This window comes from Nannobrachium achirus (genome assembly GCF_963921795.1).
Source record: "Nannobrachium achirus genome assembly, chromosome: 10".
In the NCBI taxonomy this organism is placed as follows: Eukaryota; Metazoa; Chordata; class Actinopteri; order Myctophiformes; family Myctophidae; genus Nannobrachium; species Nannobrachium achirus.
Window position 1 is genome coordinate 32,396,762 of NC_137819.1, and position 144,179 is coordinate 32,540,940.

Consider the following 144,179-nt stretch of genomic DNA (forward strand, 5'->3'; position numbering starts at 1 on the left):
TTCCACTTGCATGGCAGACCACTCATGTTAAACAAACGCTAGCTTCATTACGTTCAGGCCCAACGGAGAGCCTGGTGGCCCCGGGGGGTCCCTGGAGGTGGTCCCCGGGCGGCGGCGCTCGGAGGCCCGCCAGGGACCACCGGGGACCCCCGGTGGTGGAGCGGCGCCGGCCAGAGTGGTCCACAGGCCCGGTTTTCGGGGCCTGGGGCCGGCCCTGGGGGTCCGCGAGGGTCCCCGGTGGTGTCATCGCGTGCGGGGTGGCGAGCCGGTCCCGTGGGTACCAGGCTCGAGGCCGAGACCCAAACGGCGGTTGAGCAGGCGCCTTTAGCGTTTTCGAGCTTGGGTATCTGCTATGCGGTGGACGGGCTGGGTTTGGCCGTTTCGGCAGGGTTTTTTCGGGCTGCGAGGGGGTCCGCGGGGGTCCCCGAGCGTGGGGGACCCCTCGGGGACCCCCTGGGAGCCGGCCCCGTCCCTGCAGGTGTCTCTGGGGCCGAGCTGTGGCCTTATATGAGATACTTTAATGGTTTCCAGTGGAAATAAGCTTATCCAAAATTCACTGCGCATTAAGTAGTGTAATTACGGTAGCGTTCACTCCGCCCCTTGCCGCGTTCACTCCGCCCCTTGCCGCGTTCACTCCGCCCCTTGCTGCGGTCTGCAATCAGGGCTGTCTCCAAAAATGAGAGAGAAAAAAAAAAGAGGCAAGCCGATCCATTTGATCTGGGGGCGGGGCTGCAGCGCAGTCCACAACGCACTCTGAGTCTGCACTCATTCACTCACAGAGTCACAGACACTCACCCAGTGGAGATCCAATGGTCATAGTCTGATCTGAGCTGATACATTGCAAGTAAGAATCAAAAATGTTTCCACCTCATGTGAATTAACTTATCCCTGCCCAGCTCAGCAACTATGGAATATCAACTTGGCCGAGTAGTCAACCCCGCAAACATTTCGTGCGGGGGGGTTGTCGCGGGGGTCGTTGTCGCGCGGGGGGGGGGGGGGGGGGGCACAGACTATGATTATAAATGTCTCGCATATACCGTACATAGTACAACTTTGTCATCAAGGGAAGAGTATTTTCCCTTGCTTTTATAGCTTCACCCAGCTGATGGCTGCTCAGAAGGTTGTAATGAAAACATTTGATGGAAAATCAAATAAGATCAAATAAAATGTAATTATGAGCGCACAGGGAGGGAGCTGTTAGGATCCAAATGGGAGCCTTACAGTTCTGTAACTGCGAGAGAGCACAAAATAAGAATTATGGGGGTCTGTATATCAAACTGTCCTTGACATTGAAAAGTATGAGAAACACTGAGTCATTCTGTAATAGGGGGGGAAGAAGAGAGTTGTTTGAAGCTGCGTTTAAACCTCAAGCTGTTTCTTCTATTCTAGTGGCTTCTATAGCTTCACTTTGGTCGCGCAGGACCGTGTTGGCAAAGAAATCATCCGTTGGAATCAATGGCGAAACACCAGGAAAAAAGGGAGTCCCAACCACAAACACCAAAAACATGTCTGTGTCTCCGGACAACATCAACGCCGATTGGCTGTCAGGACGCGATGGCTGGAGTGGGGGTGAGGCGAAGGTCGCTTTAGTTGGATTTCTCCAAGTGGGGGCGAAGATGCCGAAGCAACCGTTCGCGCCGTCCCTTTCGGATCGTTCGCGCTTGGATGCGCGTCGTCTGGTCTTTGCTTTCACTTTGTATGTGATCGCGCTGCTCAAACCATCCAGGTTTGGACGCAGCTTGACTCATGCACAGGGATATTTCAACACAGGTTACACGTCGGCACTCCGACACATTGCTATTCCGACCACCTAAACCAGGGTTCCCCAATTAGTTTTCCCCAAGGGCCGAATTATGTCTAGGGTACAAAGCCGAGGGCCACAACATTGCAGGGGGCGACGGTGGCGTTCCCACTACTCCAGCGACAGTTCAGATATTGTCGTTGTCGGGTGAAAACCGTTCGTTTTGCATTAAAAAATATATTTAAACTAGTGAAAACAGCCGATCTACAAGCACACAACACCTTGCACCGCGAGGCGTTGTGTGCTTGTAGATCTGCTGTTTTCACTACTTTTGTGCGACGGCCTTGTATGATTTGCGAAAGAACATACAAATTTGGAGATACGAGATTTTCACCCGCCAACGACAATATACTAGTGTTATTGCTGCTCTTATACCACCATTATTACTGGGGTTGGTGTGGGCCAGACAGTAGCCCTTGACCTAAACTAAACCTTAAACCTAACCTCAGTAAAACTAACGCTGGTGAATGCTAACCGGTGAGTAGCTAACCTGCCGACGCTGGTGTATGCTAACCTGGTCAGTAGCTAACCTGCCGACTCTGGTGAATGCTAACCTGGTGATCGGAATGGGGATGTGTCGGAATGGCGACCCATGCCCTTCGACAAATACAGTAGTATACTGGGCATGCCAGAAGGTCAAACCAGTTACCCTCCCATTCCCAGACTCCAGAACAAGGCCGCACAAACTAAGTTTCTGCAATTTCTTTGCATCCTCCAGCATCATGATCCTTATACGCCCTCAGGTTCAGCTCTCTCTGAATCGCCCATCAAAAATGGTGTCATTCAGAGTTCCCTGTGCAAGCTGAACCGCTTTAAGCTATTCCTTTATCCCCCGCTGTCACATCAAAGCCCTGAATGTGAAATCAGCCAGTGCCAACCCCCCCCCCCCCCCCCCCCCCCCCCATAACTCTGCTTGCATTTTAAAGGTAGAGGATCAGTGATATTTTTTAGTTAAAACTACATGTTTTTTTGTTAAAAGGTTAAAGCTCTATTTTCTGATAGTAATCATTGCATAGAGTAACAGATTCGGTAACAGGGGTCTTCCAGTCTTTCCAGCTCTTTAATGAACAGAAAATACATTTTCGGGTGGGGGAGAGAGTACCCATTCATCGGCTTCAATTTAATAGTGTTTCAGTTCCAATTTTGGTCTGTTCATTTCTTTTTGCCATTACTTCCAATTTCACTTGTTTATCCCATTCATCCTGCTAGTTCTCTCCAGATTGGATGAAATTGGAATCACGGCCCGGAAAATGTATTTTCTGTTTACTAAAGTTACTGACCAAACACCCTGCCTATAGCAATGATTACAATCAGAAGCTATTTGACATTTATTAACCCATTAAGACCTAAGTTTTTTTGGGGAAAAAAAGAATAGAATGTGTTACTATATCAGTGGTGCTGAACCTTTTTCATGTCATGTTGCTATCTTCTGCCTTCTCACGACTACAACAACACGACAAAACAGAAAGCGCCCTAACCCTTTCCACCTGTAAACAAATGTGACGATAGTCGTTTCTGAATCCTAATGTCTGACACTAGTTGCGGGGCAACAGAATGGAGGTTTTGCCATCCTCTGGTCACACCTGCTTTAAAGGAAAAGCCATTTTGATCTGAAAGAATGATAATAACCACCATCAGGGGAGTATAATGACCACTTTTGCTTTGACATGTGTTTTATGAGCGTGCATACCGCAAGAGTTTTAATTCATTACCACTGTCCGCTCATACAGTAGTATTGTATTCCCACTGAGCGCGTGTCTGGTCGCGTGTTATCGATACCCGGCAGGTGCTGAAAGGTCTGGTCCTCCACTATAGAGAATATCAAATAAAAGATGATCATGTGCCATCAGGGATCATTAACCCCAACCCAGCCACCTGATACTCCACAATTTACTACAGCCAATAATAAAAAGGTCAAGCATAATCTATTTACGTGTATCGCGTTACCTGGATCAATAATGCGCTTGTTGCTACACCACCACACGGCGGGCCATCTGAAAAGGGCTCCCGTGCTGTGGAAAGGGAAAACGATACACTGACTGGGGTCCCCTCCAGAGGTTGGTGACGGAGATCATGTGTCCGTTGGAGATAATCGTGAGCTTGTGCCTTCAATGCAGACCATGGGGCAGCAGCAGGGACACTGGAGACAGAGGGGAAAACAGCCCAGTCACTCACACAGAAGGTCCCATGACCAGAACAACTTGTGATCCACAGTCACACACAGCAACATTCTCAGGGTTGATTCAACTCTTGTGAGTGTACAGCACTTTACTTAAGTAAAAGTATCAATACTGCAATGTTAAAGTCCTGAATTCTAAATGTACTTGAGTAAAAGTACAAAAGTATTGGTATCAAAATGTACATATAGTACCAAAAGTAGAAAGTACTCATTGTGTTTTCAAATGTATAAAATGTCAAAATATCTTTTGAAAATAGCAGATCTACAAGCTACAAGCTATACAAGCTATATTCTGATGCTGTATTCTATATTCTGAAGCTATATTCTGATTGCGACCGTAGAACATACAGAATATAGATGGAGTGATGACATTATGGATGGATAGTTGGTTAGATCTACCAATCCTATGATTCCTATCACTTCTAAATCAACACTGAATATTATGCTAAACATGTGTGACAAGCATGGGGTTGTCTTTTGTCTTGGTGTGTCTATGTTGCAGAGTGATTGGAGGCGTTGTGCGAGTGGAGACAGAGGGAAAACAACCCAAACGTAAATACTGTTCGTTCCATTGATCCAACCTGGTATAGAATCAAATTGATTGATCATTAAAATAAACATGCTCTGAAAAAGCACACGGCTTCAACCAACTGACCTCTTAATTCCGGTAGGTGGTGAGATGGGTGGGCCGCAAACGACTTCCAAAATTTCAAGTAAGGATTATTTGGTGCTTAGCATGTATACTGTGCAAACCGTCTCTTAACGTTTATTCGGGACAATGATCTTCTAGAGCAGTATTTCTCAACCTGTGGGTCGGGACCCCCAGGGGGTCCCCAAATTATTTTGGGGGGTCCCCAGATAATTAACTTAATGTACAACATTGTTTTCTCACTCAACAGTAAACAAATCAACTTAAAGTTTAACTGTATAGAGGGTATCTGCACATTTCTAAAGTCACAATTTAAAGACATTTTAACACCTCTAAAATGACAAATTAAACATTGGTCAAGCTGTTAAATATTAGATCTACAATGCGAGGCGTTGTGAACATGTAGATCCGTAGATCCGTAGAACCGTGTTATACAAAATGTAATGCCTCAACTCTTAGTGCTCATCAGGGTGGGGGGGGGACCCCAGTTAAATTATGATTATTTTGGGGGTCACGGCCTGAAAAGGTAGAGAACCACTGTTCTAGAGACACAAGCAAGCCTCTGGAAGAAGAAAAAAAGAAAACAAACAAAAAACAATCAATAGTGTTCCTCTCTTAATCAAGGGCACTCTCGGTTGGTGGCAGTATGCCAGCACCAGAAAGGCAGCGATTGACTTGATTTTCAGAGGAAAGTGAAACAGGGATCAGAGAGTGCAAACCATTTACTTGGCCTGCATGTGAATAGAACGGGGAAAAAACGAGAAAAAAAAAAAGATGTAGAGAACAGAAATGGTGGGCTAGCCTAAGGTCGATATATCCAGCTCACACGGCTGTACAGTATGATACATATTATATTCATAATGCCCGCTTATTTAACCACTTGAACCCTGTACCTGGTTGACCCCAGGTTTGCAAACGGCTCACTCTTGCTACAATATGTCCCTCTGGAGTGGCATCCTCCATGTGTCATATACTTGGCCCCCTACCTCCTTTCTATCATGAATAGGCGCTAAGCAATAAATTGGGCCTCTTCCTTATACTTCCTTCACAGGTGTTACCAACGTTTCTAATGAAGGTTCTGTTCAATTTAATGAGGCACACTGGTTCTCGTCGGAGAGTTCCGACTTTCCAGTGTTCCAAGTCTTTTTTTAACTAAATGTAGGCCTGCCTATGGCTGTTGTACTTTTAACTCATACTCTGCGATCCCCGTCGAAACCGGGGATTTCCCGCTGTACCTCTCTGCGATGCCCGTCGTTCCCGGAAATTTAATTAGCTTTAATCATTATGAAACGATTAAAAGTATGATCGCTGTATATATCCGTTTCGGAGACTTTAGGCCCGCCCCCTAACTGTATCCGGTCGTATTTCCCGTTTGGAACGGATCTAGCTTTCCGTATCCGGTCTGAGCCTGGGCCATAGTCCCGCCTCCATTCGTTTACATTGTAACAGAAGAATAAGCTACTCGGCGATGGAAAGCTCGTTTTTCAATCCGATTTTTGCGTTTGGAAACTTTGATCCAGTCTCTACACGCCTGGATTATGATCCCCGCACATATCGTGCGTTTTGTGCGCGAACGTGTCCACGTGTTACCATAGCGCACAGCTTGCTTTTTTCAATGTTTTTTTCATGTAAACACTGGCGGATAAGCAGGGATACAGCGTGGCAACGGATATGTCTATTTCAATGGTTTTTTTTAATTCTAAAGCTGTCACCGAGTCTACACGTCTACTAGATGAGTCGCGCACAGATTGTGCACGATGCGTGCGCGTGCCCACGTTAAAAGGTAAGGACAATTTGGCAGCTGCTTACTACAGCTATGTTTAAAATGGCAGCAAAATTGTTCAAATGGGTCAATACAAATTTTAATCTAAACCAGTAAGACGCCTAAGGGCGAAAAGCGAGGTCACGCCATCTGCCTTGGCTATATTGTATGGATTCTGTTGTCTGACATCATACATACATACCCTTTTATGCCCATATATGGAGATCCCTGCTCTGAGTATCTAACATCACTGTGCAGACATGCAAACAGCCCCAAGGTGAAAAAGGTGAAATTTTTGACCTTTTTTGGGTCGGTAGGGTGAATTTGCACGATTCTAACTGGGTAAATCAGTGACTAAAGGCTCTAACAGAGTCCAGGGTGAATAGCTATTCACTTCACCACAGTGTAGTTTTGTAGCCATCACCTAAAAATACATAACAAAGCCTAGGTGATAGCTAGAAAACTACAATGCGGTGAAGTGAATAGCTCTTCACCCTGGACTCTGATAGAGGCTTTACTCATACTCATACTGATCTATCTAGATATAATGAAGAAAATTATAAATATAATATAGCCTACAGATATTGTTATAGGAATAACCTATAATATTTAGGGACTTGTCTTTAATAGACAGGCATAGACAGAGACAATGCATGCTGTGAGCTTGTAGATCAGCTATTTTCTATCTTACTTCTTAAATAGGCCAGTGTTTTCTAAGATAATTTCTTAGATCTTTTATTTTATTTATTCGTGAATTTAGAAGGAAAAAAACATTTCTTTATTTTAAATCATTAAATGTTATTCTTTTTGGGGGAGAATGTTTTTTGAATGTTTTTAAATGATACAAAACTAAATTTAGGAAAACAAACATTAAGGGACCCATAAAAATGTTTTCGCGACCCACAAATGGGTCCCAACCCAGTGCTTGGGAAACAGTGTTGTAAAACCACAGACGATTGTTGTATTCTCCGCTTTGAGAACTGTCTGTGACTGCCTCATTTTTCTCTCACCCTCTCTCTGCATCATCTTAAAATAAATGCGAGAAATCTCTGTTCTGTCTAATAAGAGGCAGATGGAACGGCATGATAGCGTTGATTAGCTCGCGTGTGGAGTTCTCCACTAACGCTATGGACCAGAGCTAATTTAGCGTTAGCATGTAGCAAAACTATCGCAACACACCGTTGAGGAAAATCAACAAACGTGGGCTATAATCGATGTCACGTCACCGCATTGATGCAGAATAGCGACCGCATCGCGATACAAGCGAATTAAAAAGTCCAATCCACAACTACACCACACTATCTATCAACGACGACAACCTAGCCAAGTTTATTTACTATGTGCTCCATTTAAGCTCCGCTCCGTCTGTGACTGACTGTATGCAGACTGGCTGAGCGTTCCGTCCAGCGCTGCCGGCTGCAGGCACTGGACACAGTCAAGCATGGGTGTCGACGTCACAGGCAAGAGAAAGCGAGCGCTTGATTTGTCCAAAAATAAAACAACCATATCCCCCAGCCACCTTCACCACTACTGCACTGACAAACTGGACGGAGCCAAGAGGAGAAAAAAGCGCTCCTCTTCTCACTGCCGCTCAACGCAGCCTAGATGACATGACACCCCCCCACCCCCCCAAATATTTTTACATCGAATCTGAACGAATCACACAAACGATCAATTTGGATTCAAAACGGCGATTTTCGCCGAAAAGCTACAAGTTTGCATGCCTGACTGTGATGTCACCTGTGATGTCACAGTGATGTGTCATCCTTTTATGCCCATATATGGAGATCCCATTCCCTGCTCTGAGGATCTGACATCACTGTGACGTCACCCGTGATGTCACAGTGTTATGTCAGGGGAACCACAGTGTCAGCCGTTACAGACAGACAGAGATACGGTCAAGCTGTGACGGTTCACATACTAAGCTGCGAATAGAGTCACTACGCTATCTACTATCTTCACTGAAAATAGGTCTACATAGCTCACAATGCATTGCCTTGTTAAATAGTGAGCTTGTAGTAGACCTGCTATTTTTAGTAAATGTTCTCCCCAGAATAGAGACACAGGGGTTCAAGGTTTATTTATAGCCTACCGGTAGCCTAGTAAGTAAAATAACTAGTTTCAGCAAGACTATTAAAGGAGTAGCCTATCCACCTGTTTCCACGAGAATTTACTGGAGCATTATCTGCATCTGCGAGACACTTCCAGTTAACAGCAGACATACAAGCTCACGTCGCGTCACAGATGCAACCGCTGTGAGCTTGTAGATTGCTCTCGGCTGCGGCGCCGGAAATGCCGCATGCCTTCTGCGCAATGCACGATAGGATGTTGGAAAGTTGTGGATAGTTCACCCCCAACATGACTTTTTTTCTCCACAATTTTGTCTCCATCATTAAGGACCTTAAAGGAATATTAACTATTCCTTTAATTATTTACTATTCCTTTAAGGTGTGCTAAGGTGTGCTAAGTAACATAATAATTGACTAATGTAAAGTGTTAGGCTACAGTGTAGGACTGTAGGTCATAAACCCCTTTCAGCACTAGGTGTGCTTAGGCTACACTAGCTATAGTGCAATATTTGGGGTCCTCCCTATGTTCCCCAGGTTCTATTTTCACCACTTCCCCCAAAAAAGGTTGTTCCCCGCTCAACCAAGAAAAGGTATATGTTCCCAAATCAAGGGCAGGAAATGGTGGGACATCTGGGCACTAACATGTGGGCATTCCTAATGTAGGTTTCCTGCATTTTGGATGAACAGGTACAGTCCCCAATGTATTTGCCCTTTTAGCCGTGCTTCTAACTTGATGATGGATTGGATTTTAGATTGTTTCAACACAGGATGTCGATGAATAAGGCCACTTCACATTAAAGATGTGGAGCCACTTAAATATCGTGATTGGAAGTGGAAGCAGCTGAGTGTGTTGTTGTTGTTGTTGTTGCTGCTGTGTCCTGTGTGTGTGCAGTCAGTGCATACGTGACGGTGTGCAGCCAGGTGTGTGTGAGCCAACTTGACCAGTGCGTGGTAGCCTGGTGGTAGCTAAAAATAGTTAGTACAACGAATATTGTGCAGGCAGCAGTTGTTTTGATCGAATGATATAGTGTTGCTACTTGCATTATGACAGTTTATTTCTGGAATGTTTGCAAAGTTTGAACGACATGAAAATGAGAAGGACAAAAACTCACAGTTGACTCGCAGCTTTTCTTTTCCGCCAGCATGTCACAGTGACGTGACGTCAGCCCGTCAGCTGGACGCACGGTGCAGTACAACAATCTCATGTATGCTCCGTCGTACGACGGTGTCGCGCCCGTTCGTTTGTGAGGCTGACGACTGCATTTTTTTCCCCTTTTTACTAGTGTTTATTTTTTCGTTTGCTGTTTTTCTTTGTTGTTTTCTTTTTGCGCGCGCGTCGGCACTATAGGAATGAATTCACATGCACTGGCCGTGCCGAGCATTAATATTTAATTTCACTGTGTGTGAACAACTATAATTCTGTCAATGCTGCTGTTGTATGATGAATGAACGCTGTGTTGAGGATGTAAGGACAAGGTCCAAATCAGACGCAGCACGCAACGTAAGCCCCCTGTCAGAGAGAGAGAGAGAGAGAGAGAGAGAGAGAGACTGCAGAACAGAACAGAACAGGACAGGACATACAGAGAGAGAGGGCTGGGTGATAATAATATAACCATGGCAACTAACACAGCAGCAGCAGAGAAGCGATGAGCGGTGATGATAGCAGCAGCAGCGCACACACAAGGATACATGCACCTTTTATAGCGAGACCAGGCATCTCTCCTAAGCAAGATCCCCGCTGACAGAGAACCTGGCTATAGGATAGCATCATCTTGCAGATATCATAGTACTACGGTGGGTGCCTGCGAGGGGACATCATTGTGCAAGGTAGGATTGTGGTGGAAATGTGATCTTTCTGTCATTGTTCATCGTTTTGGTTTTGACTGTCTCATCTCTGTCTCTCTGCCTCTCTCTGTCTCTGTCTCTGGCTGCCAGTCTCTGCCTCTCTCTCTGCCCCTCTCTGCCCCCTCTCTCTCTCTCTCTCTCTCTCTGTGTGTGTGTGTGTGTGTGTGTGTGTGTGTGTGTGTGTGTGTGTGTGTGTGTGCGTGCGTGTGTGTGTGTGTGTGTGTGTGTGTGTGTGTGTGTGTGTGTGTGTGTGTGTGTGTGTGTGTGTGTGTGTGTGTGTGTGTGTGTGCGTGCGTGCGTGCGTGCGTGCGTGAACTATATACGAACACATTTGAAAGATAGGTAGACATGTCAGTGAGAGCATCGACTTTTAGTTTGCACAGCATCCTTGTTCCATAGGCAGCTGTCATTGTGTGTGTGTGTGTGGTGTGTGTGTGTGTGTGTGTGTGTGTGTGTGTGTGTGTGTGTGTGTGTGTGTGTGTGTGTGTGTGTGTGTGTGTGTGTGTGTGTGTGTGCGTGCGTGCGTGCGTGCGTGCGTGCGTGCGTGCGTGAACTATATATGAACACATTTGAAAGATAGGTAGACATGTCAGTGAGAGCATCGACTTTTAGTTTGCACAGCATCCTTGTTCCATAGGCAGCTGTCATTGTGTGTGTGTGTGTGTGTGTGTGTGTGTGTGTGTGTGTGTGTGTGTGTGTGTGTGTGTGTGTGTGTGTGTGTGTGTGCATGTATGTGTATGTGTGAGAGAGTATTTACAGTATCACATACTTCTCTCATGCTAATACGTGATCAACTTTGGGCACACGCTGTCCCCTTGAACTTGACCGTTGTCACAGTGTTTACAATACACACAGCGCCATGCAGCCTCGCACTTGGCAGTGTGCGCTGTAGCATCACCATGAAACTGCACCTGAGTCAAATGAATCTGCTCTCTAATTGTAATGACACCAAACCGCTCTGGCGGGCCCCTAAATGCACTGATGAAAGGTACTGTAAACTGCGCAGAGCGCCTTAAATACAGACTGTCTCGCCTAAATCAACAACACGGTTGATTGTGAGTATACGCTGTTCCTCGAAAACAAGGATATAACAGGAATCAGGGAGGAATAAAACCTGCCGTATTATCATATCATAACCGTTTCCTTTGACACTGGCTGTTAACACAAATCAGTCTTATAAAAAGCTATAATGTGTATCCTGCATATTGTATTGACCGATAGATAGACAGGCAAACAGACTGTATACGTGTTTATTTGAGAGACACAGAATGAACAAGGAATTGAAATACAATATAAATGGGTGATCGATCTGTTACTTTTTTGCCATACAGCCACCAGGTACTGTACACCTGACACAAACAACCCAGCGATACATGTCATTTAAAGGAACATATATCTAACACATTTAACATACATATCTAATAAGACAGCTAACAGATAGACAACATTTACACCCAGAACTAAGTTAAAAAGCGGTATGCTTTTGAGGTCAAAATGATCAATCTCGGATCCTGATTGGTTTTAACATCTGTATTATTATAATGTCGTCCTGGTGGCATTTGGGGACACTGATTGTATGGTTGGTGTGTTGTAAATACAGTATGAGCTTACTACCAGAATTGTGTTTTAACAGCCAATCTTGAAGGCACGTACACTGTAAAAAACGTGGCATCTATCTATACATGGCTATGCCAAAATGGGGATCCATGACATGTTCTATCCTAATCATTAACCACATGAACCATAACATCCCTATTCTAGGCCAACGTTGTCTGGTCAATGGTCATAATAGGCGAACATTAGGTGAAAAAAGCAGATCTACAAGTTCACAACAAAGTGTTGTGACTTGTTGATGTGTTGTGAGCTTGTAGATCTGTTATTGTCTGCGATTTGGTGTACAGGGATAAAAGGAGCGGGGCAAGCAAGAACAGAGCCCTGGGGGACCCCAGTCAATGGAGTACATGTGGGTTTAAGTATAATCTCAATAAGTTCCTCTACAGCATTTTGTGATCTGAGTGTCCGCTTTATACCGGCGAGAAGTGAGAAAGGATCTGCTATTTTTACCATCTTAAAAAAAATGTATTAATCGTAAACGAGCAAAAGTTTGAAATGAATGTGTGAAGTCCAGGGCCAGTAACAGTGTGCAGCATACTACCGCAGTAGTGAGTCTCAATCCAAGGAGATTCAGAGAGGCCAAGGAATGTTCTATTAGACAACACGTCATGTGTGAAATTGTGCTGTGAATTACACAACGAGGGCATTTTGCTAAAACCCCTCCTGCCATGCAGCATGGCTACCCCGTAGCAGATTGCTGAGGTGATGAAACAGGGATTTCACAGCTGATCCCCACCCCCCCTTGCAAGCACGCACGCACACACACACACACACACACACACACACACACACACACACACACACACACACACACACACACACACACACACACACACACACACACACACACACACACACACACACACCCCTTTGTGAATCATCTTGTTACTCTGGCCACGAGGGATGTCCCATCATGTGGAGATGTACTGTAGTATTGATGCTGCTCACGTCCCAGACAGTCTTACCGAAAAGTCTGAAGGTCCAATTTAGGGACTGCAACTGCAGAGTGGTTGTTCTGTCGATTACTTTTTTAATACGTCAAATTGGCCTGCTCGAGAAACACGTTTAGATTTGTATAATGATTTATTTTTTGGGACATCCATGATCCAACAATTCAATGAGAATAGAACTATAGAATTCTCATCATCAACTTAATCGATGAGTCTGATATTTAGCCCTATTTAGTACTTCAATGTACAACAGTGTAGTGAAATAACTGCTCAATGCATCACATCGCGACTTGTTGTGAGCTTGTAGAAAACAAAATGTGTCTATGTACGTGCACATTGTGCAAGTAACATAGATAGTTAACCCAACCCATGCGAATTTAGAAAACAATCTTTAAAACTAGCAGATAGATAGATAGATAGATAGATAGATAGATAGATGGATAAATACTGTAGATAGATAGTCCAAGGAAGAACCACATCACAAAAAACACCCGTTATTCTGATGACAGAATTCTTTTTAAATAGATTTGTAAATGCAAATTACAGCTCAGATCTTTGAACACAATATTTGCATTTTTGGTCCATGGGGGTATGTGCAGAACATTGCATAGGGTTATTTCCATAATATCGAGCATAACAGCGACCGCAACAACCTTTCAGATCAACCATATATCTTCATACCGCGTAAGTTTTATTCCCTGAAGGTCCAGTGATTTCTCCCAGATTCTAGAAAGAATATGCATTCTCCCTCTGATTCGGTATCTCAGCTTGTCTAAAAGTGGCAGCAATCAGATATCAAAGAGTTCCACGATCGAACAGACAGAAAGTCATCTAACATTTTTTGTACCATCATGATCTGTATTCAACAAGATTTGGAGTCGGATTGAAAAGCCTTAATAAATAAATGCATTGAGCCTCATGGAGGCTTATAACAAAATGCTAGATTAATTATTATGCCATCATATCAGTGCCGGTACAGTGGGTTTCATGTAGAGAAATAATTGGACACGTGTTAAACTACCTTTCCCTTCAAAATCAGAATCCTTTTTACTTTTTGACAAAAATAGCTTTTGCCTCCTTGTCTCAGCAGCTAACCGTCATCGAATCTGTGGCATGAATGTCACTGACTCACATGATTTCCATTATTTCCCACCGTGAGATTTGCTTCAGAAGAATGACGTTGTGTATACTGTACCTGGCATGTGTTTGTTTCCACTGATGGTGAAGGATGCAGGAAATTGGTTGTTAATGATTAGAATGAGGCCTGAGCTTAATATCCGTTGCTCTGAGAGGCACAATAAAACCTTTGTGTTTGGGACCCTTGCGGGTCCATTTGGTTACATTTGTACTCTGTCAGAGTTAAAGCGGTGCATTTGGTTCGATTTTACACTCTCAGAGTTAAAGCAGTCCGTTTGGATACTTTTTGTACACTCAGTTTCATTGCTTGACAGCACAATCATCTGTGCATTTTGGATTCATGTCAATTTGTGTTTTCAGATATTTAATCACTTGAACCGTCAAGTAAGCAATTTACCCCGAGTGAGAGGACATTATGCTCTCATAATGTCCGCAGTGAGGGTGTTATCGGACGAGGCGCAGCCGAGTCCGATAACACCCTCACTCAGGACATTATGAGAGCATAATGTCCGACCCCGAGTGGTAAATAGCTTTTCTACCACTTTTTCCCGTATACATGAAAGAAAACACATAGCTGTGACTTGCAAGGATCTTAAGTTACAATCATTATTGCCTATAAAACTTCCGCGAGACAGCAGATAGTTCCACAAACAACATCTTCTACTCACCAACAGATGGCGCCAACTCCATACTAATCCATGCGTCTAGCTTACAGCTAAGCTAACGTCAGTTAGAAGTACCGTTCCGGCCGTAAATAGAGGCTGTTCGCTTCCAGAAAGGCATAGGTTCAGAGAAAAGGGGCTTTAAAGTTGGCGGATTGCATTGGATCCAAATAAATCGGCGACTATAGCATGCACGTTAGTAAACATAGGACCGTTGCCACCGTCATTTGTTGGTTGGGGGAAAGGTGTTCCGACTACCTCCTGAAGTCCCCGGATGTACACTGAGGCGCATTGATCTCCTCACACAACTTTGCGGCAGTTGTCCTCTCATAACCTCCGGAATTTAGCCAATCAGAATCCAGTATTTGAACACGTGACTCGAAAAAGTGGTAGAATACTCTTTTGACCTTTCATTCTGTAGTCTGCTCTTTTTTTCACTCTACACCAAACCTCTTTGCAGAAAATTGCCAATCTACAAGCTCAGAACGCCTCGCAAAGTGCTAGGGATCAAGTGGTTAATATAAAAGGGAAAAAAAGGCTTCTATCAACCAAAGATTTGGAGGACCCCCTGTAGTAATTCTGAGGACCCCCTAAGGGTCCCTGACCCCCTGTTGAAGGCCTTTGCTCTATTAGCTAAAATCTGAGCACTTCTGCAGGAAACCGGGTTCAAATCTAGGGTAGAAGAGGAATGTTACATAGTGCAGCTTTAAAGGAACTCTCTGGATTTGACAGTACATTCTAGTCAGGGCACAGTGACACGCAATCGTACAATAATAACTCAGCATCAGTTGTTAGAGATATAAAACTGCATCCCCAGTTGAGTTTACTTCTCGCCCCCTTGTCGGTAGCGAATTGGAAGGTTCCTGGTTTGTGACTTTACTTTACTTTACTTTATTCATTTATTTGGTCGGAACAGTGCATTAATGCAGTGGTTCGCAACCTGTGGGCCAGGACCACCAAGGGTGTCCCCACATGATTTTGGGGGGGTCCGCAGTTGACAATAAAGAAAAGGTTTAAGGAGTTTTAAAACATTTTAAATTAAAAAGTACCATTACTTTATCAAAAGTAATCAACAAGGAGAGGGGTGGAACCGGGGAGGATAGCGTGTACCTCCGCATGCGTTACGCCCCCCCGGTGAAGCTCCTTAATGTCAGGTGAAAAGAAGATGGTGGCATGACGGATCGGGTATCGGAGGAGACCCGTTGTTGTCTTCACCCTCCCAATGACTACTATGGGGATTAGCAGGGATAAGTATGGGGATGGGGGAATTGGCTTAACACTAAATTGGGTATATGGAGGGGAAAAAATGTTTTCTTTTATTATCTCTTATGGGCAGGGTTTCTCTTCCTTACAACTGAATGTGTACGTACCGTGAGCGCCTCAGATCTTGTGCTATTTTGTACCAATGATTATTGTGATTGGAATGTGATTTGGGGTGCCATCACTATATGTGTACCTGCCTCGTTGTGATATTGTACTTTAATAAAAAAGATTTGAAAAGAAAAGTAATCAACAAGGGTTGGATTGGGGGGTTAGATCACCACTACTGATTTCCCGAGCGCGGCACGGCTGCGGCTCACCGCTCCAAGAGATGGGTTAAATGCGGAGAACAAAATTTGTCGCTAACAGCAATGTATGTGACAAATAGTAGGAATCTTAATATTAATCTTCTTAAGTCCCCAAGCTCCACTGGCTGGCTGTCTGTCCGTCTGTCCGTCACGCCACGTCACTTCATGCCCCTACTCTTCTGGCATCTCTGGCACCGTTGGCCCTATCGATGCCAAACTTTGCACACACACACTCCTTGGATGGCAAATCACAACCTCCGCCCCTGATTTCTCACATGGCCCTCTTCTAGCGCTACCATCAGGCCAGTTTTTGCAAAACACATTTTTGGACACTGCTCCTACAGATTTTGGCCTAAAATCACGCAAAGCGTTACACAGTATCTCTAAAGTCATGTCATCAACATGGATCTGTCCCATTTCCCATATTCCCTCCTGATTGGCTATGATTGCCTTCTAAAGTTTGTGTATGTGACGTGACAGTCGCTTATTTCCCGATTAGAGAGTCTTACAGTACGTATGCGACGTGACAGTCGCTTATCTCCCGATTAGGGAGTCTTACTGGTATTAAACTTATCCCCCCCAAAAACATGAAACACAACTGTCGGAAGTGTGCTTGAGCAAGACACTGAACTGCTGACTGCTCCGATGAGCAGGTTGGTGCCTTGCACATGCCTCCGTGTGGGTGATTGGTATGCCCATTGCAAAGTGCTTTGGGTAAAGATGTGATATAAATGCGCCATTTACCAGTTTGCTTCACTTCTAATCACTGGCTTTAGTTGAAGTGACATCTCTAGTCCTATGGTGACACCCCATCATTCACTGTAGCGCTCTGCATTATAAATAGTAATCTGACACAGCAAACGCTTCTGTAATAATTACTTTTTAATGACATGTAACAGCCAGCTAATTAGAAACAGAAGCAAATTAGAAACTTGAGCTCGACATACAGCGCTGTGAGAGGCCTGAAGCTAGCTATGTGGCTGCACAGCATGCACTTCTATACTGACAGGGGGTTGACCTGATTCAGCATTATGTATTTAAACCCAGAAAAGTGGTTTGCTGCCCCAAACCTGGATCCTGGCTGTGGAATCCTGCATTGGAGTTGAAGATAAATGCAACTGCTGCATTTCTTAATCGTTTATCAAAGTGAATACGTGAATGTGCTTATGAATTAAGATGGTACTTGAACACCAAGTTCTTGGAGAACTTTCGTCAGAAATAGACAATCTATTCACAACAGGTCTTTCCTTCTTTGCTGTAGGAGGAAACAAGAGCAGACCAAGTAGTACAGAGCCAACTGGAACTGTACTCTCGCCAACTTGCGTCTTGTGCACAAGTAGGCCCCTTGTGCACAAGTAGGCCATTTAGGGCCTACTTGTGCGTCAGCAGAGAGCACCATGAGGTGCGCTCACCTACCTACCTACCGGTACCTACCTACCTACCTACCTACCTACCTACCTACCTACATACCTACATACCTACCCACCTACCTACATACGCAGCCATACGCAGTACTTGCACGCTCTGCTGGCACAAGTAACTAAGCAGGGGTTTTCAACTGGTGGTCCGTGAAGGTATTGCATCTGGTCCCTGACCATGCATTCAGTAATGTAGAAAATGTAAGATCCCCCCCCCCCCCCCCCCCCCTTGTGACCGATGATGACATGTCAGTGTAGTCATTTACTCATTTACAGGGGGATTTGAATCTCAAGTAGGGGAAGTGTACCGGATTTCCTTGTTGAGCCATCATTATTAGGAAATGTACCCATGTAATCGCATGTGTGCTCAGTCACAAACGAGTTACATACAGTATCAGTATACCAGTTAAACATGAGTTTAATGGTAGGTTCTCCATTACTCTTTAATACAAGGCAAATGTGTCTGTGTCTTTGAGAACAGAGGTGATTCATGAATGAAAGCTATTCATAATTTCACGGCCGTTAACGACGAGAAGTAATTTAATGTTGGCTTGACGTAATCGTTTGGGAGGTGCGATCGTCTGAAGCAACACTGAGACGAACTAGCTGTGACAAGAGACACACCTCGAACGTAGCTGTGAATTAAGCTCTTCAGATGAGATCTGAGAGACGCTATTAACGCCTTTATCTTGAGAGATCCCGTTTCATTGATGGTGAGATCTATTTTTACACACATCTATCTCCCTTCATCTCATTAACAGGAGATGATGAAAGGTTGCAATGTTGACACAGGTCCCTGCTGTTCACAAAGCACCCAAAGAATGATTGAGCTCAGTTCACAGGTCATTTAATCGTGACAGGATAGACTACAACACACTTGTGCTTTAGCAAAATAGAACAGCTAAATATCTACAAGCTCACAAAGCTTTGAGATGCACCGCGTTGTGACTGTGACCTTCTGGATCAGCTATTTTCGCTATTTTGAAAAAGAAAAAAGTTTTTCTCCAGTATGACAGCTTGGACGGATAATCAAATTGAGAACTTGAAAGGCAGACAGTGGATGAAAGCAAGTTTTACCAATATCCCCCAGCCCAACACAAACCAATCCCCCAGGCCCCGAAAGCCCATTTGGGATGAAAACGACGATGCAGGTCACTTTGACTTTTACTTACAGCATTCGACATGCTGACAAGAATACAGTCTGAGTTGGATTTGAAGTAGTCACTTTGTCTCTCTTGCTGCTACTAATACACCCACTGCTGCTTTTGTGTGTGTGTTTCTGTGCGTGCGTGTGTGCATAGTCTGCGTAGTGCGTACATATTCACAGTGTGTGTATGCGTGAGCAGATGTGTCTCTGAGAACTGAATCTCTCATTTCTCATTTTCGATCAAGGATCTGTGTGTGTGTGTGTGTGTGTGTGTGTGTGTGTGTGTGTGTGTGTGTGTGTGTGTGTGTGTGTGTGTGTGTGTGTGTGTGTGTGTGTGTGTGTGTGTGTGTGCGTGCGTGCGTGCGTGCGTGCGTGCGTGCGTGCGTGCGTGCGTGCGTGCGTGCGTGTGTACAGGTAAGTGCGCGTCCGTCCGGCCGTGCTTGCGTACATGCGTGTGTGTGTTTGTGTGTAATGTAATAGTGTAGCTGTTTGCTTTTTTCTCTGCTTGTGTTGTTGTTTATCACTGTTACTATGCTGCTGCAATATGCTCAAAGAGCTGAACAAAGGTATTTCACGGCTGGACCATGCAGCGTTGATTCATATTTTGTTGGGTGGAGGTGTCACGCACCAGTTACGCCGAAGTATAAATCAATCCTTGGCAAAAGGGGTGGAGCGCATTGCTCAACGTTAGTCTACACCTGCAAAGCTATGCTGTCATATTAGCTATATTCAGAGTGACCAAGGATGTCTGTCTGTTGTCCACATTTAAACACTTCTCTGTGTTGGCTGAGTCACAGTGTCTCAACAGGAAAAACAAACAAAAAATAAGCAAAAACAAATGACAGGCTAGTTTCTGAAATGTCATGTTCCCTAATTCACTTTGCACTCTGACGTGCAAGGGCTCCTCTGAGCTGAGCTGTCCATACATTTTAATTAAATGGTGTCATATTGATTTGTTTTCTCCTCCTCTGACAGGTGATGAGCCGGATTATATCATGTCTGAAGTACAGGGAACACTGGAGTTTTCTGTGGAGTTGCACAAGTTTCACAATGTGGATCTGTTTCAAAGGGGGTAAGCATGCTTTTTTTTACCTATCAAGTCAAATCAATTCCCTTTTTGAGCATTGCTAACACGCACGCACGCACGCACGCACGCACGCACGCACGCACGCACGCACGCACGCACACACACACACACACACATACACACACACATACACACACACATCTGGCTTTGTGTGTATGTCCGTCCGTATGTCCCGTAAAGCAAACTATGACACCACAACAATTACATTGTACATTAGTATTTATTCTCAAAAATATAAGATTTTTTAGGGCTGACGGCTGTCAGGGTTTTGTCTCAATGCGCCCGCGCGCGCGCGTGTGTGTAAGTACGTATGTACGTACTGTATGTATCTATGTACTGTTTCCGATTGGCACATTTTTTGATGTTTAGCAGTGGTTCTCAACCTTTTCAGGCCACGACCCCCAAAATAATCATATTTTAATGGGGGACCCCCCACCCTGACGAGCACTAAGAGTTGAGGCATTACATTTTGTATAACACGGTTCTATTGTGAAAATAGCAGATCTACATGCTCACAACGTCTCCCGTTTGTTGTGAGCGTGATCGGCTATTTTCACAATTCATTTCTCTAATATTTGACAATTTGGCCAATGTTTAATTTTTCATTTTAGAGGTATTATTAATTCCTTAAACCACTTAAACCTTATGTTGCTTTGTTTACTGTTGAGAGAGAAAACACTGTTGAAATTAGACCCACCCCATCCTCCGTCTTGCATTGATTTCATTGGCTGGTACGCCAAGATACCATATCAAGTTAAGCGTCAACACCAGACCAAGAGAACCAGTCCGCTCAGAGAGTGGGCGGGTCTATGGGCTGGAGCCAGGCAACCGTGGCCATCCCTCCAATCTTGCTCTACTCCAAACGGGGGTCTGCATGGAGAAACATTGGAAACAGTGGATTTAATGGAGCGAGCAGCGTGGCAAAACTCTGATTGAGTGGGGAGAGCATGAGGACCAGTGTCTGTATGCATTCTTCCAACTGGGTGGGGAGATAAATTAGATGTAACAATTTATATCTACAGTATCAGCAAAAAAATGCAAGCTTGAGTAATACATGAAAGACATATTGCCCGAGGTATCATCACTGCACACAATAAATCAACGTGACACTTACTGTAGTCAGGGGTGTCCCAAGGTGGGAGGGGCCTGGAATTATTTTATACTTTGTCTTTTTGAAAAATAGCAGATATAGATATCATTTTGGGGGTCCTTCACATGAATAAGTTTGAGCACCACTGACATAGAAATTAGAAACATAGAAGGATTTGAAATATTCAAAGACTTTTCAAAAATAGCAGATCTACAAGCTCGCTGTGAGCTTGTATATCTGCTATTTTTCAATAGTTAAAGTACCCAGGGCCCAGAATTTGGTGTGACACCCTGACTGTAGTCATTTCATTCTGTAGTAATTTCACATGGACACTATTGATGTGTGCGACTGACTGTATTGGCAGGAGTGTGCGCCCCGGCCAAAACTGTCAGCTCCATTCAATTTAGAGAAACTGTTGATTTAAACTAATCAATTTAATCAACGTTTTGAATATAAAAAGTAAATCTTTTTTTTTTTCTTTTTTCAATGAAGTATTAAATAGGGCTTAACTGGTTCAAACTAATACATTTTGTTTATTATTAAAAAATCGATTTGAATTTGTTTGCGTCGATTCGGATTTATGTCCCCAGAAAAGGTGACTGTCAATTAATCAAAAAAAGTAGGCACTGTGCAGCTCTAATTCAATTCACTTTTCACTTCATCACTCCCCGGGCTTTCTTTCTTAGAAAAGCACGCCTGGGATGTGAGGTCAGTGCGTGCACGAAGCAGAACCACCTCCGGCCGTAAACGAACACAGCATGAGCAGTCTGCACAACCGCATGCAGATGCCTGGAGACATGAAAGTGAAACTCATGAAGGGTGCAGACGAAATGTCGTACTTTTAGTTGAAGTCTGTGCACACAAAAACATATTTTTGTCTGCTAGTTACATTAACATTGTTGTTGGGAAGCACTTTTATTCCAAAGTAGATGTAGGCCTCGACCTTCAGCAAAGAAGCTGACATGCACTCGAGCAAAACAAGCCTGCATGCAGTGCAGCTTCACCACGCACTGAACGCTGCATGATTTTGCAAGTCTGGTCACAAACTGCACACACAGGCTATGCTCAGCCCAAATCACCTTTTTGTCCTATTATTTATCGAGGGTGAACAGTAGGGGTGTAACGATACATTTTAACAGTGATACGATACGCATCACGATACATGGTTGACGATACGATACATGGACGATCTTGGTTCATTCATGGCTATACGATACGATTCGATTCAATGATTTAAAATCGATATAGTAACTATTTAGCAAAGAAATTAAATCTGTGTAAAACATGTAAAAAATCTATTATTATGGAAGTAAACGCTGTGAGATTATCTAGCAAATACATGGACATTATATTTCAACACATATGGACAAACCCACCTTGACATGAACACCGAGATTACACACATTTATCGATAGACCAAGAGTAGTTATATCGATAGACCAAGAGTAGTTAAAATTGCTAAATACAATATAATCAATTATTTGCATTGCAAAACGATTCGATACTGATTACCGCATTTTAAAATGATACGATACGATACGATGCAAAGCCAAAACGCTACGATATTTTTCTTTAAGAGATCATCGCAAATTAAAATCGATTTTTCGATTCAGTTACTATATTGTTACACCCCTAGTGAACAGCTAAAATGAACATATTGAAACACATTTTTGTGAATTATTGAAATTATTGAAATTTCTTTATTGGGAATAACCCCTTGGGATGAACCATCTCATTTTCAAGGAGCTCCAGAATACATAAAAATACATATATAGGTACATATCAAACAGAACAAAGATATATTATTTGCGACAGAAGGTCGCATATACTCTGAAAAACCGTGTCGCTTGAGTGTCCTTCCTTCCTTCCGTAACCTCTGTGATGTCAGTGTGATGTCAGCGAGTTGTGACATCACTTCCTGTACGGGGCGGCTACACGAAATGTGGATAACACTATATATGGAGATAGTCCAGTCCATCATGTCATATGGGACTACCGTCAGTAGCCAAAAGAGAAGGATACACAAGACTAAGAAAGACAAAAAAAGGAGGAGGAGGATAAAGATACCAAAAGGAGAGAGAAGGGTGGATGAGGTACAATGTGTCTCAGAAAAGAAAAGGAGGTGGCAACGGTGGCGGCTAGATAAAGTTATTAGGCCTGGATCCGACTTTAAGTCGACGCACAGGATTCCAGAAGTGTAGCGCTTATTCGCTCTTGTATCAAACTGGTACTCGAAACGTTCTTAGAATTTAATATATATTTTCTAAAGTAAATATGGGGGCGGCTGTGAAAAAAAGAGAAGAATAAATAAAAAAGAAAAAAAGGAGGAGGAGGATAAAGATACCAAAAGGAGAGAGAAGAAAGGGTGGATGAGGTACAAGTAAGCAATTTACCCCGAGTGAGAGGACATTATGCTCTGATAATGTCCTGTGTTAGGGGGTGATCGGACGAGGCGAAGCCGAGTCCGATAACCCCCTAACACAGGACATTATCAGAGCATAATGTCCGACCCCGAGTGGTAAATAGCTTTTCTACCACTTTTTCCCATATACATGAAAGAAAACACATAGTTGTAACTTGCAAGGATCTTAAGTTACAATCATTATTGCCTATAAAACTTCCGCCATAACAACAAATAGTGCCACAAACAACATCTTCTACTCACCACCAGATGGCGCCAACTCCATGCTGAGACAGATGTCTAGCTTACGCGACCGAGTATTTCCCGGTGAATCTGTGCGCAAAGGTGGGGGCCGATGGGCAAGGAGGGTTGCGAGCTTATGAGAAACAACTAAAATAAGACCTTAAAACCTGGCGAAAACAGTTGCGTGCATTAGCGCAAATGGAAAACATTCAATTAACTTCTGAAAAGCCTACACGGCCTTTAAACAGCGTGCATACGGTGCATTAGATGAGGATAAATGAAATCATTAAATGGAAATCATTAAATTAACTTCTGAAAAGGCTTCTTCTAAGCCTACACTATATAGCCTACTAAAAACGAGTGAATCTTGCCACACGTGAATAATTGTGGTTCAGTGGTTGTAAACAATAACACAGACAATATAAAATCCTTAGTCTAGTTGTGGGAAGAAAAGGATATCATCATCATCATGGCCCCAAATAACTTTTAAATATCTTGCAATTGGAGACGAGTCTCTTACTAAATCGGCAAGAGTGCCTCTCATTTTCAATACATAAAGGCTAAGCTATAGAACCTCTCCATCATCAGCAATAGTCAGTGGTGGTGCGTGTCCCCCAGACCCCCACACTCCCAAGCCCCCACCTTTGCGCACAGATTCACCGGGAAATACTCGGTCGCCTAGCTTACAGCTAAGCTAACGTCAGTTAAAAGCACCGTTCCGGCCGTAAATAGAGGCTGTTCGCTTCCAGAAAGGCATAGGTTCAGAGAAAAGGGGCTTTAAAGTTGGCGGATTGCATTGGATCCAAATAAATCGGCGACGATAGTACGCACGTTAGTAAACAAAGGACCGCTGCGACCGTCATTTGTTGGTGGGGGGAAAGGTGTTCCGACCATAGGGTTCCGACTCCCTCCTGAAGTCCCCGGATGCGTTCATCGCGTATTGATCTCGGAAATGTGCCTCATTTGCATGTACATCCGGGCATTTCACACATTCCGGCTATTGTGGCCTCATTTACTACTGTTTTAAGCCAATCACAATCCAGTATTTGAACACGTGACTAGAAAAAGTGGTAGAATGTGCGGTATCCTCCTTGTCAAGCTCGACGTTGGTCATTTGGACCTATACATGGAGAAATGGAGCAAACCTGTTTGGCCTAAACATGGAGATGTGGTACAGAATGACTCATATATGGGCATAAGAAGTATGTCATGTGACATCACTTCCTGTACAGACAGTCAGACAGACAGCCATTGACTCCGGCCTAACAATGGCTACTGTCTATGACGGTAGTCCCATATGACATGATGGACTGGACTATCTCCATATATAGTGTTCTCCACATCTCCATGTTTAGGCCCTATCGCTCACACCCTAGGTGGGGTTGGCGATAGGGCCTTTCTGTGTGGAGTTTGCATGTTCTCCCCGTGTCTCCTAGGGTTGATACCCTCACAAAAACATGAACAAACTCCCCCCAGAATGATAACAACTAGAATCGTCAGAGAAACGCTGTGGTTGGCCAGATAGTCAAGAATTGGCGCGACCTCGCCCTTTAGGGCGAGGTCGCATGTCACCCTGAGGTCGCATTCCACCCTCAGGTGTCTAACTAGTACTGTTAGTGAAAGCATGAACAAGTCAGCAAAGTTTTTAATAATTGAAAAGATGATATTGACCGGATATGAGCAGGTAGATTGTTCCAGTGGGAAGGACTGGAACAATTTTAAACTTAAAGGATTTTTTGCCAACTGAGGTGGAAACTTTAGTTTCCACTATTCGCATTTACCCTGAAGAACCTTGTCGCTTGAGTGACCTTCCTTCCTTCCTTCCGTAACCTTCCTTCTGTGTGTGATGTCAGCGAGTTGTGACATCACTTCCTGTACGGGGCGGCTACACGAAAGACTAAAAAGGAAAATGTAACAAGGAGGTGGCAACGGGGCCTCCTCTAACATGGAGATGTGGATAATAACACTATATATCGAGATAGTCCAGTCCATCATGTCATATTGGACTACTGTCATAGACAGTAGCCATTGTTAGGCCATTGTTAGGTCTTCCTGTACGGGGCGGCTACACAAGACTAAGAAAGACAAAAAAAAGAGAAGGATACACAAGACTAATAAAATAGAAAAAAAGGAGGAGGAGGATAAAGATACCAAAAGGAGAGAGAAGAAAGGGTGGATGAGGTACATTAGCCCCGTTTACATGCACGCATCTAATCGTATTAAAAACAAGATTTTAGATAAACCCGATCTAATTCTGCATGTATACACCTAAATAAACCCGATCAAAACCAACACGATTTAAATTCTGATCGGATGCAGAGGGGTGGTCTAGACTTTTTTACGACCCGATCAAAAGGAAAATCCTTCCATGTAAACACCTAACCCGATTAGAATGTGACATGTTCTTTCAGCGCAGGCTTCCTGGCCATTTATTGTGGCACTTTTTGTGATGTTTCACCACATCTATTTAGTTTATAAACGCATTTTTTAATCAATCTATAAATGTGCAGACTATCTGTGTAGCCTGCCTACGTTAGTGTGCGTGTTTGCGTGCGCTCACGCAAGTCCCAACTAAGACTCCTGTCTCAATTGAGAAGAACCGTAGGCTAGAGATCTTCACAGGTCCAAAAAATGGTCCCGAAAACTAAATGGACCGTCAAATTTTGACCGATTCCGACCTGTTATGAAACAATAATCAAATTACAAAACCAAACCTGAGTGGCCCCGTTACGGTCTCGTCCGATTCCGTCCCGTTCCGACGTTCATTCTTTTTTTACAGACCGAAACCCGTGACATGTTGTCCCGAAATCCTTTTATTTCCAAGGTTCCGAGAGACCCGACCATTTAATCATTATTAAAATCCTCTTTGATCACTGCAGCCGTGCAGCTGTGCTGTTAACTGATTGACAGGCAGAAGAAGGCTGCCAAGGAATCTATAATATTAAGATCGAAACAAAAGTCAGGGATAAAGGAATACTTATAGGCTACTTTCTAACTACAGAGGTAAGTCATTTTCGGTTTGTTTGACATTTTTAACTTGTACGCGGTCGCGGGTGCCTTCTCATCAAAAAATAGCCGATCTACAAGCTCACAACGCGTCTCAAATCCTGGCAGCAGGCTATACGCATCACGTTAAACTGATCCTAGACCAGCATTATCATCTCACTTACACAGCCATTCATTCATCTCGCGGCCTCACGGCTAACAGACCTGATCCTAGGTCAGCCTAAACACAGCACACACGAAACAGAACTCCAGTAGTTCGGTGAGAGAAAGAGAAAGATATTCTAGCGCGACTGGACGCTACGTCCTCGTTCATCTATCCTCCTGTGCGTCTTTGCCCAGGTCAGATTGATCTGGCCATTAACTAATTGTCTTCTTGCGATCATAAATAGCCTAAGAAACCACCAGCAAAACATCCTATATTCTTCATCAGATAAATAATATTTAAAGGGGCCTGGGGTAAGTGGATATAGCTAAGGGAGTCAATTTTAAAAGTATTAGCCTACAGACTTTTTGTTTATTATCGTGAATGCACTTGTCCATGAAGCTATGTTCTATGGGCCGTCGCCCGTCGGGAGCAAATATGGATTGTGACGTGATGATGATGATTATAATGATAATATAGGCCTAATACATACAGAACAACGCACATCCCCAATAATCTAATTAAAAGAGCATTGCAGCTTATTTTTTCACTTTGGTGGGGCTGTGTATTTGCTTAGGCTCCATTATTATTACTATTATTATTAATGGATACAGGGAAATGCGATCTATTTAATCATTTGCGTCACAACACGATTTAAAAGTGGGCACATGTAAACACCAGATCGGATTGATCTCACCCCATGTATACACTTGATCCAATACCTTCAATCGGGTTTATTTAGATCAGATTGGAATGAGGCTGTCATGTATACACAGCTAATGTGTGGTATCCTCCTCCGATCTGATACGGGCGGCTGGACTTAGATCACCTATGAAAGAATGTCCATGAAAGAATGTCCATCCACCTGGAGAAAAGAAAATGTAACAAGGAGGTGGAACGTTCTTAGAATTTAATATATATTTTCTAAAGTAAACATGGGGGCGGCTGTGTTAAGAACGCTTCGTTGTCAAGCTCAACGTTGGGCATTTGGACCTATACATAGAGAAATGGAGCATGTGGAGAACACTATATGGAGATAGTCCAGTCCATCATGTCATATGGGACTACCGTCATAGACAGTAGCCATTGTTAGGCCGGAGTCAATGGCTGTCTGTCTGACTGTCTGTACAGGAAGTGATGTCACATGACATACTTTTTATGCCCATATATGAGTCATTCTGTACCACATCTCCATGTTTAGGCAAACTCCACACAGAAAGGCCCTATCGCCAACCCCACCTAGGATGTGAGCGATAGGGCCTTTCTATGTGGAGTTTGCATGTTCTCCCCGTGTCTCTTAGGGTTGTTACCCTCACAAAAACATGAACAAACTAGAATCGTCAGAGAAACGCTGTGGTTGGCCAGATGGTCAATAATTGGCGCGACATGTCACCCTGAGGTCGCATGTCACCCTCAGGTGTCTTACTAGTTATAATGAATACATTTAAAAATGAATTGTAGCCACTGCCAGTGCTGCTGTCATCTCACTGTGGGAGATGTCAAGTTAAGGTTTTCATACATGGTACAGTGATGAGTCATATATGGACAGCCAAGTGCGAATCTGCATAGACTGTTGAATATTGTATTGAGTGGTAGAAGTGCAGTCTGATATACTACGTCAGCGTAATCCATGAGGTAAAATGAGTTGAGTGTGAAACATTTTCTGTTGCGGCGCCGGTAGAACACCACTACTAAAATTCGAATTAGATTCGAACCACATTCCTAAGGGGTGTGAAACTCTGATTTCTGAAGATGTTTCTCAGTCTGGATCTGATGGGGTCAAATGAGGAGTGTGGAAGAGAGGTGAAGAAGAGAGTGCAGGCAGGGTGGAACAGATAGATGGAGGGAAGTGTCAGGAGTGATTTGCGAGAGAAGGGTTCCAGCCAGAGGTAGAGGGAAGATGGATAAGACGGTGGTGAAAACAGCCACGACTTGGAAAGACAGGAGGCGGAGAGGTTGCAGAAGCGAGGATCCATATGATTCATCGCATCTATAGCAGTGGTTCTCCAACTTTTCATATTGGGTGGAAACCTAGTAGACCGTTCGTTTTGTATTCATCATTTTAAAAATGAACTAAACTAGTGAAAATAGCAGATCTACAAGCACACACCGCCTCGCGGTGCGAGGCGGTGTGTGCTTGTAGATCGGCTGTTTTCACTACTTTTGTGCGATGGCCTTGTATGATGAAGCAGGGCTTTACTTGGTGAAAAAACGAACAAATTTGAAACTTGGAGATACGAGTTTTCTGCTCGACAGAGATGATATCAAAGACCCCTATAACTCTTGAGACGGTATAGAAAACTAGAAATGCAACCGAATGGACCTGTAAAGGGCCATTTGCTTGCATTTGGTCCCTGGTCCCCACTCTGATCTATATACAATTGGCGGTGTTCAGGGGAGGGAGGCCAGGCGACTCCTTTTAGTGGGGGTGTTGGACGGAAGCGCGTCATCCTCCTGGTGGGGGCTCCTCACTGGCAGGTGATGCCAGTAGGATGCAGCTGCAATGACAACACAGACATATGTGGGGAGAAATGAATTGGCTCAATTTGTTTGACCTGACGAAGAGCCCAGACTCCACAAACGCTATTCCACTCACAAACACACACTCACACACACACACTCAAGCACACACACACACACGCGCGCGCGTGCGCGCGACTGCGTAGCTGACTTGTCCTGACAATTCCCGTTTAATCAGGAATGTGTCGACTAGGATTTCGATATATAATGTGATGAAAATAATGTATCAACAACTGCTGGATTGCCCTGTACTATAGCGATTGGAAGTGCGTTATTATATTTTATGACGTGGAATAGGGTCGTGTTCCTGCCCCTGCGCCGAGTCTGTGGGGAGATTATAAAGTGGCATCTGGGTGGCCTGCCTGTGGCCCGCTGAAATGCCAGCTTTACTCAAACGATTTTCCCTCTCCAAATGGGACGGCGGCCTAAAGCCCTATCCTGCTAATCCCTGCGGCTGAGTGCTCTAATATATTTGTTTTCTACCGGCTGCCATGTTGAACCAGCCAGAACAGGGGAGATACAATTATGGTGCAAAAATCAAATGCTTAAAAGTGCGCTGGACCAGAGCTCAGCGATCGTATTCTGTTCAACAATCTTCTCCCTTCTGGCTCCCAAACTGTGGAACGAACTCCCCATTGGAGTTATAGAACCGCAGACTCACTCCCAGTCTTACGCCATAATCTCAAGACTCACCTGTTCAGACCCCACCTTAGAATAGTGGTTCTCAACCTGTGGGTCGGGAACCCCCGGGGGGTCCCCAATTGTTTTTTGGGGGGTCCCCAGATGATTAACTTTAATGTGCAACATTGTTTTCTCACTCAACAGTAAACAAGCCAACATAACGTTTAAGTGAGAGGGTATCTGCACATTTCTAAAGTGACAATTGGGACTGTTTAATACCTCTAAAATAACAAATTAAACATTGGCCAAATTGTCAAATATTAGAGGCAGAAATTGTGAAAATAGCCGATCTACATGCTCACAACGCCTCGCAACGGTGTGTGGTTAATTGTTTCAAAGGACCCTAGTCAGGTAGCTTACTTCCTCAGAAGATTGAAATCGAAAGGTTAAAATCACACTCTTAGAAGGGGGGGGATATGCAGTTGTACAAATTGTAAAGAGCCACCAGAAGACATTTAAACTCTGATTAAGACTGCATTTGATTTGTAAAGTTGGGCGATAAGACCACTGCAGGCTTCTCAGTTTCCTGTAATGGAAATGGAGACAGAGAGAAAGCACCCAGATTGCTTCTGATACTCACTACATTTGGACGGCAGCTGCATTTCCTCAATTTAATTAGTTGGGAGCCGAGTGTCAAAAACTCCAGCAAACCAAAGCACCCATTAGTCACTGTGTTCCCATGCATGTACCGGTACGTACAGTACGATGACTGAAATGTGATGCCAAAAATAGCCTGTCTACATGCTCACAACGTACTGCACTGTGATGCATTATGAGCTTGTAGATTGATCATTTTCACTATTTTGGAATTAATTCATTATAATAATGCTTAAACCTTGACTTCTTCTTTCGGTTAAGTGCTGTCACGGTGGGCACAGCAGATCGTCTGTTTCCATCTAACCAGGGGTGAGATGCCATGCCACGCACGCGCGCCTCATATGCACACACTAATTAACAATAAAAACAGCGTGCGCGCATGATGTCATGAATTTAGAGGACCCACACTTCTAAAATCAATATCACACCACTGCATCTAACCTCACATAGCCAGGCCTATACTCATCTGCGAGGAGAAAAGCCTGGGCGCGATATGAGGCAGAGAGTGCATAGAAAGGTGGGGCTTCCGAAAAAGGGCCTTTCTGTGAGGAGTTTGCATGTTCTCCTCGTGTCGACTCCTTGGGTAGATACCCTCACAAAAACATGCAGTAATCCTGGTCTCTATACTGCCTCCCCCTGGCCAGCCGGGGCGCCTGATGGAGGGGAATGGAACTGGTTGGAATAACGTGTTCCTTCCACACGCTACGTCCAACCGGGGAAGCTCCCCCCTGTCAGGTGATAAGAAACGGCCTGCTCACTCATGCATTGAAGGAAGCATGAGCTCAGTTCGGGGCCGTCCCCAGGTTGGCAGAGGGAGAGCAGAGCCCAGGATTACAGCTTAGGCAATTTGCACCGGGTGAAAAATGGGTTACAAAATCGTGGGATAAATTTAGAGGTAAAAAAAAAAGGAAAAAAAAAGAAAGGTGGGTCTTCCGCCGTGAGAATTTTCCCAGATGTTGTTGTTTTCTTTCACTGTGCGGTGTTCCTGCAAACGTATTCCCCGCTAGAGAAAAAACTGTTCTACTTCTCCCACCCCTTCGGTTGCGCTCGCAATAAACAATATACAAACAAAAACATGGATTATGACAAAGTTACACCTACTAAGAGCGAATTAAGAGTTACAATGTATTAAGAAGTTATATATCAGCCGCTCAAAGGCACTCTTTGTCTAAACCCAAACTTTCTTCTTTAGAGGTGGCTATTAAGAGAAATGGTCAAGGAAAAGGTTTAATTTCATTCTGGTATGACTTTCTTGTTTCGGGTTCGGGTGAGTCTTCTGGGAAAAAATTAAATGCTTGGTGTGAGGACATAGGTGAGGACATCCCTGAGGAAGATTGGAGAGAGGCTTGTACTGAGGCACAGGCACAAACAGTTAATACAAATCTAAAGTTACTCCAGTATAAATGGTTGATGCGCATTTATATTACCCCTGTCAAGCTACATAAATTCAATGATAACATACCAGATATGTGCACTAAATGTGATGAGGCAAGGGGTACATTGTTCCATTGCATTTGGGAATGTATAAAAATAAAACAGTTCTGGAGTGATGTGATTAGCATGATAGAAAATATATTGTCTAAAAAACTGCCTCTTGAACTAATGTCCTATGTCCATGGAAAAATTAACTTACATTGTTCGAAAAAAAGCAGATATGTTTGAGAACATTTGGAGTCCTTTTATTTTTTTCTTACAAAATGATACAAATGTTGGTAATCTACTGCAACAGGAGGGGGAGGGGGAGAGGGAATAGAATCATGGTTAGTGACTCAGTGTCACAATTTTATAAGTGTTGATCGCGGATACACACCAGTGTCTTGTTTTGTCTGTTTTCTTGTTTTTTTTGTATTTGTTTGTTTGTCTTTTGCTTCATAATTGTATTGTAACTGTGTGGGAGGGGGGTGGAGGGAGGGGGGGGGGGGGTGATGTGTCAGAGTAATGTATATGTTTTGTTCTTTAAATATCAAAAATTTACCAATAAAAATATTGTTAAAAAAAAAGAGTTACAATGTATTTAGGTTTGTTTCCCTGGGGGATGTAAAACAGACCTGCACCGCATGACAAATCGATTCGCAGCACTTCCGCCACTTCCGTTTATGCAACACACAGCTAATATCGCGCCCAAGGTGGTTTCCATCTGGTTCTGTTCGCTGTGTCTGTGACTAGTATCCATGCGTAGATATTAGTCTGGAACTTCAGTGTGGAATATTCTTTTCTAAGGGGTGGTTACAAACAGATTCAAGTGTCACAGCAAAAAAAAAAAAATCACTTTGAATAGTGGGCTCTGATTGGTCACCCACAACTCTGGGGTGAGCAAAATGTAATTAAACCCGAGGAGTGCCAGACTAATCAGCCCAGAGCATTTTTTGAGCGGTGGTCACACCGTCTCCTTAGCGTGACGTGTGTGTAGCTATGCGTGTGTCTATGAGTCTATAGCCCATTTTCCACTGGCCCAACTCCACACCACTCCACACCACACCGCCCACTTGTGCCAGGTTTTCCACTACAAGGACCTGGGTAGAGTGGTGTGAAGGTGGTACTAAACAGGGTACTAAAAAGTATCCACCCTAGAGTGGGTCTGAGCTAGGCCAAACAGGGCCAAACACTTCATAATGACTGATCACTCACTGACTTTTCATTTAGACCACCAGGATATAGTTGTAATACATGATAATAGATTCTATTGTGTTATAACCACTATTATAATCTATTATAGTGTATTTTAATTATCATAGTAATACATTAATACTTTATAATGTATTATAATCACACTTATAATACATTACAGCGCATTATAAATAGGATAGTTGTAATACAAATTTATATTGTATTATAATCACAGTTAAAAGGGTCAATTTGTTTCTTACCGATAGGGGTACTTTTTTGTAATGGAAAATGTAGATATTTTTACGTGGTGCGGTGTGGTGTGGTGTAATGTGGTGTGGTGTGGTGCTAAAACTGCAGTGGAAAAGGGGCTTATGTGTGTCTATAGCCTGGCCTGCAATACTGCTGTTCACACTGGTGTGATTTTTTCTATAGCTGTGGCAGATTCATCTGGCTGCATGTCCTCTCCCACTGCATACATAAACCTCCTCATACTAGCTCTTACCTGGCAGTTTCCATATTCAGCATTCTTCTCCCAATGTACCTATAATCCCTCCGCTGCACATGTCCAAACCATTTCAATCCCGCCTCTCTTGTTTCATCCAGCAAGATCAACAATGAGTTAACTCAACGAGTTTGGTGCTTGGTGACAAATTTATCAAAAGATAAATATCAAAAGCAGAGGCACCCACCCCCCCTCCACCCATCCCTGAACCTTGCATTTATGATGACAAGCATATTGGTCTTTTCTGCTGCTGCCCTAGCAAATGTCGTGTTTGTTTTGACAGATTGCAATGAAATATCAAGCCTGTGTCTGATAGTAACAGGGGTTTTTGTTCATTGCACACACAGCAACCAATCATCGCCAAAACACTATCTATATCTATTTATAACCACCAAATCACTATCTATTTCAATTTATAACCACCAAAAAACTTCCGTGATTCAATTTGTTTGACCTTCAAAGTATTTTCTCTGCTGTTTTCCGTCCGGAGGTGGAAAGTATCTTAGTAAGTCATTTTTTGGGTAACTTTTGGGGTACCAGGCTGGACTACTGCAATGCACTTCTCATGGGGATCCTTAGCAAGAAAGAGCCTTCAAATGTTCCAGTACATCCAGAACAGCACTGCCAGGAATATGAGCACATCTCACCTATCCTCCTCTCACTGCACTGGCTCCCCATCTCCTCCCAGACTGAATACAAAATCACCCTATTAACCTATCAATACGTCCATAACCTCGCATCACCAGGCTTTCTGCTGGGAGAAAGCCTGGTCTTCGTTTACTAAACAGGTCGTTTGATCCGGTCGGGAGCGGATGGGCTCCTACGTCATTCTGTAGTCAAAATGGACTACACTTTGGCAGGAAACACCAAACCGGAAACAGTTTCAACCCAGATAGCGCATGCGCAAGTAGTAAGCGCATGCGCAAGTAGTGATTAAAACTGTTTCCGGTCTGGTGTTTCCTGCCAAAGTGTAGTCCATTTTGACTACAGAATGGCGTAGGAGCCCATCCGCTCCCGACCGGATCAAAAGCCCGAAATTGGAATCCAGCCCAGGCTAATACATCCATGGTAAGGCTCCCTTCTATACTTTAACCCTGCAAGACCCACTGTAGCTTTTTGGCTACATTTATATTTGATAGTTTAAATATTTTTTTTCACCATTGGATCCTATGGAACCATGGAACTCTACTCAAACCACAAACCTCCTCTCGCAACTTCCGCTCTGGAAACACCAACCTTCTACACCTCCCCATTTAGGTTGTTTAGATATTTTGTGCTTCTACTTCACTACATCTGAGAGGCAAATATTGTTCATTGTACTCCACTACCATAATTTGACCGCTTTAGTTACAAGTTACTTTGCAGATATAGAGGTTTGGGCCGCTATGTGGCAATACATCAACCAAGGAAGTGCTATTTTCTACTTCAGCTATACCAGGGGTCTTCAACATTTTCAGGCCAAGGACCCCTTAGTTGAGAGAGAGATGAAGCAGGGACCCCCACAACGTTTTTTGGGTCGATGTTAATTAGTGTTTTCAGATAATTAACCACTTGAACAGTCAATACTTAAACTTTACCTTTCACTCTGTACTTATAGTCTGCTCTTTTTCCCCTCTTCACCAAACCTCTGTTGAAAATAGCCGATCTACAAGCCCACAATGCCTTGCGCTGCGAGGCGTTGTGAGCTTGTAGATCTGCTATTTTTGGCTAAAGTTCTCAGAATATGGACTCTAGGGTTCAAGTGGTTAATATAAAAAATAGTTTATATCACACAAAGATTAGGAGGACCCCTGTAGTAACTCTGAGGACCGCCTAGGGGTCCCGGACCCCCTGTTGAAGACCCTAAAGCTATACATTGTATTGCTACTTTTATTCATCCACCACTGGCTGTCATTCACCCGCTTTATCCTCTCAGACTGCCATCGTGTCCCCAGAGACTACACAGTCGTTCACACGGTTCCCAATTCACCCAGGCTGTAAAAAAATAACCTCAATTTGAAAGACATGTTTGCTCCACTTCCCATGCCCGCTGTGTGCCATGTCATTTAAATGGCAACACACCGGGCAAAACAATGATTAAAGACCATCGCAACAACGTGGCTCCTCGTTTATCTTTTTTATTATGATGATAAATTTGCGTTTTTTTAGCATTCTATGATAGATTTCCAGATGCCCTCTCTTCAGTTATGCACGCACACACACACACGCACACACACACACACACACACACACACACACACACACACACACACACATACTGTACACACACACGCGCGCACGCACACGCACACACATGGCAGACGGCACGCAATTGTCCTTTGACTTGAGGTGCGTTATTATGTCCGATTCATAATTCATTACATTCATTTTTCCACCTCGTTCATTATTTAGCCACATTTTGTACAATGTTGTTTAACATGACTGCTGTACTAACTCCAAGTCTTCACCATGAGGAGAACATCTTGCTGCTTCTGTTACTGGGGAAGGCAGGGCTCAGATGTTCTGCTTAAAGGGGCAGCAAGTGATATTTTCTAGTGTGGCTCTATAATCTGATAGCAGTCATTGCTGTATAGAGCAGTGGTTCCCAAACCTTTTAGCTCAAGACCCAAAAGAGAAATTAGATTTGTTAGCCTGGGACACAAACAAGTGAAAATAGCTTGTAGATCTGCTTCTAGATCTGCTTGTAGATTGGCTATTTGACTTTTTATTTGTTTTTAATTGATGAAAAAAAGGTGTTTTTATTTTTTATATATTTTTAAATGTACGTAAGAAACAGAAAAAAGGAGATATTTATTCACTGGGAAAACACAAACACTGGTATAGAGAGTGTTTGTTCAGCAACGGGGGTTGTTGCAGCGGTGTGGATTGACCAGTTGCAGACCGGTGCCATTTGGGGATAATGGTTGCAAGGAGTTGCAAGGAGTTGCAAGTAGTTGCATTGGTGTGGACTTGCCTTTAAAATTGATATGTATTTGTTCCACAGACCCCCATCGAAAGCTTTTGTGCCAGGGACCCCCGGAAGAGAAGATTACATATATTCGAAAGTTTCCAAACATTTTCAATATTTTTCAAAAATCTTCAAAAATAGCAGATAGACAGTGACACGCTGTGTGTCTGCTATTTTTGAATAGTCAACATACTGTACATATATACAAGTGGATAAAGTGGTTAAAATTAGGGATGCGGTATCGGTACTCGTGGTATCGGTACTCGCCCCGATACCGGCCTATTTTGCGGTAGCGGTACTCGTCCGATACTGCTCACAAAGCGCCCGAGTACCCTGTGTGTTCCGCCACTTCGCCTTTCTCTCTCTCTCTTAAAGTATCAAAAGTAAAAATACAAAATGTTTGAGCATAGCAGATCTAGAAGATCATGCACAGTACAGGAATTTCCATGGGCTAAACCTGAAAAAAAAAAGTGAAATGTGTGGCAGTTGTGCCATGTTCTGGGAAAGCAATGCAATTTAATGTGTTATATACAGCCAGAAAGTGAGGAACATCTGATAAAAAAATCGTAATTTAAAGACATTTTGTATTATTATTTGTACTCGTATCGGTACTCGGTATCGGCGAGTACTCAAAATGAAGTACTCGTACTTGTACTCGGTCAGCAAAAAAAAGTGGTATCGGGACATCCCTAGTTAAAATGATTGTGATGCTTTGTTAACTACTTTTGCAGGGGACCCCCCTCAAGGACCCCTGGGGGACCCGCCCGGGCCCCACTTTGAGAACCACTGATTTAGATAACTTTCCACCGGAACCGTGACTGTGTACTGACGGCACTCTACCCCTCCTTCAGGTTCTACCAGATTCGAGCAGCCCTGAAGTTGTCACCTCGCGTGCCACACAGATTGATAGTGTCGACGCAAGGAAATACAGGTAACAACAACTCATGTGTCTCCGTACTCCTGTTGCAGTGTATACATTCATAAATCATTCGATTTTTGGGGCAACGTGATTCTCTCACAGAATGAGGATAAGCACCTAATTTCAGAAAATATTTGAATACTTTCTAAAATGTTCAAATAGAGCAAATCGCCAATCTGCAAACTCACGTTGTGTCAAGAAGTGATGCGCTTTGAGCTTGTAGATCACATTTTTTAATATAAAATACTGCTTGTGTGGTTAATTGTTTTATATGAACTTCTTTGTGAAACTTATTTGTGAAAATAAGTTGACTCTTTAACTCTTTCTAAACTGTGGCTATGTTTTAGAAGACACCATTTGGGACGAGCTGGGTCTTACATTTACGGTAGAGCATAATATCGTTGTCGGTGGAAACCTTGTATTACCTGTATATGTCCAAAACCGTTCGCTTTGTATTTATCATTTTAAACATTTGCGAGGCATTGTGTGCTTGTAGATCTGCTATTTTCACTAGTTTTGTGCGACAGTCTTGTATGACGAAGCAGGGCTTTACTTTACAGAAACTTGGTTTCTGCCTGACAGTGACGATAAACATGTACCGTGGTGTTGAAATGACCGTGGGAAAGAGGAAAAAAAGTAGGAGTTTGTAGTGTATGAAACAGGGAACAGTTTCATGGCTACATTCTTTGTCAGAATGACACACAATCTGTTGGGAATGGTTTTGTTTGAAGTGTTCAAAAACTGTAATCTTTCAGAATGTCTTGTCTTTTATAGCACATGGCCAACGTCTTTTTTTGTTGTTTTTTCCCCTGTAAAAAAAAAGAAACATCTCACGGCATCATGTGAACGCTCACATCACGTATTCAATGGTGGAAAAGTACTACATTTTTTTACTTACTGTAAGTAAAAAAATAAGTATCAATACTGTAATACTGCAATGTAGAAATACTCAAAATGTACTTGAGTAAAAGTACAAAATTATTGGCATCAAATATACTTAAAGGGATATTCCACTTTCAACAGGGAAACAGGGGAAGGGCTTCTCTCCCCACACACACCCATTGTAACTTCAAACTCCATTTTAACCATGATAGATTCATTAAAAACACACATTATTTTTTCTAGTGACTCATATTACCCTCCTAATACGTGAGCAGGCCGTGTTTTATCCATAACTTTTTTCATTTATTTTTAATAATTATTTGGGAAAATGAAGAAAAAAAAAAATAATAATAATTATTAAAAATAAATGAAAAATGTTATTGAAAAAACACGGCCTGCTCACGTATGAGGAGGTTAACTCATCTGGTGCCGATCCCGAACTAGTTCGGCTTTATTTCAATCCAATACAATCTTTTTTTTATTAATTCACTTACCCCGAGCTGCTTGTAGAGTCGTGGGTGGTCCTGGCTCGCTAGCCGCTAGCCAGTTAGCCATTCTACTCTGTCCGACGATATATTCCATTAAAAAAGGTTTAAAATACATTTTTGAGCTCCCCAATGTTCACCCGATGTTCGGCGCCGCTTCCGATGAGTACACGAGTGTGCCGATCCCGAAGTAGTTCGGCTTTATTTAATTAAATGAATAAAATGATAAGAGGCCTTCTGAAGCCTGGCTTGATTTTTGTAGCTACTAGCCGAAAGCTAACAACGTCCCGGCCGGCCGTAATTTGCGAACGCAATCGCCAATCTCCGCCTAATCCAATGAAAGACCGCATCTTTAAAGGCTTATATCTCTTTTTTGTGTTTTAGGAAAGCGGCGCGAGGTTTATTTACGGCGAAATCGCCCAAAAATGATCTTTTAGATGACAAAATGGGAATAGCCATTCTGTTAGCATCTTCATCCGGGACATTTCCATGCCGTGCATCAACGTGAGCACGTCAGGTCCTGGAAGCTGAAGTCCTGGAAGCTAAAGCGCTCGCCTATGAGAGATGCGCTGGCATTCTTTGGCCCCTAGAGGGCGCTGGCGCTCAAAGAGTTAATATGAGTCACCAGAAAAAAATAATGGGTGTTTTTAATGAATCTATCATGGTTAAAATGAAGTTTGAAGTTACAATGGGTGTGTGTGGGGAGAGGCCCTGAGCCTGTAGGGTCTGATAACATTTACATAAAACATCTAAATATTGAATCAAGCAAATTAAAAACTGTTCAGGGTGTTCATAAAAGCCTGATTAGACGATAAAATTACCAAACGTTTTTTGAAAGTGGAATATCCCTTTAAAGTACCAAAATTAAAAGTACTCATTGTGCAGAATGTCTCTTTGCATAAGGTATCATTATGTATAAAATGAATAATGTTGCGATGCAACGCATTTTGAACTTCTAGATCAGCTATTTTCAAATAGCCACAGTATACAGTATAGGGCTGTAATAATAGTCAAAATCTAGTAACTAGTAACTATTAACTAAAGCGTTCAAATAATTGTAGTGGAGTAGAAGTATAACGATTGAAAATTGGACATTTTCCAGTAAAGAAAAAAATACCTCAATAGCACAGCACAGCACTTTAGTAAACATACTTAGTTACTTTCCACCACTGCTCCCTCTAGACTGCCCTCTAGACAGTGGTGGAAAAGGTACTCAAATTTTTTACTTGAGTAAAGGTATCAATACTGCAAAATATACTCTGTTAAAAGTAAGAGTCTGGAATTCAAAATGTACTTGTGTAAAAGTATGAAAGTGTTGGCACCAAAATGTACTTAAAAGTACGAAAAGTAAATATAAAATATTTTAGAAAATAGACGATCTGCAAGCTCACAACGTGTCGCATCGCAACAATCGTCTATCTATTTTCAAATAGGCCTGGTGGTTTATGTATGTTTTACAATATTATAATTTATATCTGCAAAGTAGCTAGTAGCTAAAGTTTTCAAGTAAATGTAGTGGAGTAAAAGTACAATATTTTTTATTGGAAATTGGGTTAGGTAAAGTACAAATACCTCAAAACTGTACTTAAGTACAGTATTTGTGTACTTAGTTACTTTCCACCACTCCTGCTCTGTGTAGACTGTATTTGTCACACAACTGCGTGCGTCATCATGTTATTATTTAGCAGTTTGACATCTGCTGCCGACGCCTTTAACAGAGCTCCTGTTGGAGAGATAACTATGGGTTTCATAACATACAGGAATCCATGCATGTCAGGAACACTGAACAATCCATCCAAACAACCTGTTTATCTCTATCTCTCTCTCTGTCTTGTCTTCTCTCTCTGTCTTCTCTCTCTCTCTCTCTCTCTCTCTCTCTCTCTCTCTCTCTCTCTCTCTCTCTCTCTCTTTCTCTCTCTCTCTCTCTTTGGGGTGTGTGTTTGCCTTTGTGTGGTCTACTGTACATTACTGTACATCATCATACAGTACATCAGGGGTTCTCAAAGTGGAGTCCGGGGAAGAGTATTTGCAGTGGTCGTAAAGTAACTATGTACATTTACTCAAGTACTGTACTTAAGTGCAATTTTGAGGTACTTTTACTTTTCCAAATTTCAATACTTTTACTTCTACTCCACTACATCTTTGAAGAAAAGATTCTACTTTTACTCCACTACTATTTATTTGAAAAAGTTAGTTACTATTTCATTTACCGATATACATTGTAATATTATTAAACATCCACCACATTAGCCCTATTTTATACCTTAGCTATTTGAAAAATCTGTTCCATTCCCATTGAAATGCATTGGCACAATCCACTTATCAACTGGCAATCATACTTTGGTGTGACCGTGCCCTAAGGCTGCACCCACACTAAGTACCTATGAGAGTGGAATCCGCGTTCCACCAATACATTTCAATGGGATTTCATGTCAGGAGAGGATATCTGCGCGCTGCACAGACCTTGCGTTTATGCTGGAGCAAATAAATTCTCCACTGGTTTCCCCCTCCTGTCCAATCGGGTGAGTGGCAGAATGGGGAGGATTCTGGAAGTGACTGACAGGCGCGGCACTGGCTTTGGTACAGAATGCGCTCTCTGCCTTTTTAGTCGGCCACGTACAAAAAGAGTTTATCTGCTGGCAACCATACTTTGGTGTGTATGCACCCTAACAGAGTATTTCTATATTGCAGTATTGATACTTTTACTTAAGTGAAATATGTGAGTACTTTTTCCACCACTGTGTATTTGAAGTGGTCATACACTGTACTAGCAACAGAATAGATTAAAGAGTGTTTGAATTGATCACACTAGCGATAGAATAGCTGTGTAAATAAAACCCTAATGTTTTCAGATATTTCATAACATCTACATGGTTGGCTATAGAAGAGCAGGAACATAGTTCTATATCAGGGGTTACTACAGGGGGTCCTCCAAATCTTTGTGTGACAGAAACATTTTTCTCCTTTTTTTATACGCATGCATGCACTTGAACCCTGTATTTTCTAGAGCTTGAACATCTTCTATTTTTAGTTTAGAAAAAAAAAAGTTTAGGGATCTTATATCTCATATCCCATCTCAGAATATTTAGTTCCAGGGACTCCCCAGTAGCAACATTTTTGTTACAAATGTTCGCTTAAAAAATACATACGTTTATTCAAAGATTTGCACACATTTTCACGACTTTTCAAAAATAGCAGATCTACAAGCTCACAGTGTGGCACTCGGTGCCGTGCCATGAGCTTGCATATCAGCTATTTTTCAATAGCAAAAGTATAAAATAATTGAGGCCCTCCATCTTGGGCCCTAGTATCTTGGGCCCCTTGTGACGCCCCTGGTCAGCGGCTCAGTACGTTGGATGGGTATGGGAAGGTTCCTAAGCTGATCCCCTGTGTTAAGTGTCGAAGTGTCCTTGAGCAAGACACTGAACCCCTAACTGCTCCTGATGAGTTGGTGCCTTGCATGGTTTATTCCACTGTCTTTGTGTGAAGGGGTGACTGTTAAAGCACATTGTAAAGCGCTTTGGTTAACTTAAATGGATACTATATAAATGCACCATTTACCTCGTATTTACCGTATAAAGGAGAACTATTAAATAAATGATACAAAACAGAGCTATTTTCAGAGGTGCAGCGGAGCTGTCGTCTCATTAGTCAGAGAGGTTAAAAGTAGATTTAAACCGCAGTTTGAGGAAAGGACACTTCGATTTCGATCACCATTTACATGGCTGCATTTTTACAAGCTTTAATTCCTAAATCGAATGTTAGTTACTGAATGGCCTTTATTGCAGAGCGCTTATCCATTCACATATAACTTTGTGTCTCCTGAACTCACTCATGCATATTATACACCAAATCTCTTCGCTGAAAATAGCTGATCATTTTGAGCTTGTAGATCTATTTTTGCCAAATGTTATACCCAGAATAGGGGTGCTATTGCGTTCAGCTTAATTAATAAATAAAATGTTTGTTACTGAATGCCTTTATTGCACACTGTGGTGCAAAGTAACCAAGTACTGTAACTGTAGTAGTGCAGATTTTTGCTTTACTATGGTATTTCCATTTTTCTATGGTACTACTGAAAGTATATTTCTATGGCTATGCCAATACCTTTGACACTTATACTCAAGTCAAATTTAGAATTCAGGACGTTTACTAGTAACAGTATTTCCACTTTGCGATATTGCCACTTTCAGTTATAGCAGGGGTCTCAACCCAGGGGTCCGGGACCCCTAGGGGGTCCTCAGAGTTAGGGGGTCCCCCAAATCTTTGTGTGATAAGAATTTTATCTTTTCTACACTTGAACCCTAGTATCCCTAAGAATAGCCGATCTACAAGCTCACAACGCCTCGCGCTGCTAGGCATTGTGAGCTTGTAGATCTGCTATTCTTGGCAAAGAGGTTTGGTGTAGATTGAAAAGAAAAGCAGGATAAGTATTGACGGTTCAAGTCGTTTAATGTCGAAAAATACACATTAAACCAACAACCTACTGATGATAGTGCTGTCAAACAATATAAGCTGTCTCAGTAATCTATGAAAATGTTTAATCTGCAACACAATTTTATACAATACGTAGTGGGGGTCTCTGCTTTATCTCTCTCTCAGCTAAGGGGTCCTTGGCCCGAAAACGTTGAAGACCCCCGGGTCATAGTAAAACATCCCAGTCCTTCTTCCAGCACACACTGCAGAGCATGTATCCATTCCCACATGCTTTGGTGCTGCCTTGTATTGTCAGGTTGTGAGCTCAGCCATGCGTTAAGAATGTTCTCCTCGGGCCACACGGGGGGCTGTATCACTGGTCATACTGATTTGCAGTAATAAAGTCTATTTTTAGCTCTGTCGTGATTGGGCTGCCACATGTGACTGTGTGTGAGTGCGTACGTGCGTGCGTGGCATGCCTATGCACAGCCTTTGTGTGCAGGCAAGAACACAGATTGACTCAGAGATTTGATATTGATTTCTCTCATTTTCTATCAAGGTTCAGTTTCTTCCAGCGATTCAGTGAAAGAGGATCTATCTAGGTAACATATAGCACAAACTTAACATGTTACTGACGTAACATGTTGTTGACGTAGGCCTAATAGAATGACTAAATTGCTAAATAGGTTTAACAGTAATTTACCTTTGTAGGCAAGGCAAGATAGAGGTTCATTTGTATAGCTCATTTCAACAAGGCAATGCTTTACATAAAACATTGAGCATTAGGACACAGAATCGAAAAGGACATTTAAATCAAACTATAAATGCACAACATTTCTGCATGCGTGGAAGTGTCTGCGTGCCAGTAGTTCACGTATCTCGAGAACAGACTGACCGAGGCGAGGGGGGTCGCAGGGGACCTGTGGGAATGTGGTGACCGGCATCAAGTCGGTCTGATATTTTATTGTCCAGAACACCCGACCGATATTGATGTACCGATCTTCCTGATATAACGGAGGTGATCCGAACCTTCCCACCCGGTTTCGAACCCGGGTCTCCCGCATGAAAGTCCAATATCTTAACCATCACTCCAAAGGGATATCCCTATGGAACGAGAGCAGATACTAGACTTTTGAGGCTTCAGGCTAGGGCTGCGACTCTCTCCACCACACTCACCCCCCTTTGACCTTATCCTACGGGGAAGCCTGGATCCGGGTCACGGCACCAATGTAACGGAGGTGATCCGAACCTCCCCACCCGGTTTCGAACTTGCGTCTCCCGCGTGAAAGTCCAATATCTTAACCATCACTCCAAAGGGACATCCCTATATGGAACGAGAGCAGATACTAGACTTTTGAGGCTTCAGGCTGGGGCTGCGACTCTCTCCGCCACACTGCTGATTCCGATACTGATTCCGATACCTACAACATTATCAGTCCATGAGTATCGATATGAGAGTGTAATAAAAAAAAATCACACTTGTGTGAACTGAGCGGTGGTGTGTGTGTGTGTGTGTGTGTGTGTGTGTGTGTGTGTGTGTGTGTGTGTGTGTGTGTGTGTGCAACAGCGCCCCTCCCTTAACATGTGTGGTCAGAAAAGGTTACTGCAGGCTACGGACACAGAGACAGACAGACAGACATACAGACATACAGACAGACAGACCCACACACACGGCCACGTATAGGAGCGTTGTGACCACCGCTCAATAAATAAAAGGGGGTGACTCAACATGATGAAATCCCCTTGATTTTGTCTTATGTTTGTTCTGCCTGTAACCAAATGGATGTGACCAAAATGGACAATGTTGGTTCGTTACAGGCACTGTCCATTTGAGTTACAAATTACATATGGAGAAAAATTATAACATTAAAATCTTATCAAATGGGTGTCCGTGGCCCTAATGCATATCAATATAGGGATCCTTGAAATTGGAATGTATTGATAATGAAGGTACTAAATGGAAAGTAGACATGCAAATAACAGTTGGAACTTGGATACATTTTGCACATTAAAATGACACTGAGGATTTCACTATATATACAGGCCTATATGTATGTATGTATGTATATATGTATACACACACACACACACACACACACAGCACAGGTTGTGGCAGTCGCAGTAGAGACAGCATGTGTGTATGCGTGCGTGTGCGTGTGCGTGTGTGTGTGTGTGTGTGTGTGTGTGTGTGTGTGTGTGTGTGTGTGTGTGTGTGTGTGTGCGCGTGCGTGCATGCATGTGTCAGATTGTGTGTGCAAGCACGCGTCTGTGTGTGCGCGCCTGTGTGTGTGTGAGTGAGACACACAGCACATGTGCACACATGCGATAAGGTACATTGCAGCGGGAAGCCCATCATCCATCCCCATCCATATTGTAATTGGACGGCTGAGCTGCAGCCCCGCCCTCCCCTGTACATTGCGGCGGGCGGGGGGGGGGGGCTCTATCACTCCACAAGGTCACAGACACTATACACCCCACCAGGCAGGGCAGAATGCCAGCTGTACAATATGTACCTTTAACCAGAAGCCATATCCTGAGGGAAAACCTTCGCAGAGCAAAATAGCCGACCGACAAGCTCTCAACACGTAGCATCGTTGCATCTTTGACTCGTCGTGAGCTTGTCGAACGGCTATTTTCGGTGGAGATATTTTATGTCGAGCGAAAACAGAAAAGAGGGGTTCCGCTCAAGTTACAGCACGACTGTACTTGAACCTCTTTTTTTTTGTCTATGCCAGGGTCTCTTCAACGTTTTCAGTTCAAGGACCCCTTAGTTTAGAGAGAGATGAAGCAGGGACCCCCACAACCTGTTCATTGATTCCATAGTTTCATCGTTTGACAGCACAATCATCAGTGTATTTTGGGATTCATGTCAATTTGTGTTTTCAGATATTTAACCACATGAACTGTCAATACTTAATACATTTGACCTGTACTAGTCTGCTCTTTTCCCCCTCTAAACCAAACCTCTTTTCCGAAAATAGCCGATCTACAAGCTCACAACGCCACAACGCCTCGCAGCGCAAGGCGTTGTGAGCTTGAAGATCTGCTATTTTTGGCAAGTGGTTAATATAAAGGAGAAGTTTCTATCGCACAAAGATTTGGCGGACCCCCTGTAGTAACAATGAGGACACCCTAGGGGTCGCGGACCCACTGTTGAAGACCCTTGATTTCGAAAATAGAAAAGGGATTCCGCTCAAGTTACAGCACAACTGTACTTCAACCTCTTTTTTTTCTGTCTACGCCCCAAATCTCTTCGCCAATATTAGCCAATCTACAAGCCGATCAGGGAGCTTGTTGATCGCCGTCGCCAATTCTTTGGCTAATGTTCCCCATAGTTATATGTGCCCAAGTGGTTCAGGGCATGCTGTGATGCGACAAGCAGCGACATGTTGTGAACTTGTAGATATTCATGTGGTTTCGGTGTATTGTTCATTAATATGCGGTGTCCCATCAAAATAAACAAATAAAGTAAAGCGTGAGCTTGTAGCATAGGGTAGAATGAGCAGTTAAAATATATTGAAACCAATAAGAGAAAAATGTACCAATCAAGGCAAAATCAAATAATCATTTATTAATCGTAATTGAGGCAAACGATTCGTTTAAGTAATATCGCCGGACCAAAGATGGTTGATTTAGAGAGATAGACCATCACAACTGGAGCCATAGAGGCAAAATGATACACAAATCCTCCGTCTTGTGAACATCCTGTGTTTACTGTTTACTGATGCTATAGATCTCACGAGAGGGTGTACCTGGGACAGAGAAAGGTGGATAACAAAGTAGATTTTCTGCTGATTTGCCTCTCTGAAAAAAGCCATTTTAGTATGACGGTTTTGTGGCTGATTTTGTCCAATATTTAGTTCATTGACCATGGGGCTATTTAATGGTTAAGAAGCTGCGTTCACGTTCGCTCTCCCATTTAATAAGGGGGTTCCACACTACGCGCGGTCACCGCCTCCTAGCAATTCATTTTCAATGGGAGCCGGGTGGCTATTTTGGCCGCGCAGCGAAGTTTTGGGCCGGCGAGGCGAGCGGGCGCGGTCCCGTGAAATCCCCCGCGAGCGTGCTCGTTTGTGCATGCGTACGCGGGCGGTGAGAGATGGATTGTGTTCATCTTTGTGAAATACTCACTGAGCAAGTGTGTTTGTGTCTCACCACGGTGGGGCCACCGCTGATCCTAGCGGCAGCCCCGACGGCAACCGCCTGTAGTGTGGAGGGCACCATAGACTCCAACCTGCTTCCGGTCTCCTAAAAAGGCTGCCACCTACTTCTTGTGGATATGGGACTGGAGATGATGGCGATGCCTTTTTTTTCTCCGTCTTGGCCGAGCCCTATAGTTTGTCTACTATCTTGGTTGTGTGACACCAGCGGGCAGCTAAGTCTAAATCAGGCTTATGTCCTCTGCCCGGTAGGGAGAACATTCCTCTCCCCGTGTGACAATGCATTTGTCACACAATGTGCTGGAAACTGTGTGGCAAAGTTGACATTTCAAATTGTCCCCCGTTGCCCTTTGGATGAATAAATTGTGTGTGGAACACTTGTCTTGTTCCAAAGTAGGACGTCGTTGCGTGTATAGTATACTGATCGAGATTCATCATGCACAGCGATATGGTGACTTTAAAGATGGAGTAGAGCGTTTGCCAGGTGAATTACCTATGTGTGTTTAATGTGTGTGTCATCATTATTTAAATTATACCACGATGAAGGACTATGTTCTAACTATGTTAGATGGATCGTTCCAACTAACATATAGAATTGTGCTTGTGTGTTTACGCGTATGCGTGTGTGTATGAGAGAGAGAGTGAGAGAGGGGGGGGGGGGATGCTAGGGGTACAGAGAAGGAAAGGGGAGGAAGGGAGAGTGTTCGAGAGAGAGAGTGGGAGAGATGGGGTAGAAGGAGAAGTGCACACATGACACGCACGCATGCACACACACACACACACACACACACACACACACACACACACACACACACACACACACACACACACACACACACACACACACACACACACACACACACAAATAAGTAGATTACGTCCAGTGCAGAATCCCTGTGACTAAAAGCTGGCGGGCATGTCTGTCTGCAGAATGTGAGAACCTGCGTTTGCAGAACGCTGCAGCGCATCATCACATGCGTACAGTACGTGCGTTGCGTACATACGTACTTGGAATGTAACGGTTGAGGCATTCAATTTAGCTCGACTCGGTTCCAAAGATGAAAATAGCCGACTGGTTTGACCAGATTACTTTTGTAGAGTAGAGTTCTCAAATTCTGCCCAAACCCGACCATACCCGAACCCGTCCCGACATTTAGGGTAGGGAGGGCCTAAAGTGTGTGCTAATTAGTGGGGGTCCCTGCTTCAACTCTTTCTCAGCTACGGGGTCCCTGGCTGAAAAACGTTGAAGACCCCTGGTCTAGATCTAAGTCTTTTGTACCGGCTGCTCTCAAGCTAAACAATGAGACACACAACGGTCGCTTGGCGAGGACTACCTTCCTAACCTAGGACGACGGTATCCTTTTTTACTGGAACTATAGTTGTACTGACTCTGACCTCTAAGGACCTTCCATGGAGTGTGCTCATGTGTGTCTTGCTGTGTCACCCTTTCTTGTTTTTCTTTTTTTAGTTTGTTTTTCTTGCACTGACCTTTGGAAACTCTGCACTATTAGGTTGTGTTAGTAGGATTGAGCATTTTGCTCGTGTTTGACATGGCGGTGAGATACTTGTAGCACTTTGTAAATATCCTTAAACTGCTGTGCTGCCTCTGGGCGACTGCTTTTCCCCCTTGGGATAATAAAGGTATCTATCTATCTGGATCTTCTATTGTCTCTGTCGAGCACAAGCGGGGGGAAACAGAAGGGAAATATTTATTCTGCCAATTATGCCAGTTTATGTAAAGTGAAACGTTAACGAGGGCTGAAGATGTTTTTCCCTTCCGAGCTGCAATGATTTAATGATCATTTTGTAAACAGAACAATCTTCACCTATACTACAACTGTCAACAACTCTTTTCAAGTGTGCAAAAGGCTTCTGTCACTGTGATGAGACTTTAAATTAAAAGAAAATACGAATTAATTTTAGACTATGCTGATCCCAAAGGGGGAAATTCATCTTTCAACTTCACCCAGATTGCTGCCCAAAGGGTCAGAATTGAGCATGGTAATTGTGTTGTATCAAAATAAAGTTGATTGAATTATTGGGTTATAGATTTGTTTTGTTATTACACTTTTATTGGAGATTTTTTGATCCAATGTTTTTGATTTGAGGTATTTTCCCCTCTTTTCCGTATTTATCTACAGCAGTGGTTCTTAAACATTTTCATGACAAGGATCCCCAAATAATTTGTATGGCCATGGACATGGACATCTGCATCTATATATGTGGGTCAGTGACGTGACGCCCCAAAAAATGTGTTTTTAAAAAAACTTTAAATTGCAGGCATAAAAGTTATTTACTTTTGTTCTACTCACTCTCAACCTTATAGAAATACATTTTGTTTTTAGATATTTTATTGGAATCAGACTTTATTCAGCAGTTTGTTGTACTTGTGCCTAAAATCGTCATATGGTGTGACATGAAAATAATTGTTCATAAAATGAAAATGGAGTACATCTTTCTTAAGTTACTCACTTTATCAAAGTCCTTTATCATAACTAACCAGTGATCCACTATAGTTTTTTGAAAATTAATTATATCTGTATATTTTTTTCATAATCGACACTCTGTGTGAGGCCCATGTTCATGATCTTACAACATATTTTAAATGTATTCTGTCAAAACTTTCTCTAAAATTACACAAATATTTGTGACTCTTCCTGATAATATTCTCTATGTAATCCATAAACATTTTTTTGGTTTAATCATTAATAAAGGTATGATTTCTCACTATTTGGAATGTCACACCAAATGATTTAGTGTCACACCGTATGATCATATCTTCATGTGTCAAAGCAAACTGTGTTTTAACCTACCTATTAGTGAGTACTGAACTTTACTGATTGATTAAACAATTACCCAGGATAACATGGCCTTAATTTTTCTGAACAGGATATTATTGTAGGGCTTTAACATGGGATAAGAAAGAATTGTAGTAGTAGATGGATGATGAGGATGTGCACAGGAATGCTACGCACACCTAAGTCTTCTGCCGGCCCACGGCAGAAGGATCCTAAAGGGACAATAAGGCGCATATAGCCACACTTGGAGCCAAGGCATTGAAGGCAACATTTTATTAACACCAATTAGTGGAAACAGAACTCAGCATTCAGGTAAATTGCTTTTTTCCGAAGTCTCCTGAACTTGAACACAGCATTTTGTGTTGAACAAATGTAATTAGGAATCATGACATTACACCACATCTCCACTAGCTAAAGAGTGCTGGGTTGCGCAACTCTGAAAATAGCTGATCTACAAGCTCTCGCAGCACAACGTGTTGAGAGCTTGTAGATCAGCTATTTTCGCTAGTTTTGTCTCGGGTCCTACCTTAACACTGTCCACTGTCCAGTCCAGTGAGTGAAAGTACAAAAGTATTAGATCAGATTAGATTATACATTTAGACTGTATTGTACATCAGCCAGTCGTATTTGGTGAGGGTAGCAAACCGGCTGCCTTGTTGCGGTTCTGCTATGCCACAGACAACCTCCTGCTCTTCGTAGAAAATGCAGTCTCGCCCCTTTGGCTCCTCTCTCCTTGCTGGGTCATTGTTTAGTTTCTCCCTGTACTTTCTCGTTCTCTCAGCACTTGTCATTTTCCAGCTGACAAAAGAAAATGGAATGTATAGTTTAAGACAAAGAGAAAATATTGTTTAGATTGAAACAATATGTTAAGGTTTCTGTGAAGGGGTTTCTGCTCTGTCTGATGAATTTGAAGTATCACTGAATGAAGCTAAATTACATTTTATGTAAAAATGTTTAAAACAAATGTTTAAATGTACAAAAGAAACATGGAACTTTGTTATTTGTTGTTATATCTGTAGTTAAATACAGTATAAATCATATGGTGTGACAGTCAAGTCATATGGTGTGACAAGCAGACATGTCACACCATATGATTAAGTGTCACACCATATTACTGTTTTCTCCATTTAGGTTTACCTTGAGGCTACTATGTACACATTAGCATGCTAACAGCATGCTAGCTATAACAAAGCAGCCTAGATCTACATGGAAATATGACCAAAACTTCAAATAACTTAAGCTTTTTTTAAAGAAAAGGTGTCACACCAAAAGACATCCAGAATGGTGAGTTTGTCAACGTTTCAACAAGATGGCATTTCATGAAAATGTTAAAATCATAACTCACCTCAGACACCTGTCTTGCAGTTGTGCTGGGAGTGCTGAATAGCCTTACAGAAGAAGGACCTCTCTAGCCAATAGGTGTCCAAATAATTGCCTGTTTAATTTTTCCAAACTAGTGTCACACCAAATGATTTTGGGTTGGGGGACAAAATGTTTTTGATCAGAAATGACTGAAAACATTATGCTTTGACTTTGAAAAGATATAGGCTCAAAATAGACTAGAATTCTTTTTCTTAGTTTTATTCAAGTTCCCACTTTGAGAAACAAGGTCAGGACAGTCACACCATATGAGTTTTGCCATGTTTGGTTGAAGATTCTGAAGAAATGAGGAATGAAATGTTTTAATCTTGAGTAAGTTCACATAAAGCTTAATGTCCTGCACAATATTCAGAAGGTTTTTGACAAATATATTTTTTATTTATACATGTTTGACACCGAGGACAGCGAAAACGTTACGTCACGTCACCCACCCATATAGAGAGAGAGATTGTTTGTAGACGGACACAAAGCTGTTTAAGTACAGTTCATCCCCTTTTTCTATCCATTACTCACCCCATGGAAACTTGAATCCATGGATATTGTTTTTGTCAGATTCCTAAGCCAATAATTTGAGGATACTCTTTGTGTCTCCATAGGGAACAAAGCAGGCTTTTTGTGTCTCCATAGGGAACAAAGCAGGATCTTTGTGTCTCCATAGGGAACAAAGCAGGCTCTTTGTGTCTCCATAGGGAACCACTACTGATCATCAAATTATTGGCTTCGGAATGTGACAAAATAATAATAATAGAAAAGAAATCCATGGATTAAAGTCTCCATGAGGTGAGATAGAAAAACTAAACTCTCCTACCGGAGACCGGTCAATGAATTCAAGGCTTCAAGGTGAGTAATTGAGAGATAGAAATGAACTACTCCTTTAAGTATCACGCATACGTACACGTTAGGGCATTCACGAATAGTGATTTTTAGTATTCTAATTATTCGACCTCAAAGTATTCGAATAGTCGAATATTCGACAGGACTGGCCAAACTGTCAAATATTAAGTAAGCAAGAGGCGAACATTGTGAAAATAGCCGATCTACATGCTCACAACGCCTCACGTTGCGAGGCGTTGTGAGCATGTAGATCTGCTATTTTCACAATATTTAACTGCGGAACCGAGTCACATTAAATATAATACCTACAATTATATGTGCTTGTCAGAGTGGGGGTCCCCAGTTCAAATATGTTTATTTTGAGAACCCCTGGAGCATTAAGAAATTCATCCACCAGGGGCACCAATGCCCTAGTACACGTGTGTCTAATAGTTGGCAAACAGGCCCAACAACCCGACTGCAATTCCCTCCACGTCTGCATCACTCCCCGCATGGATTATTGTGCATCTTTCAAACATGTGTCAGCGGTGCTACACATAGCTCAATAGCTCACGCTGGCTGCGGGGCTGTCTGTCTGCCTCGCTGTTATCAGGTGTAACCTGTGGAGAGGCAGAGGGCGGAGAGGGACAAGAGAGCGAGGGGGGAAGAGCACTTTCAAAGGCCTCTCGCGGTGCACAGCGGGGCCAGGAGATTGTGTCACTTTAGCTGTGAAAATGCTCTCCCGTAGCAGTCTCAGTGGTGGCGACAGGGGCAGCGGGACGTGCACTAAATGTGAGAGAGCACTGTCTGCTTGAAGAAGAAGCACTCAGTCATCATGGATTAGAGGTCTTCATTCTCCACACGACTGACTTCAGTCATTTGTGACTCCACTCGGAGTATGTCTTCTTTTGGGGGACTTTTTCTGCCTTTATTGATAGGTGTACAGTAGGCTGACAGGATACGGAGGGAGAGATGGGGGGGTGACATGCAGCAAAGGTCGTCCGGATCGGGACTCGAACCTGCAAGGCTGCTAGGGCTGGATTTTGGGCTGGATTACCAGCCTAGGTGCCTGGACCACTACCCTGTGGCCCGGGCCAGAGTATGTCTTCTATGGCTGTGCTTCTTCAACCCTTTTTCATGCCAATTAGGAACCCCAAATTGATATGTATTTGGACCCCCATCTGGAAAGAGTTTGTGCCAGGGACCCCAGAAGGGAAGATTTACAGTATGTTAAACAAAGATTATAAAACATTTTTCCCAACTTTTTTTTCCTCACAGATTTTCTTAAAAAAATAGCATATGTATAAGCTCACAGCGTAGCATTAAGGGACGCTCTGTGAGCTGGTAGATCTTCTGGAGGATGCCCGGACCCCTCTTTGAGAACCACGCGATTAAAGTTCTCATTCCTCCACGACTCCACTGACTCCAGTCATTTGAATCCCACACAGAAGCCAGCATGTCTTCTTATGGAAGCATGTCCTGCATCAAAATTAGCCTACAGTATCTATCAGATTTTGGTTATTAGTTATTTTATAAGATTAAAGAGTATTTGAATTGGTCAAACTGTAGCAATAGAATACATGTTCAGAACTTCTTCCATAAAACCCCAATGGTCTCAGAATATTTTCATAAAAGCAAAGGTTAAAGCCTGATTCTGCAATTTCTTCAACAAATACAGTAGGCTTATTAGGCTACCTACACATAATTCTACATATTTTGCTAATTGTATAGGAAACAGAGTTTCCTTTATCATGGCATAGGAAACAAGTTTCACAAATCAGCCAACATTTTTCAGTCATGAGATTTTAATTTGCTTTATTCCAGGAGTAGTACTGGGATTTTGTAACACCCCATGAAGCCTTGAATTAGTGGAAATTCACCCAGAATTGGAACTGAATCAATCACTACAACATCTAAGCTGATTTAATAGGTTCTCTCTCCTGATTAGATGAAATGGGTGTCCTGGCGAGGTTACAGTGAAGGTCAAGGTCAACATACTGAAGATGGTTGTATTATTTTTAATGAAATGTGGTGGTAATGATCAGCAGGCTGAATGAAGAGAGTAGTGCGCGCACATCCGTGGCCCAGGTGCTAGACAAGCAGAATCATGAAGAAGGACATATAGAGTCTGCACACTGGTTAAGCTCCATAAGTTTATTGCTGGTCCAGCAATAAACTTATGGAGCTTAACCAGTGTGCTGACTCTAATGATCAGCAGGCTGCCCTGAAGAGAACACTACTTTTCACTCAAAACTGTCAACGTCATGATCAAGGTCAAGTTAACAGTTAGAAAAGTCAGTAATGGACAATACTGTATATTTTGAAGCACTGACTAATTTGTGTTTCATCCTCTTTTTTAGCTGAGTGATAGCTGTATGTACTATATTATTGTGTTTTCTTTTAACTTTGTTATTATATCCTATCGTTTTATAATGTCTGTATTGGCATTTGCTTGGCATTTGCATTAACTGTTAAATTGGTTGCTCGATGTCTAAAGAATGAATGTTTGCACGTACTCAGGTTTCTCTTCAGAATGAGATTTGGATTGATTTCAGTGGAACTGACCTGATTAAGATAATAAGGTTTCAGGATCAATATCAACGTTATTGTCACATCACAAGATTACATTTTCATGCAAGCTTTCACCCTTTGCGGTTACAGGAAGCTTTTGAATTGATAAAGAACGAATAGAGAGAAGAAAGGAACAAAGTCAAATAACAGGAAGGTACTGAGAAATCTTAAAATGTCCCAAAAAGTCTAATACAAATGGTGCACGAACGCCCTAAAAAATGTGCAACGGCTGTTTCATGCAATGTGCATCAAACTCTGTACACTTAGTGGACTGGGATCCCTCAGGGCACTTTAATAGATGCTCTAGTAAATTGGTTCTCAAAATGGGGTCCGAGGAATCCCCCAGGGTTCCTTGGGGGGGATTAGTAAATACAGTGTTACAAACGTTTTAACCATACATTTGATACTTACTGTATAAAAAGAAATAGCAGATCTACAAGCTTGTTTCCCAAATGTTGTTTAAACCAGTGGTTCTCAAACATGTTCATATCAAGTACCCCCAAATGAATAATCTGCTTATCCCCGCTTATCCACATTTTGTGCCAGGAACCCCCATCCTAGATTTGTGTTGTTAAAATGTTTCAAAAAATATTTCTTTCAATTTTCACTTTTTTCCCCCAAGATTTCTTTTAAATAGCCAATGTGTATGTTTTAAACTAAGTGCTGCTAGTCACTTCTTTTCGGCTTGTTTTCATAGAACTGGTTGCTTATTATTTCTCTCTTGCACACTGTCCCGCGCTTCTACAGGCGAATGCAGCTTCAGCTCGCCGGGGGTTTACGATGGCACGGTGTTCAGCCGGATCTTTCAGATCCTGTACAGGAACGAGGAGATCGCGGTCAACGACTGCATGAACTTCAAAGTCCATCTGCTGCTGGATGGGGAGAAGGTGAGTCACACACGCACGATGTCTGTCAGGGACAAAAAGAAATGACTCACAAGCTTCAACCATTATTTTATGCTTTAACTATTACAAAATAGCAGATTTACAAGCTCACAGTGGGGCCTTTTCCACCGGCAAAGAACCGGTTCCAGAACCAGTGCCGGTTCAACTTTCTTGGGAACCTTGGTTCGTTCTTGCGAACCGGCTTGTGTTTCCACCAGATTGAACCAGAGCCAAGGATTTGGCTCTGGAACCACAAAAACCAAGGATTTTGTGGTTCCAGTTCTGAACCAACAATTACGGTTCAGAACCAACTCCGGTTCTCAGTGGAAAAGCACACCTCTGGTTCATCCCATAGGCGGGAGAAAGAACCGGTTCTTTGCTGGTGGAAAAGGCCCCAGTGTGGCATCGAGTGCCCCACTGCAAGCTTTTACCGGTAGATAAAACCCCACAGTGCACAGACACCACTTGACCAACCTTCACTTTAAAAAAAAATTGAAAGTAGAGGAAATAGAAGATCTACAAGCTCACAATGCGTCACACTGTGAGCGGCTATTTCTTTATTGATTTACTGGAAAACAAGTTGAAAGATGGAGATATGAGGTTTCTGCCCGACAGCACTGATTTGCTTTAGTCTAATGACAGACTCCCTATCGGGGCACAGTGGGAGCCAGTGTCATGTGAAAGGACACAAAATGACACTTGTTTGCCGAGCCTGTTGCACAGCACTATCCTAAGAGTTACACTAGCACGAGCAGTAGTACCTTCTTTCTGCCAAGGACCCCCACGTTGATATATTTTTGGCCACAGACCCCCATCTAAAAATGTTTTGTACCAGGGACCCCCAGAAGAGAAGATTTGTGTTAAAAACATTTTTTCCAACTTTTTCAAAAATAACAGATGTACTCGCTGCGTTTTATGAATATTTATAACTAATGAAAAGTATTAACAAGAGCACTTGACTAAATAAATAACTACTTTGGATCCAATTAGAACACAGTTTTTCTTTTTTCGTCAGCGTTGATGTGCACTGTGTAGGCTGAAGTGCTTTAGGTTCATTCGACACATCTCGACAGAAAACAAAACACTCGACTGGACAAATGGGGGTTGAGTTCCAGCGCTTATACGCGGTCGTGGAGTTCATGTTCTTTAATAAGTGTTGGGAGGTGATTTGCATGTAGACCCAGACTGACCGGGGGGGCAGGTGGATGGATCAGTCCTGTAAACACGCCAGACAGCTTATTGATGAAGTGTCTCCAGTACAGTGGTCCCACCGTGGCCAAGCATGATCCCATCCAATCCACTGGCTCTATAGTTCTCACTCTACCCCGGGAGCCACCGCCGCTCACTACATTGTTCAAGTAAAGAGTAGCAATCTACATTGTTCAAGTAAAGAGTAGCAATATAAACAATATAAAAATACCCAGTGCCAATTGCCAAAGCTGTAATCCTGGGCGCTACACTCCCTCTGCCAACCTGGGGAGAGCCCCAAACTGAGCTCATGCTTGCTTCAGTGCATGAGGAGTGAGCAGGCTGCTTCTTGTCACCTGACAGGGGGGAGCTTTCCCCAGTGGACATAGCACGTGGAAGGAATTTGTTATTCCAACCAGTGCCTTTCCCTGCCATCAAGCATTATAGAGTCCACGATTACTGCATGTTTTTGTGAGGGTACCTCCCTGGATATGGGGAGAACATGCAAACTCCACACAGTGCCCACAGCGTCCCCAGTGGGAACCAAACCCAGGACCTTCTAGCTGTGAAGCGACAGCGCTACCGACTGCGCCACCGTGCCCCCCCCCCCCCCCCCCAAAGAATACTCTTCTTACGAGTAAAAGTATTCAAAATGTTACGTTACTTACAGCAAGTACTTACTTTTTTTTAACACAGATTTATAACAGATCTACAAGATCAACTATGGGTCATAATGCGATGCATTGTGAACTTAGACATGTAAAATAGGGATTATGTGGGTTAATGTATGTTTTGTAATGACAATACCATATAAAAATCTACAAAGTTACTAGTAATTCAAGCTGTCAAATAACTATAGTGGAGTAAAAAAGTGGCATATTTGCCTCTAAGATGTAGTGGAGCAGAAGTAATATATTTTTAAATACTCAAGTAAAGTAAAAGTACCTTAAAAGAACGTACCTGTAGTCGAGTTTCAGCCCGGAGTTTATTGTTCTTATTTACTTTCTTTGACTGATCGACGGGGACAGCAACATGACACAGGTGTGGAAGGGGGGTTGAGAGGCAATTCCGGTGCGCCCAGATGTAAACTAATCGTCCGTATCAAAGCTATTGCTCACGCTTTGACGTCACGTCTGAAATAATGACTGTCGCTATATGTGGCAAAATGTCACCAACACCCACACTGTGTGTTGTGTGTTCTCAGATCCCCAAGGCTTCTTTTAAAGATTATACCCCGGAAGCCCTTACCAGTTGTTGATACCGCTTGCGCTTTGAGGTGTAGCCCCCTTTTTAAATGCCTATTTTATTGTTTTATTGTTCATGTTATATCATCTAGGTGAGTCATTTCGGTTTGTTTTATGGCTGTGCTCTACTGTATGTCCTGTTCTATTTCTGTGTAATCATGTAATGTAACTTACCTGCCTCTTGGCCAGTTCATTCCTGTAAATTGTGTGTAAAAAAAAGAAAAAAAGAAAAAAGAAAAGAAAAGAAAAAAAGAAACGTGATGAAAATCAAACCAAACAAAACAGTCAGGATTTTTTCTTTAAAACCTTGAAGAAATGAAAGGGGTTTCATTTTGATACTGATAAACAGGAACTTAAAGTATAGTACATAGGGTCATATTTTGAACTGAGTTAACACAGTCGATTGATTGGTCATTAAAATAAACATTTTACCCATCTGCCCACATAACACCACAGTAGTCAGATGGGTGGGTTCACTGGGTTGCAAATGTTTTTTCGAGATTTCCGAGTGGACCCACCCTGCCTGATCCCAGGGGTGTCGCACCAAATTCTGGGCCCTGGGTACAAGGATTCACTGCGGGCCCCCCATGAATGTTCTTCATGGGGGGAGGGGGTTTAACCCATTTAGACTGGGAACGCATTTTTTTGTGCTTTAACTATTGAAAAATAGCAGATATACAAGCTCAAAGTGTGAGTGCCGCGCTGCGAGCTTGTATATCTGCTATTTTTTTCATATCTTGAAAATGTGTGCAAGTCTTTGAATATTTCAAATCCTTCTAAGGTTTCTTGAAAAACCTGTTTCTATGTCAGTGGTGCTCAAACCCCCAAAATGATATGGATTTGGTCTCAAAATATTTAGTTCCAGGGATGCCCCAGAAGCAAAATTTGAGTTACAAATGCATGTTCGCTTAAAGAATTAATTATTCAAAGATTTGCACACATTTTTACGATTTTATAAAAAATTGCAGATCTGCAAGCTTAACATAAAATAGCAGATCTACAAGCTGTGAGCTTGTATATCTGCTATTTTTCAATAGCTAAAGTATAAAATAATTAAGGCCCCTCCACCTTGGGCCCTAGTCACACTTTTCCCCCCCATGTGACGCCCCTGCCTGATCCAGAAAAGGTTGTGGGAACCGCGTGCTTTTAGACAATTTCATTAAATGTGAGCATATCTGATTTCAGCCACGGTGCCGTCCGTCCCTAAGGCTCCTTGTCATTAACCTTCCAGAGGTTATCAGCTCCTCTCAGCCTACAGATTGGACAGATAAAAATAGACCTCCTGTTTCCAAGCTGTGTGGGTCCCACATGTGTGCTCTACTCAATACACCATATCAATACGTGGAGGGAAACGCTATATGGCTGCTCAGGGATAATGAGCAGGGTTCGGTTTGTAAAAGAAACATGGGGGCTGGGGGGGTTTAACCACTTAAGCGTCAGGGACTGACATTTTTAAAAGGGCCTTTTGGTGAAAATATTGAAATATTCGGTGCTTGATACCACACTGAACTAAGCATTATCAAGTCAATACTGGAGATGTGACGTAACGGCATGGATTTCTACAAAGAGAGGGCAATTCTTTCAACATATGATGCTGCATTCAAGTTCAGGAGAGTTTGGACAAGGCAATTCTCTTGAAAGCTGCCTTCATGGCATGGAAAGAGGGGCGTTTGCGTTTCTTTCACCATAGTGAAAACTGCATTCATGGTCTGGAGAGAGGGCACTTTTTACAGATGGATACAAGGGCAGGGGCTCAAGCCCCCTTTGACACGTACCTGCATATCACTGTTGTCGGGCAGAAATCTATCTCCACATTCAACATTTAATTTTTGTAAATTAAAAACACTTATGCTGCCGTTGACACTTCAGCTCGTCAATGAAAGGGTTAATACCATGATGCTGTTGACGAGGCTCCTCGTCACTCTTACTGTATGTATACAGTAACACTGTTATGACTTACTGTACGTCTTGGCTGTCCATTCTGCATCGGTAATGTCCGCGATTTGTTTACAAGGCACGTTGGGCGTGCATGCGAAGTGACACGTTTCGAGGTGTGCTGTCAAAATCAACAACTGCATAGCACTGGGTTAACATGTTCCCCCACCTTCCTGTGTTCTGTGTTCTGCAAATGCAAAAGAATGCACAAGTAGATCCTTTTGCATTCTGCCCATGTGACCATTTACCCTGCCGTCTGTTGACAGGGTTCATGACATTTACTCTGATCTGGCGGTTCATAAGTTGCTCCGGGGGAGAGTGTGTGTCTGCTAAACGCCTGGAGTGTAAATCGTATTTCTGTGTTCTTGTTTTCACAGGTCGAGGAGGCCATGAGCGAGGTGGACTTTCAGCTGAAGCTGGACCTGCATTTCACTGACAATGAGCAGCAGTACGTTTTGGCCAGCTCGTTTCTGGAGTTTAAAATGTGTGCGTGCGCACACGTGCACTGCACTGTATCTGTGCACGTGTGAATAAGAGGGAGAGAGAGTGACAGAGAGAAACAGACAAACAGAGACATTGTTTAAAGGGATAGTTGTTGATCTGCTATTTTTGAAAAATCTAGATTTTTTTCTTTGAATATATCTTTTTAAAAGCGAACATTTGTAACTCAAATATGGAACAACATATTTTGAGATGGGGGTCCGCGGCCAAATACATGTCATTTTGTGGGTCCTTGACATGAAAATGTTTGAGAACCACTGATTTAGAAGAAGGATTTAGAAGACATTTATAGAATTGGGTCAAAAATATCCAAAGACTTGCACAAATGTTCACGATTTTTCAAAAATAGCAGATATACAAGCTCGCAGCGCAGCACTCGGTGCCACGCTGTGAGCTTGTATATCTGCTATTTTTTAATAGTTAAAGTATAAAATAATGTCTAAAGTGGTTCAAATCTAAAGTGACACAGATTTGCGTTCAGGCCCTACATTTAAGCCATGCTCTCACCCTGTCCTATGTGTTAACCCAGGCTGGCAGAGATAGCGACCGTGCCGCTGATCAGCAGTCGAACCCTGGGCCTTCACTTCCACCCGCGGAGAGGTCTCCACCACCACGTCCCCGTCATGTTCGACTACTTCCACCTGTCTGTCATCTCCGTCTCCATCCACGCCTCACTGGTTGCCTTACACCAGCCGCTAATCAGGTAGACCCGCCGTGATTCTCAGTCTTCTTTTGATTTCAAGGACCCCCTGTTTGATATGGATTAGGGCCACGGACTCCCATTTGATACGGTTCTTAATGTACTCCAGGAGTCTTCAACAGGGCGTCCGGGACCCCTAGGGGGTCCTCAAAGTTTCTACAAGGGGGTCCTCCAAATCTTTGTGTGTTAGAAGCTTTTTTCTCCATGTCTATATTAACCACTTGAACACTGGCGTCCATATTTTGAGAACTTTAGCCAATAGCAGATCTACAAACTTGTAGATTGGCTATTTTTGGCAAAGAGGTTTCATGTAGAGGGGGGAAAGAGCAGACCAAGTACAGAGTGATAGGTTAAGTTTATTAATTATTGACAGTTAAAGTGGTTAAATATCTGGAAACTGGAAATTTACATGAACTCAAAATACACTGATGATTGTGCTGTCAAACAATGAAACTATAGCCTATGGTATCTATGGGTTGTGGGGGTCCCTGTTCCATCTCTCTCTCGACTAAGGGGTCCTTGGCCTGAAAACGTTGAAGACCCCTGATCTACTCTGTAAAATCCTCTGTGAGTGAGCAAGTTACAGACCTGTAAGCCAAGTGTCCATTTAGTTCCATTTGTGCTCAGAGTTACAGACCCGTATGGGTTCATTTGATTCCTATACTATAATTCATTTCTGGGGACCCCTTGGAATGTTCTAAAGGACCCCTGGGGGTCCCTGGACCCCATGTTGAGAACCAGTGGGGTGGACTACACCTGCATGGCTATTAAAGGACCATATTCTTTTCAATACAAGCTATTGTCAATTCAAGGTTTTGGAGATTATATCATCCATAAACATAAAGACAATATTTCATTTTAGATTTTCCATACCGTTTACCTTTCAAGGTTTTCATTTATCACGTGCACTTAAAATACAGGCTGCGACATAGTTGTAGAAATAATCTATACAATAATACATAGTAATATGAATAAAACATAATAGTGAAGTAACAGAAAAGCAGTACAAAAATCAATACATAAAAATAAAATAAAATTGAAGAGACTGTGATCTATACATATCTAGCTTAAATAGCTATACAGCAATAAATAGTGCAGTCACACACACACACGCACGCACGCACGCACGCACGCACGCACGCACGCACGCACGCACGCACACACACACACACACACACACACACACACACACACACACACACACACACTGTAAGTGGCTGCATTCGTGGCAATAAAGTAAACCTTTTACGTTTTAATACTCCCATAGCCATTAATATATTATGGAAAAATTACCTGAATAATTGACTGTTGGCTAAACATCATTGCGTGGTTAAGAAGTCGTTCTCTTTTGAATTTTGATCAGCGTTTTCGTTCATCACTCTTCTCTCAAGGGAATATCTTTTGGCTGCACTTATCATCAAATCAAGCGTGCTTTATCAAGAGTGGCGGCTTGTGGGCTAAACATGCCAGACTGCCAATTCACTACAGTACATTGTCTCTGTCGGGTGGAAAGCTCATTTGAATTTGAATCCTGAAAAGTTACAGGTTTGGACATATTTATGTCCGAAAACCTTTCAGGTTTCAAATTCAAAAACGTCCATAGCGTTGCAGCATTTCGAGCTTGCGGATCTGCTACAAGTAGGGCATTAATTGACAGAAAAAAATTGAATTCTGACACCAATGCCATCTATAGGAAAAGGTCAGCAGAGGCTGCATTTTATGCGCAGACTGAGAAAGTATAACGTGGATAAAAGTCTAATGCTACGTTTCCATCGCTCCTTCGTGGTTTTGTTGCCTGGTATGGCTCCTTATCATTGGTCAATAAGAACAGGCTCCATGAAATCATCAATGTATCCAGCAAGATAGCTGGGGTCCGGCTGGAGACATGCTGGGCCCCTGATTCAGCCCGGGAAAAAGAGTTGGAGAGGCCCTCATTGCGCACTACAGAGACAGAGTCTCTCTATAGCGCTGCTGCTACTCAAAGATTTGCCATTTCAGGGTCAATTACATGAGTTATATTTCATCGTTGTCGGGTGGAACCTTGTATGTCCAAAACCGTTTGTTTTGTATTTATCATTTTAAAAATGATTTCAAACTAGTGAAAACAGCCGATCTACGGTACAAGCACCCAACGCCTCGCACCGCAAGGCGTTGTGTGCTTGTAGATCTGCTGTTTTCACTACTTTTGTGTGACACCCTTGTATGATGAAGCAGGGCTTTGCGAAAAAATTTAAAGATTTGAAACTTGGAGATACGAGGTTTCTGCCCGACAGTGACGATTTACTTTGTTGGCTGCCCAGCCCCCAAAATGGAACGAAGGCCGACATTTTATTTGTATTTTTTTCCTAATGGCTGGCCTGGACCGGCCGGGAATGAACCTGCCGTTCGGGAGTTGTCCCGCTTTTCCCAATAGCCAGCACGTCCCTGGGTACGGCTGGAGAGCATGTCCTCCATGTATGAGACCCGGGTGCTCAGGAAGGGCAGAGCTATTTCTAGGGATAGAACGCACCCGGTATACAGTCAATATAACCTCTTACCCTCAGAACGATGGTACACAGTACCTGCGTTGAAGGCGAGGGCTTCGAGGACATGTGTCCCCACAAGTATAGGGCTTCTGAACAAACAAGCCCCATCTCAGTTCCGCGCATAAAATGTTGATAATATGACTGGTAGCCTATTCTCGTTTTGTATCATGTTGTCAGTGAATAGCGGTAACGACAACCTCTGTTCCAGGGCCCCCTGAGGAGGCGCCAAAGATCAGAGTTGGTAAAATTGCCAAACATTAGGCAAAACTAGTCCATCTACAAAGCTTGAGCTTGTTGAGAGCCTGTTGGTTATTTTTGCGATTTTATAGCGTAAGGATGTGTGTGTTTGTGTGTGGGTATGTGTGTGTGTGTGTGTGTGTGTGTGTGTGTGTGTGTGTGTGTGTGTGTGGGGGGGGGGTCACATAAAAACATAATTTTTACACTTTTTTGGGGGAAAATATCTTCCTCCTAATACCTAATACCCGATAATCATGTTCAAGATTTGTGTTGCAAAATGTTGCAAAAAATAGGGTTAAAGCGGTTAAACTGATTTGGATACCATATTAACCCCCTCAAATGACCCCTGACAACCACTGCACTGGGATAGAAAACCAGCAGTCAGCTGTGAATGACCTTTGCATTGCACCAAACATTTTACAGTGTCTGCTGCAGGCACTGGCAGCTTCTTCCTAGTGGGTTTGGCAGCTTGAATGAAGAGTGTGTCGGCCTGCTGCTTGTACAATATAGAGAGCCAAACAATTATCTGATGAATACACCTGGCAGAGGAACTACCTTAAAGTGAATGCTTGGTCATTCATTATGAAGATTACAGCAGGGCTTGATTGATTATATTATAGACAGTGTCAGTGGTGGAAAGTAACTGCTGTGAGTGCATTCACTCAAGCTCACTCTGTATGAGTACAATTTTGAGGTACTTTTAGTGTTTACGTTTTTAAGTACTTCATACTTCCACTCCACTACCACTTTTTATTCCACTACAATTATATGCTAACCCTAACCCTAACCCTGTTCTAGCAATTTTGACAAATTTGGAAAACTTTTTGATACTGCACGTATATTTTCATGACAGTTTTGTACTTTTGTACTCTACTTTTGAACTAAGTAAAACATTTATTAATACAGTTACTTATAATAGAGTATGTCTACAATGTGGTATTGCTTCTTTTACTAGAGTAAAAGTAAGTCAACTTTTCCCCTCCCCTCCCTGTACAGCATGTTCTTCTCTCTGCATGGTCTTGGTGTGCCAGTCTGTCTCTGTCCTGTCCCTCTCCCTCTCACTTTATGGTGTGTGTTTCTCTCTGTGCTCCTCTTTTGTTCTTCCCACCTTGCAGCTTTGCACGCAGTGGGAAGGGCTCGTCGTGGCTGGGGAAGGGCTCTCCAGAAGGTGGGAGCGAGCCATCTGCCATGTCTGTAGAGAACCTTATGTTCGGAGCCGGCTACTGCAAGCCTGTCATCTCAGAGGTACAGTCACTCATAGTCAACGATACACTCATTTCACAACATAGAATAGAACAGTCCCCACTCCTTGGGGTGTTTTATGTCACTGTATATGTATATACCAGTACAAGGCCTAACGGCGACAAGCGCCATGTCTTGGCCATCTGGCCAGTATATCGGACCAGTTACCCATATATGGAGATCCCTGGTACCCATATATGGAGAGCAATGTACTGTATATGGATATATTGCTGTGAGACCCCAACATGCTTACCGTATTTTCCGGACTATAAGGCGCACTTAAAAGCCTTTAATTTTCTCAAAAAACTACAGTGCGCCTTATAGTCAGGTGCGCCTTATATATGAAAACAGTTTGAAAATAGACCATTCATTGACAGTGCGCCTTATAGTCAGGTGCGCCTTATAGTCCAGAAAATACTGTACTCAGTTATTCGTTATGTGAAAGTCCTATGACGTCTATGACATCTGACATCATACATACAATTCCTTTCATGCCCATACATGGAGATCCCTGTCTCTGGGATACATTCCCTTTCATGCCCATATATGGAGATCCCTAACAGAATCCCTTTTATGCCCATATATGGAGATCCCTGCTCTGAGTATCTGACATCACTGTGATGTCACCTGGGATGTCAGGGGAACTGATAGTAAACTGTGACCTACGGTCGCAATTATGTACTGTATATACAGTATGTGAAATTTGTCCTCTGCATACCGTATACCCATCCTATAACAACTAGGAGCAGTGAGCAGCCATTCGCTCAGAGCCGACACTCGGGGAGCAATTAGGGGTTAAGAGTCTTGCTCAGGGACACACATCGACTTTTTCCAATTATCATCAACATGTTCAATCATCTTCAGTTCGCTGTGGTGGAGTCTGAGTTAATGCAATATTTAATAAAGTTTATTCTGTAAAGCACTTTACCATGATACCAGAGAGGGTAGCTTAGCTTGTAAATCCTTTGATCCAGTCTTAGATCTATTGATCTATTGACTATTTGTTCACACAGAAATGCAAAGTATTATTGCCTCTTGCTCTTGCTGGACTTTACACTAAAGTGGGTCTAGGAGGCTTGCAGAACAAGCATCAGCTTGTGTCTCTTTCATTTATCCCCAAAAAGCCCTTGAAAAGGCTCCGTGCATAATAGCCAAGACAAAAAAAGAAAGAAAGGGTTCCCAACTGGCTTTTACCTCTCGTATCTGTGTGACGTAGGTCGACGCCTCTTTAGGAGACAGGAAGCAGGATGGAGTCTATTATTTCCACGATTCTCTAGCCCAGTGATCACAGAACAAAATATTGCACCTAATCGCCATGGGGACTGCCCCATAGGTCGAACTCCCGTTGGGTCGAACGGCGTCTGCAGGTTAGATAATCACCCGCGAGCGTCGGCAGGTTAGATTATCACCCGCGTCACGGTTACTGAGGTTAGGTTTAGGGTTAGAGTTAGACATAGTTTTACTGAGGTTAGGATTAGGGTTTGGGTTAGAGTTTGGTGGTCGATCCAAAGGGTGTTCGACCTAATGACATGTTACCAATCGCCATTGCCCATCCGCATGATTTTCCTAACATTCTGACACTAAAATGGCTTTTTTCAGAGAGACAAATCAGGAGAAAATATGCCTTTCTCTGTCCCAGCAACACACTCTTGCGAGATCTACTGCAGCACCAGTAAACAAAGGACGTCCACGAGATCTGCTATCAGGCGGCGCCCGGTACCGTCCACTTAAGAGACCATTCTGTGTACCATTTTGCCTCCAGTGGCGAAGCGTGGCTTAACTGGGCTATCTTCCCAAATTAAGCATTCTTTGACTGTAGTCCCAGACTTCCAGAAGATGTCATACCCATTTGTCTGAACCTTAGACCACAGATATGCACAGAGCACATTGGGTGCAAGACATTAGCCAGTGATGGCATCTAAATTATAACTGTGTTCATGTTTCACAACTTTCATTTCATATCACTTATCACACACCACATCCACTTCTGTAGCTTTCACCAGAAATGTTATTCCGCGATACAGTCAACACGTAGCGAGAGGCAATTATTTTGTGGCAAAATATATTTTGATACCCATGCTCGTCCCAGAACAAGAGTTCCAAACACAGACACTCAGCTGCATGGTGACCTAGTGTCATCGGCCTCCTTCCCTCTGAGGCGGCTGGTTCTTGTTTATTATTAGAATAAAGCACAATCCATGTAAATCTGCCAACATCTCTGTGCCCTTAGCTGAGGGGAAGCAGGCTGATTCATTGTCATCCAGAAGCAATATCTATGCTCAGGGACACAGGGACTAAATGCGTGCTAAATAATATTGTGAATGTTGGCCTCGATGGAAATACTGCTACACTGTAGGTGGTCCACGCAGGTACCATCATGGTTCTTTGAGGGGTTCCAAATGGCCCCTTACAGATGTGTTACGGGTCCATTTGGTTCCATTTGTACGTTATTGGCAGGGGGTGTCACAGGGGGGGGGGTGAAGATTTGTAACTCAAATTTTGCACCACTGACATAGAAACATATAGTAGGTTTTTCCAAAAACCTTAAGACTGATTTGAAATATTCAAAGACTTGTGAGCTGTGAGCTTGTATATCTGCTATTTTTCAATAGTTAAAGCACAAAATAATGCTGCTTAAGGCGTTCCCACCCAGTCTAAACGGGTTAAACCCCCTCCCCCTATGAAGAACATTCATGCAGGCACCCCCGCAGTGAATCCTTGTACCCAGGGCCCAGAATTTGGAGCGAGGTGCCATGGCATTGGTCCGAAGGTTCATTAGTCTGAAGGTTCATTAGTCTGAATTTGTTAAGAATACTATGCCTAACTCTAACCCTAACCCTAACCTTAACCTCAGTAACCCTAACTAAATTCGGACTAATGAACCTTCGGACTTATGGGCAGTCCCCTGGAGCGACACCCTTAGTTATTGGTGTCCTTGAAATTAAAAAGTGGCCAGGCAGGCACACAGAGCACATGTCTAAAAACATCTGGAAGTGATAGCACTCCTCATCTGTTATGACGGCCTGGTCGTCGTCTCACGCCTCTTTCTCGCCTGACACCTCTTTTTATTGTCATGTTCTGGAACCTCGTTGGGCCGGGTCAGTGAGTCTGCGTTAGGGATGGGACGATTAGGGATGATTATTGTGACAAAAAAGAAATCGCCATTTACGATATTATCACGACAATCAAAATCCATTATCCTGGGGTGGAACATTTGCCAAAAAATAGCAGATCTACAAGCTCACAACGCGTTTAAGTGGTACTGGATATGCAGCTCGGCAAATAAAAGGTGAATTGATCGTAGTGCATGACGGAGGACGATATCACGATAAATTAAATCTCCATGATTCGATTATTGTGAGTGTTTTTTATCGCGATAAACGATCCCATCCCTAGTCTGTGTGCCGCGCGGGGCACGTATAGGTAGGTAGGCTGACTTACACATACACAGTGTTACAAAGCTATGTAAAGAAGCATTTGACACGCACAGCACAGTACGTCATTTTCTCAGACTGACAACTCTAGCAGTTCAGATTGATTGCACTGGAGGGAGGTGAACCTCAGCCAAACAGGCTTTGGAATGCACTGAAGTCAATGAGCTAGATCAGGGGTGGGCAACTTTGACGATGGAGAGGGCCACATTGAATAATGCAGGCATAAATAGCAAAAATAGACGATCTACCTGCTCAAAATGCATCCGTTTTTGAATTGGAATCCTGAAAAGTCGCCTTTTTTTTCTTCTTTTGTTTTTACATTTCAAATGCATTTACATGTTCTTATGTTAACTTCATGAACTTGAATACAAATAGATTTGACATAAAAAATACAATAACATTTTAATACTAGTCATTTAGCAACTAATGTAGACTGAAGTAATTAAAGCGTGTCATTTTTCCATGTTTGAAATTGTAACAGCTGAAATCAATAATATCTCCGTGTTCAGATATTAACCTGCTGGCCGCATTAAGTGAAGGTGGGGGCCGCTTGTGGCCGTGTATGAGCTAGATTTATTATTATGTTTATTCAACTTTCAGCATGATCACAGATGTTTAAAAAAGACAGGTGCCATTAAAAAACACTGAATTATTTTGCTGATTACAATAAAAATCATAAAATCATAAAATGCATTTGCCTATCTAAAAGTCCATATAACCTAAAAACACAAATCTAGAATCCATTATCATTTAAGAGTCTGCACATGTATGGGATTGGTGATTTCTTGTATCTCTCAGTTTTGCATGTTGGAGTGTCCAGGTCATCTCCATTCCTTGTTTGGCGACCAGAGATCTCCTTCCTGAGGGGGGGTAACCAGTTTCTGAAGTTTGACTTAAACAGCTTCCTTGCAAAGTCCAGACACAGTTGGGTGCGCCTCTCTGCTAGGGTGCACAATGCGAGGGTGCGGAGAGCCTCTGTGTATCCTGAGTATCTCCGGCCGAGTATGATTTTGCAAGCCCGTTTCTGAACTCTTTCCAGTCTTTTAGTCTGGATGACAGTCAAGGAACTGTGCCAGACTGGGACTGCATACTCCAGGACTGGACGCACATAGCCTGTGTAGATCGAAACCAATTCTGTGTCTTGAACTCCAAATTTCTTGAGGCGACATAGGACAAACAGCTTTCTATTGGCTGAGGTCAGCATATAGTCCACCTGGCTGTCCCATTTCAAGTCAGCTTGAATGGTGACCCCCAGCACCTTTACTGTGTCACAAACCTCTAGTAGGTTTTGGTCAATGGAAAGTGTTGGCAGGGCTGGTTTTTCTCTCATGAAGGTAACATGTACAACTTTGCATTTTTTTGGATTGAGTTTCATCTTGTGCTCATTAACCCAGATGTCCAGACCATTCAGGGTCTGTTGGAGGGTGCAGGGTACCTTGGGCTTCCACGATTGGGCCATAGTCATATCATCCACATATTTCCAGTGGTGTGGTCCATCCTGGAGGGCGCTGTTTATCAGTGCTAGGAAGACTATGGGCCCTAGTACGGTTCCCTGTGCGACTCCACATGTGGGATATTCCCAATCAGACAGATGTCCCTGGTAGCGCACCTTTTGCTGCCGATCCGTCATGAAGCTGCAAATCCATGGAATCAGATCTGGTCTCACACCTAGATCAAGGAGACACTGCACTGCCACTGTGTGGTCCACGGCATCAAAGGCCTTGGCAAAGTCAGTTGTAATTACAGTGCACACTGAACCTGAAACATCACTGGACCTATACACAAAATCCATTAAGCTGACTAGATTGTGTGTTGTGGAATGGTTCTGTCGGCTGCCAAACTGCATGGGGTCTAGGTTTGGCGTGATGTCATTAAGAATCCAGTTCCCAGCAAAGTGTTCACATATTTTTGAGAGTTGGGCTGTTAATGAGATCGGCCTCAATTCCTCTATGTTGCATGGGGAAGATTTGGGTATAGGGACAACAGTAGCCTCTTTCCATTGTCCAGGTACGACCCCTTCATCAAATGACCTGTTGATGATGTCACAAAGAGGAATACTGATCTCACATGCAAACTCTTTCAGTATTTTAGGGGGGATCATGTCTGGGCCTGGGGATTTATGACAGTTGATGGAGGACAATCTATTATATACCTCCCACACTGGTATAGTGGGTAAAGGGGGGGATGGTAGGAAGGAAGGTAGAGCCGATCGCTCTAGAGGCTCAAGTGACTGAGACACTGTGACAAACTTTGCATTTATTGTATTGGCAATTGCCACAAAGTCCTGGGGATTAATTCCTGGGACATCAATTCGGGCCTCCTTTTTAGGAGTTTTGCTGCACATTGATCTAATATTATTGTGCCAATCTCTGGAATTAGATTTTTCCATACCTTCCACCTTAGACTCGTAGAAGTTCTTTTTGGCTGTATAAATTTCCCTTTGGACCTTATTTTTATAGAATTTAGCCAAAGCACATGACTTTCCGGATTTGAAAGCCTTTTGTCTCTGGTAAATAAGGTGCTTGATTTTGGGAGTGATCCATGGTTTGTCTGATGGATAGATTTTCATAGATTTAGATGGACAAGCTTTTGAATAAACACTATTTCTGAATGATTGCACCCTTTGCCAGATTATCCATTAAAGGAGAGACACAAGAGATGTTTTAATTTTTGTCGTATTCCTAAGCCAATAATTTGATGAGGTCATCAAATCAGGTCATCGGTCAATAGGAAACTCAGTAGGAGACTCTTTGAGCTGGAGTCGGTCATCAAATTATTCATGGGGTGAACACAGACACGCACGCACGCACGCACGCACGCACGCACGCACGCACGCACGCACGCACGCACGCACGCACGCACGCACGCACGCACGCACGCACACACACACACACACACACACACACACACACACACACACACACACACACACACACACACACACACACACACACACACACACGCATGCCTTTATTGATATTGAACATTAGTCTAACAGGAAATGGCAAATGGGGAGAGAGAGATGGGGAGTGACACGCAGCAAAGTTTGTCTACACTAGCCAAGTATGGGCTGTTATAGAGAGACAATATTTATTGACAGCCTGTCAACCAATTCTCACGATGGCAGAAACTTACTGCGATCTGACCAAGGTCGCAACTCGCAAACATCATAAATGTAGTTTATTCATATAAGCTTGTCCCTTGACTTCAATGCATTCCATCATAGCTCCCGGCTTCAGTTTCCCTTTCAGGAGCTTCAACGGGCCAGACATAGAAAGCTTCTATTCCTTCTTAATACAGCAATAGCCTTGGTCACATGTACATCTATGCTGACTTCAGGGCATCAAAGTGGCCACGTATCCAGAGGTGTGCTACTACATACCTCACTGTAATGTCTGTCTGTGCTGTGCTGTGCTGCGTGCACTGTGCAGCGGCCAACGGGGGCCCGGCCATAACAACGTTCCTCTCTCTCTCATCCCACTTCCCTCTGGCTGTCCCTCCATCGTTTCCTGCATGGCACGCTGGTGACGGGTTGTAAACCCGCTGGTTGGTCGGACGCTTCCACTCCTCCCTCTCTCTCTCTCTCTCTCTCTTATGTCCAGGGGCGTCACAAGGGGGGGAAAAGTGGGACTGAGTTACTAGGGCCCAAGATGGAGGGGCCTTAATTATTATTTATACTTTAGATATTGAAAAATAGCAGATATACAAGCTCACAGCGCGGCACTGAGTGCCGCGGTGCGAGCTAGATCTGCTATTTTTTAAAATATGTATTTTTTAAGCGAACATTTGTAACTCAAATTTTGCTTTTGGGGGGTCCCTGGAACTACATATTTTGAGATGGGGGTCCGTGGCCAAATACATATCACTTTGGGGGTCCTTGACATGAAAAAGTTTGAGCACCACTGACATAGAAACATAGGTTTTTCAAAACATCTTGAAAGGATTTGAAACATTCAACGACTTGCACAAATTTTCACTATTTTTCAAAAATAGCAGATCTACAAGCTCTCAGCGCGGCACTCGGTGCCGCGCTGTGAGCTTGTATATCTGCTATTTTTCAATAGTTAAAGCACAAAATGTGAGTGAATCCTTGTACCCAGGGCCCAGAATTTGTTGCGACACCCCTGCTCTTATGTCTATCACGTGTATCTCTCTCTCCGTCCCCGTGCGCGTCACAGACCTTACGCTGTAAATCTTAACGAGAGCCCGGGTTGCCCCCTCTTCCCCGCCCCTCCCCGGCCCCCCCGCCCGCTCTGAGGTTGTTGTTTCTTTTTTTTTTTTTACACCGAACCCCCGACCGGGCACTTTAATAAGCGCTGCGTTTAGCCGGGCGGGAGAGCGCCGTTTGATCACAGTAATGAGTTCTCCTCTGATCGCCACGTATACCACATAGCTGCAGGTGAAACCCGTACACAAGCGAGCTGCGGTCTCCCTTACCTTGATTTATTTAGAGCCTTTCGTTTTTCTCTTTTACCTGCGGCTAAAGTACGTTTTCAGCACTTTCCCTTTAACACCATGGCATTTCCTTATAAGCCCCCTGTTTGTGTTGTTGTTGCAGAATATACTGTAGCACGTCGTGCTTTCCAGTGTTATCAGCTGAATTGCAGCAGCGCTATAGCCTCTCACAGAGGAGGCGGGATGCAATGTTCCACACAGTTCTTTATTCTGCTCTACTGGTACTTTTTAAAACTCGAGGATGTGTTTGGTTTGCACATCGCCCACGCTGTCTATAACAAGGTTTGTCTGTACTGTATGTCTACATATATTGTAAGTAAGTAAGTATCCTTGGAAACCAATGGCTCCTGTTAGGGTTAGCTGTGTGGCCCATATACCTTAGGGCAGGAGCCTATTGTATCTCCTGTTTCTGTATAGCGTGAGAGGTGGCTTGATGTACAAATACAGCCCCTGCACACAACACATTACATTTGGACAGTGGTGCATTCATGGATCCTCGAAAATAAGGTAAAAACACTGACAAAACGCAGAATGTAATGAATGAATGAATTATACCCGGCAATAGATGTGTTAAACTTTACTGGGATGATCTTTCTCAGACCCCCCGGAAACCGTTGGTCCATCCAGATTGCCACCCTCCAGGTAATATGGGACGCACGCAGTGAGTTTGAGACAGAACGGTCAGACATCGGCCGAGTTATGGCCGAGACAAATCTTGTGTGACATGCAGACAGACAGAGATTCAGTGAGTTATGCCAGGGAGGGACACATTTTGTGTGACAGACACAAAACAGACAGACAGAGTCGTCTTGTTTATTTCTTGAAAGGAAACAGATCTCTGTTTTGAATGGATGCTATTTTCAGAGAAAAGCAAACCAGACAGTTGTGGGCGAATGACTCGCACTGTCGTCTTTCTGCACGTCTTCTTCAGTCTGGTTTGTCTCTGTAAGTCTGGGGTCTTCAATGTTTTCAGGCCAAGGACCCCTTAGTTGAGAGAGAGATGAAGCAGGGACCCCCATTATATTGTATAACATTGTGGTGCAGATTTTCATCGATTTCATAGATAGATTCATAGACCTGTTTGACAGCACCTGTCATCAGTCTATGTTGGATTTGTGTTAAAGCTATACTGTGTAAGTTGCTCAACTAGTGGTCAGTAGCGCTATAGCAAACCGCGGTCGCGTCTGCTTTTTTCGTCCGTTTTTCGCCGCGGACTGGGCCTTCAGACCCTCGCGTCCGCCTCGCCCGCCTCGCCAAGTCGCCACGCATCCGTAGTGTCCCTCTGCGGACGGGCGTTGGGGAGGTTTACAGGCTAGACTTCTAGACCAGTGTAAACAAAGCTGTTGAAGCAAGCTATTTCCTGAAGAGACCTCAAGATGCACTGTCATTGGCCGGTAGTGTATCATGTGTGTATGATCTGCAATGTGATTGGCCAACGTATACACAACGTATACGGATGATGCAGATGACGTCATTTTGCCGCGAAATCCCGCCCCTGTCACGGCTAAGTAGAAAACATATAAAGAAAAGGCTTTTGGGGCTGAAATTAACGGAGTGGGGGTTCTAAAACTTTAGCGATTTAATAGTTAGGACAATTTTAAGATATGTTTTATAACTTTATTTAGTTACATAGTACTTTAATGTGTTTTTTCAGACATTTAACTACTTAGCTACTACTTAGTTAAATACTTTAACAACTTAGATACTAAGTAAATTTGACCTTTCACTTTGTACTTGGTCTGCTCTTTTTTACCTCTAAACCAAACGTATTTCCCGAAAATAGCTCACAGCGCGAGGCATTGAGAGCTTTTAGATCTGCTATTTTTGGCAAAAGTTCTCCTCAGAATATGGATGTGAGGGTTAATTACCTGCCTGCCCCATGATGCACTGCAGCAGCGATCCGAGTTGGCGCCGATCCCTTTAAATCCTGGCTGTGACGCAGTGCTTTGCTTGTGAACGAGAGGTTTAAAATAGGTGAAATGAGTCCAGTCTGCCGGCCTTTTAGAACTGGGACACATCCCGTGCATAGAGAGAGAGAGAGTCTGTATAAGTTTGCTACTGTTACTGTTGATGCTTTTATTTTGAAAGGGTCTGCTTGATTTTTTGTTGTTTTTACCTGCATGACTAGAGCAGAGCAGTGTTGAGTGTTTGGTGCAGACTACAACAGTGCTTTAAAAGTAGCAGACAAGGACATGATTCAGCCCATGACCTGATTCAGCCCGGGAAAAAGAGTTGGAGAGGCCCTCATTTTTTTTTTTTTGTTATATTTCGTCGCTGTCGGGTGGAAACCTTGTATGTCCAAAACCGTTTGTTTTGTATTTATCATTTTAAAAATGATTTAAACTAGTGAAAACAGCCGATCTACAAGCACACAACGCCTCGCACCGCGAGGCGTTGTGTGCTTGTGGATCTGCTGTTTTCACTACTTTTGTGCAACGGCCTTGTATGATGAAGCAGGGCTTTGATTTGCGAAAAAATGTTTAAATTTGAAACTTGGAGATACAAGGTTTCTGCCCGACAGTGACGATTTACTTTGTTGGCCGCAAAGCCCCCAAAATAGAACGAAGGCCGACATTTTATTTTTAATTTTTTCCTAATGGCCGGCCTGGACCGGCCGGGAATGAACCGGCCGTTCGGGAGTTGTCCCGCTTTTCCCAATGGCCAACACGTCCCTGGTAGCAGATCTACAAGGAAGAACTTAGACCCTGCTGTCTTTGGGCACAAGGTGTGTTTTTATATGTTTAAATGCATCTTGTGTATTATTATTTCATTTGTCTAAGTTCTGTTTCATTGTTTATTTTAATGTAAATATAACAGAGAAGATGTTTGATGTTTAAACTGTTTGTTTGTCCTTTTTTATTTTCGTTTCAGCTTTTACGTTGGTTGGTTGTTTGTGAATAAAAGACATTTGTGAACCATCGGTAAAAGAGACCTCATTCAGCAGCAGGGGCTACAGGATAACTGTAGTTTTAGGATAATGACTAGTTCATAGTGAAAAATAGCCATTTTTCCTTTGCGAAATTATGAAAGTAAACATACAGATGTTCCTTCCTGGTTTGGGTATACTGCAGCGTGGCAATTACAGAGTGCATGCAGGTATGATGATAGGGCCCACAGCTTTACTGGCTCGGGGCAAATTACAGTACATCCCCGCATACACAGGCCTTTTACATGCCTTTCAAATCTCAGAGTCCCACCGGCGCTACACCCAAAAACATGACAGCCACGGGCTGAACTCTGGTCGGTTTCTGTGTTAGGTCAAGGGCCAGTGGAGCAGGGACGGTCAGTGGTCGAATTCTGGAGCAAAACATTTTAACAGCCGATGTCTAAACCAATGGTTCTCAGTCGCAGTCGGTAGCGCTGTCGCCTCACAGTTAGAAGGTCCTGTGTTTGATTCCCGTCGGCGGACGCTGTGGGCGTGTTCTCTCCTCCGTGTCATCAACACCCACACCCTAGGTGGGGTTGGCGAAAAGGCCTTTCTTTGTGGAATAAACTCCCTGTCGCACTTAGAACAACGGACTCACTCGCTAGCTTTCGCCGCGGACTGAAGACACACCTTTTCAGACTCCACCTAAACCCTTAGCACTACTGGAAAAATCAATGTCCATACATGAAGCTAGTTAGCATTTGTTTTTAGATTTCTTTTAGAAACCTTTTTTTTTCTTTACGGATATATTGTTTTTTCTAGATAGATATTCATTTGCATTTGTTATATTGCTGTTGATGTACTGACACTTAACCTTGTTTATTATTGTGATGTTTTATCTGCTTATTGTAAGTCGCTTTGGATTAAAAGCGTCTGCTAAATGCCTAAACTGTAAACTGTAAACTGCATGATCTCCCCGTGTGTTGGGTAGGTACCCTCACAAAACACCTGCAGTAATCCTGGCCTCTATAATGCCCCCCCCTGGTCAACCGCGGCGCCTGATGGAGGGGAAAGGAACTGGTTGGAATAACGTGTTCCTTCCACGCGCTACGTTGAAAAATGGGTTACAAAAAAATTTGGGATAAAAATTAATTAAGAAAATGACCCCTGGGGGTCCCCGGACCCCACTTTGAGAACCACAGGTCTAAACTGTTAGTTGTTTGGACAATTGGCGAAGCTGTTTGCAACAAAATATCACAGAAGGATGAATCCAGCACAGTTAATTTGGTGATTTGTAGAGGCTGTACGATGGACAGAAATAACTGTTCCCCTAACCCTAACACTATACCGCACTCACACACACACACACACGCACGCACGCACGCACGCACGCACGCACACACACACGCACGCACGCACGCACGCACGCACGCACGCACGCACGCACGCACGCACGCACGCACACTCAAGCGCGCGCACACTCAAGCGCGCGCACACTCAAGCGCGCGCACACACACACACACACACACACACACACACACACACACACACACACACACACACACACACACACACTGTACTGATAAATGTAGTTTTGATGCTTATTTGTGGCATTGAGAGAGGGCCATCTGCTGGGTGCGAGGCCTGCATTGCACATATAGGACCTACCATGCTCTAAATCCAACACCAAGGGAACAGTGTTCTTGATGTACAGTCACTAAATATTCAGTTGTGTTCTCTCAACGAAAACATATCAACCAAAATGATTATCGTTTCTGTCCAGCAGAAACCTTCTATCTCCATATTCTAACCTTTAGTGGGGTTTTTTTCGTATATTTTTCACAAGTGGTGTAAAGTACATTTACTTAAGTGCTGTACTAAGTACAATTTTGAGTTATCTGTACTTTACTTGACTATTTCAAATTTACAATACTTTTACTTCTGCTCCACTATTATACTTTTACTCCACTACATTTATTTGAACACTTTAGTTACTAGTTACTTTGTAGATATTGATTATTATCACAAAACATAGATTAACCAACTTCAGCCATACATTTCGGCCATTTGAAAATAGACGCTCTACAGCACAAAGTGCATTGTGAGCTTGTAGATCTGGTATTTTTTAAAGAATTTAAATACATTTGAAAACTTGAAATGGGACATTTAAGTACATTTTGACAGCAATACTTTTGTACTTTTAGTACATTTTGAATTCCAGACTTTTACTTGTAAAAGAGTATTTCAAAATTGTTCCCTCTCAAGTATTGATACTTTCACTTAAGTAAAACATTTGAGTATCTTTTCCACCACAGATATTTCACAGCTTGAAACGCAGCTCGAAGTGACACATTTTGAGCTTGTAGATCTGCTACTTTTGCTATTTTTGAATGTTAATCCTGAAAGGTGATGATGATGACAGCGCTGTCAATGAAGACCATGAAAAAAGTTAAAACTGCAACAAAATGTTATACAATATAAGTTGCTTCATCTTTCTCTCAGCTAAGGGGTACTTGGCTTAAAAAAAAAAACATTGAAGACCCCTGTCTTTAGACAATTAGCAATGTCAAGGACAGTTTGTCGGTTTCCTGCCCTTGGAACCCTCTTTAAAGGTCACAGCGAGGAAGTGTTACATCCTCAAAGCGCCACGTACAAGTATTGATCTGTTTTACAACTCGACAACAAGCTGTTTTTAGGAGACACTTGTGTCTAGCTTCTTTCTTTCTTCTTCTTTTTTTGATGTTCCGAGTAATTATCTGGACTCTCGCGGGGCTGCGGAGACGAGCTCTCTTTTCAAGGTCAAGGGAAGACAAGCCGCTACAGCCCTCACCGCGGAGGCCGTAAAAACACAAGCATGTGTTACATGTCCGTCATTAAGGACGAGTCGCAGTGGTGTAAAGTAGCCAAGTACATTTACTCAAGTACTGTACCTGAGTCCAATGTTGGGGGACTTTTACTTTACTTGAGTGTTTCCATTTTTCAATACTTCTACTCTATTACATCTCAGTAGGCAAATGTTGTACTTTTTTTTACTCCGCTATATTTTTGGCCAATGTTCCCCCAAGAATGTGGGCGGTTCAAGTTCAAGTTAAGGATGATTCGTCTTCAGAGTCAAGTCAAATCACCCCATCAGCGCCCCACGAAATGTGGCCGATGCGATGCCAAGCTTTGCATATGGATGGACATACAGTACTTACACACAAAAGCCAGATATAGGAGCAGTTAGCACCAGTCAAAAACAACTGCAGTTGAACAGGAGTCCAAAGTTATTTCCAAATAATAAAAAACAAGATCAAGATCACAGTACAGCAGGGGTTCTTCAAAGTTTTTCAGGCCAGGGACCCTTTAGCAGAGAGAGAGATGAAGCAGGGATCCCCACTACATACTGTATAAAACTGATCCTTTTCATAGGTAGCTTAAAAGACTTGTTAGCTATCAGTGTTGGATTCATGTTAATGTGTATTTTCAGACATAACTAGACCTTTGGCTCTGTCTGAACTTGTCCTGACTTTCCCCCTACACCAAACCTCTTTGACGAAAATAGCCAATCTACAAGATTGGCTATTTTCTGCAAATTTCCCCCCCAGAATAGATCTTCAATATTGGCTATTTTCGGCAATGGTCCCCCCAGAATAGGAATGCTAGATTTCAAGTGGTATTTCTCTTCCCACAACCCCTGTTAAAGGCCTACAGAGTACAAGTAAAATAAAATAAAATACATAAATAGCCATATAATGCTAAAATCTGAGAACAGAGAGGTGACTGCTGCTGACCTACATAGAGCATCTCTCTCTCCCCAGGGCAGCTATTAGCGTTCCCAAAACTGTACTTAAACACAGTTACTTGAGTAAATACTTAGTGTCTTTCCTCTCTCTCTCTCTGTCTCCCACTCCCTCCCTCCCTCCCTCCCATGCAGGGTAGTTTTTATGTGCCCAGTGAGAGCTGCCTGCAGAGAGCTCACACGTGGCACAGAAGACTCTGTCGCCTCCTGCTGGCGGCACACAGAGGCCTGCACACCTACCACACTGCACTGATGAAGGAGATCCCACAGCTGCAGCAGTCCTCCTCCTTACACCTTGGTGAGCTTATTATGACAAACATTTCAATGTTCTTTCTCGGCTGCACTGTAACGGTATCCAGGGGCGTCACAAGGGGGGGGGGAAACGTGGGACTGAGTTACTAGGGCCCAAGGTGGTGGAGGGGCCTTAATTATTTTATACTTTAGCTATTGAAAAATAGCAGATATGTGAGCTCACAGCGCGGCACCAAGTGCCGCACTGCGAGCTTGTAGATCTGCTATTTTTTTAAAGTTGTGAAAATGTGTGCAAATCTTTGAATATATGTATTTTTTAAGCGAACATACTGTATCATTTTGTGGGTCCTTGACATGAAGAGTTTGAGCACCACTGACATAGAAACATAGGTTTTCCAAAAAAACCTTAGAAGGATTTGAAATATTCAAAGACTTCAAAAATAGCAGATCTACAAGCTTGCAGCGCGGCACTCGGTGCCGCGCTGTGAGCTTGTATATCTGCTATTTTTCAATAGTTAAAGTACCCAGGGCCCAGAATTTTTACATCTTTTGTTTCATGCATCCTAATGTCATTTTATAATTGTGTTTTGTTTTGCTTGATGTTCGTTCTGTGAAAAGCACATTGAATTGCTGTGTTGTTGAAATGTGCTACAGCTATACAAATAAAAAATCCTTACCTTGCCTTATGTATCCAAAACCATCAACTCCATCTGTGTTACCTTTCATTTCTTGGCTAGACACAGTATTACACACTATTAAGCTTATGAAAATACATGTTTGTCCACAGAGGAGCTGCCTGTTGATGAGACCCTACACCAACTCACCATGGAATTACAGGTAGGTGCATTCATGTGCTGCAAAGGACTTACATGTTAAACAGCCTGTGGTCTTTATGTCCTCAGTGACTCATCTTCTCCTCTATCCATCCATCCATCCATCCATCCAGGCACGTGCACACATAGACATCAAAGGGGGCTTGAGCCCCTGCCCTTTTATCCCTCTGTAAAAAGTGCCCTTTCCAGACCATGAATGCATTTCTTGGATGGTGAAAGAAATGCAAATGCCCCCTTTTCCATGCCATACCCGAAGGCAGCTTTCAAGAGAATTGCCTTGTCCAAACTCTCCTGAACTTGAATGCAGCATCTTTTGTTGAAATAGTTGCCCTCTCTGTGTAGAAATCCATGCCGTTACGCCACATCTTCAGAATTCACTTGATTATGCTTAGTTCAGTGTGGTATCACCGTATCATGCACCGAAAATATCCAAGCTCACAACGCGTTGCTCTGCGACACATTGTGAGCTTGGAGGTCGGCTGTTTTCACCAAAAGGCCCTTTTAGAAATGTCATCGCCTGCCTCTCTAACATTCTCTGCGCGTCCCTGCATCCATCTCACGGTAGCTGCAGGAAGGGCCTGAGAAGGTGGCGGAGCAGATCAGCAGAGACGTCAGTCAGCTGTGTTCCCAGCTGAGCGCCCTGTGGAGCCACTTCCTGGACGCCGCCGTGCTCAACCCTCACATGCTCTCCTACCTGGCCCAGGAGCACCACACACTGAGGGTGAGATGTTACTTACTACCTTAACCTAGAGTACCACACACTGAGGGTGAGATGTTACCTACTACCTTAACCTAGAGCACCACACACTGAGGGTGAGATGTTACCTACTACCTTAACCTAGAGTACCACACACTGAGGGTGAGATGTTACCTACTACCTTAACCTAGAGCACCACACACTGAGGGTGAGATGTTACCTACTACCTTAACCTAGAGTACCACACACTGAGGGTGAGATGTTACCTACTACCTTAACCTAGAGTACCACACACTGAGGGTGAGATGTTACCTACTACCTTAACCTAGAGTACCACACACTGAGGGTGAGATGTTACCTACTACCTTAACCTAGAGCACCACACACTGAGGGTGAGATGTTACCTACTACCTTAACCTAGAGTACCACACACTGAGGGTGAGATGTTACCTACTACCTTAACCTAGAGTACCACACACTGAGGGTGAGATGTTACCTACTACCTTAACCTAGAGTACCACACACTGAGGGTGAGATGTTACCTACTACCTTAACCTAGAGCACCACACACTGAGGGTGAGATGTTACCTACTACCTTAGAGTACCACACACTGAGGGTGAGACGATACCTACTACCTTAACCTAGAGCACCACACACTGAGGGTGAGACGATACCTACTACCTTAACCTAGAGCACCACACACTGAGGGTGAGATGTTACCTACTACCTTAGAGTACCACACACTGAGGGTGAGATGTTACCTACTACCTTAACCTAGAGCACCACACACTGAGGGTGAGATGTTACCTACTACCTTAACCTAGAGTACCACACACTGAGGGTGAGATGTTACCTACTACCTTAACCTAGAGTACCACACACTGAGGGTGAGATGTTACCTACTACCTTAACCTAGAGTACCACACACTGAGGGTGAGATGTTACCTACTACCTTAACCTAGAGTACCACACACTGAGGGTGAGATGTTACCTACTACCTTAACCTAGAGTACCACACACTGAGGGTGAGATGATACCTACTACCTTAACCTAGAGTACCACACACTGAGGGTGAGATATTTATGATTTGAATATTTTGACCCAATTCTATAAATGTCTTCTAAATCCTTCTTTTAAATCAGTGGTTCATAAACGTTTTCATGTCAATGAACCTTCATAATTACATATATTTGGCCGTGGACCCCCATCTCAAAATATGTTGTGCAGGGACCCACTGAAGCAGAGATTTGAGTTTGCTTAAAAAAAAATCTTCAAATAATTATAAGATTCGCAAAAAAAACAATAATTACATCCAGATTTTTCAAAAATAGCAGATCTACAAGTGCCGCTCTGTGAGCCTGTATATTTGCTATTTTTCAATAGCTAAAGCATAACATATTTCCAGGTCTTACGGTCGTTGCACACTGCTGCGTTTTTCGTGCCGAATATCGGAGTGAATTTCGGAGCGCGTGAATAAAAAAATCAATCTCATGTTTTGTCAATCACGTTTGATTCGTATTTATTTTCGGAACAGGGTTGATTTTTTCCCGATTTTCGCAACTGTCGCCACTGCGTCCTTTGCTCTCTTTCTCTTCTCTCTCTCTCTCTCTCCTTGGCCTGAAAAATGCTTTCGAGGATTTCAGATTTCCAAAACGCAACAAAAACCAGCAAAACCAGCTTAAATGGGTTAAAAGAAACTGTGTAGATGTTTCCCCTGTGTTGGGAAACGAGTGTGCATAAAGTTCTGATATAATACATTAAAAGATAACACCGCTTTAATTGTCACTAATTGAAACTTTTTCGTATGATTCTATGCATTGCATTGCAACAATAATGTGAGGTTGTCAGAGACATCCAGTACGCCTGGGTGCACCGTGTGGGTTTACACATGGGAGTGTAATGCGTGTGTGATGGCTTAATTAGCCTGCAGGGGCCCAGCGCAGGGTCCTCCAGACAGTGATTGATGTGATAGTTTGGTTAACCCATTTAAACATGGAATTATGTTATACACTTTAGCTATTGAAAGATAGCAGATATGCAAGCTCACAGTGTACAAGCAGTGTACAAGCTGTGAGCTTGTAGATCTGCTAATTCTTTGAAAAATCATGAATTTGTTTTAAAGTGAACATTTTTAACTCAAATATTTGCTTCTGGGAGGGTCCCTGAAACATGATATTTTGAGACGAGGGTCGGCGGCCAAATACCTATAATTCTAGGGGTCCTTGGCATGAAAAAGATTGAGAACCACTGACGTAGAAACATGTGTTTTTCAAAAACCTTAGAAGGATTTAGAAGACATTTATAGAATTGGGTCAAAAATATTCAAAGAATTGCAAAAATTTCCAATTTTGTTTTAAATAGCAGATCTACAAGTGCCGCGCTGCGAGCTTGTATATCTATAGCTAAAGCATAAAATAATGGTTGAAGTAATAATGCGTTCCCGGTTTAAACCAGTTAACTAGTACCGTGTTCAACAGGGCTGATGCTTTTTGATTGGCCTCTATCGTTGCGTCTCGTTCGTGCTCAAAATCCACTTTGTCCCACGCACAGCGCCAATTAAATCCCAGAGATTGCGACTCAAAGGTCCGCGTCGTGCCTTAATTGAGTCTCTGTTCCATGAACCTTAAATATCACCGTGCAGGATGGATTAGTGTAATAATAAAGACTATATAGGCCACAGTAGCTTGAGCCTGGTTGATGCCACGCCTGGGCTAATATATAATTTTTTAATATAACATTATATCTAATCAGTGGGATGTTTAATATTAATATGAAACCATTTTCCGTCTGCTTTCTGCTCCCAAGGCTCTTATATTGAACTTTTTTTTTCCTTCCCTGACTTGTTGCTGACTAATGAACATATATATTGTCACTGTTGGGTGGAAACCTTGTATGTCCAAAACCGTTCGCTTTGTATTTGTCATTTTAAAATGTATTTAACACTAGTGAAAATAGCCGATCTACAAGCACACAACGCCTCGCACCGCGAGGCGTTGTGTGCTTGTAGATCTGCTATTTTCACTTGTCTTGTGTGACAGTCTTGTGTGATGGAGCAGGGCTTTACTTTGCGAAAAGACGTACGCATTTGAAACTTGGAGATACGAGGTTTCTGCCCGACAGTGGTGATATGCACTTTGTATAGGGGTCTACCTTGAGGGAATATTGTCTTGCTATCCACCACCCACAAGAGCATTAGGATTTCAATTAACACTTATTCTGTAATTATGGCGGCGGTGCTGGGCTGGGTGCATCATGGGTGGGGGGACTGATTTGCCAGTGATTTTCCTGTCATGGTGGCTGAGTTTCATGGGTGAATTCATTTCTAATTACAGCCGGAGACGAGCGGTCGCTTGTATCACAGCTTCTCTGTCACTGTCAGAACTTTAAACAGATTTTAAACCGAGATCTCTTGTGGTGGTTCCTCGCTAATGCACGGTGTGTCTGACCACTGTAGTTCTGCAGAAGATATTACTGAAAGACAGCTAACTTCCATGAATTTATGTATGTATGTTTGTATGTATGTATGTACAGTATGTATGTATGTATGTATGTATGTATGTATGTATGTATGTATGTATGTATGTATGTATGTATGTATGTATGTTTGTATGTATGTATGTATGTATGTATGTATGTATGTATGTATGTATGTATGTATGTATGTATGTACCGTATGTACCGTATGTACCGTATGTACCGTATGTATGTATGTATATGTATGTATGTATGTATGTATGTGTATGTATGTGTTTATGTATGTATGTATGTATGTATGTGTATGTATGTATGTATGTATGTATGTATGTATGTGTATGTATGTGTTTATGTATGTATGTATGTATGTATGTATGTGTATGTATGTATGTATGTATGTATGTATGTATGTATGTGTATGTATGTGTTTATGTATGTATGTATGTATGTATGTATGTATGTATGTATGTTTGTATGTATGTATGTATGTATGTATGTATGTATGTATGTATGTATGTATGTATGTATGTATGTATGTATGTATGTATGTATGTATGTATGTATGTATGTACCGTATGTATGTATGTATATGTATGTATGTATGTATGTATGTATGTATGTATGTGTATGTATGTGTTTATGTATGGTATGTATGGTATGTATGCATGTATGAGCTTGTAGATCGGCTGTTTTTCACTACTTCTTAAATATTTGTTTTCTAATTTATGGAATTTCTTCGATTTTTCTTTTATTTATTAATTAAATTACGTAAGTTTTTTTAAATGAAGGAAACAAAAAATTAAGCTACTACAGTAGATGTGTCCGCGACCAACAAACGGGTCTCGTCCCAGTGTTTGGGAACCAGTGATGTACAGTATACTGTAGCAACATATTTTGTATTTATTTGTTGTAATTTTTGAATAAATATTTTACGTTTTTTCAGAAAACTCGGCCTCAGGCCTAAATGGGTTAATTCAATGTTTTCTGTTTAAATGTCAGGTCAGGAGATTTTCTGAGGCGTACTTCTTCACTGAGCATCAGAAGGAGACCTCCCTGACGTTCCAGGAAGACCTGTAAGAATCACCCTAATTACTATTACTATTTTAATATTTTTACTTTGGCTAATGCTGCTGCTACAATGTCTGAGGAGCTTAACAACAATATGTTGTACTCCTAAGACAAAACAATAAAGAAACCTGAACCTTGAGCCATGAATCGAAAAGTTATTTATTTATTTAAAGATGGGGTGCCGTGATTCTTCCCCCCTACAACATAATCATCAGGTTTTGGGATTATACTTGGAGGAAGCTTTTTTCAAAAAAGTCTACAGAAAATGTTAAAATTATGTTTTTATGTGGCCACACCCAGCTGCCTGGTTGTCAGGTGGGTGGTGACCCAGCTGAAGTTAGACAAACACACAGCTGTTGCTGGATTGTGAAAAGGGGAGGGAATGATTTTATGATGTCATTAAATCGGTGTGTTTCAATTGGGGCTTTTGACTCAGAGGCTTTCAGCTTTCAGGTAGAAACCAAAAATACACAGGGAAGACATATTTGCAAATTATAACCACACTTGGGGGTCTATTAGAGTAATACAACACTGAAAAAGTACAAAACTATATCTAACTCTTTTCATGGCTTGAGACATGACAAACTGAGAGCAGTTTAATAATGCTGTGAAGACTAGAGTAAAATCTGTTGCCTGCCTCCTGCCTCCTTCATGCAGAATCAACAGACATGGGCAGATAGCAGCGGAGGTGCGTTGCTCAGACTACCTGTCCAGGATGCCTCCTCTACCCGTCGAGTGCCTGGACATCGACGGAGACTGGAACAGCCTGCCCATCATCTTTGAGGACAGATTTGTGGAGTCTCCTCAAACAGGTATTTTGTTCAATTGGCGCAGGGGCTGCAACAGTCAATCGAACTAATCGGTTTTAAAAAATAATTACAGATAATGTATCAAAATAAATGTTTGGGCTTGTGCTTATACCATAAGTGGAAAGCAGCAGTCAGATCTGCTGTTTTTGAAAAGGTTTGAACAACACTGTTGTGATTAAAAGATCACAACACACTTCTCGGTTATTCAGTGAATAATAGCTATCAATAGTTGCATGCATTCCTGTTTAGACCTGGACTAAATTGCAGATATACAAGCTCACAGCGCGGCACCGAGTGCTGCTCTGCGAGCTTGTAGATCTGCTTTTTTTTTTTACAAATCTTTAAAATGTTTGCAAATCTTTGAATATACAAAAAGCAAACATTTTTAACCTAAATATTTGCTTCTGGGGGTCCCTAGAACAAAATATTTTGAGATGGGGGTCAAATACTGTACATATAATCCTAGGGGTCCTTGACATTAAAAACTTTGAGCATCACAAATAAAGAAATGCGTTTTTCAAATATTTAAAAAGAATTACAAAACATATAATGTTGCTACTGTATATACTGTACATAGCAACAAGAACCCCAAAAGGGGCTCCCATCTTGAAAAGTAAAAACCCCAAAAGGTGCTCCTGTCCTAAATGGGTTAAAAATGCACAGCATCCTATGCAGGAAACATTACTATAAGAGTGCAATCATTCCAACCAATCTTCAGGCAGTCCACCAGTAGTTGTCCTATACCTCCCACCAAGGTAAAATAAAAACTATCATAGACGTCAGACTGACTGCCACAGGCTGCAGCGGTGCGAACATCCGAGATCCCGCGTCCCCAAACTTTTCTTTTGCATGTTTTGCAGAGCAGGCGACCGACGAGAAGACACACTCGGACGCCATCGCCATCAACACCGCCGGCGGTAGGAGGAGTCACGAGAGGGGCCGGCAGCAGCAGGGTCACTACACCGGATCACCAGCAGCGCCTGGGGAGCCTTCAGACAGCGAGGACTACATGGACCTGCCCACATACGTGTCTCTGATAGGAGAGCAGAGCAGGAGCACCCAGAGCCCCACTCTCAGCAAGGAGGATGGCCCTGTGCCCTCTCCAACCAAGGTTAAAAAAACACTTGAACTCCAGCAATGTCTATATTCTTGGGACCGTAACATTCGCCCAAAAATTGCCGATGTACAAGCTCACAAACGGGTCGCAAACATGAGCATGAAGAACGGCTATTTTTGGCAAAAAGATTTGGTGTAGAGGGAGGGAACATTTAACAAAATGTATATAACTTAAAGATGGGGTGCCATGATTTCTTTCCCCCCTAAAACATGATGATCGGGTATTATGAAAATCGGGAGATAAGCGACCGTCAGGTCGCATATACAAACTCAGGAGGGAATATGGGAAATGGGACAGATCCATATTGAGGAGATGACTTTAGAGATAGAGTGTACGGCTTTGCGTGATTTTAGGGCAAAATCTGTTGGAGCAGTGTCCAAAAAATGTGTTTTGCAAGAATCGGCCTCATGGTGGCGCTAGTCACCTACCATGCTTGGCTAATGTGGGATGAGGCGTGACATACAGACGCAGGACACTAATTCACTACAGACTACTAACACTATACACACTATACACTTATAACCCTGTCTCCAACACAGCCGGGCCGCAAGGAGTCAGAGTCATCAGAACAAAGCCAGCCGGGGGACAGCTGTCCCCAGGACCCCTGCAGAGGGGGAGGAGGAGAATTCCTGGTCCTGTCCTCACACAGAGACTCCATCACAGACTCTAACACCTCAGGCATTGCCGACGACGAGTCCTCCGCTCGCCACCAACACCATGGCGGTGATGACGTCACGGCGAGTGTTGAGCACGCCGCGGGAGAAGAATGCACGTACAACGAGGAGGAGGAGGAGTCCGACGTCGCCCTGCCGCTGACTCAGTCCATGGACGACGACGAGAACGAAGACGCTCCCGTTGGTGTCGGGGGCGAACACGACGACAACCACCGTGCCCACGCTGACACCCCTCCTCCCCCCTGCGCCCTCTCCGGCTTCAGGCGAGAGCTGACGCACCGCGGAGGCGGCCTGGCTGGCTCCAAGGTCATGAAGCGCTCCTCCTCCGTCATCTCGGACTCGGGCATCGAGAGCGAGCCCAGCTCGGTGGCGGCGTGGCCTGGGGAGAGCGCCTCGTCGTCGTCGTCGCTGCTCCTCCGTGGGCGCCCGCCCCGGGACTTCTGCAGCGAGCGGGAGATCCCGCAGAGGGTGACGCAGCGGCTCCAGCACCCAGCCCACCGCAGCTCCCTGGAGGGCCTGCAGATGGAGAGCAACGGCAGCCTGCCCACTAGCGGGGGCATCCAGGTAGGGGTGGGCGATATGCAGGGTTGTTAGGGTTACTTTTAAAAAGGAATCCCCTACAGTTACAAGTTACTTGCAAAGAAAATGTAGTCAGTAACGTAATCTGATTATCACAATTTAAAAAGTAACTACTAGTTACTTTCAGTTACTTTTGGATTACTTTTTAGCAAAATTCTCTTTAATTAAATAAAACAAGTTTTACCATTGATAACTAGACAATGATATTGAGCCTATGCAATTAGGAAAAGGACAACAGAAATGTACTTAAAGTGGCAGTACTTTAAGATGATTTGACTTGATTATTTTATTGTTTGGTGTTATAACTATTTTATAAAATTGATGAGGGAAAGGGGAGAATGTAATCAGCATGTAACCCCCATCATTCAGATCCGTTACTGTAATCCAGATTACACATTTCAAAATGTAACCAGAGACTTTACAAGTTACCTGTTTTTTGTAATCTGATTACGTAATCCCGTTACATGTAATCCGTTACTTAACAACCCTGGCGATATGGTGATAAATATTGTTGAGAGAGGGAGCGCCTGCTGGCCTACTGGTCCAGGCGAATACCACTTAGGCATTGCCACATAGGCATGGATGCCTGGCGGCATCGCCTGTTTGATTCCCGATCCGGACGACCTTTGTCGCATGTCACTCCCCATCTCTCCCCCCATTTCCTGTCAGTCTACTGTCCTATCCAATAAAGGCATAAAAGCTCCCCCCAAAAAAATCTTTAAATATCGTTGAGAGAGAAGATACAACGTCTCCACGATATGCCTTTTCAGAGATATCGTATCGTGATACAATGAGGGAGCCTTATAAAAAATCCTGTTGAATTGTTAAATTTGCATTATGGTCTAAATCAGTAGTTCTCAAACTTTAAAATGTCAAGATCTCCTCTTAACGCTTTCAATGCCACCTTTTCACCACTAGAGGGCGCCCAATGGCCATAGAAAACACCATCCACAAGCGTTGTAACAGCACAAGCCGTGCGCAGCCATGACAAGCCTGAACACTTTCCTTTGTGTCATCAACAGGGACAGGATGAAGTTAGCTTGAAGTTAGCTATTGGCTACCAAGCATTTTAGAAGCCCTATTTTCGGCGATTTAGCCATGATTAAACCTTGCACACCTCATGGATATGCATGGAATAGAGAAAATGAGCTCTAAAGATCCTGGATTGCATTGGAGTGGATGGTAAATATCGGCGGCGCGACGCTCTCGTGGGCCGTGTAAACAGATGACGGCCGGCGGCCCGGCTCGAAAAAATAAAAAAATATATATATATATATTTTTTTTACAAAATGTTTTTTTTTTTTTAAAAGCCGAACTAGTTCTGGGATAGGCACCCAGGACGGTCCAAATTATCTCGAACTAGTTCGGGATAGGCACTAAAGCAGTTAACTCTGACAGTATACAAATGAAACCAAATGGACCCGTAAGGGTCCATTTGGTTTCATTTGTTTACTGTCAGAGTTACATACTTGTAACGGTCAATTTTGACCTCCAAAAAGGAACCCATAGAGTCCCTGGACCCCACTTTGAGGACCACAAACGGTCTGTTACTAAGATGAAAAATAATCTTGATACGATCGTGTATCGTGATACAGCTTGGAGAAATATTGTGATATTGTATTTTTCCATATCGTCCCATCATTCCTCCATCCAGGCCTCGCTCACCTCCATCAGCTCCCTGCCCTACGAGGAGGACCAGCACCAGAGGCAGCTCAGCAAGCTCACCAAGTCTGTGTCGGCGCCGCAGATCAGCAGCCCCGAGGACACCGAGGAGGACCCCCACCAACGGGGGGTCCTCGGACTGGAGTCCCCCGACGCAGAGAGTTTCAAACAGCACCAAGGTACATTTTCTGTCTGTTTTGCTGTTTTGAGTTTTTGGAGCGGTGATAACCGCTTCCCACGCTTGACTTTGTGTGTAGTCGTCATGTAGTCATGAAGTCATCATGACCCTGTGTACAGGTAGTCCTAACAGCTGCAATACCACTGAGTACCTTCAAGTGGTGCTGTTGAGCAGCCTACAGGGCCATTCACACACACACACACACACACACACGCACACGCACACACACATTTCTCTCACACACACAGGGTATAGCTTAATGAAATGAACCGCTCAAATGCACCGCTTCACTTCAAACTGGGCTTGATTTTATTTGAACAATTAGCCAAAAATGTATGATCTACAAGCTCACAATGCATTGCAAAGAGCTTAGCTCACCTATTTTTGGCAAAGAGATTTGGTGTAGAAAGATGGAATTAAGCAGTCCAAGTACAGCGCCAACTCATGGACAGTTTATTAACCCATTAACACCTGAGGCCAATTCTACAAATGCCTTCTAAGTCAGTACACGTTAAATATCTTTTTTTCAATAGCCAAAGCAAAAATCTAAAATGACACAGGTGCTTTCAGGTGATAGTCCTCCCCCAAAATGTGTGTTTTTTTTTTTCTATTTACTCACCACATGGAGACTTGAATTCTTTTTTTATTCTTGTCGCATTCCTAAGGCAATTTGAGGAGACTCTTTGTGTCTCCATAGGGAACCACTGTTGCTCATCATTATTGTCTTAGGAATGTGACAAAAACTGAATAAATCTCCATGGTGTGAGTAATAGATAGAAAAGAAATTATAATAATAATAAAAAGAAATGTGTGTGTGAACTTCAAGTCAGTCTAGAGAGTTTAAAGTGTTTAACTTTGCACTTTGATCAACCACGGTTGTTGTAAAATGTGCGTCACAAATAACATGTTTTCATTTGATTTGATTTGAAGGGATCAACCACTTCTCCCTGGAAGACATCCAAGAGGGGGAGCAGTGTGAAACCGCCCCGCTAGACAAGGGTTCTGCCGGCGAGCGAGACGCCGTTCCCAAAGACGCCATCGGCTCCGGCAAGTTCCTGTCAGACGTGCTCGATGTGAAGTCAACGATGAACGGAGTATCCCCCGAAGTATCGCTTTTCCAACAGCCTGGAGAGGAACCACGCCTGAAGGAGGATGTCGTTGTCGCCGGGCAAGTAAAGAATGAGAACTCCCAAGGAGACATCGACGGAGTCGCAGATCTGGCACACGTGCGTCTCTTTGAGGTGGAAGGGACGTCCTGTGGCCGTGCGTGCCAAAGCGTGTCGGATTTGGAAAGTGTGCCAGCAACAGATTTCCATCCGATCCGGTTGCAGGACGAGGACTGTTTGACAGACACTCCCGGTGCACACCGGCGGGCCAAAGCCTCAGGGCCGGACGGCTGCCATAACCGCACCAACACCACACAGAGGCCTAGCCAGCTGGGTCTAATCATTGGTGATGTGACACCACCCCTGAACGGTAAATCGCAAAATACTTGAATTGATACAGCCTTTTTTTCCCCCACTCTCTACCAAATCTCTTTGCCAAAAAATATCCGATCTACAAGAGCTTGTAGATCTGCTATTTTTTGGCAAATGTTCTGCCCCAGGACAATGGATGTTGGCGATATTTTAATCATGGCGTAAAGTTTTTCTGTCACAATAATTGTGACATGAAATGTTCATTTGGTCCCATCCCTAAATAACAACATCAGGTATATTTGTACGTCGATTCTTCCTCGCAGCCCTGGCGAACGGACACCCGGCCGCCGCCGACCGAGAGCTGTTGCAGGGCACAGGCCTTCACGAGGCCAACAACAAGCCCTCCCGGACGCCCAACTCGGGCCTGGCCTTCGTGAACAAGAAGGTGGTGGAGGTGGTGAACCTGTCGGTGTCGTGCGCCCCCACCTGCCTGCCCTTCTCCTCCGTCCTGCGGGACTCGCCCTCCATCAGCGGCATGTCGGCGCGCCAGACCACCTCGCCCATCACCCACCAGCCCCTGGGCTCCTTCGGCGTGGTCTCCTCGTCCTCCTCGTCCTTCAGCACCCTGCTGGGCATGGACGAGGAGAGCAACCAGCGCATGCTGAGGTAAGAGAGGCAGGGCTTGTTTGATTAAACTAACCGAGTGCAGACATTCTTTGACACAGAAGGGCGGGGATACACTAGCCGGGGAATCTCTCCGGGAGACACCGGCCAATAGCATTTGTTCACCGATCTCTGTGTTCGGTAACCTGAAGACACACCAGCGTATAATACACAGTGGAGATAAACCCTTCGTCTGTAAGCAGTGTGACAAGAGTTGTTGTAACCTAAAGCAACACCAGCGTGTCCATTCTGGGGGAAAAACCATTTGTCTGTGAACAGTGTGACAAGAGTTTCAGTGTGTTAAATAACCTGAAGACACACCAACGTCTCCATACTGGAGAAAGGCGCCTCCAGTGTTTGGCAAAGGTTTCAGTGAGTTAGGGTCTCTGAAGAGGCACCACTGTGTCCGCACCTCATTAGAGCGTCAATCAGTTAGATACTACTGCATGTTTTTTTGGGAGGGTACCTACCATAGGAAACACGAGGAGAACATGCAAACCTCACACAGAAAGGCCCCTTTTGCCTGGTCTTTTTGTGTCTGTGTGTGAATCTTTTATTCATTTCAAAGAGCTGCAGTTTGATAAACATTAAACCAGTGATTCTCCTTTTTAATGTCTAGGATCCCCAGTTTGATATGCATTAGGCAATGGACCCCCATTTGATTATTATTATTATTATTATTATTATTATTATTTTTACCTCTCTATCTTCCATTTAAACACTCTCTGTGTTACGGACCCGGATGCCAGATTGAGAACCAATGCATTAAAGGGACTACACCATGAATTTAAATTATGTATTTTGTTGGTGTCCCAACAGCACCTTCTATCCTCACAAAGTCCTACTGTATTTCTGACCATTGTGTCTTTCTCAGTTTATAGGGGGATCTATGTAAGCAGGTCTCAGGACGGGCTGTCTGATTTTAGCTGTCTGACATCACAAAAGGGACCTACTTCTACTCATAGACATAGAAAGGTAGACGCCTCCTTCGGCTAGGGGGTTTATGCATTGTGCAACTAAGGGAATCTTCGTCGCTTCCGTGTTCATTGCTTCCGCGTGCGTCACACATACGGAAGTCGGTAAGCCAATCAGAAGCAGGTGGGGGCTGGTCTTTACGTATGCAGCCTATAAGAACAGCTGAGCAGCGCAACATCGGAACTGGCTCTGTTGAATTGAATTGTGGTCCTTGGATAAATCACGGAAAAGACACGCTGTGATTGGCCAGTAGTCACTTTGACTGACAGCGTTCCCTTAGTTTTTTCATGAAGTCCGGAATAGAACTTTTGTGACATGACATTGCAGAGGCGAACGAGGCATCTAGCTCTTTATATCTGTGCTTCTACTGCTGTGGTGTGCTGTGCTGAGTGGTGGGCAGGCCTGAGAAGGAGGCGGGGAGGAGCTGGGAGATGGTTGGAGAAGGATGGGCAGGCCTGCTGAGCAGGAGGTGGGGAGGAGCATGGGGCCAAAACTGGCTCAATAGCGCAGTCCTCCCACTCAGGACAAGGTGGTACTGCAGCTGAAAATGCTCTGAAAGCATTGGGGGACGTAAAAAAATATTATATTAATTATTTTTAAATGCATGGTGTAGAACCTTTAAACAATTTGATATGGCTTGTCATATCTGGGATCCAAAATATACCATAAAATCCTCCATTAATATAACTCTGAGATTGTACAAACGGACTCGTAATGGTCCATAATATGGTTCCATTGGATTCACTCTCTGAGTTACAGACCTGTGAGTGTCCAATTGGTTCCTATTATCAGTCATTTTGCTTGGGATCCCCTGGAAACTCCACTTTAAGAAAAAATTGTTGTATTTGAATGTGCAAATGCATTCATTCATCCAGAACCACAGAATGGATGGCTGTCACCATCCAGTCCTCCTTCTTGCACATAATTCACTCTGATATCATTTACATTCCATTTGGTTCCATTTCTTATAGCTTTTTAATAGCTTTATAATAGCATAAAGAAAACAACAGTACAACATTTATTGCTAGGCAACACCTTCAAGAATGGGAAAGATACATTCATTGTTTAGATACTTTTTCCCCACAAAATAGCAACATTACGAGCATGTGTGTGACTGTGCGTGTGCGTGCGTGTGTGTGTGCGTGCGTGCGTGTGTGTGTGTGTGTGTGTGTGTGTGTGTGTGTGTGTGTGTGTGTGTGTGTGTGTGTGTGTGTGTGTGTGTGTGTGTACTGTAAGTGTGCGTGTTCTAAATTCTATTTTCTATGGGGGTCCTTGCAAATAATACGTTTGAGAACCACTAATCTAATGGACTTCTAGGGCCAACATTTTCACCCTTTTTTCACTATTTTGAAAAACATTTTTAAATAGTTTAACTAGCTGATCTACACCAACACGCTGTGAGCTAGTAGATTGGGCTATTTGAAGTATTTTTAAATGTTTTTCAAAATAGTAAAAAAAAAAAAAAAGGCAAAGAAGTTTAAGGATAAGGGGTAAGGCATGGATGGAAATAGGGCCCCTAATGCCATACATACACACATTCAAAGCATAGTAAATCAGTGTCATACATCTGAGACACAGACATACAAAATTAGTGGACAATAATATTACCAGGAACACATAAAGAGATGACCTGAATGACCTTAACAGGTCTGTAACTCTGAGAGTGTACAAATGGAACCAAATGGACCTGTGCGGGTCCATTTGGTTCCATTTGTACACTCTCAGAGTTATGGGGGTCCTTGCAAATAAAACATTTGAGAACCACTTGTGGACTCTTAATGTGCCATAGTGACATAGTAAATCAGTGTCATACAGTCTTCTGCAGAGACCCATGGAGACCCAATTACTAAGTAATTGGGTCTTATGATCACAACAAGAACATTATAATGCTGTGTAAAAAACCTCGGTTCGAACTTCGAAGTGAAGCGGTGAATCTGAGCAGCTATACCCTGTGTGTGTGCGTGTGTCTATTCTGCACAACCACGCTCTTCTCAATCTTTTCCTGTCTGTCAGTAGTTTACAGTACAGTATTGGCGTGGCTAGGCTTCGCAACAGTGCCCTCTTCTGGTCAACCATTGTCATTGCAGCTATTTATGCTGGACGGGACAGGGAGACACACAAAGCTAACCATTGGGAGCGCTGTTCCACACAGCTCCAAAAACAACACATTTGTCTGTGTACGGACATATCGATGACCCCTGTTGTGTGTCCTCTCTCTCTTTGTCTCTCTCTCTCTCTGCCCTAGTTTCTACAAGGCCAAAGAGGAGCTGCTGAAGGAGCTGAGCTTCCAGGCCGGCCTGTACAGTGAACTCCCCCTGCTGGCCTCAGACCTGCCCTACTTCCCCCCCGAGGAGGACGAGGAGGAGTTTGAGGACGGCATCCACCTGGTGGTGTGTGTCCACGGCCTGGACGGTGAGTTCACAGCTTACTGAGACCCATCAAGACCTGGAATTATTTGATACTTTAGCTCAGGGGTCTTCAACGTTTTCAGGCCAAGGACCCCTTATTCGAGCGAGAGATGAAGCAGGGGCCCCCCACAACCCATAGATACCATATAGTTTAGTTTCATCGTTTGACGCATAATCATCACTGTATTTTGGGTTCATCTAAAATTGTGTTTCCAGATATTTAACCACTTGAACCGTCAATACCTTTCACTCTGTACTTAGTCTGCTCTTTTTCCCCTCTACACCAAACCTCTTTGCCGAAAATAGCCAATCTACAAGCTCACAACGCCTAACGCCACGCGCTGGGAGTTGTGAGCTTGTAGATCTGCTATTTTTGTCTAAAGTTCTCAGAATATGCACATTAGGGTTCAAGTGGTTAATATAAAAAAGGAGAAAAAAGGTTTCTATCACACAAAGATTTGAAGGACCCCCTGTAGTAACTCTGAGGACTCCCTAGGGGTCCCGGACCCCCTGTTGAAGACCCCTGCTTTAGCTATTGAAAAATAGCAGATATACAAGCTCACAGCGTGGCACCGAGTGCTGTGCTGTGAGCTTGAAGATCTGCTATTTTTGATAAAAATAAATAAAATAACATAGTAGCTCTATATTTGCTATTTTTTAATAGTTAAAGCATAAACTAATGGTTAAAGTAATGCGTATTAATGCGTTCCAGGCCTAAATGTGTTCAAACAGATCCAAGACACTGATAGCTGGGGAAATACTGAGTCTGAAATACTTAGTTAAAGCCAAATATGAGAAGAGAATACGGAGTTCAGTGTTTGTTCGGAGAATGCATTCTGAGACACACAGGACAAGGTCCGAGCTCTCCTTATGCTTTTCTGTACCAAGAACCAGGCAATTCTTTGATAACTCTTCAAACATACAAATGATAAAATTACAAAACACAATTCCATTTATCAGGCACCACCAATGCGTTTCAGCACAACGCCTTCATCGTGATCCACTGGTCCAGTGGACCCCGATTGAAAGCCTTGTCAACCGCATTTGTTTTGTTGTTGTTCCTTGACCATGATGGATTAAAAAGGCTTTTTAACTGAAATGGAACAGAGTGCCTTGGATCCGTTTCAAGGTCACCGCCAGATTTCTACACTTTGATGTCTCACACAGGGAATGGTTCTTAAACGTTTTGATCTACAATTGAAACCTCTCCAAAGAGTACCTGTCTTCAGTTTGGCATAATTATGGACCCCACGCGACACTCCTTCATCTCTTATCTGATCATGTCCAAATATTTGTTTTTTCAACTGCTCCCGAGCCACAAAAAGGTGCAGAATCATTTCATTTCATTTCATTTCAACCTTTATTTAATTCTCGTCTGAATCCCTTCCCCAATTCCCATGCCCTACGGTGTGACGTCACTGTAGCTTCCATGACTACTAAACTTCTGCAATCCTAATGTTTGCATAATACACAGTACATCCTTTGTTAAACGTTGGCACCTTATTAGTGTTGAAGACGTATTGCAGACCACAGAAGTCCTAATATGTCCTGCCAGATAAAATGAACATCATTACTCTGTATGTAAATACTGATTCCTTAAACATATTGCGGTGTCTTATGTGATTAATGAGCACTCTTTATTGCGACCGTCAGGGAGCAGTTTACTATGAAAACCTCCACCGGCCGTCCGTCCGTCCGTCCGTCACACGTCACACGTCACACCTTTGCCCTGCTCATATCTCCGCATCAGTATGACATCACACCACATGTGTACACAAACCTTTGTGTACATTGCTGTGGCAACAGTCTGTTGTTGCTGGTCTGTTAGTGTACGTTAGCAACCACCTTAGCAACCATGGTTTTACCCTAGCAACCAACTGTTTACCCTAGCAACCAACTGTTTACCATAGCAACCATGTTTTTTTACCCTAGCAACCAACTGTTTACCATAGCAACCAGATACGCAGAGCAGGGATCTCCATATATGGGCATAAACAGGTGACATCACACTGATGTCAGATACTCAGAGCAGGGATTTCTCCATAATATATGGGCATAAAAGGGATTCTGTTAGGGATCTCCATATATGGGCATAAAAGGGATTCTGTTAGGGATCTCCATATATGGGCATACAAGGGATTCTGTTAGGGATCTCCATATATGGGCATAAAAGGGATTCTGTTAGGGATCTCCATATATGGGCATAAAAGGGATTCTGTTAGGGATCTCCATATATGGGCATAAAAGGGATTCTGTTAGGGATCTCCATATATGGGCATGAAAGGGATTCTGTTAGGGATCTCCATATATGGGCATAAAAGGGATTCTGTTAGGGATCTCCATATATGGGCATGAAAGGGATTCTGTTAGGGATCTCCATATATGGGCATAAAAGGGATTGTATCCCAGATGATGCCCTGTTAGGAGATCCACACTAACAGAATCCATAAATGGTCCTACCGACAGCTGCTATAAGCCAACCCTGGCGATAAGGTCTGAGTCGAAGAAATGCTTCTTTCCTGGCAAGAATTGCCCCTTTATACTGTAGGGCTCGTTTGTGTATTGTATGACATCACGCCACATCATCGGCTGAGGACTGTGTGATGTCATCATATCTCCATATATGGAGACATAAGTTGCTCATGCCCAAATATGGGCTGGTGAGGTCAGACTTAGTGTGATGCGTAGGTTATCTCCATATATGGAGATTCAACTTCAATGAGTAACCATGGCAAACTGTCAACTGCCCGTATGTCTTGATAATTGGTAAAACAAACTTTTGGCCTATTTGTGGAGATAAGCGACCAACGGTCGCTTATCTCCCGATTAGGGAGTCTTACTGGTAGCGTAAGTGCTGAGGCCCATGCTCTGGCTTTAAACTCTCTTTGTTTTGGGGGAATAGTGGTGGAACATAGTGAAGTACATCTACTCACGTATTGTACTAAAGTACAATTTTGAGTATGTCAGTTTTTCAATACTTTTATACAAATAGGCAAATATTGTACGTTTTACTCCACCACAATCATTTTAAAACTTTACTTTACTGCTTACTTTGCAGGTTTAGATTATACAAAACATAATGAATAAAATGAGCCCTATTTTATACATTGGCTATTCAGAAATAGCTCACAATGCGTCACGATGCAACATGTTGTGAGCCTGTGGTTTTTTGTGCTATTTTTTAAAGATTTTGACACAACTTAGTACTTTTACTTTTGGTACGATTTTGATGCTTTTTGATTTAAGTCAATTAAGTTAAAGTTTCTCAAGTCAATCTTTTAATGCAGCCAGGCCTTTTACTTGTAAGGGAACGGTCGCACCACACTCTTCTTTTACCTATGAGGGCGGACAATGCATTTCAATTTCAATGGGAATGGAGCAGTTTGCTGCCATTTGCGAATTTCTGCTAAATAAAAATTTCCCATTGAAATGCATTGGCAGAATCAGCCTTCATAGGTAGAATTAAAGTGTGGTGTGTGTGTGACCATGCCCTAACAGTAGTGTTTGTATGTCAGGGACGTGAAGAGAATGTTAGAGAGGCAGGGGCTGAAATTTCTAAAAGGGCCTTTTAGTGGCAATATCGAAGCACCAAAAATAGCCGACCTCCAAGGTCCAGACCTTGGAGGTCTGCTGTTTTCCGGTGCTTGATACCACACTGAACTAAGCATAATCAAGTCAATACTGGAGATGTGGCGTAACGGCATGGATTTCTACACAAAGAGGGCAATTCTTTCAACATAAGATGCTGCATTCAAGTTCAGGAGAGTTTGGACAAGGCAATTCTCTTGAAAGCTGCCTTCAGGTATGGTATGGAAAGAGGGCGTTTGCATTTCTTTCACCATCGTGAAAACGGCATTCATGGTCTGGAGAGGGCACTTTTTACAGACGGATAAAAGGGTGTCTGTACAACGTGCCTGTTGTATGTTGTGTGCCATATGTGTGGTATTGCTATTCACTTCAGTACGTGTTCCATCTCCCTGCAGGGAACAGTGCAGACCTCAGGCTGGTGAAGACCTTCATTGAGCTGGGTCTGCCAGGCTCCAGACTGGACTTCCTCATGTCTGAGAGAAACCAGGTAGGAGCTGTACTGTACCCATTAAAGGACTAGTTCACCCCCAAAATGACTTTTTTTTCCTATTGATTACTCATGCCATGGAGACTTGAGTTCAATAATATTTTTGGGTTTTTGTCACATTCCCAAGACAATAATTTGATTACAATAAATGTACCCCCATTGATTCCGGATGGAGACCCAAATGCATTCGGGTCCCCATCTGGAATCAATGGGGGTGAATTTAATTTTTTGTCTTAGGAATGCGACAAAAAACAAAAAATATTATTGAACTCAAGTCTCCATGGTGTGAGTAATCAATAGAAAAAAAGTTATTTTGGGGGTGAAGTACTCCTTTAAGACCTGCAACCACTTTAACCCTTATTTTATACTTATTAAAAAACTATTAAAAAACAGCAGATATACAAGCTCACTGCGTGAGTGCCGCGCTGCGAGCTTGTAGATCTGCTATTCTCTAATAGTTAAAGCATAAAATAATTGTTAAAGTAATAATGTGTTACAGGTTTTCCAAATTGACTTTTTCTAGCGATTACTCACCCCATGGAGACTTTTTTTGTAGCATTCCTAAGCCAATAATGTAATGACCAGCAATGGTTTCCTATGGAGACCCAAAGGAGACTCTTTACTTAACCTGATATTTCTATTATTCTTCCATCAATATTTTTTACTGTATGTTTTGATGCCAAGACTACAGGCCTTTTACTTCTAACAGAGTATTTATTTTTTATATTGTGTGTGGGTATTGCTACTTTTACTTAAAAATCTGAGTACTTCTTCCAGAATACCAGAAGAGTCGCCGGAAAGAAACTCGCCTGAGCTGATGGTTTATGCCTTTTGATTGATTGATTGAGGTATTTATTATAAGTTTTGGATAGGAAAAGGTACAGTTTAATGACATTATAATTCACTGATACAATGTCAACTAAAAGGAAACTTGGATAAGGCAAGGCTTATTTGTTATTTTCCATTGAGATCCTTAATATCCTATACTGTACCCCTGTAAACTATGCCTAAACGATTATACCTAACCTTATTCATAACCTTAACCTTGGTAAAGCGGTGCCAAAACCTAACCCTATTCCTAATCTTAAACTCAGAAAGATGTGCGTAATCCTAACGTTATTTCTAAACTTATTCTCAGTAAAAACAAAGAATAAAAATCTCTGTGAGTTTCGTTCCGGTGACTCTACCGCAGGGGTTCCCAAACTTTTTTGTCTCAGGGCACCCCATGAATATTTTTTTAATCCGAGTCACCCCTACATTATAATTTTCACTCCCAGCACCTTATATTTATAGCATATCGTCGTTGTCGGGTGGAAACCTTGTATGTCCAGAATCGTTCGTTTTGTATTTATCATCTATAAAATGTACTAAACTAGTGAAAACAGCAGATCTACAAGCACACAACTGACTTTGTACTTCAAGTTTAAAATGATACTAAATATTTTTTCAAGTTTTTAAAATAAATTCCAAATATTATCAAATGATCTCGCGGCACCCCTGGACTGCCGTCACGGCACCCCAGGGTGCCCCGTCACCCACTTTGAAAACCCCTGCTCTACCGGTTACCCTTCTTCCAGCACTGAGCTCAACTTGACAGTGATCAGAACTAATTGATAGTATGGCCCGCTCAGTGCTCACGTTTTTGGTGAAAGTGCTTTGAAGGCTATTTATAGAGCGCTGACGACCCACTCTCTCCTCCTTTGCTCTTTTCGCTGCAGACCGACACGTTTGCAGATTTCGACACCATGACAGACAGACTGCTGGATGAGATCATCCAACACATACAGCTGTATAATCTTACCGTGGGCAGGATAAGGTCAGTCCTAACAACTCTCCAACAAGCCACGGACTGCTGACGAGTCCTCATTTCGTCACATGTCGAAGCCACGGCGCCATCGATTATGCATCATATTTGCAGTGGTGGAAAGTAACTAAGTACATCTACTTATCTAGTACTGTACTTAAGTACACTTTTGATATTGTGCGTTACTTGAGTAATTTCAATTTCCATTACTTTTACTTCTACTCCACTACATCTCAAGAGGCAAATATTGTACTTTTACTCCACTACAATTATTTGAAAACGTTAGTTACTAGTTACTTTGCAGATTGAAATTATAATATTATAAACACTATAGCTCTATTTTATACCCAGGCTATTTGAAAATAGCAGATCTACAAGCTCACAATGTGTCGCTTCGCGCCGCGTTGTGAGCTTGTAGATCTGCTATTTTCAAACATTTTGTACTTTTACTTTTGGTACATTTTGATGCCAATACCTTCGTACTTTTACTCAAGTACATCTTGAATTCTGGACTTTTACTTGTCAGAGTACATCTACATTGCAGTATTGATACTTTTACTTAAGTAAAGAATGTGAGTACTTTTTCCACCACTGCATATTTGTTACACAGAAGACCAGTGTGGAGGCACAAGCAGCTGGACTTGAGCAGTGGCCTTCTCTGGTCACTAGATGGCAGCAGAAACTATAAATGGCTGATTCTGAATCAGTGATTCACTCCTGATATCCTTGCTGTTGGTCATAAAACTTGTATCTTCATATTGCTTAAACTTTGTTTCTGGCAAGTTTATTTTTTATTTTATTTTTTTACTTTTTTAAATTATTGCACTACTTAGCCACACAACCATGCTGTGCAAGAGTAGCCAGAACGGCCTATCACAACAAGCTCACAATATGTTGCGATGCATTGTGAGCTTGTAGATTGGCTATTTTTGCCCCCAAAAAAGAAAAAAAAGACAGTGAAATTGAAATGTAAAGTATGAACAAGAGCTTGTGAGTTGTGACTGAATAATAACCTGGTCCATTTCCTGATGAGTAGCGGTTTTGGACATCCACGGTTTCCTCCCAACGATATGTAAATGTTAGTCATGACAGAATATAGAGACAGGTGATGGTGCCTGACTGTGAATGTAAACATAATGTATGCTCAGGAGCGTCACAAGGGGTAGAAAAGTGGGACCGAGTTACTAGGGCCCAAGGTGGAGGGGCCTTAATTATTTTATACTTTAGCTATTGAAAAATAGCAGATATACAAGCTCACAGCGCAGCACCGAGTGCCGCGCTGCGAGCTTGTAGATCTGCTATTTTTGAAAAGTCGTGAAAATGTGTGCAAATCTTTGAATATATGTATTTTTTAAGAGAACATTTGTAACTCAAATGTTGCTTCTGGGGGGTCCCTGGAACGAAATATTTTGAGATGGGGGTCCGTGGCCAAATACATACCATTTTGGGGGTCCTGCACATGAAAAGGTTTGCGCTCCACTGACATCGAAACATAGGTTTTTAAAAAAAAACCTTTGAAGGATTTGAAATATTCAAAGATTTTCATGATTTTTCAAAAATAGCAGATCTACAAGCTCGCAGCGCGGCACTCGGTGCCGCGCTGTGAGCTTGTATATCTGCTATTTTTCAATAGTTAAAGCACAGGGGCCCCACAGTGAATCCTTGTACCCAGGGCCCAGAATTTGGTGCGACACCCCTGTGTATGCTACTACTGAGGTTCAAGGGTTCCCAAACCTTTCAGGCCGCGACCCTCCAAAATAACAACATTTAAACTGGAGACTCGCCCAAAATAATCATATTTGAACTGGAGACCCCCACCCCCCCCCCCCCCCCCACCACCATGACAAGCCCTTGGAATTGTTGGCTTTACAATTCAATTAGTTTACTCGTTTCCACAGATAAATATTGTGAAAACAAGACAAACTACAAGCTCACAGCGCCTCGCACAAAAGGTGCGATATTATTTGACAATTTGGCCAATGTGTGACCAAATGTGTGAATGTAGTAGTTTGTAATAGTTTTGCTGATTACTTTTGATGCAGTAATGGTATTTTTTCTTTATTTTTATTCTTGTATTGAGGCCTTAAAAAGGCCTTGAAGGCCAGAGTCAGTTTAACCAATTTAACCCTGGCTATTTGAAGCCAAATACATATACATGTGGGTGGTCCTTGACATGCAAAAAGGTATTCATCTTTCACTGCACGTAATTGGCCTCACTGTGCCATTTTTAAAATGATTTGTATTTAGGAGTGTATTTTCTCTTGTGTGTACTCCTTACTGTATAGCACACAGTGTGCTCTTGAGGGTCCGCTATCTTAAAGACAAAGCATTGGTACAGTAGAGCATGTGGTAACATCCCACATTCTGTCTATATTTAGCGTCGGGGGGAGACAGATGAAGGGAAGGGAGACGTGCTTCTGAGGGATTTGGGAGCCCGGCTGCTGTAAAAACAAGGACAATGCAGTTAATTAAACGGAGTGACAGTTTATGGCTTGAGGAATGTAGTATTTAGCGCTGCTGCTGGTAAAGACGCTGCGTGCGTGTGGTTCTGTTGCTGTACGGCTGCTTGCTTCCTCATCGGCCCGAGGGCTCTCTCTGGTAAAAAAAAATACATTTTTGATCCCAATGGGAGTTCCTTTGGTGAAATAATAAGGGTAAAAGAAATGAATTAAATGAATTTAAAAATCACTGCGTCATGTCCCTCAGCATCCGCGGTTCCTGAACTTTTGTCAGTCCTGGACAGCAGTCCAGTCCTGAACATGAGAAAATGAGAGATTTAAGTTGATCATTAGTCAACACACACACATAATTAATTAATATAAAAATTAATATAATAGCTGATCTACAAACTCACAACGTTGTGGGCCTTTGTTTATCGGCAATTTTCAAATAGCCAATGTTGACTGATTTTGAGGCTGTGATTAACACATTTTGCTGGGGACCGACTGGAACCCCCTCATGGACTCCTGGGGGTCCCCAAACCCCACTTTGAGAACCACTGCTTGCATCAGTGGCCGCATCGTAAAGACGTCCCATCTGAGGCACCAAGAGGCACATTGCGATGCAACACATTGCGATGCAACACATTGTGAGCTTAGATAAAACAATTTTCAAATTTTTTCTTCTTAGCATGTTTTTGGAAATACATGCCTACAATGACATATGCCCAAAATAGGGACACTACGTTGAAAGTAATTAATGAACATATGGTCGCAGACATGAAAACACATGTCTGTAACACGTGTCACAATAGATCTGCCAACAACATTCAGAGGTGTATAAAACAACAATGCATAAAAGCAGTGGTTCTCAACCTGTGGGTCCCCACATTATTTTGGGGGGTCCCCACATGATTAACCTATTGTGCAACATTGTTTTCTCACTTTACAGTAAACACATTAACATCAAGTTTAAGTGTATAGAGGGTATCTGCACATTTCTAAAGTGACAATTTAAGGACCTTTTAATACCTCTTAATACCAGACATTTTAAAATAGCAGATCTACATGCTCACAACAGCGTTGTGAGCATGTAGATCTGCTATTTTCACAATTGAACCGTGTTATACAAAATGTAATGCCTCAACTCTTAGTGCTCGTCGGGGTGGGGGGTCCCCAGTTAAAATGTGATTATTTTGGGGGTCACAGCTTGAAAAGGTTGAGAACCACTGAATAAAAGAACCACATTTTGAGGTTAACTGCAAACGCTCGCGTTCCACCTTGGACACAATTGTAACTTTCCACAGAGTCGCGCCGTCTTTAAAAATACAGCATCCATATCTATAGGAATATTTCTATAATAAGATGTTGTGCAGCGGAGGCAGGCTGCCAGCATGCAGCGGCGTGGTGGGCTCTATGCCAGCCAGCCCACTCAACTGGAGACGTGTGGAGTCTTTCCCCCTCTGCAAGCTGTTGTTCTCTCTAGATCAGTGGTTCTCAACCTTTTCAGGCCGCGACCACCAAAATAATCATATTTTAACTGGGGACCCCCCCCCCAACCCTGACACGCACTAAGAGTTGAGGCATTGCATTTTGTATAACATGGTTCTATTGTGAAAATAGCAGATCTACATGCTCACAACGCCTTGCAACGCGAAAAAAGTCGTCGGAAAGTCTGAAACTCTCTGACGAAAAGTTCGGTGGTCAGAGACAGTATGGACAGGCCTTTAACTTAAGGCATAAGAGCTGGTACTTAAAGGACAACTTCAGTTTTTTACAACAAGGGTTCATATTTTAGATTGTAATTAAATAAAATAAAAGATGAGTGTTAAAATAATTTCATTTACTTCTTTCTATTGTTTTAGAGATTCTTATTTCAGTGGTTGGGGACATGCGTACAAGTGGCAAAATATGTCATTTTACACAGATTAAGCCCATTCCCAAGATACAACGCAACCTTTCATGGTTGGATGTGACTTATGGGGGATAGAAGTGTTACTGTAAATAGCAATAAAGAAACTGCTGGCTTATTGTGTCTAAAAAGACATATTTAGCCACTTGTACGTATGCCCCCATGCGTACGCATGCCCCACATTTTAGCATGGTAAATGCGATAAAACAATAGAACGAAGCAAATGAAAACATTTCAACACTCACTTTTTCTTTTCTCTAATTACAATCTAAAATATGAACCCTTGTTGTAAAAAAAACAAAGTTGTCCTTTAAGACAATCAAAATACAGCCCTATATCTCTACTAACAGCAGCTCTCTCTCTGCCTCCTCCCAGCTTCATCGGTCACTCTCTGGGGAACATCATCATCCGCTCGGTGCTGACGCGGCCGCGCTTCCGCTGCTACCTGTCCAGGCTGCACACCTTCCTGTCGCTGTCGGGCCCGCACCTGGGAACGCTCTACAACAACAGCACGCTGGTCAGCACGGGTAGGAGCACAGTCACAACCATTTAACCCCATTTGAACCTAAAAATGTCTTCTGTCTTCTGACAGTCAGTTTTCTGAAAACAACGTCAAGAAGCCCTAGAATTCACCCTTTGTCAAGTCCCGCCCGTTGTCCCGCCCCTCTTCGCACCCATTGGTTGCTGCTGTGTCTTGGTGGGACAAAAGTCCTTTCTTTCCATCCACTACCATTGTAATTCAGTCGCTTGGTATTGTTATTCTATGTATTCAATCAATTCTAATTTCAATCTTGGTTTCAGTAAAAAGGAGCCTCTCAGTGGCAGTATAGTGACAGGGCATGTTTTTAAATGTTTTTATTCCTCCAAAAATGATGTTTTAGCTAATTCAACATAAAAAAAGGTGGAACCAGGGCGGGACAAGGCAGAAAAAGCCTGCTGGTTGGTCAGTTAGTGACCAACCAGAAGGCTGACAAAGTGTGAATTATATGTATTTGACCGCAGACCTCCATCTGCAAATATTTTGTTCCAGGGACCAAGGGAAAGAAGGATTTGCGTTACAAAGGGTTGCGGCCTGAGATCTTCCACACATATTTAAGATTTTTAAAATAACAGATCTACAAGCTCTTGTGAGCTTGTAGATCTGCTATTTCGTAATGGTTAAAGCATAAAATAATGGGTTAAAGTCAACACAAATAATTGAGATTAACGATTCCATTGTGTTTCTGTTGTTAATAGCTGATCTAGAAGCTCACAACGTGTTGTGACCTTGTAGATCAGCTATATCTGCTTTTCTTTAATTTGAAAATGTATTATTCATCATGGAAACGATTTTGATGATTATGATGATTATGCTAAAAATAATTGCGATCATCTCAAATAATTGCGATTAGACGATTATGTAATAACCGTGAAAGGCCTAGCTGAGAGGGAGAGAGAGATAGAGAGAGAGAGAGAGAGAGAGAGAGAGACAGACAGACAGACAGACAGACAGACAGCGAGAGAGGGAGAGTGTACTGTAGGACTGTGTTGTGTAAGGTTTCAGTCGGCTGTAAACCTTGTATGTCCAACGGTTTCTTTTCAATACGGCAAAGAAGGAATCCTCCATTGGATGCGACGTAATTATTATTTAGTCACCAGCTCTTGTTAATACTTTTCATTGGAGCGATATTTGTATAAAACTGACAAGACACACGTGACCACTTTCTCTTTAACTTTCAAAAATGCAAAACAGACCTGAAAATAGAGGCATCCACAGGCTCATGACAAGCGTGCATCACAAGCTTGTACCGGTACGTGAAAGACGGGGCTATTTTTCATTACTTTTGACCGACACTCTTGTTCATTTAAGTAGGGCATTCATTTACGGGTGTGAATCTGAAATATCGTCGCTGTTGGACAGAAACCTCGTATCTCCAAGTTTAAAATGTGTACATTTTTTCGTAATGTAAAGCATTGCTTCATCATAGAAGACTGTCACTCAAAACTAGCGAAAATAGATATACAAGCACACAACGCCTCGCGGGTGCGAGGTGTTGTGTGCTTGTAGATCACTTATTTTCACTGTTGTAAATGATAAATACAAAACAAACGGTTTTGGGACATACAAGGTTTCCACCCGACAACGAGGTTCCTGGCCTACAGTACATGGACGATCAGCAAGCAGCAAGTCACTGTTTCTCCACTCTTTCCTCCTTCTCAGCAGCCAGGCTTTCATCTAAGAGTAGGACATGCTGTTCTCTGCCGGTGCTGGGGAAAGGTGCTGTCTAATTGTGTGTGTGTGTGTGTGTGTGTGTGTGTGTGTGTGTGTGTGTGTGTGTGTGTGTGTGTGTGTGTGTGTGTGTGTGTGTGTGTGTGTGTGTGTGTGTGTGTGTGTGTGTGTGTGTGTGTGTGGGGGGGGGGGGGGGGTGTTTCTCCGCTCAGGTCTGTGGCTGATGCAGAAGCTGAAGAAATCGGGATCCTTGCTGCAGCTCACCTTCCGAGATCACGTCGATCCGCGCAAGACCTTCCTGTACCTCCTGAGCCAGAAACCAGGTTAAAAAAAAAAAAAAAAACACAACAACGACAAAACAACCACGTTTTAAAAGCAAAAAGGCGCGAGTGAGAGATCCTCCGATTCATTGACTTCCTTTTGGAGCAATTTGATACTTTGCCGACTGTTACCGAAAGACAGTCAAATCAAATATTCATGACAAATAAATCTATTTTTTTGTCGCGCCTCAGCTCGTCGGCGACGTCTCTTTCCGTCAGATTTGTTATGCGTGTCAGTTCGCTGTAACACTCACTACGCCCCAGCCTAGCTCTGACTGTATAACTGCGAGAGGCCTCCCCACTGAGAGAGTGGAACAAAGCAAGTCGTTTGTCACGGAGACTTGAAGGAGATAAGCCTGAAAATGCTTCTTCTTCTTTTCCTTTTTTTTTTTCTTTCTTTTTTTTGTTCTTCTCCTCTGGCTGCCTCCAAAGCTATGGCAGGCTGACAAAATGATCCAAAACCCTGTCATTTGAAACCCACCACTACAGCAGTCTGTTAAAAGCAGCTCCCTGACAGAAGACACCCGACAGAAAAAACATCAAACCTGTCACACTGCTTTGTGATAACACTTTGTGATATGCAACTGATTCCCCCAATCCCCCATCTTTCTTTTTCTCTCTCTTTCTCTCTCTTTTCTCTCTCTCTCTCTCTCTCTCTCTCTCTCTCTCTCTCTCTCTCTCTCTCTCTCGTTAATGAACGTGCACACACACACACACACACACACACACACACACACACACGCACGCACACACACACACACACACACACACACACACACACACGCACACACACACACGCGCACACACACACACACACACACACACACGCACTCGTGTGTATATGTGTTACCTTACAACTTGACTCTTGTGTTTTCATTTCACGTTTTTTCAGGGCTGCAGTTTTTTAAGAACGTGGTGCTGGTGGCGTCTCCGCAGGATCGCTACGTCCCCTTCCACTCGGCGCGCATTGAGATGTGCAAGACTGCTCTGAAAGACAGGACCACAGGTAGGACGGGACGGGGACACGCTAAGTAAGAGATACCGGTCCCATCCTATTTTACAGTGCACTTTAAGACATAATAAGACAGAATAAAGCAATAATAAGAAAAGATGTGTTGGTAATTAGAACTAATATTATTTTATTAGATAAAAACAAAGACAGAATAGCAGAAAGAGCGAATACATTATCTGGCAGCGGCAAGTACCGCCGCACGACCGGCAGTTCGACCGGCAGTCGCGCTGCATCGCCAGTGATAGGACCGGCGGCCACCGCACGGACCAGCAGTTCGACCGGCAGTCCCGGCAGTAGGACCGGCGGCCGCCGCACGGAACGGTAGGTAGGACCGGCATCGCTGGTAACTGCCGCGGCAGCCACCACCGCACGGACGGGCAGTTTACCGCTACGGGACCTGCCGGTCCGTGCGGCGGCCGCCGGTCCTACTGCCGGGACTGCTGGTCCTATCGCCGGCGATGCAGTGCGACTGCTGGTCGAACTGCCAGTCGTGCGGCAGTGTCTGCCACTGCAGTTCCACGGCAGGTGCCGGTGCCAGAGAATGTATTTGCTCTTTCTACTATTCTGTCTTTGTTTCCGTCTAATAAAATATATTAGCTCTAATTACCAACACATTATTTCTTATTATGGCTTTATTCTGTCTTATTATGTCTTAAAGTGTACTGTAAAATAGGATGGGACCGAGATACCCACCCTGTTGTCACCCGTTGTCAGTGGTGGACAAAAGTACTCACCAGTAAAAGTATCAACACTGCAATGTAGAAACACTCTGTTACAAGTCAGTCCAGCAATAAAACATTACTTGAATAAAAGTACTGAAATATACGTAATATTATGCAGAATGTCCCGTTTCACAAGTTCATCATATGTCTAAAATATCCACATAACTTTAGAAAATAGCAGATCTACAAGATCTAAACGCGTTGCACCACAGCACGTTGTGAGCTCTATCGGATATGTTCATATAATATTTTTTGTTTTGTAATAATAATGAATATCCACAAAGGAACTAGTAAAAAAAAGTAATCTTCTGATATTTGTTGACAGATATAATACACATCCTGTTCTCAAGGTTGGATCCGGGGACCCCCAGGGGTCCTTGAGGAGGGTCCCTATCGAAACGAATGATAGTTAGGAAGCAAATGGACCCTGTATGGGTCTGTAACTCTGAGAGGGGAGGTCCTCAAAAGGGTTTGACAATCCCTGCTGTTTCCTTAGCAGGCACATGCACACATACAGTAGACATCAAAGGGGGCTTGAGCCCCTGCCCTTTTACCTGTCTGTAAATAGTGCCCTATCCAGACCACGAATGCAGTTTTTACTATGGTGAAAGAAATGCAAAAGCCATTCATTCCATGCCATACCTAAATGCATTCAAGAGACTTGCTTTGAAAGAATCACCCTCTCTGTGTAGAAATCCATGTCGTTACCGTTATGTCACGTTTCCAGTTCTCCAGTATTCACTTGATTATGCTTAGTTCAGTTTGGCATCAAGCACCTAAAATAGCTGACCTCCAAACTCACAACGTGTTGCAGCGCGTTGTGACCGTTTTTGATATTTTCACCAAAAGGCCCTTTTACATTAACATTCTCTGCACGTCCCTGTTCCTTAGCAATGTGCCTGACTGAAATGGACCGTTTGTCTCTGTGTGCCTCGATGTGTCCCAGGACCCGTGTACACAGAGATGATCACCAACCTGCTGCAGCCTCTGCTGGGGGCCAAGGAGTGCCGTCTGATCCGTCACAACGTGTTCCATGCCTTGCCCAACACCGCCAACACCCTGATCGGCCGCGCCGCGCACATTGCTGTCCTGGACTCTGAACTCTTCCTGGAGAAGTTCTTTCTGGTGGCCGGCCTCAATTACTTTAAATGAAGGAAGGGGGTGGCGGTTCTACGGCTTATCCACCACCGCAGGCAGGCGTCCGTCCGTCCGGTATGCACGCTGATTCAGAGGTTTCCTTTAACTTCTACACAGTGTACACAGTGTAATTTAATGTGTTTGAAGGGGACCTGTGATGCTCATTTCCAGCTGTTATACTTTCGCACAGGCTCACGGAAAGTGACGTTTTGGGAAAGTTTTCTCCCCTAAAACACAATGGTCAGGTACCTCCTAGGATGATTAGGCCTATACTAGGAGGAAGACTTTTTTCCAAAAAAGTATACAGAAAGTGTTAAAATTATGTTTTTGGTTGTGACCAAGCTGAAGTTAGCCACACCCACAGTGTTGGGTGAATGGTAAAAGGGGTTAGGGTTAGGGCCTTTTGACTCGGTGGCATTCAGCTTTCAGTTAGAAACTAAAAATACACAGGGAAGGCAAATTTGCACATTATAACCACACGCGGTGGTCTATTAGAGTAATGTTAAAGGACAACTTTGTTTTTTTACAACAAGGGTTCATATTTTAGATTGTAATTAGGGAAAAGAAAAGGTGAGTGTAAAAATGTTTTCTTTTGCTTCGTTCTATTGTTTTATCGCGTTTACCGTGCTAAAATGTGGGGCATGCGTACGCACGGGGGCATGCGTACAAGTGGCTAAATATGTCTTTTTAGACACAATAAGCCAGCAGTTTCTTTATTGCTATTTACAGTAACACTTCTAGCCCCCATAAGTCACATCCAACCATGAAAGGTTACGTTTTATCTTGGGAATGGGCTTATTCTTTGTAAAATTACATATTTAGCCACTTGTACACATGCCCCCAACCACTGAAATAAGAATCTCTAAAACAATAGAAAGAAGTAAATTAAATCATTTTAACACTCTTCTTTAATTACAATCTAAAATATGAACCCTTGTTGTAAAAAACTAAAGTTGTCCTTTAACTCCATAGACACATATAAAACAGAAAAAGAACAAAACTATGGCACCACCTCTTGAAGATAAAAAACGAAACAAAACAAAAACCTTGCCCCGAGTCTGCAACATTCTGATGGTCGGGTCAGAATTTGCCATCTACAAGATGAAAGAAAAGACCCATCCTGTCTTGTATCAACAGTTCAGGGTGGTGGCGTGGTGGTGTAATGGTGTGGGGGATATTTATATATTTGTACCAATTGAGCATCTTGTCGAAGCTATGCCTCAAATGATTAAGGCGGTTCTAAACACAAAATGGGGTCCAAAGTAATTTAGCATGATTCACAATTTAAAAACATTATCCATCGTATCCATGTCTCCTCATTTCAGCTTCCGTCTGAAAAGACCCGCATTCCTCCCTAAAACCCACTCTCTTCTGATTGGTCAACTTCCTTTCTGGGCTGGATCATGGGACCCATGGAGAGACAATGTGGGTCGAGCAGATGACCATATACAGTAGAGCAGTGGTGCATGTGGGGTCCAGGAACCCTTAGGGTTGAGGGGTTTCCAAATGGACCCTTACAGGCCTATAACTTTTGAGAAAGTACACCTTGCCTTGTACGTTAAAATTACATAACATTTCATGTTATTACATAACATGAAAATATAATGCATAATAGGTCCCCTTTAAAGCCGTTTGTCTTTTCTCCGTCACAGGGCCGCTGCACTGGGTGAAAATGGCAGATTTGTAAATATGTTTTCCATTCAAAGTGTCGGTGTCACTCGACGAACGCAACCAGTTATCTTGGGAAGGTGACACGGCCCTGTAAATATGTGTAAATATACCCTATGGTCAGTACGACCCGTGCATAAGGATTGTAAAGCTCTCTCCGTGTAAAATGTTAGCGCAACGTGACTGTTTTTATTTGTTGGACTCGGATATCTGAGTTTGAATTGTAGCTATATCCAAGCAAAACACTGGTCGGCTTGGACCATGTTCACGTAGCGGCCATTTTGATCTTACACACAACACACAGTAAGAGAAATCCCAACCCCTCGGATATGATATGAGAACAACATGGCCACCGTGTGAATAACGCTCAACTGACTATTGCTGTTTTGTCAGCCTTATAAGTAACCTTTCACCCAAAGCACTATCTAATGTATCTAATGCTTATTTTGGTCTAAAGCATTTAATTATTTGCCCTTTAGCGTTTTTTTGCCCGATGATAGTGTTGAACTATCCTTAAAACCAAGGGGATAGAAAGCATTTATTCCCTTGGCTGTATATTAAAAAGGATTTTATTGTACAAAGTACACAGATATTTCTTTTTACTAAAAGAAAAACTATATATAATATATATTGTTTTTGAACTATTTATTTTTTAATCTATTCATACATCGTCAACACAATTAGACCATGTAAATGTGTCTAAATGTGTCAGTGCGTAATTGTGTGTTGAATGTAATAGACATGTATCCTTAATACCATGATGAAATTCCAAATCCAAGTAACCTTGTCTATGAAGTATATACAGTTCGGGCAAACATGTTACCCACTTGTAGCCTACAGTATAAGCTAATATTGCATATCAAAAAAGTATGCTTGTTGAAGGCGTTTACTAATGTATGCTACTGTACTGTTTCCCTTAACTGTGGTGATTTCAGCCTAACCCTGACCCTGATTCACAAACACCCAGTGAGCTTTGCGTATGTTTTTTTATTTATTTTAATTCTTTACGTTTTCTTCAATGCATGTTGTACTGCGGGCCGATGGTTCTCAACCTGTGGGTCGGGACAATTTCAGGACTTTTAAGACGTTAATACCAAACTGGACAAGTTTACGTAAGAAAAAGGCAAACATTGTTAAATGTTAATTAATCGTTTTTCCATCAGATTTCCACGTTCGGTCTATCGTCAGCGTTAAATTAGTTTGATTAATTGGTTGATTGATTGATTGGTTGATTGATTGATTGCGTGTGACTGACTGAGAGATTGAATTAGTTTCTTGAATCATTTGAACCGTAAGGAAGGCACAATAAAGTATGTACGACCTGTTTTCCATTTTGGTGTTTCAGCAAATTGTTCATACATTTTCAAAGAGTTTCACACGACACCAACGTATGACGTAGTATAAAATAGGGTCAAGTGGTCAAATAGTTTTGGATGGCGAGCTAGCAAGAAAAAAAAAAGTTATGATTTCATTCAATATAAACATTAAGAAAACTAAGAAAAAACAACTATATTAACTAACATTACAGTACAGTATGCAATGCAACCTCATTATACAGTAACTTCAATGTATAGCTTTTCTATATTTTCTCCCTGAAATAACGTTTGAGTCGTCTCTTGAGTTTTTCTGAAGTGGCAACAGTATAAGCACTTTGTGAATCAGGGTATCATTGAATGATTTCACAGATCACATGCAAAACCCCGTTCTGTCACTCGTCATTCCCCCCCCCCCCCCCATGATGTCACTTCCCATGTGAACACACTGCAATATGAAGGCTTATGACGGTCGGAAAGTATCCGTGTGCCGCGAGTGAAGTCTGGGACACGAGTCTCATAGCTTCTCTCTCTACTTATGTTTTTTTTTATATCAAAACTTTTTAACCCATTTAGGCCTAGAATTATTGAATGCTTTAACCAGTGAAAAATAGCAGATATACAAGCTCACAGCGCGGCACCGAGTGCCGCGCTGCGAGCTTGTAGATCTGCTATTTTTGGAGAAAGTCATGAAAATGTGTGCAAATCTTTGAATATAATGTATTTTCAAAGCGAACGTTTGTAACTCAAATTTTGCTTCTGGGTGGTCCCTGGAACTAGATATTTTGAGATGGGGGTCCGTGGCCAAATAAATATAATTTTGGGGGTCCTTCACATGAAAAGGTTTGAGAACCACTGACATAGTAGTCTCTCAAGAACAGACTAACTGAGCTCCAGTTGAAGTGAAAAGGACCTTTTCTTTGACGATGGCTGGCCAGATTGCTGACATAGAAACATAGGTTTTTCAAAAAACCTTAGAAGGATTCAAAAGACACTTATAGAATCGGGTCAAAATTCTAATTTTCACATTTTTTCAAAAATAGCAGATCTACAAGCTCGCAGCGCGGCACTCGGTGCCGCGCTGCGAGCTTGTAGATCTGCTATTTTTCAGTAGTTAAAGCATAAAATAATGATACACAAAATGTGTACCCGTTTTAAAAGGGTTAATTGTTGCGTGCGCTCGCCTCGTACCCCCCCCCCCCCCCCCTCCCCTCCCCCTCCCCCCTCCGCTTTCACAACCTCTCCCGTCACATCTGGCAGGGAAGGTGTCATTTTTCCAGCATCAGGGGACATCTGCCTCTCCGGTGTGCTGTCCGTCAAAGCGGTGTTTACATTTTTTTACATTAGAGAGCTGTCAGCGTAGCGTCACGGCAGACTGTGTAGCACTATTCATCATCTGTAGCTGATGTGTACATACAGAGTGGAGCCGTGGTATGAATATATATATATATATATATATATATATATATATATATATATACGCATACACATTGCATTGGTGTGATTGGCAAATGCACTTTATTGATGACCTTGAAGTGAACTCCGCTGGTATTGCCAGACAAGGAAAGGGGACATGTTGTCATGGGGAATAACTTTTTTTTACATTCACCCAGTAGATGGTTATATACTGTAGCTCAGATGACTTTTGAGGAGTGCTCTGGTGGGGAGTGGGTCAACCACATGCACTCTAGTGTCCTTATTCTGGAGCGAACATTATAGGTGGTGAAAATAGCTGATCTACAAGCTCTACTAAGGGGTGGAACCAGTGACCTACTGATTACCAGTCTCTCTATATCTGTCCTCTCAGCTATACGCTGAGTACGCTGCCCTACAAAGTAACTGCATTTGTGGAGACATTGATTTATTTATTTATTTAAAGCTCAAATCAGCCTTCATGATTTTGTGCTGGGGGATGAACTGACAGTTTACCCCCCCCCCCCTCTTGTCGGGCAAGTACTGGTCATGTTCTAAATGTCCAAAGGTCATTCCCACTTGCCCCGAAGCGTAAATTGTCCATTATAAAATCGATGGGTCAAATTTGCGCTTGTAGAACAAATTCATGTTCAATCCAACCGATGTTCACTGTTAGTGAATAACGGAATGAGGTAGCATTGTTCTTCATGAATAGCCAATAACGGAATGCACTTGCACCTCGGGAAACCTGAAAGCAAACTCCACCTGCCCCGACATTTGATTTACTTGCCACGGGCAGACAGATATACAATTAGTGCAATTTCACTTAGACGCTGATAACCGTTAATTTATTTGGCCAGTTTAGAAATTTTCTAAATAAATGTGACAGTTTGTGTAGTCACTACTGCACTTTGACTTTGTAGGGCAGTACGGCCGGCTCAAATAGTTCGTATTTGGTCGCGTGTCGCCGTTTTCACATTCATGACGCGTCTCCCACCCGTAAAGAAAAACACTTGACCTCAGCTGTCTGTCTATGCCATTGCTTAGCGTCGTCACCCCCCACCCCCGTGTTGTTGAGCGTGACAGCGACACCCTCAAAGTGCTCTTTTTCCTACGCCTTTCGGCTCCTGTGTTTGCTGTGGCGCCACGCGGTAATCAGAGTGTCACTGTGATTGACTTTAATCAAACGGCCCCCCCTTACTTTAGGACAAAAGGGATCGTTCTCTGAAGCCGCTAAGGCAAGCTGACGTAAGCAATCTGTTTGGGGGGGGGGGGCTGTCATGCCTCGTGCATCATTTCTCTAACACCTCTGCGAACACCCCCCCCCCCCCAAGCCTGCTTTTTACTACATCGTACAGTATGATGATGGTGTCACATGCCAAAAATAGCAGACCTACAAGTGCGTCGCATCCACAACGTGCTGTGAGCTTGTAGGTCTGATATTTATGGCGCGTGACAAACCCTCATACGACGGAGCATAACGTCGTTGTCGGGTGGAAACCTCGTATCTCCAAGTTTCAAATCTGTATATTCTTTCGCAAAGTAAAGCCCTGCTTCATCATACTAGGCCGCGCAAAAAAGTAGTGAAAACAAGCAGATCTACAAGCACACAACGCCTCGCACCGCGAGGCGTTGTGTGCTTGTAGATCGTCTATTTTCACTATTTTAAAACATTCTTTTTAATAATAACAAAAAAGGAAGGTCATACAAGGTTTCCAACCGACAACGACGATAAGTTAGGCTTCATGCTCATACCCCGACAGACACAGTCTTACATTAATGCGGTTTTAGCTTGTTTGCTTTCTCCCCATAGGGCTGTGATCTGTTTACCTAAAGGGTCACTGGGAAATCAATGAAGGGGAAAATGTTTGATGCATTGCCGTGGTCTCTCTCTCTCTCTCCAAGGGCATCTGGACAGCACTCGTTGGTCTGTTTTGAGCTTTTTATTGTGTCATCTCGTTGTGGGAGAGCGCTCCCCTGTATCGTAGCCTTTTGCACAAAAAGAGCGGAAATCCTTTTCTTTTTGATTCTTTTTTTCCTAATTTATAAGATTTGATATTTGTTTTGTTTACTTGTTTCCATTGTGATGAACCTGTTTCTTGTACAAGAAGTGTTTTTTTCCCCCCTGTAAAACCAACGCATTCTCACTCCCAAGGCGGTCGACTCCCAACTCCCAAGACAGTCGACAGGCAAAAACGGCACACGTTGACGAGGGGGGACAAGAGTTACCATTCTGTCCCTATCGGGGGGACAGAACATTAATTCGAACGGCAATGAGTCGGCTGAAGCGGGCTTCGCAACGCTCGGCACGGCAACTCGCTCGACGGTGCCTCTCTCGTGGCTCAAGTCCACTTTAGACGGCACACCTCTGTCGTTTTAACTGTTCTATTTATTGGTCGCCTTGGGTTCGAGCGCGGCACGGCACTTCCTGGATTGGTTGACCTGGTTTGTCGTTTGGTCACATTTGTCCCATTAAGTATGCATTTTGGGGAGTGAGAGTGTGTTGGTAAAACTGAATGTGAAGTTACTAAATGTGTTGATATGCTTTTGATGCTGTTATGAAGGAGAATACTTGTTTTAGTTAAGTGTATGTAATTGTCTTTAAGTTTTATTCTTTAGCCCACTACATTTTACTTGTTTGCCAATCCTAAAAGATATCTGACTTGAACCTTTATAGTGGCGTGCGTGTGCGCGAGCGTGCTGTGAATGTCATATTATTTTAATTTGCTCTTCGTCATGTATGTGAAGCGAAATCTACTTTGATTGTTTTGTCACTTTTCACTCTTTGAGTTTTGTGCTGGAATATGACAACTCCAAATGCTTGAAGTGAATGTAAAACAAAAAAAGAAAAAAACTGTCTGACTTCACTGTGAGTACCATGTATTTATTTGAATCTGTATTTTACCTTGCTAAATGTAACATATTAGTATGGTAAATAGTACTTCATCTGTGCCAATACTACTAATATTTTTCTATGTTGCTGACTGTATGCGTTCCTTAGTAGCTTATGTCCCATGTAAAAAATATAAATACTATATACAGTATATATTGCATAGTACTATAACAAAAAAGTATGATGTTAAAATAAAACATGTTTCTTTTGCATAAAAAAACTTAAGTTTCTTTTGCCTAATTGTCTTTGGTTACTCTATTGGTTACAGATACAGTATATGTGGTAGAGTATGTTAAACACTTAAACCTCATCCGTATTGAAAATACCTCACAGCTAGAAGGTCCTGGGTTCGATTCACGCTGGGGGCGTGTTCTCTCCTCCGCGTCATCAGTGCCCATATTGGTGGGTTTGGCAAAAGTGCCTTTCTGTGTGGAGTTTGCATTTTCTCCCCGTGTCTCCTAGGGTAGGTACCCTATATGCAGTAATCCTCCCCCTGGCCAGCCGGGGCGCCTGACGGAGGGGAAAGGAACTGGTTGGAATAGCGTGTGTTCCACGCGGTACGCTTCGTCCAGCTGGGGGAAATCCCCCCTGTCAAGGAGCGCCTTGGACTCCTCATGCAGAGAAGGAAGCATAAGGTCAGTCCGTTGCTCTCCCCAGGTTGGCAGAGGGAGTCTAGGGCCCAGGATTACATTATACGATTGAAACCGGGTACAAAATTGGGTTACAAAAATGGTGGTATAAAAATGTATAAAGTAACTGCTACAATTCCAAGTGCTTGTCAGGGTGGGGGATCCGGATCGCCAGTTCAAATATGATTATTTTGGGGGGTCACGGCCTAAAAAGGTTGAGAACCACTGACTTGGATGAACTGATGAGAATTTGGTGGTCAAAGGTCAAAGGGCACCGACCTCACAAAACATGTTTCATACAATATATAGTGATTTACATTTCAGCAAAGAATGCACTTAATACCTTATATGAAATTAGTCTAGTTTAGACCCTTGTGGAGCAGATGTTTGGTAGCTTTATCCCAACACAATACTCTTCCAAACAAAAACCATCATGCCTTCATTTACAACAAACCATACACCATACATTGTCGCAGTGCCGCATTGATGTACATTAGTTTGACTGATGTATTGAGTACTTTATTAACACATTGTAAACAGCAGGCTATACGGCAGGTACAATTTAACGAGCTATGCTAAAAGGATAACACAAAAAGCCCTAGGGGCTTGTCTCCATTGTGGTCATATGTAATCACGTGCCATATTTATGCACCTTTAGTGCCGCATCTATGCACCTTAGTGCCACATTTACATCTTAGTGCCGCATATATGCACCTTGGTTTTTTGCTTAGGTGTGGAATTCTCCTCATCAATGTCATGGGCGATAATGAGACCATGTGAGATCTTATTACCTCTCAGCATAGACAGATTCATGCAGCCATAATTACTCCCATTGGCAGCTTGCATATTGACGGCGGCGGCTGCAAGTATCACTCTAGGACTAATGATTTCCCCGCCTTCACCGGGCAAACAATGGAATGAACACCGCTTCAATCAACCGACGGTTGATGGATTTAATGACAAAATCATTTTTCCTCCTCTAATATGGCCGAGGAGAAATGACAACATGCAAGAATAAGATAGGTCTCGGAGGGGCCGGTAGATCCTTTCTTTTCTTGTTTTGTGTGCGTGAGAGAGAGAGACGCCCCGCGCCATAACGAGCCGGCTTTGTTATCCGCCGTGATTTGCAGCGTATTTGATGATAAGTGGACGTGACCCAGGAATTATTGAACTTGAAACAAACGAGATGTCTCACTATGTGTGAGCATGTTCCACTCATCAGTTCTCAGGGACCAAGGAGGGTTGGGGGAGAGAGATGTCTATTGATTAGAGAGAGAGAGAGAGAGAGAGAGAGAGAGAGAGAGAGAGAGAGAGAGAGAGAGAGAGAGAGAGAGAGAGAGAGAGAGAGAGAGAGAGAGAGAGAGAGAGAGAGACCTACAGGGATTCCAGGAGGCCTCAGTCTGATCATGAGTCCAACGTGCAGTGACAAATGGACGATGGAGAGTGGGGTGGGGGGTTGGGTGCAGGGGGAGCACACCCAGGGGCGTCACAAGGGGGGGAAAAGTGGGACTGAGTTACTAGGGCCCAAGGTGGAGGGGCCTTATTTATTATTTTATACTTTAGCTATTGAAAAATAGCAGATCTACAAGCTCACTGCGCGGCACCGAGTGCCGGGCTGCGAGCTTGAAGATCTGCTATTTTTGAAAAGTCGTGAAAATGTGTGCAAATCTTTAAAAAATATATTTTTCAAGCGAACATTTGTAACTCAAATTTTGCTTCTGGGGGGTCCCAGTCCCTGGAACTAAACATTTTGAGATGGGGGTCCGTGGCCAAATGCATATCATTTCGGGGGTCCTTCACATGAAAAGATTTGAGCACCACTGACAGACTTGCACACATTTTCAAGGTTTTTTCGAAAATAGCAGATCTACAAGCTCGCAGCGCGGCACTCGGTAGACGCGCTGTGAGCTTGTATATCTGCTATTTTTCAATAGTTAAAGCACAGAATAATGGGTTTATTCATTTGCATGTAGGCTATACTATGAAGAACATTCAATGGGGGCCCCGCAGTGAATCCTTGTACCCAGGGCCAAGAATTTGGCGCGACACCCCTGTGTGGAGCACACCTCCTCCAAATCAAATTGTCTATGGATTGTTGTTGCGTTAAATTTATCACCACCGGGGGCAGGCCCGACCTGGGAAGTCATAAATTGATGCAATTGCAATGGTCACGTCAGCGCGCGGGGGAATTGCCGCTATGATCCCGGCCGTCCCGCGGTCAACTGCGTGTGTCACGGGCTCTCACAATACAAACAGTGAGTCATTGTTGTCCCCACCGCCGCGGGTCTCGTTAACACAATATACAGAGGCTAGAAGTTACAGGCCGTGATAAATATCCCACTGGTGGATGTTCTCTGGCTCTGCAGCTGCTGTTGAGCTACGGCAGTGGCGTCAGTTCAGAAAAAGCTAAGGTATGGCAACATGACTGGTGTCTTGCACGCGCGCTAAGCCAGTCATGTTGCCATACCTTAGTAGAGTTCTCAAATTCTGACCCGGCATTTGGGGTAGGGTAGGGCCTAAAATGTATGCTAATTAGTCGGTCCGGGTAGAGCCTCGGGCTCAATGAAAAAATAAAATAAATATTTTTTTTATTATTTTATTACCATTACTAGTAATGAAAACCTAACCATACCCGAACCCGACCCGACATTTAGGGTAGGGTAGGACCTAAAACGTATGGTAACTACTCGGGCCGGGTAGGGCCTCGGGCCGACCCAGTTAGGGCCCAGTTAGGGCCGGGCCTTAATTTTCAGGCTCGTTGAGAACTCTATACCTTAGCAACAGGCATGATACATATATTTTAAGAAGTACATTCTATTTTTCTTGGGCTGGATATGGCAGCCTGGAACGGTACGTTGTTCAAGTGCAGCTAAACATGGCATGTTAGTAAACATGCCACAATTAACAATAATGCATTGCACCTGTGCAGCTGACCTACGGAACCCGGGAATATAGCATTTTGTCAAGATGGGGAGAATAAAAGTGTGGAGAATATACAGTAATTATAATACATTGTTAAAGTGACCGTTTTGTTTTTAAATTTTGCATTTGTAGTTATTTTACTGTAATTTAACAACATAATAACCAGCACAGATAGACAAAGAGACATTCATGGAATTATATTTAAAAGTCACTTTTATTCTTCCCCCTGGACCCAGGGTATGGCAGCTGCATACCCCTGCCATACCCAATTGACGGCCCTGAGCTACGGTGTGGCGGCTGCTGCTGCTGCAGACACCAGCTCTCCTCAGTAAACAACCACAGATGGCTCCGTTGTAAGACATCCCTTTCAAATTTGAAAGTGCAATCTGTACATTTTTTGTGTTCTGGCAATCTTTCAAGAGGGAGATATTGGCTTATTGTGGGCTTCAGGCAGGGCTACTTATTGTCTGTCGGCCGGTAGGTGTCGTCCACCAGTGGTTCTTTACATTTCAAGGACCCTCATAACTCTGAGTGTACAAATGGAACTAAATGCATGGACCCTTAAGGGTCCATGTGTATACGCTCTCAGGGCTACAGGCCTGTAAAGCCTCTATCAGAGTCCAGGGTGAAGAGCTATTCACTTCACCGCAGTGTAGTTTTCTAGCTATCACCTAGAAATACATAACAAAGCCTAGGTGATAGCTAGGAAACTACAACGCGGTGAAGTGAATAACTCTTCACCCTGGACTCTGTTAGAGCCTTAAGGGTCCAGAGCAGACCCCACTTTGAGAACCACTAGTCCTACAAGACGCCAGTGTCTAAGTAGACGTGTGTGCCAAATGTGATGAATTTCTAGGCATTCCTGAAATATCGTCTTTGCGAGAATGGGACCGACAGACTGACAGACAGACAGACAGACAGACAGACAGACAGACAGACAGACAGTATGTAGATTTACCCCATTAACGCTGCTTTTGAATCTGAATCCTTCAAAGTAACAGTTTTGGACAAGGGAGACTAGACATTGAGAGAGAGAGAGGAGAGAGAGAGAGAGAGAGAGAGAGAGAGAGAGAGAGAGAGAGAGAGAGAGAGAGCTGCAAGCCTCAAACAGCTGTTCCTCCCCCTGCTGATTTTGACAGAGAATGCATTCATAAATTCAAGTGCTTTTTATTAACAGTAGCCTTATGCTGCTGTTATTTTTGCCTTTCTGGGGCTTTATTGCATAGGTGGCAAATCATTAAATTGTATTTCACGAAGGTCAGTCAAAGCTTCATGGTGTGACTGCCCTGTACTACCCCAGTAGACAACAGCAAGGTTCACAAACATGGGGTCAAGTGTTAAGGTCAACATGCTCCCTCGGACATCTGAAAACAACGTAGGTTTCAGACAGGCTTTCCGGTCTAGTTTGGACAGTCAGGAGTTCTGTATCACAGGAGGAGTGTCCCAAAATGTATCTGAATCAAAAAATTCATAAATAAGTATGTTTGGACGTTGGAAGGAGCATGTATTGCGCTTTACCCTGTTTCCGGGTTTGGGTCGCAGACCAATTTTTATTGGTCCAGAGTAAATCCAATTACTTTCCTGTTTCCAATATAAAAGACATATATATATATATATATATATATATTTCAAAAGATATATAAAGTTTAATTAAAAGAAGTAACTAGTAAAGTAAAGTAAATCGATAGTTTTCATAAATACATTAAAAAAAAGGTTTATTACAAAGGAGTGAAAATAGCAGATCTACAAGCTCGGAAAGCGACACAGCATTCTGTCAAAATGGCTGCTATGAAAAGGTTATTGGCTCTGTGAGTGAGTAGGCTAGTGTGTTTATCACTGGCCGACTGTGACGATTAGATTACATTGGATTAGATTAGATGTCCTTTATTATCCGTTTTGCTTGGGTCAATGCACACATTACACTCAAGACAAGACAATACATAAATATACACCACAATTAAAACACCAAGCAAATGACAATAAAGACGAAACGTACGTCAATGACCTATTTCTAAATGTAAAAGGGTCTTTAAAAGAAAGCAATGTTCTGTCCACACTCTGTGACTCATGTAATGGCCATAATGTGTTTGAGTGTGCTATCGTGTGTGCACATACGGAAGCTATATTTGCACGCTACATGAAGCTGGATATTTCTGAATCTAGAAATGTTTTGGTGCTGTTGGGGCTTGCAGCCACACAAAGCTGGATATTTCGGCCGCGAAACTGGATATTTTTGAATCCGGATAAGTGGAGAGATTGAAAAATATCCGATTCACTGGATCCGTGTAGACAGGGAATCCGGATATCTCTGAAGACTTTACTGTGTGTGTGCTTGTTAGACCTAGATATCTTTGTCGTGTGGACCTAGATATTTTTCTATGTGGATATCTGAAAAAACGGGATATATGAAATATCCAGCTCCGTGTGGACCTAGATATTTTTCTATGTGGAAGTGGATATCTGAAAAACCGGGATGTATGAAAAATCCAGCTCTGTGTAGCCATGGCCAGAGTCCATCTCATTCAGGTGTGTGTGTGTGTGTGTGTAGCGTCAGTGGTGTGAAAAGTACTTACATTCTTTACTAGTAACTAAAGTTTTGAAATAAATGTAGTGGAGTAAAAGTACAATATTTGGATCCGAGATGTAGTGGAATATAAGAAAGTATTGGAAATTGGAAAATCTCAAGCAAAGTACTAATAACTTAAAAGTGCACTTACCGGTAAGTACAGTACTTAAGTAAATGTACTTAGTTACTTTTCGCCACTGGTGTGCGTGTGTGTGCCTGTGTGTGTGCGTGTGCGTGTGTGTATTCATGGTGGGCATTAGAATACCTGGATGGTCTCACACATTCTCAGTATGGCTGGCCACCACCATTATGGTACTTGGCTGTGCCACTCGCAGTGGATCATGTTGATCTAAGCATGATGGCATATTGTATTTTCTATTTTGTACAGTCAGGACACTAGGATACTGGGCCCGTGGGAATGCTTGGGGCATCAACAAGATGTCTCGGGTGCATCGGTACGGAAGATGAATTTAAGTGGTCGCCGGTAATCTCCACACCGTCCCTGGGCTATGAAAGCATCCAGAAAATATCCACACACTCAGATTGATGTAAGAGGGTTCTACTTAATTTAGGACAGCTGTGCTCGAGTGCAAAGAACAAACAAACAAACAAACAAACAAACAAACAGAAAAGTTTTTGATCAGTGCAGCTATACTGGCATAAATTAATGTTCTCCTCAGAGCAAATATAGCCTAGATATGAAGTGTATTTGTAACAAGGCAGTTCAAAGTGCTTTGCACAAAACATTAAGCATCGATCCAGACATTAAGATGGCATTAGGCACAAAAGCAAATTATAAAATGACATTTGGATAATAATAATAATAATAAATATAGCTGCAAGCAGCGATAAAGTGGCCAAGGCATAAAAAGCAGGAAAGCAAAAAGGCATCAAGGGAAAGCAAAGAAGACATCAAAGAAAAACTAGAAGCAGTGTTCTTCCGAACAGGACTCCGGCAGGTCAGGTAGGTTTTTTTGGCCTAGTGGTGACTCTATAATAGGCCAAAGTGAAAAGGGTGCCATGCGTTCTTGGGCCTTTCACGGCAATCGTACGCTGCATGCGGGATTTGAGGCATTTTGTTCCAAAAATGTGTTTTGCTAAAGTTGACCCGCTGGTGGCGCTATAACAGGCCAATGTGAGAAGGTTGGCATCTGTTCCTTGGCCTAGTGGGAATGTGTGTGCAAAATCTCACACGCATAGCAGGCTACGTTCATGATTTGAGACATTTTGTTCAAAAAGGAGCAATCCTGCAAACCTTGGAATTCAATGTTAGCCAATTAGATAGAATATGATATCGGACAAATCCGTCATGATTACATCACTGTAGAGATACTGTGTGTACTGATTTGTGTGATTTTCTGATAAAATCTGAAGGAGTAATATCGAAGAATGTGTTTTCGGCCTTCTGGTGGCAGATGTGAAAAATGCAGGGCACAGGTTTTTCCTTGGCCTCTGGGAAGTGTGCATACAAAGTTTTACACTAATCGGGGGAGTTATAGGTAAAAGCACAAATTGACCTTTATACAACATGTATGCAAAATACTATATGCAACAGACATAAAATACTGTGATACTATTCACCCAGTTTGATACTGTACATATTAAGTCTTGCCAAGCCATGAAGACCATATGACTCGGCCGAGTCATGAGTCTCACAGGGCAGGAGCCTATCTCCTGTTTATGTAGCATGAGGCAGCTTGATGTACAAGTACACCCCCTGGACATGACACTAGTATGTCGCAGGGACTTACCCCCAATCCAACCCTTGATGCTGAGTGCCAAGCAGGAGGCACTGGGTCCAATTTTGTATAGTCACAACCCGGGCTTGAACCCGGATCTCCCAGTCTCAGGACAGACACTGAAACCACTAGGCCACTGAGCTGGTACATGATATCATTGCAATCCTTGGTCATCACAACATAGGTGTAGACATCACAGTTTGTATTATAATGCTTGGTTCAGGAGTTATGATGCAAACTACATTATTTAGTAATGGCGGATATTATTATTATTGGGAAGGCTCCATATCAGACATTGTTCAAGGATCCAAACTGTAAAGTCTACCAAATGTCATGATTTTAAGCTTATATCAACCCCAAGCGGGATTCGATCCAACGTCCTTCTGCATGAAAGGCACATGCCCTGACCACTTCACTAGACAGCCACAGGATCTGTTAACCATGTTTGTTTAAAAAAAAAATGTAGGCTGAGTGCCTTGATTTTATTGATTTTCTTTTTCTTCATATTTTGGAGGCTTGGGGTGAAATCAATCTGAGTAAATGTAATCTGAGTATTTCTGAAATTTTCGAGTGATCATATTTTCTTGTGCACGTGACCCCATATTGGAGGCCATATTGGAGGCTCGGTCTAGCCGCCTGTGCCCTATAGACATATGCACTCTGCTTAAAGATATTGCACGCACACGCATGCACGCACGCCACACAGCGAGAGAGCTGCAAGGCCCTATCCATGGGCTGTGTTTATTATTTTTCCTTTATCTTGAGTTTTGCCTTTTGTTCCTGAGTTCTATTTTTGTCAAAGTTTATTTTTGCTATTTTTGAATTTTGGGTTTCATTGTAGGCTACAAAATTGCATGGAGGAGGCTGGATAAATGAAAATCTTAAAACACCCCTCTTAAGCCGTTCTTTAGAGCCTAGGCCATCAGCCAACTTCACACACTGGTTTAAAAATATTAGAATGCCCAATAAGCAACTATAGTATTTTTAGAGACACAAATTGCTTATTATAAGCAGACATGGCAACCCAGGTACATTCAGAGCCCAGAACGCCAACTACTGATAGCCGGGCAGATAACAGAAATAATCGTTCACTTGCGGATACAAGCACCAAAATTGGCACACATACTCCTTAGGGATTGCTCTTTTCATAAAACCATCTGGCCAAATCAAATTTCAAGATGGTGGCCATTTTTCAAGATGGCCGCCATTGAATATACAGTAATCTTGCATTCCGCAATAAAATACCATAGACCTGTCCTATTTGAATGATCTTGGTGTCAAATCATCATTTTCACTATGTAGAATCCAAATTTGGACCCATGGACTTACTCACTGGCTTCCTTTTACCATATATCAGTCCCGGAATCCTAATATTCTGCTAAATTAGAGGTTTGTGTTATGTCTGACTCGGGTAAAATGGGTGGTAGTGTATATCTTAGTATTGTTAGAGGTTTATAGTGTGTATGTGTGTGTGTGTGTGTGTGTGTGTGTGTGTGTGTGTGTGTGTGTGTGTGTGTGTGTGGGGGGGGGGGGGGGGTAATGTAGTAATGTAGTAACTCAACAGAGCGGATTTCAATGCACAGCGGCTGACGCAGCTAAAATGCCTGGTAGATATAATAGCGCCGTGGGATCACTCTTTGTCTAGTCTCTATTCTTCGACCTTTTCGACTTGGGTAACCCTGCCAGGAGTACAGGAGTACAAGACTCCTGCCGACATAGCTCTGGGGGTCATGGAGACACACAAACTGCCTCACCACGATAAGGTGATGATCCCGTCGAGGCAGGAGGTGTTTTTTTTTTTTTTTTGTCTTTTCTTTCTTTTTTTTTATCTAGGGTCTAGGCAGTATAGTACAATAGTATAGTAGGCCTAGACTACAACGCTTCTAAACCTCGCACCTGCAGCTGCACAGTGCAGTGCAGGTCAGACCAAAGCGGTAGCATTTGCATCGACTGCAGCATTCCAACTTGCATCCACACTTGGTCAGCTGCTGGCAACTCTCTGCAATGGGTGGGAGCTCAGTCCAATCAATCTGCCACAGATCTCCTTTCTTGGTCCAGCCCCAGTTGTCAGGAGTCTGCATTTCTGGTTGACATACTGTTGACTGACTCCAGATGCAGGCCGCTTGATAGGAAGCGCGCTTCACATGTTGCTTCAGTGCTGCTTGCGTTGGAGGAATGGCTTCGTATGGCCTCTGCTTCCGAGCAAACAAGTCCAACCTCGCATCATTGACACCTTCAGCTGTGCTGGATCGGTCGTACATCATGACCACAAACTTCTCCAAGGTTTTCAGGTCTTCATCCTTCACTACAGGTGGGTAATGGCTGAGTTTGCTGAAGACACCGGAAGCCTCATCACAAACATTCCAGGTTTGCCACGCAGACTTCTTCCCCTTTCCGCGGAATGCTGAAACAACATCGCAGCCAGTGAAGGCATGGAAGAAGAGCATCCCTTTGCTCTTTTCTGCAAGAGTGCAACACAGGTCATGAACAGAATCCACTTTAAGTTCTGTCTTTGGCCAAAGGCAACCCACTGCCCAGCCCTGAGGCTCATAGGGCAGGAGTCTATGTCCTGTTTCTGTGAGGCTGCTTGATGTACATTAAGTACCCCTAGTGGACATGATAATAGTTTGTCACAGGGACATACCCCAATCCAGCCTTTGATGCTGAGGTCATAGATTCAAGATGTATGACAAGGTCCATATATGGAGTTCCCTGATGTCTTCAATATTAAGCCCATATCTAACAGGACTTCATATGGGAATGCCCATATATGGAGGCCACATTGGCCACATACCACACTAACAGAATCCATATATGGCCAAGACAGATGGCCAAGACAGCCCATATCTGTGTGACTGGTTCTACAGACAGGGATCTCCATGTATGGGCATAAAAGGGTATGTTGTCAGTTGTCATGGACATCATAGTACTTTCACATAACAAATAACTGAGTAAGCATGTTTGGGCTCTCACAGCATATCTCCATATACAGTACATGGATCTCCATATATGGGTACCAGGGGGTCTCCATATATGGGTAACAGGTCCGATACATCACTGGCCAGATGGCAAAGAATTGGCACCCTGAGGCATCTAACTAGTAAATAATACTGAGAATACTAATAAACCATCAAGTACACTACATAAACCCAGGATACATAAAACTAACAGTTTCTAATATTATTCTTGCAAGAATAGGGCCAAAACTGAAACAGCCGTTTGGATGGCCCCCTGTAGTAACGCTGAGGACACCTGGGGGTCCCGGACCCTGTGGAAGACCCCTGGTATTAGCTACAGAGCCCAGGTACAGGTACAAAAGCTTTTATGCTTCAATTATGATCTAATTTGACACTGTTCTGGAGCAGGAGCAGAGCAAGGACTGTACTGAGATAGGCTCAGGGGTCATTCCGGGGGTCCCAGGTGAGGAGAGACCCCACCAAAAGTCATAAAGGTTATTCTGGCAGCTTCAAAAGTGCAATATTTGAACTTAGAATGTTTTAAAACCTTCAAAACAACTCTAATATTATGAAAATTGGACATTAACTGGCTGACATACTGTTCTGCGAGGTCCTAAAATAGATGACCCCCCAGAAAGGGGGCTGGGGTCAAGAAAATCTGACACCCATCATTTTCTGACAGTTTGGTCCCTATAAAAGCCAAAGCAGTAAAAGAGTGCAACACAGGTCATGAACAGAATCCACTTTAAGTTCTGTCTTTGGCCAAAGGCAACCCACTGCCCAGCCCTGAGGCTCATAGGGCAGGAGTCTATGTCCTGTTTCTGTGAGGCTGCTTGATGTACATTAAGTACCCCTAGTGGACATGATAATAGTATGTCACAGGGACATACCCCAATCCAGCCTTTGATGCTGAGGTCATAGATTCAAGATGTATGACAAGGTCCATATATGGAGTTCCCTGATGTCTTCAATATTAAGCCCATATCTAACAGGACGTCATATGGGAATGCCCATATATGGAGGCCACATTGGCCACATACCACATACCACACTAGTAAAAAAATACATTTTAGCAAAGAAATCCTTAGAAGTACACTTCTTATCACACTAGGTAGTAACTCCGAGGACCCCCAGGGGTCCCGAAGCCCCTGTGGAAGACCCCTGGTATTTGTTACTACTTTTTTTTTGTTTTCAGAAAAAAAGTTTATGCTTCAATTATGATCTAATATGACATTGTTCTGGAGCAGGAGCAGAGCGAGTACTGAGAAAGGCTCAGGGGTCCATCTGGGGGGTCCCAGGTGAGGAAAGACCCCAACCAAAAGTCAGAAAGCTTATTCTGGCTGCTTCAAAAGTGTAATAAATGAACTCAGAATGTTTTAAAACCTACAAAACAACCCTAATATTAAGAAAATTGGACATTAACTGGCTGGCGTACTGTTCTGGCAGGTCCCAAATTAGATGACCCCCAGAAAGGGGGTGGGGATCCGGAAAAGTTGACACCCATCATTTTCTCATAGTTTGGACTCTATAGAACCAGGATCTGCAAAAAGATCAATTTTAGCAAAAAAATCCTACGGGAGCTGTTTTTTGGACGCATCGCACCACACTATTAGCAGAATATTAAGGTTCCGGGACTGATATATGGTACAAGGAAGCCATTGAGTAAGTCCATGGGTCCAAATTTGGATTCTACATAGTGATAAATGTATGATTTGACACCAAAATTATTCAAATAGGACAAGTCTATGGGATTTTATTGCGGAATGCAAGATTACTGTATATTCAATGGCGGCCATCATGAAAATTGGCCGCCATCTTGATTTTTTTTTTGGCCAGATGGTTTTCTGAAAAGAGCAATGCCTAAGGAGTATGTGTGCCAATTTTGGTGCTTGTATCCACAAGTGAACGATTCACCTGTAATATGCACTTTATCTGCCTCGCTATGACACTTTAATGCAAGGACAACAGGAAACCAAATGATGTTTTTCAGGACAGCTTTTTCAGCCTCCGCCTCTTTCAGGATATGAACAGGATAACGGGGGCGGTGCCAGGAATAACATGAATATATAGAGATAAATACTGAATAAAAGTACAAAGGTATTGGCATCAACTTGAATTTTTTTGAAAATAGCAGATCTACAAGCTCACAATGCAATGCAACGCATGAGCATTTACTGGAGTAGCCTAGAAGTAAGAGTATACAAGTGAAGTATAAAATACCTCAACATTATACTAAGGATAGTATTTGAGTAAATGTACTCAGTTACTTTTACACCACTGGCATTGTAGACCCAGATGCTTGTGAAACATGATAAAGAAATAGTCATGCAATAGTATGAATTTCAGTTTATTTACACAAAGATTTGCAAAGTATTATAGCAGCATTATTTTTCTGTAAGTGGCTAGCAGAGTCAGACTTAAATTAAACTAAACTTAATTGTTTTTATTGAAAAAGAAGTTGAAGTTTTCATTTGTCAACGGATCTGAGCTTCGTGTATCTATTCGGCTTCTAGAGTGAATATTTTAACGCAAATAGGCCTATTTACTTTTGGGATCCCTGGAACAAAATATTTTGAGATGGGGTCTGCAGCCAAATACCTTTTTTTTCTTCCATAACTCACTTCAGTGCACACAGCCCCAATTAGCAACAATACTTAAATACTTCCAAAATAACCCATTGCCTAAAATTACCTATACACTAAAGATGCATTATTATTACATTGTTTTTATTGTTTTTTCAATTTTACAGCTAAACACATACATGTCACAAAAAAGATGCGTTGCTATTAAACAAATATAATTTGGGTGGAAACTCATTAACAATTTAAATAAACAAATTACTCTGAAACCCTTGAAACCCCTTCTCCTTCACAGCACTTGGCATGTTCCTATTACTCGAGAAACAGCCCACAGCAGTCCAGGAGAGACCCAGGAGATGTGGCCACACCCATTATAACCACCACCCCAATCATTCAATAAACTGGCAGGCATAAACATTAAAATGCATTGGCTTGTAGTTTGGTCCACTAGCAATTTATACTTTCCCTCTACAAAGCATATGCTACACCTGTTGTTGCAGAAGAAGGTGTTGGTTGGAGGAATTACATTGATGACAACATTAAATAAAACTCAAGAGACCAAACTGTATTGCGAGAGATTATATTGAAAAGGGAAAAGGAAAATAAAGCATGAATGCATACAGTTGATATTCACATTTGATTCCCAAATATCAGTCCGGTCAAAGTTCTTGGTAGTCAAGTCAGTCAGAGTGTTCAATGTTCATAGGGCAAAGTGTAGATTGGGATTGAGAGAACTGGGGGGAATGTTTGTGTATGAGTTGCTGCCGCTGAGTTTCCTACCCATGACCATAGGTGAAACAGGACTGGGATCATACAGGGATTGTACAGGGCTGGCTTGCCATCATTCAGTTCAGTTACTAGCCAAAAAACCTGGACTGGATACAGAGAAAAAGGCAAAATGAATATAAAATAAAATTAATACAAAATAACAAATTCAGTTAATCTGCCGATCTACCAGTTTAAAAAAATATTCTGCTAATCTGCTGATCTACAAGCCGTCTTTAAACTCAAAATACATCAATTCAATAATCAACTTAGCAGCTTACATACAAGCATTACATTCAAAAATAAATATTTTTTACATTTAAATCCCAAAAAACATTACATTACAGAGCACATGGTCACTCACCAAGTCACAATGTTCCTCATTCACACAGACAGTGTAGCGAGTGGATCAGGTAGGTATGGTATCTAAAAGTCAAATTATTGCATGGGTAAGTATAAATAATGAATGAATTAAACTGTCAGAACTTGGAATAGTTGTTGAAATAAATAAAGAGTACATACCTGCTGCCTGTAACACCTCCAGTGTTGTGGACCACACTGAGCAAGTTACTGCAGAAAGACTGACTTTATACTGGGTGTGGTTTGATTGCAAATTGCTGGGCAGCTGTGTTTGGGTCTATTCTGCATTAGAGGTGGGATTTATGGCTCTTTGAAGTGAGACAGTACCATCAATCTGGCTCACTAAAAAGAGCCGTTCAAAAGACTGGCTCATTTGGCTCCTTGTATATTTATATATTTTTAAGAAGAATTTGTTTAAACATGAATCCACAAGGTGGCACCACATTCCTCTGCTGACAGTTGAGATCACAATTTAGTATTTACCCTTTTCATAAAATGTGTGTGTAAATTAAGCTACCTTGACTTTTGTTATTCATAAAACACCTAAAAAAACCAAGCAGGCAACAATGAACTCGCTCCTCCACTTGTTCTCTCTCTCTCATTCACTCACTGTACTCAGTCAGTACTCAGTGGAGTAGCAAGGAGATGTTGAATTGGGGGGAGGGGGTCCCCCCCCCCCCCCAAATGAACGGCTCTCTACTGCGCGAACCGGATCCCATCGTTCACTTCAAAGAGCCGTTCAAAAGATTCGATTCGTTCGCGAACGTCCCAGCTCTATTCTGCATCTAGCCTAAGGCCCAGATCATGGGAAACCCCTACTCACGTCAGGGTGGGGGGTCCCCAGTTCAAATATGATTCTTTTTGGTTTCAGTGATATTTGGACTTACCCTCTACAGTATTTCATCATGAAAATGTGACTTTGCACGTATGTTTTAGAGGCAGAAGAATAATTTGCATAAAACTTGCAATGTTGATTGAATTATTAAAAAAAGCATGTTTCAATTTGAAAAAAATCCGATCTGACAGATCTTTAGATATTGGTCCAAAGTTCATGTAAAAAAAGTTCCGTGCACGTGACGCGAAAGTTCCGGAATAAAAGCGGGTTTAAGTGTTTTACGAACTGCTCAAAATGGCGGAAAATCTAAGGGCGGAGCTTACTTAACAAAGACACAGATGTCTTCCGCTTGAGTCAAGGCACGCGTGTAAGCAAGTTGCATGTCTTCAAACGAAACGAGGCATGACTTATGCCCCTTTAAAGTTTGAGTTTTCAAACGCTTCGTATAGCGCCCCCCTTTTGGCCAATTGGAGTAAGATTGCTTTCAGTGATATTTGGACTAACCCTCTACATATTTGCCAAATGCCATGAACGTGTCACTTTGCATGTATGATTTAGAGGCAGAAGAATAATTTGCATAAAACTGCATTATACAGTGAATTATTAAAAAATAATGTTTCGCTTTAAAAGAAATCCGGCCGCTGTGCGATGACCGCATTGGTCCAAAGTTCATGTAAAAAAAAGTTTTGCGCACGTTACGCGAAAATCCCAGGAGGAGATAGATTTTGACTGTTTTTCATATGATTCAAAATTGTGGGAGAAGTAAAGGTCAGAGGTCAAAAGTCAGAGCGTAAAAGTGTTCGGCATGAGGAGACGCATAAGTGTATACAGGTTTCATTGCTGTACCTGAAACAGGGCATGAGCTACACCAGTTCAAAGTTGGCATTTTTCAAAGGCTTCCTACAGCGCCACCCTTGGGCCGATTGTTGCGAGCTTCGCGTTTTAGCCGTTTGGCATAGTCCTCTGCCATACTGCCGAGTTTCGTAAAAAGCGACTGCACGGTCTAGCCGCTAGAGAAAAAGTGGCGGAATAATAATAATAGTAAATATAGCTGCAAGCAGCGATAAAGTGGCCAAGGCATAAAAAGCAGGAAAGCATAAAGGCATCAAGGGAAAGCAAAGAAGACATCAAAGAAAAACTAGAAGCAGTGTTCTTCCGAACAGGACTCCGGCAGGTCAGGTAGGTTTTTTTTGGCCTAGTGGTTACTCTATAATAGGCCAAAGTGAAAAGGGTGCCACGCGTTCTTGGGCCTTTCACGGCAATCGTACGCTGCATGCGGGATTTGAGGCATTTTGTTCCAAAAATGGGTTTTGCTAAAGTTGACCCGCTGGTGGCGCTATAACAGGCCAATGTGAGAAGGGTGGCATCTGTTCCTTGGCCTAGTGGGAATGTGTGTGCAAAATCTCACACACATAGCAGGCTGCGTTTGAGACATTTTGTTCAAAAAGGAGCAATCCTGCAAACCTTGGAATTCAATGTTAGCCAATTAGATAGAATATGATATCTGACAAATCCGTCATGATTACATCACTGTAGAGATACTGTGTACTGATTTGTGTGATTTTCGGATAAAATCTGAAGGAGTAATATCGAAGAATGTGTTTTACATACTGTAAGTTGGCCTTCTGGTGGTGCTATAAATGGCAGATGTGAAAAATGCAGGGCACAGGTTTTTCCTTGGCCTCTGGGAAGTGTGCATACAAAGTTTTAAACTAATCGGTGGTTATAGGTAAAAGCACAAATTGGCCTCTACACAACATGTATGCAAAAGACTGTATGCCTATATAGAATCTTTGGTATGACACGACCGGGGTTTGAACCTGGATCTCCCAGTCTCAGGGCAGACACTCAAACCACTAGGCCACTGAGCTGGTACATGATGTCGTTGCAATCCTTGGAAATCACAACATAGGTGTAGACATGACAGTTTGTATTATAATGCTTGTTTCAGGATTTATGATGCAAAATACATTATTTAGTAATGGCGGATATTAAAATACGCATCAAGGGGGGTTGGGGGACATTTTTAGGAAGGCTCCATATCAGACATTGTTCAAGGAACCAAACTGTGAAGTGTACCAAATATCATGGTTTTACGCTTATATAAACCCCAGGCGGGATTCGATCCAACAACCTTCTGCATGATAGGCATATGCCCTGACCACTACACTAGGCAGCCACAGGATCTGTTAGCCATGTTTGTTTTAAAAAAAGTTCTATGTAGGCTGAGTGCCTTGATTTTATTGATTTCTTTTTTATATTTTGGAGGCTTGGGGTGAAATCAATCTGAGTAAATGTAATCTATTGTATGTATTTCTGACATTTTCGAGTGATCATATTTTCTTTTACTCAGAACAGAAAAAAAAACGGCTGTTAGAGAAGGGCTCATTTTAAACATGAACGTGAATTGGAGTTAGATCAGACGTGTCAACATTAAAGAGTTTGACATACGCACATGCCATGGGCATCCAGGATGTTAGCATCAACTCAACCAGTCGTGGGGTTTGAGCTCACAACCATCTGTATATCAGGCACAGGCACTGACCACTACACTAGTCACGCATAAAGGACCTGTCATTTAAAAAAAAAAGAAAAAAAAAAGAAAAAGTTTCATGCATACAAAGTTTTACACTAATCGGTGGTTATAGGTAAAAGCACAAATTGGCCTCTACACAACATGTATGCAAAAGACTGTAGGCCTATATGCAACAGACATAAAAAAAACTGTGATACTATGCACCTGGACAGTTTGATGATGTACATAGTAAGCCTGGCTGAGCTATGAAGACCATATGAATCGGCTAGGCTATGAATCTCATAAGGCAGGAGCCTATCTCCTGTTTCTGTAGCGCAAGGTAACTTGTTGTACAAGTACACCCCCTGGTCATGACACTAGTATGTCGCAGGGAGTTACCCCCAATCCAACCCTAGATGTTGAGTTTCAAGCAGGGAGGAACTGGGTCCCATTTTTTAGAATCTTTGGTATGACGCGACCCGGGTTTGAACCCAGATCTCCCAGTCTCAGGGCAGACACTCAAACCACTAGACCACTGAGCTGGTACATGGTATCATTGCAATCCTTGGAAATCACAACATAGGTGTAAAGACATGACAGTTTGTATTATAATGCTTGTTTCAGGTTTCAAGATTTATGTCATGGTTTTATGCTTATAAAAGCCGCAGGTGGGATTCGATCCAACGAGCTTCTGCATGTAAGGCATGTGCCCTGACCACTACACTAGGCAGCCACAGGATCTGTTAACCATGTTTGTTTAAAAAAAAGTTCTATGTAGGCTGAGTGCCTTGATTTTATTGATTTCTTTTTTATATTTTGGAGGCTTGGGGTGAAATCAATCTGAGTAAATGTAATCTGAGTATTTCTGACATTTTCGAGTGATCATATTTTCTTTTACTCAAAACGGCCGGTAGAGAAGGGCTCATTTTAAACATGAACGTGATCTGGAGTTAGATCAGACGTGTCAACATTAAAGAGTTTGACATACGCACATGCCATGGGCATCCAGGATGTTAACATCAACTCTACCCAACGTGGGGTTCGAACTCACAACCATCCAAATATCAGGCACAGGCACTGACCACTACACTACGGCAGTCACACATAATGGACCTGTCATTTAAAAAAAAAAGATAAGAGAAAAAAAAAGTTTCATGTAATGTACTTGACGCCTTCTTTCAAAATGATATAGCGCCCCCCTTTGGCCAATTGGGGTAAGATTGGTTTCAGTGATATCTGGACTAACCCTCTATAGTAGTTCATGATGAAATTTATACTTTGCATGTATGTTTTAGAGGCAGAAGAATAATTTGCATAAGACTTGCAATGTTGATTGAATTATTAAAAAAGCATGTTTCAATAAAAAAAAAAAACGATCTGACAGATCTTTAGATATTGGTCCAAAGTTCATGTAAAAACAGTTCCGTGCACGTGACGCGAAAGTTCCGGAATAAAAGCGGGTTTAAGTGTTTTACAAACTGCTCAAAATTGCGGAAAATCTAAGGGCGGAGCTTACTTAACAAAGACACAGATGTCTTCCGCTTGAGTCAAGGCACTTGTGTAAGCAAGTTGCATGTCTTCAAACGAAACGAGGCATGACTTATGCCCCTTTAAAGTTTGAGTTTTCAAACGCTTCGTATAGCGCCCCCCTTTGGCCAATTGGAGTAAGATTGCTTTCAGTGATATTTGGACTAACCCTCTACATATTTGCCAAATGCTATGAACGTGTCACTTTGCATGTATGATTTAGAGGCAGAAGAATAATTTGCATAAAACTGCAACATTGAGTGAATTATTAAAAAATAATGTTTTGCTTTAAAGAAAATCCGGCCGCTGTGCGATGACCGTGTTGGTCCAAAGTTCATGTAAAAAAAGTTTCGCGCACGTTACGCGAAAATCCCAGGAGGAGATAGATTTTGACTGTTTTTCATATAATTCAAAATTGTGGGAGAGGTAAAGGTCAGAGGTCAAAAGTCAGAGCGTAAAAGTTGTTCGGCATGAGGAGACGCATACGTGTATACAGGTTTCATTGCTGTACCTGAAACAGGGCATGAGCTACACCAGTTCAAAGTTTGCACTTTCGAAGGCTTCCTACAGCGCCACCCTTTGGCCGATTGTTGCGAGCTTCGCGTCTTAGCCGTTTGGCATAGTCCTCTGCCATACTGCCGAGTTTCGTAAAAAGCGACTGCACGGTCTAGCCGCTAGAGCAAAAGTGGCGGAAGAATAATAATAACTAGAAAAACTGTTCCTTCGAAACAGTGTGGGCTCGCTTCCAACCCAAAACAATAATAGTAAAAGTGTCAAGTTCCCAGGCAATGCTCTCTTTAATTTTACTGACGTAAAATGGTAATGCAAATACAATGTAGACAAGCAGTGTTATTACATGAACTTAAAGGACCAGGTCACCTTTGGGACAACCAGATCTTATTTTATTGTTGTGTGGGGACACGATCAACACAATGTTGAGTTATTCTTTGTGTTCAATCTGTGTTTTTAGATATTTTAGTATTTCAGTATGCTACAACTGGTCATATGATGCATTTTGCATCATATGATGCATGAGATGATGCAATATCATGCTACAAAGCATCACATGACCAGTTGTAGCATGCTGAAATACTAAAATATCTAAAAACACAGATTGAACACAAGAAATTACAGGATTGTGTTGATCGTGTCCCACACAACAATAAAATAAGATCTGGTTGTCCCAGAGGTGACCTGGTCCTTTAACGGTATGGACAATTAAATCAAAATAAAATTAAAATATAATGTGGACGGGTAACCAACAACAAAAGTTCGAGACCAGTAGCATGTTGGGAACTGAAGTTATGGCTGTTTAAAGCCTGGGAAGAAAGATGGGGAACCTGTGTGTGTGTGTGTGTGTGTGTGTGTGTGTGTGTGTGTGTGTGTGTGTGTGTGTGTGTGTGTGTGTGTGTGTGTGTGTGTGTGTGTGTGTGTGTGTGTGTGTGTGTGTGTGTGTGTGTCCTAGGGGTCCCTGAACTACACTTTGCAAACCAGCAAACCACATCAAAGTAATAGTACGCAGATGGTCCTAATATTGACAAGCTTTTTAAAAACAGCAGATCTACAAGATCACAACATGTCGCAATGTCACATTGTAGATCAGCTTCTTACAATTAGACAAAGTATTAAGTGATTCATCTACCGTATGTTTTGTATTAATAATAAAATCTGCAAAGTAACAAGTAACTAAAGCTGCCAAATGCAATTGCAGTGGAGTATAAGTAACAAAAGTGTAAAGTAAAAGTTGGTATACAGTACGGGACATGCTGATCCAAATGCATATGGGATATACTAGGATTCAAATGCAGACAGGCTGAAATTCATGGCTTTTAAAGTGTTTGGGGTGTGGTTTTGCCAGGTGGGTCCACTTCGGTTGATCGTCTGATTTGGAAACGCATTGGTTGTGATATCTCCCTGACAACCACACAGAGTGTCCCTGCGGGTTCTAGGATATATACTGTAAATCCCATCGCCCGGGAACCTTATTCTTTTTAAGTTAAATTTCTAAAACACTACAAAACATGTGTCAAAGACAAATACAAGCAAACGTCTCCACAGTAACACAGTAACAGTTGTTTGTGTGTCAGTGTGTGTGTATGCGTGTGTGTGTGCGTGTGTGCGTGCGTGCGTGCGTGTTAATAATTATTATTATTATTAATAATAAAATCTGCAAAATAAAAAGTAACTGAAGCTGTCAAATGCTGTATTTATAGTAGAGTATAAGTAACAAAAATGGAAATTAGAGTAAAAGTACCTAAAAATTGTACTGTAGGTACAAGTACTTGTTTGTATATACTTGAGTAAATGTACTTGGTTACTTTGCAGCACCACTAGCCTTACATTAAGACGTCTCTGCCGAGACTTTCGCATTGTCACTGCAGGGCCGACTTATGTAAGGCTACATCACCACAGAACAGCCAATGACAGCCAAGCCTTTAATCACAGCTGTGTCAATCAGTAGAGTGGAGAGGGACATTTATTTATAGTTTTAACTATAACTATAGTTTTATACATCACACAGCTTAGACATTTGGATCAAATCAGAAAGCAGACCTGTGTGAACACATTGATATAAATAGCATATCTGAAGTGTGAATATTGCAGCCACAGCGACTTAATATAAACATGGGTCCCTTTCCCCTGTCTCACTCTCTCCCCACTCAGTAAACCCATTGGAAATGCATTGGATGCTTAAAGTTAAACATTTTTATTTTTTTATAATTAAACTACAAAACATTTCAAAACCAAAAGTACAAGCACACGTGTCCTCAGTAAGCTGAACACATAAAAATTTGAATGGTGTTTAAAGGTGTAAGCGTTTAGGAGATGAATCGCGCCAAAGTTTTGAGGAGATACTGACTGACTGACTATAAATAATGAAGATAACATACGTGTGCTTTTTCCTTGGCCTCTGCATACAAAGTTTTAAACTTATCGGTGGTTATAGGTAAAAGCACAAATTGGCCTCTACACAACATGTATGCAAAAGACTGTAGGCCTATATGCAACAGACATAAAAAACTGTTACACCTGGACAGTTTGATTATGTACTGTACATAGTAAGCCTTGCTGAGCTATGAAGATCATATGAATCCGGCACGGCTATGAATCTCATAGGGCAGGAGCCTATCTCCTGTTTCTGTAGCGTAAGGCAACTTGATGTACAAGTACACCCCCTGGACATGACGCTAGCATGTCACAGGTAGTTTCCCCCATTCCAACCCCTGATTCTGAGTTTCAAGCAGGGAGGGACTGGGTAACATTTTTTAGAATCTTTGGTATGACGCGACCGGGGTTTGAACCTGGATCTCGGGGTCTCAGGGCAGACACTCAAACCACTAGGCCACTGAGCTGGTACATGATATCGTTGCAATCCTTGGAAATCACAACATAGGTGTAGACATGACAGTTTGTATTATTATGCTTGTTTCAGGATTTATGATGCAAAATACATTATTTAGTAATGGCGGATATTAAAATACGCATCAAGGGGGGTTGGGGGACATTTTTAGGAAGGCTCCATATCAGACATTGTTCAAGGAACCAAACTGTGAAGTGTACCAAATATCATGGTTTTACGCTTATATAAACCCCAGGCGGGATTCGATCCAACGACCTTCTGCATGAAAGGCATATGCCCTGACCACTACACTAGGCAGCCACATAATCTGTTAGCCATGTTTGTTTAAAAAAAAAGTTCTATGTAGGCTGAGTGCCTTGATTTTATTGATTTCTTTTTTATATTTTGGAGGCTTGGGGTGAAATCAATCTGAGTAAATGTAATCTGAGTATTTCTGACATTTTCGAGTGATCATATTTTCTTTTACTCAAAACGGCCGGTAGAGAAGGGCTCATTTTAAACATGAACGTGATCTGGAGTTAGATCAGACGTGTCAACATTAAAGAGTTTGACATACGCACATGCCATGGGCATCCAGGATGTTAACATCAACTCTACCCAACGTGGGGTTCGAACTCACAACCATCCGAATATCAGGCACAGGCACTGACCACTACACTACAGCAGTCACACATAATGGACCTGTCATTTGAAAAAAAAAGAAAAGAAAAAAAAAAGTTTCATGTAATGTTCTTGACGCCTTCTTTCAAAATGATATAGCGCCCCCCTTTGGCCAATTGGGGTAAGATTGGTTTCAGTGATATTTGGACTAACCCTCTATAGTAGTTCATCATGAAATTTTACTTTGCATGTATGTTTTAGAGGCAGAAGAATAATTTGCATAAGACTTGCAATGTTGATTGAATTATTAAAAAAGCATGTTTCAATAAATAAAAAAAACGATCTGACAGATCTTTAGATATTGGTCCAAAGTTCATGTAAAAAAAGTTCCGTGCACGTGACGCGAAATTTTCGGAATAAAAGCGGGTTTAAGTGTTTTACAAACTGCTCAAAATTTCGGAAAATCTAAGGGCGGAGCTTACTTAACAAAGACACAGATGTCTTCCGCTTGAGTCAAGGCACGCGTGTAAGCAAGTTGCATGTCTTCAAACGAAACGAGGCATGACTTATGCCCCTTTAAAGTTTGAGTTTTCAAACGCTTCGTATAGCGCCCCCCTTTGGCCAATTGGAGTAAGATTGCTTTCAGTGATATTTGGACTAACCCTCTACATATTTGCCAAATGCCATGAACGTGTCACTTTGCATGTATGATTTAGAGGCAGAAGAATAATTTGCATAAAACTGCAACATTGAGTGAATTATTAAAAAATAATGTTTAGCTTTAAAGAAAATCCGTCCGCTGTGCGATGACCGCGTTGGTCCAAAGTTCATGTAAAAAAAGTTTCACGCACGTTACGCGAAAATCTCAGGAGGAGATAGATTTTGACTGTTTTTCATATAATTCAAAATTGTGGGAGAGGTAAAGGTCAGAGGTCAAAAGTCAGAGCGTAAAAGTTGTTCAGCATGAGGAGACGCATAAGTGTATACAGGTTTCATTGCTGTACCTGAAACAGGGCATGAGCTACACCAGTTCAAAGTTTGCACTTTCGAAGGCTTCCTA

The 144,179-nt window shown here is 42.7% G+C and overlaps 1 protein-coding gene across 1 annotated transcript; it reads left to right on the forward strand.

Annotated features, from left to right (window-relative positions):
* Positions 1-19,796: 19,796 nt before the first annotated feature.
* Positions 19,797-112,492, forward strand: fam135b (family with sequence similarity 135 member B; the record flags this gene model as incomplete). Its single annotated transcript, XM_080735392.1, has 23 exons — positions 19,797-19,873; positions 37,476-37,555; positions 55,796-55,935; positions 60,677-60,747; positions 61,330-61,503; positions 65,378-65,507; positions 80,176-80,338; positions 81,080-81,129; positions 81,691-81,846; positions 86,297-86,370; positions 87,023-87,177; positions 88,035-88,285; positions 88,831-89,529; positions 91,199-91,385; positions 92,315-92,860; positions 93,126-93,468; positions 96,686-96,852; positions 100,832-100,923; positions 102,642-102,739; positions 107,453-107,604; positions 109,499-109,609; positions 110,499-110,612; positions 112,287-112,492. 23 exons carry the CDS (start codon positions 19,797-19,799, stop codon positions 112,490-112,492), a joined length of 4,236 nt encoding a protein of 1,411 aa, XP_080591518.1.
* Positions 112,493-144,179: the final 31,687 nt, after the last annotated feature.